This window comes from Echeneis naucrates, chromosome 13 (genome assembly GCF_900963305.1).
Source record: "Echeneis naucrates chromosome 13, fEcheNa1.1, whole genome shotgun sequence".
NCBI classification, from domain to species: Eukaryota; Metazoa; Chordata; class Actinopteri; order Carangiformes; family Echeneidae; genus Echeneis; species Echeneis naucrates.
The window spans coordinates 16631202-16775087 of record NC_042523.1 but is presented as its reverse complement, the minus strand read 5'-3'; the positions used below and the strand labels follow the sequence as shown (position 1 = coordinate 16775087).

General features: G+C 40.8%; 6 protein-coding genes across 11 annotated transcripts; 4 read left to right on the top strand and 2 right to left on the bottom strand.

The window, feature by feature from the left end:
* Nucleotides 1-1558: 1558 nt before the first annotated feature.
* LOC115052942 (folate receptor beta-like) lies at nt 1559-3449 on the top strand. The gene is made up of 5 exons (XM_029517437.1): nt 1559-1689; nt 1786-1918; nt 2074-2262; nt 2550-2685; nt 3139-3449. The coding sequence occupies exons 2-5, from the start codon at nt 1790-1792 to the stop codon at nt 3411-3413; spliced, it is 729 nt and encodes a 242-aa protein (XP_029373297.1). The 5' UTR covers nt 1559-1689; nt 1786-1789; the 3' UTR covers nt 3414-3449.
* Nucleotides 3450-6093: 2644 nt separating this feature from the next.
* On the top strand, nt 6094-27592 carry inppl1a (inositol polyphosphate phosphatase-like 1a). Its single transcript, XM_029517435.1, has 27 exons — nt 6094-6624; nt 11947-12010; nt 12649-12796; nt 12881-12962; nt 14304-14450; nt 14820-14910; nt 15810-15899; nt 16406-16504; nt 17736-17886; nt 18498-18604; nt 19090-19192; nt 19323-19519; nt 19696-19813; nt 20129-20225; nt 20450-20588; nt 20699-20798; nt 21015-21103; nt 21239-21320; nt 21481-21570; nt 21885-21998; nt 22348-22524; nt 22625-22780; nt 22914-22998; nt 23194-23280; nt 23438-24227; nt 24649-24782; nt 25129-27592. Exons 1-27 carry the CDS (start codon nt 6452-6454, stop codon nt 25232-25234), a joined length of 3816 nt encoding a protein of 1271 aa, XP_029373295.1. The 5' UTR covers nt 6094-6451; the 3' UTR covers nt 25235-27592.
* A 1855-nt stretch (nt 27593-29447) lies between these two features.
* On the bottom strand, nt 29448-32295 carry phox2a (paired like homeobox 2A). Its single transcript, XM_029518164.1, has 3 exons — nt 31775-32295; nt 30274-30461; nt 29448-30074 (listed from the first exon to the last, which is right to left on the bottom strand). The coding sequence occupies exons 1-3, from the start codon at nt 31995-31997 to the stop codon at nt 29580-29582; spliced, it is 906 nt and encodes a 301-aa protein (XP_029374024.1). The 5' UTR covers nt 31998-32295; the 3' UTR covers nt 29448-29579.
* An 8038-nt stretch (nt 32296-40333) lies between these two features.
* On the bottom strand, nt 40334-68340 carry clpb (ClpB family mitochondrial disaggregase). The gene is made up of 17 exons (XM_029517610.1): nt 67720-68340; nt 67468-67519; nt 65338-65424; nt 59834-59937; nt 58181-58309; nt 54177-54274; nt 52050-52164; nt 46926-47003; nt 44977-45032; nt 44644-44688; nt 44287-44448; nt 44028-44184; nt 43722-43795; nt 43462-43581; nt 42528-42632; nt 41674-41878; nt 40334-41301 (listed from the first exon to the last, which is right to left on the bottom strand). Exons 1-16 carry the CDS (start codon nt 68333-68335, stop codon nt 41681-41683), a joined length of 2196 nt encoding a protein of 731 aa, XP_029373470.1. The 5' UTR covers nt 68336-68340; the 3' UTR covers nt 40334-41301; nt 41674-41680.
* A 3755-nt stretch (nt 68341-72095) lies between these two features.
* stard10 (StAR related lipid transfer domain containing 10) lies at nt 72096-85867 on the top strand. 2 transcript variants are annotated; one of them, XM_029517350.1, is made up of 7 exons: nt 72096-72216; nt 72427-72862; nt 79624-79771; nt 79911-80014; nt 83138-83255; nt 83731-83783; nt 84618-85867. In XM_029517350.1, the coding sequence occupies exons 2-7, from the start codon at nt 72704-72706 to the stop codon at nt 84822-84824; spliced, it is 789 nt and encodes a 262-aa protein (XP_029373210.1). In that variant the 5' UTR covers nt 72096-72216; nt 72427-72703; the 3' UTR covers nt 84825-85867. The 2 variants fall into 2 exon arrangements, with proteins under 2 accessions (XP_029373210.1, XP_029373209.1); XM_029517349.1 differs by having other exon boundaries at nt 72108-72862.
* A 3439-nt stretch (nt 85868-89306) lies between these two features.
* Nucleotides 89307-127236, top strand: arap1 (ArfGAP with RhoGAP domain, ankyrin repeat and PH domain 1). 5 transcript variants are annotated; one of them, XM_029517120.1, is made up of 34 exons: nt 89307-89418; nt 96616-97734; nt 101288-101457; nt 102613-102707; nt 102801-102889; nt 102978-103130; nt 103393-103462; nt 103691-103811; nt 103995-104179; nt 104388-104494; nt 105444-105643; nt 105850-105935; nt 106129-106311; nt 112173-112347; nt 112627-112761; nt 112914-113049; nt 113291-113393; nt 113872-114064; nt 114229-114274; nt 114485-114648; nt 115660-115872; nt 116384-116489; nt 116605-116752; nt 117210-117293; nt 117511-117588; nt 117710-117827; nt 118456-118569; nt 118672-118811; nt 118913-118995; nt 119614-119673; nt 121892-121955; nt 122308-122383; nt 124062-124099; nt 124993-127236. In XM_029517120.1, the coding sequence occupies exons 2-33, from the start codon at nt 96680-96682 to the stop codon at nt 124067-124069; spliced, it is 4758 nt and encodes a 1585-aa protein (XP_029372980.1). In that variant the 5' UTR covers nt 89307-89418; nt 96616-96679; the 3' UTR covers nt 124070-124099; nt 124993-127236. The 5 variants fall into 5 exon arrangements, with proteins under 5 accessions (XP_029372980.1, XP_029372979.1, XP_029372978.1 ...); XM_029517119.1 differs by having other exon boundaries at nt 122308-122466; XM_029517118.1 differs by lacking the exons at nt 124062-124099; nt 124993-127236 and adding an exon at nt 123020-124055 and having other exon boundaries at nt 102613-102701; nt 122308-122466.
* The last annotated feature ends 16650 nt before the right edge of the window (nt 127237-143886 follow it).

Genomic DNA, 143886 nt, shown 5'->3' with positions numbered 1-143886 from the left:
AACTTTTCCTGCCAGATATTTACAGTGTTTGTTTGGCGTGTTTGTTTGTTTACATTTTTTTTTACATTAAATTTACATCTCTGCTGTAAAATAACATAAACTTGACCTTCATTTTACATTCAGCAATAGGATGTGTATTTCTTTTTTTTTTTTTGTATTTTTACATTAATTTCAATATAGTTTAACATTCAGGACCATTATGAAAATGAATAATGCTGTTAAAACTTTATAATCCATCCTTCCATCCATCTTCATCCGTTTATCCCAGAATTCCCTTTCCCTGGTCACACCAACCAGCTCTGACTGGGGGATCCTGAGGCGTTCCGAGGCCAGAGTGGATATACTCGGTCTGCCCCGAGGCATCCTCCCAGCTGGACATGCCTGGAACACCTTCCCAGGTGGCATCTTCATCAGATCCCCGAACCACCTCAACTGGCTCCTCTTGACGCAAACTCGATGCCTCCAATTTAGAGGTACTGATCCTCATCCCAACCGTTTCAAACTCAACTGCAAACCTGCGCAGTGAGAGCTGAAGGTCACAGACCAAAACAAAATCAATATTCTATTATACTGATATACAGATTATAGCCTTTATTTTATGATTAATACTTTTAATAAAAATAATTTTCTGTATTTTTATAGCATTTATACTTACCGTAAAATAATACAGTACATTTCTGTGAAATTTCTTTTTTTGTTTTTTACAGTGTACTGCACATGCACTTTTGATCAGAACACAAAGTTCAACACACCATCTGACTAGAATTCTCCCTCAACACGTGCACACGAGTCATTACAAAATATAACAAGGTAAAGTGAATCTCTTATCATTACCAAATTTTATTGGTCTCTTGATGTACCTACGCTGGAAATGTTGATATTTCTTTCTTGATCTCGATCCTGTGTTTGGTCTGCGATGCAAATTTTGATTTCTTTTAAAATATATAAGCCACCGTACCACTTAAAGGTACTGCTTAGCGATTATTTTTACTGGCTAGTAAGATGATTGGCCATCTCATCTTTGACGATTATAATATATTTACAATAATTTGTCAAGTGGATACATGGGATTGTAGAAGTCTTTTTTCTCAGTCACTTCTCACTGATTCTTGAAACCTTTGTAAAAACATGTCCCACTAAGAAATGTGCTAGTTCTGTTGGAAATTAATACCATTTCCTTGAATAAAAAGAATCAAGGTTATAATCAGGGGGTCCTTTGCACATATGCAAAGTTTTTTTATAGGTTTATTTTTGTTTTTTACTAATTTAATGAGTATATGCTGGCTCATTGCCTGCAAAATCAGTTGTCCTCAGATAGGAGATAATAATTTCAACTTGATTAAAAAAACAAAAAATAATAATTAAATTGAATAATATCTTTACCACATGAAATAGTACATTGTAATATGTATTAAAAAACTACAAACAGTAAGTTTTGAAAAATATTTACTATTATTTTGTGGTTGCTCAAAATATGTCCCACATATTCATCACCACTGTCAGATGTTTTTAAAAAGTAATAAAATCAGGCAGCTACAAGGTCACCTACATTCCTGAGGACCCTATTTCGACTGCATGCCTTAAAAATTACTGAATCGCCTCTAAGTTTGCTTAGAGCTTTTTCATATTTTTGGACACTGCTACTGTAACAAGGAAGAGGTCTGAAGTTGCTATCTCAAAATCTTTAAGGTTTGTGTTGTTTTGTTTCGTTTGTTTGTTTTAACTACATTTGACTGAGTAATAGATTGACTGAGATTGATCCATGTTGATGCCTCCTTTCTGCAGAGCCATGCAGGTTGTCCTCTCCTTGCTTTTAGCACTCACCAGTGGCACTCTTTCACTGGACAAACTCAACATGTGTATGGATTCCAAAAACCACAAAACAGAGCCCGGCCCTGAGGGAGAACTTTACCTTCAGGTGACGGATATAATACATGAACTGGGAAAGATCAATAAATGTGGATGGAACAAGTTAATCAGATTTTTTGTTTATTTATTTATTTATTTTTTACCCAATCTTCTTGAATCTCAGTTGATGCTCAACAGTATAAAGTGTCCTCTTTCTGTTTCCAGTGCTCTCCCTGGCGTGACCATGCATGTTGCACTGCCAACACCTCCGTGGGGGCCCACAAAGATAACTCCTACCTGTACAACTTCAACTGGAATCACTGTGATGTCATGAGCCCCAAGTGCAAGAAACATTTCATCCAGGATGTCTGCTTCTATGAGTGTTCCCCAAATTTGGGACCCTGGATACATCAAGTACGTGCTGTACAATGTTCCTCAGTCTCGATTGTATGTCTGTCCTCGTAACACTAGATGGCAGCATAAGAAAGCTCTGAAAGGACTCATCAGGCGAGTCGAAGCCAAATATCCAGAATGTTGCCATAACTCTATGTATTTATAGTAATTGAAGTGATTTTCTGAGACAGACTGTGCAATGTGTGCCTTTCTAAATCTTTTTAGAGACCTTTGACCCTCAACCTGTATGTCATAGCAACTCTTTGATGAAATTATGAGTCATACACATGGGTGACTTGTGTGTGCAGGTAGATCAGAGCTGGCGAAAGGAGCGTATCATAGATGTGCCTCTGTGTATGGAGGACTGCCACGACTGGTGGGAAGATTGCAAGAATGATTACACTTGCAAGTCTAATTGGCACAAAGGATGGGACTGGAGCTCCGGTGAGTGTAAAGCACATACATGCACAAGTAGACCAGTCGGTAAACACACACTTTCATTTCACACCTTTGTAAGCACATTTACATTTGGTAAAAAAAAAAAAAAATACCATTAATAACTATCTACACAATATGCCACGTATACATACATGAACTCCTGCGGCGATCTTATAGTTTATAACTACATCTAAATTAAATTTAGATGTTTAAAAGGCTGTGGCAAGTTGTGACCTGACAAAGACTGATTCTTAGCTGCATGCTAGTGTTAATAGGTTTATTCAGTTAGCACAATAAGTTGACCCAAAAATATTCATTAAAAAAAACATTCGACCGCCCAAACACATAGTGCGGTAGTGATATGTATAGATTGAAATTCCTCCATTTATGTTTGATGAATATTTGGGGCTGTAATTATCTTGCTCTTTCTAAAACTGTCTGTCTCTCTCTTTGTGACAGGTGTTAACAAATGTCCCGAAGGCAGCACGTGCAGAATTTGGACTGAAGTTTATCCCACACCAAAGTCAATGTGTGAAGAACTTTGGTTCCATTCCTACCTTTATACCACCCTCCCCAAAAGCTCAGGCCGCTGTATGCAGCTCTGGTTCACTGGGCCAAACCCCAACAGGAAGGTAGCTGAGTACTACCTAAACAACGCACAGCAACGCCAAAGCTTTGCATCAACAAAGCTACTTCTTCTCGCTATTGCATTTCTCTCTTTAAGGATGTACTAACACACTGTCCTTATGCTGATCTGTATCATTGTACAGGTACCAATAAAATTGATTTCAAATGCTCTCCTATCTCTGTTGTCTCAGTTCCTTGCCCTATTCTGAGTCACAGATAGTCAAACGCTCCAATTTGCATCCTTGAAAAACTACATTTCAATCTGCCTCCATTTGTTAGCTCATACACACACACACAAACACACACACACACAAACCAAACTAACTAATTCAACACTAAAATTCTAAAATGTAAAGAAAGAGTAACCAAAATGAAGACAGCACATCTGTTTTGTGTCTGGGGAAATCTATGTAGTCAACTGAAAGTCAATGGTTAAAGAAAATAAAGCAAAAATACACGTCCATCTGGACAAATCATGAAGGCACAGATCACATACTGTATTACTGCACAGCTCTGGGATGGTACGTCTCCTAAATGCAGACTATAGATCAGCTTAATAACCCCTTTATAACCTCAGCCACTGACGAGGAAGCTGTAAAAGGGACCCAGGATCTGCTTTGAGGGAAAAGGTTTCTTTACATTGGGCCTGAACAGTGGGCTCTACTGCTCGGTAATTATGGGGTTCTGGTCCCCTGAATGTGTGTGTGTATGTGTACGTGCGTGCGTCAATGCCACGTGTGAAGAAGTCCTCTCAGAGCTTTGTGTTATGTCTTCTGATTGGTCAGCTGATGTGTGAAAGATGTCCTTGGCAGCTAAAGGATAAATTAAGATACACATTTAGCGCATTTGGTGCACTCTGTACTTTCAGAATCAAAGAGTTAGATAATCAATCTAGAAATTTAAAATGAACACTATTTCTGAAATGAGTCTACATTTAAGTTTAAGGCTACGGCTTTCCCCAGTGACAGAGATCAGACATGACAACATGCTGCACCACTTCTGAGGCTGACAATTTCACCTTTCTTGATGACAACATTAATTTGAGAAGTTGTAAGTTCGGCTGTGAAGCCCAGTGTATTGCCTTTTTCTTGCATGAAGTGTATGCAGTGACATGCTAGCCTTGTATGAACCTGCAGAATGTCGCTGCAACCCAGTATATCAAGCTGGGCCTGAAAATCTGAATCTGTGATGTAAACATAGTGTAGTGTGGCCTAAATACAGAGGCATACAAAGGTATTGCAGGTCACAACACAAAACCTCAAGAATGGCGACTATCCCAAAGCATGTCTATCCATATTTTGTCCTTTCCAATCATTTCATTTTCTGATGTGTGATGGGCATCGCAGCATCACTGTTTTATTTTGCAAACCAAGTAGTTTTTATCATGATCATTATTATTACATCTTGCATGACGCTAATATGATTTTTCCATGTGGATACATGTATACACACACACATGCGCAGAGAGAGAGAGAGAGAGAGAGAGAGAGAGAGAGAGAGAGAGAGAGAGAGAGAAAGACAAGCATAGTGTGATGCCATAGCCAGAAATAGCATTGGGATGGCTATGGCTATTAATACTCAGCTTTTCTGAGGTCTTTTGCAAAACACACCACCCTCTCTCGGACGGGGTCCTTTCCACATTTTAGAAATCATGTTTTTTTAGGGCAAGTAGCTGAAAAACAATATAAAAATAAAAGAGAAAAGGCAGAATAAATTGCTGGGAATTTCAAATTTGGTTGGCTGTTTCTTGTGGTTTGTTAGTCTGGCCCACATGGGGTCAGTTACACCTTGTGGGAGATTATGTATGTGTGGTTTGGAAAAGAAAAGATTGCATAACTGGAATGGAGCTTGTGTTGAGAAATTACTGCAGCTTGCCCCCCCCCCCCCCCCCCCCCCCCGTGAATGCAGGTTACAATAATATTCAAAAGAAGACAACCTTCTGGCAGTTATGCAGCCTTGACCACATAGTCTACAACCAGCTACATACAGCAGCAGCATTTCATCCATATAGTTGAAAGGAGGACTTAACTGGCTCACTTTTTTCTGAAGTGCAGATAAAGCTATAAAATCGCTCTTGAACCCATGTCATTGAAAAGGATTCAGTGGATAATGCTGTAACAAAGTGAAAAGCTGTATTATGCTGGAAATGCACTTATTTTGAGCAAAAACAGCAATTTCACTGAGTTACCAACCAAGGTTCAACATTTAAAACTTGATTTAAGAAAAGCACAGGGGTACAATGGGAATCAAAAGCAAAAGTAATAGTTTTCATAATGGGCAATGGTCCCTGCCATAGAGTACAAAAATAATAAATTTGTATTTCATATTACTGGCTTCTATCATGCTGATAGAATCGTGACAGTGAAAAACAAGAGGTCGTTGGAGGTTGGTAATCTTTAATACTATACACACATTTGACTTCATAAGTTGCTTTGCAATGTTGTGTGATATCAGCCCATTCTGTATTTTGTACTTTAACCCGATGGTAGAAAAAATGCGGAGGAGTGGAAAGTGCCTAATTTCTCTTTGAGACGGAATAATATTAAATAATAATTGTACAATAAATGTGATTAATTTAATAGTTCATTCCCTTACTTCTCTTCCTCTCCATCCCTCCTTCTTCCTCTCTCCTTCTCAGTGTTTATCCCGCCTGAGAGCTGCGTCAAGCCACCTGTACAAAGACAAGAAAGGAAACAAACGCCGGATGAGTTTGGTTAAAGAATAAAGCCCTCCGTCGTCAATCCGCTGACGGTACCTTTTATTTTGAAAGTCCTCGCAGGAAGCGTGTGGTGCTGCTGGTGGTGTAGCGGCGGGTCGTCCCCGCTCTCCGCCGCGGATTTGCATGCCCCTGTTTCCGCGGCTCCGGGAAGGAGAGCAGGCTGCCGAGTCTTTCAGGAACTGAGTCGGCCACAGACGGCGGAGCCTGCTGAAGGACCAGCCAGCCGAGAAATCAGCCCGGAAAGCCCGTCGGTTTCTGGAGCTAGCTAACCGCCGCCGGGACAACGTCCACTTTTAACGCTCCTCTCCGCGCCAACGACTTTCTGCCTGGACTATTTCTCTGCTTTGGAGGAAATTACGTTTTTTCCCCCACCCGGAGAAAGTCGGGAAGCAGCTGAAGTTAAACCCGGTTTGAAGGGCTGTGGCCATGGCCGGGGGTGGTGGTGGGGTTTCTCCGTTGGGGCCCTCACCGCCGATGTGGTATCACCGGGACCTGAGTCGAGCGGCGGCCGAGGAGCTGCTGGCCCGGGCCGGGAGAGACGGCAGCTTCCTGGTGCGGGACAGCGAGAGTGTTAATGGGGCTTACGCGCTGTGTGTACTGTAAGTAACTTCATCACAGCAAAGAAAAGCCTGGACGAGCTAAACGTGTGTGTGTGTGTGTGGCCTCGCTTTGCTTTGTTTATGAGTAAAGGTGGTGCCCTGCCAGCGGTTCAGTTAAAAGGTATTTGGACTGAGCAGTCAGCCTCCATGCCCTCAGGAAATCCGACGTTTTTGTTCAAGTCACTGCATCGTCTGCAGAGAACATACAAATGTTTGCACAAACTCTCCTGGAGCAGCAACACTGCGACCATATGCTGTTGCACGTCACGTTATCTAATTGCTTTAGTTGGAAAGGCATTTGTTTATTTTGTTCTGGAGGGAAATGAGTGGGAGAGAGTCTGTCTGTCTGTCTATATATCTGTGTGTGTGTGTGTGTGTGTGTGTGTGTGTGGCAGTAAAACTCCTGTAGGCACACAAATTCAGGGCTGTCCCTGTCTGTCTGCAGTCTGATGTGGTCGCCTACGGAGCCTTTTTTTTTTTTTTACAGGGCACACTGCTACTCTCAGCCTGCTGGCATTAAACTTAGTGCTGGTGGAGGTAAATATAAGCATCTGATGTTTTAATTGAAGGCTCGTTTAAGATCAGTGCTGCAGGGAGGCAGCTCGCCTAGCTGAAGGATTACACACAGTAGCCATTTATATATTAAAAAAAAAAAAAAAAGTAGATGAGGATTGCTTAGAGTTTCTCAGTTTCAGGCTGGGGTGGTGGGCCGGGTACCCTCTTTGCTAAAAGAAATGATGAAAGGCCCACCCTCCATTACAGACAATCACATTTCCATTCAGACACAATACAGTCAGCACTTTCAATGACTCAGTCAAGTCAGATGAGCGATGGAAAAGGAATGTTAAAATTGTAAAAACTACAAGTGACCAAAATGATTCACATGTCACCACCCAGATCCCACACTAGGTTAAACAGATGTACTGACGGCTGATGGTGCAGATGGAGTCAATGAAAGGCCTGTCCCATGGGAGTACTGACTTGACCTAAATCCCCTTTCTGAAAGTTTACCCCATACTGAGTTCAGTGTGTATATATGGGAACACCAGCAGAGCATATGCAATGTCATTGTTTGACAAGCTAATTATACTTAAGTGTTCTGTTCATCAACACGAAACAAACTCATTAATTTTCATTACAGCTGAACTGTGTCATTTGTCATGCTGAACATGCAAGGCATGTACTTGTTTCCTCTCTTACGTTGTGATAATTTGCTGGTGTTTTGACGGTTGATCAGTCTTTCATATTTTCTGCATTCGATGATGATCATGTATAGATAATACTGTTCCCATCATGTGTAAATCCCCCAAAACATGGTTTGACATTTTTACCAAGGCCACTGTAAAATTATTCTTAGTTTGTACACACAAGTAACAAAATATACCTTTCATTCTTTCTACATTCTCTACTGGATGTTGTAGTAATTCAACAGGTCACTCTTATGACCCACAACATTCCTCACATCCATGCATCAGCCGTTTCTGGATTTACTCCTCCCTCCACCTCTCCCTTCCTCTCTCCTCTTCACCTATCCCATTATCAACCTTGTTTCTTCTTAGAAAGTGTACTTCATGGTTGCTAAAATCTGTTTTGGTGAGAAATTTGACAAATTATGTCAGGGTCACAGGTGGTGCTTGGGCCAATCCTAACTGTTGTCTACAAGCTTACAAACACTGTAAACTACAAAATTTAGGAGAGTCAAGTCAGCTGCCACTTTTAGTGTTTCTTAAATGAAATATTTTGTAGTTCATACCACACCCAGTGAGCTCACAATATTAAAAATATCCCAACACATGTTGCATGGAATACTGTTGATCAACAACTTTTTTCTATCTTGGAGAACAGTATGCCAGTATTTTCCAACAACCCCTTGAGCTATATTATAATGTCAATGCATTCAACTGTCACCTTTTGCAAATATTTCTTAGTTGTGTAAAAAAAAAAAAACAGGAAGTAAATTGTGAATCTCCAGAGGCATTAAAAGCGTCCAGGCTATTGAATGGTTGACTGTTTTTAGTCATGGCTCTGATGAAGCAAGCGGAAGGCTGAAGACTAATGTACATAGCAGATCTTTTTGAGGTTGAGTGACTCTTTATCTCCTGAGCCCCACTACATCTTCAACTGAAAGTAAATAAAACACAGCCTGAAATGTTACTGTAACCGTTTTAAAGCTTTAATTTCTGGTGAATGTGGTCAGATTACCTTTCTCCACTACTCCACTACAACATGGCACTGTGGATGTGCACAACTGCGTCAATGTGGTGATTTGATGTGGAAAGTAGCTCATATTAACTGCTCTATCAAGTGACCTCTTGTTAGAGTCTACCCATAAATGCACATATGCCAAGACTGCTTTTTAAAATCAAAACTAGACAGGGTTTTTGCTGAACTTGCCCTCGTGACTTAGATGCACAGACGTGTGTACTTCCTTTATGAGTGATCAGTGTGTTTCCACTGTGTCTGAGAATAGACTTGGATGAAGATGTTTCAGTAGCAATGGGCCTTACTCCTAGGCAAGTTTGTTGCTCTTTGCCTTTCACTTCCTTTTACTAGGCATACATGCAAGTCGAATTAGATTTCTGCATGTAAGCATGCAGATTTTAAGTAAGTGGACAGCATTTATTATTAAAGTGCTATATGTTTTATTTATGTGATACAGCCGTCATAGATAAGGTGTTAATAATACGTAGTATATAGGACCCAATGTAGTGCAATAAATCTGTGCAGATATTGAGCTCCATTTTATCTTTTCTGTCAGGAAGATGTTCTGTAGTAACAATTCAGCACACTCCCACATGCAATGGTTCAAACGTGGTTCTGTGTTTCTGTGTGTGTTTGAAAGTTTGAATATTCTCTGAAATTGTTGTCTACCAGGAAAATGTGTAAATGGGAATACAGCATGTTTTCAGTTAGGGCTGGACAATATGGCCAAAATTTATATCATGATATTTATTAGTTTGAGTTGATACGACATAATCTGATATTAATATGAGCATTACAAAAGTTACAGAAAATCTTGCGTTATGCTCTTTTTGCGTGGCTTGGATGCATGAAGTGGCAGCAGCACCCTGTAGTGAACCTCACTCATTGACAAATACTGGAATTGCATGTTTATTGAAATATCAGAAATTTGTTGAGAATGATATTAAAACATTGTATTTCTCCATATATATTGACATTATTGACATCAAATTATTGTCCAGCCCTATATTCAGTAAAATTTGCCTTGAGGAGTTAGGCATTGGTAAGTGATGGTGTATTCACAATATCAGTGTTCCTTAATAAGAGTCAAGGTTCACTAATATTTTGTGATACCTAGGTCTAAAGTTTCTACTTTGTAGTTTGATTTGTACATCATAGAACATGTAACAATTTGAAATATATTATGTGTATCAATAGAATAATTTGGGAACATCTGACCAAATATCACAGCTAGTCATTGATACATTTTGCTAATTCACATGTTTAAGTTGGAAGGGGGTGGGGTAGTACGTGATCCAAGTGGACAACAGCCCGGTGAAGGAGGAAATGTATTTCCTCAGTGTTATTAATATCCAGTAATGCGTTTAAAAACATTTACAAACGCATTACTGCCAAACGCAAAATTGCCAATGTTGGTTCTTATATGATCTTCCAAGAAGATCATCAACTGTGTGTTTGTTTGGATGAGACACAGCAAAAGGAGGTGGCACTCAGGGCAGGGTTGAGGTAGTCAGAGGCAGTCGTTATTTTCAACACGGACTACTGTTGACAGCACACACATTCACTTGTGTCTATGTTTGACCCATGATAAACCCCTCTCTCTTTCTCCAGCATCCTCCTGCTGTGATAAGTTTGCAGCTACTGAAACAATAGTATTTACTTCCCAGACCAACAGAGAATCTCATCAATTGCCAACAGGAAGATACACACACATACAGTGGAAAACATTCTGCTGTACACTGTGTATGGACCCTAAGTGTATTGTGTTTTTATTATGTTATCAATATCGTTTCACAGTCCAGGTCGATAAAATGAACACTTCACCTCACTGATGATGTTTATAGAGGCACAATGTAAATAAATGCCAAGTTTATACTGTTAGACGTGATATGTGGATCTATTGTTGTCATCAGTCTAATGGTTGTGCTGTATTTGAATCAGAATCTGTTCTGTTTCCTGCTGGTGTGGTCTTTTTTAATTCTGAACTACTGTGTGTTGTCAGATGAAAGCAATGATGCCAACCAAGAAAGGCACCCAAATGGGATATTTGTGAAGTTTTGATGATAATAATGAGCAGGCTCTAAACTCACAATCTCTTAGTGAAGCCATAGTCCAAAAGCTGAATGCAGCATTAACACATTTATTGTAAAATATTTTATAATTAATTTTTAGAAACTGAAGCGGTAATTGTACCTGTTTTTGTCATTTGGGTGTGTTTTAAAAAAAATCTTGTTTGTTGTTAAAACACTTTCATATTCCATTCTAGTTTATGTATTAGTTCTGGTAGGATACTGACCCAGAAAGACTGGAAAAACAGCAGAGTGGACAAGGCAGGGTGAATCCTACCCATCTCTTATTTAGTGTACACACAAACAGTATATACGTAAAAGTAAGAGCAGGTCTATATTCTGCACAGGCTTCCATCCTACCACCCACACTTTTAAACAAATAAGTAACCATGACACATATATATATACACCAACAGACATCCACCACAACATTTGCTTGGCAAAATTGGACACGGTGTGCCCGGTTCACTGAGCAGACATCAAGTGCAGACATAAAAATCATTAAACTCCAGTTTGCAGCTGCAGGCATGTAGTCACAACTGTGTAATCCCAATGTCAGAGCATTGATTCATGCTCGGTTAAAAAAACAGCAACAACAACAAAAAAAACCCCATTGTGGTTCAATCAGAAATGCAGTTCAAACTCTGAAGTTTGACACACATTGTGTATTGAAAGAAAACACTACAAATTCTGGGAGGGATTTAAGCAGGAACTGGATATCTTTTTGCACCATCACTGTAATTTTAGTACTTTCAACTCTGTTCTGCTCTGTAAGGATATTGGCTACTGTAAGGAAAAAGTCCACTCCAAACTGTGACAGACAGCAACAGGTTGAAGCTCTCGACAGTGGCTGAACCCCCTAGCATTCATATGTACACACACTTCTAACCACTGAAGTCAAGTACAAGAGTGTGTGTGCCACTGTGAGACTTAAAATAAAATCCAAAAAAGACAAACCAACATTTTCAAATTTGTCTCTTCATTTTTTTTGTCATATCTTCCTCCCTCAAAGTTTCTGACCATCGTTTGCTCCACCTATCTGTCTCTGCAGGTTTCAGAAGCATGTCCACACATACAGAATCCTCCCAGATGATGAAGGGTTTTTGGCTGTACAGGTACAGAAAAGACAAACACACAAACTCATTTACACACCCACAGACACAGACCACTGGGGTTAAGTGTGTGTTCATGTGTGCAGCAAAAACTGTATTTGCTTCAGTAGCAGCTGGCGAGCAGAGATGCTTTTGTTGGCTCTGAGCTCTCTCACTCTCACATATCTCGCAGACCAACAGCAGCCTCTTTGTGCCTTGTGCCCAACAGCTGTGAAGTCCTCACCACCCCCTGGCGCGCACACGCACGCACAGTCACACTCTTTCTAACGCTGACACACAATGACATGGTGCTTTCAACGATCTATGTGGCTGTCTCAGTTTAACATGATTTTTACGGTCAGTGACATTGCAGAGAGTCTAAAAGTCTAATTTTACTCTCTGGTACTGAATTTGTTTGCAGGCGATGTTTACTGGCACTATTCTTCCTGGTTTAAATTATATTTAGACTGCTGGGTTGTATGCGCTCACACAACATTAAATGTGAAACAATAGGGACCACCAGAGATTTCAATAACATGACCGCTCATTGCCAAAGAGTTTCGATATAATTATGTTCATGCCATCTAGAAAACAAATTTTCTTCTCTTGTTGTCTCTGTTGGTGCGTCCCTCCCTCTTTTTCTTCTTCTTTCCTTCTTTCAGACATCTCAGGGGGTGCAACCTAAGCGGTTTAAGACGTTGCCAGAGTTGGTGTCATTGTACTTGCAGCCCAGCCAGGGTCTGGTCACCACCTTGCTTTACCCCGTGGACAGAGAAGAAACAGCTGTCAGTGATGACAGAGATTATTCAGGTATGTCAAGAGCCACAGAAGCACACTCAGTCACAGTGGCCTCCTGTTTGCCACACGTTAATTCTGCTTTTCTGTGATTGGTAGATGGGGAAGATGAGAAGCCGCCCCTTCCCCCTCGCTCTGCCTCCACTTCCACACCTCCTGGAACAGACACACCCACAGACAGGTACAATAACATGTGAAATTAGAAATTACTTCTAGAACCATTTGACCATTGTGCTAACCATGGAGCTTTCACTAGTAGCCGCAATAGAAACCTACAACTACAGCACACACACACACACACACACAGGAAGGATGTTGTCTCAATGTGAATGTAATTATGTTATAAATAGAATTCAGATGTAAAACTAATGATGAAACTTAGGGTGATAGGAATCCACTCTACCGCCTTCTCAGTTTCTGTCACGACATACACATAGTGTTAGATACTGACACAGAGCATGACAATGATTCTCTTACACTCGTGTTCATTAGTGTACACGCACACACACTCACTCATTATTATCCCTTGTTGTTCCTCTCTGCCACCCCTTCCCCCCCTCTGTTTGCATATAGAGGGAAAGCCACGTCCTGTTGGAAACCACATTGCTCACATATGTTGCACAGCTTTATTTGTGTGTATTCAGATTTGTATATGTGTGGGTGTGCTGTTCAGGTCTGTGTAATTGAATCAACAAATACCAGTGGCTGATATTTCTTTTAATATGTCCCTTTGAAGTTTTGCTGTTTAGGCAGTTACCAAACTGCCTAAAAAATTTTTCTCAAACTGGGTGAGTTGAGAAATCTGCGTAAGAGTAACCTTAGTCTGTGTCAGTCCGTGTCAACTTTAGATAAAGCCAATCCAGCAACATGCCCAATTTTTTTTACAGCACTGGTCTGGTGTGAAGTAGTCATGGAAAAAAAGTATAAATCTGCCATTGAAATCACAATATTACATTATTACACATTACACTTAAATAAACCACCAATGTTACCACAATATGAGTCATAGATCAGAGGCAGTGAGGGAACATACCATTAGCTTTCATTTTCCCTTCAGATTTGCCTTAGTATGACTTACTAGGAAGCCACAGTGTTGACCATATAAAGTCCTGTAAATACAGATGTAGATACTAAAGCTGAGGTTTTAGTTGCAGATATCAAATCCTAGCCTGGCCTTCTGTTGAGTCACATGGTTATGCAAGTCCGTGTGTTGTTTAAAATGTCAGTCTGTCAATTTAGAGGAAGTAGGTGATTCTAAAAATCCCAACTGTACAGATAGCATTCTCATAATCACACGACTTGCAAATATGGCAACTATAATGCCCATAATAGTTCTCTTTTTCCAATACAATGTATATGATTGATCTGTAGTTTGACTCCCGTTTTTTGACGTGTCTAATCATATGAATGTCATTTTGGCTTGTTTTTGTACAAGGCTGTAGTCTTACGTTGTGTCATTATATGCATGCTGTGAGGATAGTTTTTTATATATATATATCCACTGAAGTTTATTTTGTTTTAGTATCCCAGCAGCTAATGGCCTGAGCACCATTTCACATGAATACCTGAAGGGCAGCTATGCTCTGGACCTTGAAGCAGTTAAACAAGGAGCCTGCTCCCTGCCTCACCTCAACAAAACATTAGTGGCTTCCTGTAAACGTCTTAATGGGTAAGACAAACACATAAGCATATATTAATACACACATTTTCTGTAGACCAATTAATAAGTAAATGTATTCCTTAATGTATTTGTTTAGGGCTGCTGGCATGATATATTTTTAAGGATATTTTTCTCTGTGTATGTGCCTGCCACCTCATCTCTTTGTTTTGCTCACAATGGCACATATTGCTCATTCATGCTTATGGGAAAAATGCAACTAAAATAAAACTGAATCCCATGGTTCTTAATCATCTGTTGTCAATCCTCAATATGCAATACATAAACAAAGAAAACTAAAAACTGAATTGTATAAAACAAAGACATGATTCAGAGCGGCTTTTTTTTTTTTTGTGAATCTGTTTCTGCTTCTCTTATTAGTGAGGTGGATAAGGTTCTGTCTGGTCTGGAGATTCTGTCGAAAGTCTTTGATCAGCAAAGTGCCTTTATGGTCTCCAAGATGATCCAGCAGGTACAAGTGTTCCTCTTTGGGTGCTCACTTGATTAGAATGGAGGGAGGTCGTCTTGTCTTTGTTATTTTATTACTTTTCCTAATGTTTCCACACCAGGACCAATTTTGGATACAAACAATAAAACATACTTATTTTTGTTATATAATATGTCATAATAATTTGAATTTAAGTTACCCTGAAGTGACAAGGAAAAATGTTTGATTATGACTTACTAAACAGTAAAACTCATTGAATACAGCGGAGCCAGACAGATTAGAAACAGATACTCCTTAATGTGGTCACAGATCATTTTTATTTGTACTATATGTGTGTATGCTGCATGTAATAGCATACACACATAAAAGTGGATGTCAGGGGAAATATCTTAGTAATTTATCTGCAGGAAAAAAGAATTTCCCCATTTTTGGGTCAGGAAACTAACTCTATGTAAATACTCCCTCAGATTTCTTTTTGTTTGTCTGTGTGGTACAAATGCATTTGTAATGTCAGCATCACACTTCGTGATGCAGACTAACACATTTAAAACTTTCCTGACATGTTTATGATACAAGCAGAGTATCTTGTGTTCTCTAGATTTTCAGAACTGAACAGATATGAAGTCGATATGAAGAAAAGCAAATGATCAGTATACCAGCTTGCGTCTTTTAAACTTGTTACTTCTGCAGAAATGTTCTGCCATCAGCTGATGAATTTCACAATTTTAACAGAAAGCAAAACACTTTTTTTATTAATTCCCGATGGCATCACTTCAATAGTCATGAAAAAACTAATTTATTCGCACATGGATGCTGTAATTATGCAGCCTTGACAACAATCTAACACTGTAATTTTAAAACATCTGCATCACTTAATGAATGCCTGAATAAACTAGTTCCTAAATGCTTTTTCCTCCCAACAGTCAGTGAATCAGGGTGGAGACCAGGAGTTGGAGAACCTTGTTACTAAGTTGGCAATTCTCAAAGACCTGCTGTCCTCCATAGAGAAGAAGGTACATATACATAATCAGTCATGTGGAGCTGGCTTTCTCAAACATGATGACTTTCTCTTTCTGTGCGCGTGCACATGTATGTATGTTGCTTTCTTTACCAAATGACCCCTGGAGATATGCAATTCAGCACGTGAGGGTCTGTCATGTAGGTCAACAGTAAAAGTAAAGCTTCTTTAATCACTTTTGCCAGCTCTGTCACGTTTGGTGGTCAATTTGACTTGGCTTGTAAAAACAGTCTCAAGTTTGCTCTGCAGGAAATGACCCCATTGCAATCAAGCTCTGTGTCTTGACTCGTGATGTCACTGGCTCCGCCTTCTCTGCTCCTGTTGGAGCACCCTCAGGAAAAGGAAAACTCTTTCCTTGTTGATACTTACACTACAGCTGAAAACAATACAGTTTATCTCTGTGTCTTTTTATGTCCGTGTCTCTTCCCCTCTTTCATTTTTTTCTATTGTATCCTTACCAATTGTTTTACCCCCACTCTGATTTCCCCCTCTCTGCCTCAGGCTCTGAAAGCTCTTCAGGACATGAGCTTGTCCTCGCCATGCTCCCCTCCTCCTCTCTCCATGCGTCACAGCAAAGCAATCCCTGTGCAGGCCTTCGAGGTATGCAAGCACGAACACACGCACATACATACAACTGACCCATCACCCACACTGGCCTTAGTAATTGTTTTCCTGCAAGGTGATGGAGGTCAGTATAAAGGGTAGTTCTGATTTTAGGTTTTTTTTTTGTGTGTTTGTTTTGTTTCGGTTTACACCACGAAGGTAGTCAGTTATGAATTAAATTATTCAAATGTTATGATCAAGGAACGTTTTTGTTTGACAGACTGAAGCTAAATGACAGTAAAACTGGCTGTGAAGTCAGTATGCCTCAAAACACAGAAGTTGCTGATGTGAGTCCAAAGGAATGTTTGAAATGAACTTCCTGTGGCATTGACATAATATGTTGTCAGCATTAAATTGGATTCATCGCTTTTGGTATCATATTAACCTTCAATAAAAATGTAAGAATCATGTTAATTTGTATAGTGGTTACAAGAGTATAGTGTTTGTTTTCAGGTATTTTTTGGGGGAAATTTCCAAAGTGCACAACCAACATGACTCATAGACACAACAAGTAGGCTGTGTGGGGAATGAGAGGAAAACACAAAAAATAAGACTAATATGAATGGATACAGATTGAGTCAAGGGTAAGGTGAATAGAGGTCATAAGAAAAAGAGTAGAGAGATACATGTCAGTGGGAAAACTTTGGGAAGCAGATGAGATAGAGGAGGAGAAATGAATGATTTGAAATATTAGCTGTCAGCCAAGTCTGCATTCTATGTGGTGATATCCTCAGCAGTTTCCTGTTGCACAGGAACTGCAGTGCTGTTACACTGAAGAGATGGGTTTAAGATGTGGCAAATAACACAAACAGACTCATTTAGGTGACTCAAAGTGAGAACTAAATGCCACTGATTAAAAAAACGAAGAGTTATTTGTTTGTAAGTATATGTGATGTGAATTCAAAGGAACAAAATCGTCAATTAAAATATTTCCCAAGTATGTGATGAACACAAAGGTTAGCTTCTTTGAGAAAATGACCATGACCATCCATAATATAGCTTTCGATATATACATTTTCATATATGATATAAATAATTTATTTTTCACAATATAACTTTTCTCTGTGTTAATGCCAATGAAGCTTGTGTATGTAATAAAATTAGATGAAGAGGGTGTTGAGTTTTCCACCACATGAACTTTGGAGACTCCTGGTGGTGGAAGGAGTTTTTTGATGTAAAAGGGACTTCTGTACTTACATAAATATTTATATCCACTGGTCCATTGAAGGTAAAACTGGACGTTTACCTGGCAGAACTGACAAAGATAGGAAAGAGTCAGAAATACACTCTATCTGTGGATGTGGAGGGAGGGCGACTGGTAGTGATGAAGAAGGTGAAAGACAGCCAAGAGGACTGGACGACCTTCACACATGACAAAAGTGAGAAACCCACACACCGCACTGTTGTGTGAACTGTGAGATAAGTAATCAGCGTCTTCCTCTTGATTTAAGCAAGTAGAAATGTGTATGACAAAGGTCATAAAACAGCTAGGGACATACATTGTCTTATGATTGCTGTAGTTACAAGATGATGACCTCAAAAAAAGCAAGTTTCATTTTTAATATGAAAGCTCTTTCTATGAATAGTTAAGATTTTTTTTTAACAAATGTGTGTATGTTTATTTTTAATGTTGTTGGAGGAGATGGTGTTGGGGTGGCAAACCTACATTACACAACACTACAAGAAACTTGGAGTAACATGTCTGATTAATCTGCGTCCTATCATGCCTGTTGTAGCTTCTTTGGACTTCAGAGCCAGAGATTAAATAAATAAGTAATTAAATAAATTAGATGCAAAAAATTATTTTCTAATTGTATCTGTTTTAGGCATAGTTGAGGTAAAGACATTTAAATCATATGAGGATTTAATAACAACCTTCATAACAATTTTGACTCGTTTCATTTTTCCCTTCCTTATTTTTAAACTTTTATAAACCTTTTTATCTTTGCTTGACTTCCTTGTAACTCTTGTCTAACTGTTTTCGTCTCAGTCCGTCAGCTGATCAAGTCTCAGAGAGTGCAGAATAAACTAGGCATTGTTTTTGAGAAGGAGAAGGACAAGAGCCAGAGGAAAGACTTCATCTTTGCTAGTGCCAAGGTCTGCACACGTGCACATGTGCACGCACACACACATACTTGTACTCTCTGTAAGGCATAATTTCTGGGAAGCTCAAAAGTACATTTTTATAGTTAGACAGTCATTTAAACATACAAACACCTACCAGTACCATTACAGTGGCATTCATTCACAATCACACAGGACAGGAAATTCTCAACCCTTAAATTTTTTATGATCAAAAGTTTTATGGTACAGACTTGTACACTAATTTCCTGAATTCATTTTCCACTGAGACTCTTCCTGTAATGTGATTTCAGTTCATCTCTGCATTGCCTTTTTTCTCTAAAAGTTTCTTTTTTAATGAAGGAAACAAGAAATACTAAAACATACTATCTGAATTCATAAGGAAAGCACATATATACACATACACACCGATTGATTATTAAACATTAAGTGCTTCAGCTATAAAACAGGATGCCTTTTGTGGCATCTTCCACTTACTGTTTTGTGTTTGTGTTTTTCAGAAGCGGGAGGCATTTTGCCAGCTGTTGCAGCTGATGAAGAACAAACATTCCAACCAGGATGAGCCAGACATGATCTCCATCTTCATAGGCACCTGGAATATGGGTTAGATACATGCACAACAAATAGCGTTAATAGTATGATGTACTGACTTACCATCCTTATCATCAACGGGTCCAGAGCATTACATTAATATTTTTGATATGAATATAGGATTTTGCTCCTTGATATTTAGGCTCTGTGCCCTCGCCTAAGTCTGTGGCCTCATGGGTGCTGTGTCGTGGCCTCGGGAAGACTCTGGATGAGATGACGGTAACCATCCCTCATGACCTTTATGTGTTTGGAACCCAAGAAAACTCAGTGTGTGAGCGGGAGTGGGTGGAATCTCTCCGCTGCATGTTGAAAGACCAGACGGAACTGGAGTATAAACCGGTGAGGAAAGCAAGGGAAACAAACATTTTAGAAAACAAAGATTGTAAATGTGTAAGCATTATGATGAATGTCACATCCTTGAATAAACTAGTTGTCTGTTCACACATCTTCCAAAATCCATTTCAGTTATACAGTGGGTGTTCAGAAATGATGACTATAGATTCCTCACTGTCTAGATTGCAGTGCAGACTCTATGGAACATCAAGATCGCTGTGTTGGTGAAGCCTGAACATGAGAATCGAATCAGTCACGTGGGAATGTCCAGTGTAAAGACAGGCATCGCCAACACATTGGGTAAATACAGTGCTTATTGTTCTTTCTCTGTTCTTTTGATTTTTATTTATTTGTTTACTTACATTTTTAACAAAAACACAATATTTGGTGTCCATGACCACATTACATTTTAATGGCAGTCTTCCCTTCCCGTAGTGCATCAGTTCCTGTCTATGTTTAGTTTTTAATTTAGTTGAATATTTCGTTTTATTTTTCATATTAAGTATGTTTGCGGGATGGGGGTGCTTTTATTGCTATGTAAAGCACCATGTGCTACATTTATTTTTGCATGAAAAGTGCTATACAAGTAAAGTCTGAATATGTTTTTTTCCCCAGGTAACAAAGGAGCTGTAGGTGTGTCCTTCATGTTCAATGGAACATCTTTTGGTTTTGTGAATTGTCACTTGACATCAGGAAATGAGAAGATTGCCAGGTAGATAAATTTGCCCCAAACACACATTATTGGTTATATCTGTGAGGAAATCTCTTTTGTTTTAGTTCACTTCCATGTATCTTTACCATTTAATTTCAGGTTCTGAACAATTTACTTACTTTCTTCCTGTTGGTTTCGTTCTCACTCACTTGTATGCACGTACAATTATTGTTCTACTATTTCGCTCCCTCTCACCATTATACTTGTGATCTTTGATGCTGCAGGAGGAACCAAAACTACCTTGATATCCTGCGGCTGCTGTCACTAGGAGACAAACAGCTGAGCTCCTTTGACATCTCACTCCGCTTCACACACCTCTTTTGGTTAGGAGACCTCAACTACAGGCTGGATATGGATATACAGGTGAAGAAAGAATGCACGCAAGCAGATATGTGTGCAGTCATGAAATGCTACAGATGTAGCTTATCGTGTGTTCATGTCTCTTTTATGTTTGTATGTGTATATTTTTGCAGGAGATCTTAAACTACATTAACAGGAAAGAGTTTGATCCCCTGCTGAAGGTTGACCAACTTAACCTGGAGAGGGAGAAGAACAAAGTCTTTCTGCGTTTTGGTCAGTATGTCTTGGGCAGAACTAGTTCACGTTTTATTTTGGGCACAAGAAGGTATTCCTGTGTGAGGGCAGGATTTATTTTTCTTTCTTTTTTTAATACGAGTCTAACTTATGCCGCTGTTTCTCAAAAATAAACATTTACTCAGGATGTGGCTTCCTTAACTTCAATCTTTGGCACAAAATCAGCAACAAGTAAATATGTCTTGTTGGTTGCAGCGGAGGAAGAGATTTCGTTTCCACCCACCTACCGTTATGAACGTGGCTCAAGGGACACATATGTATGGCAGAAGCAGAAGGCCACAGGGGTATGTTTATCAACTTAACAAAACATCACAGGCAGACATAGGCCAGAGTCATTTCTGACTAATAGTTACCCACATTAATTTCTTTTCATTATTGTTGTCCTACTGTGTATTATTTTTCTTTGTTGTCTCTCCTAGATGAGGACCAATGTTCCATCCTGGTGTGACAGGATCCTGTGGAAGTCATACCCAGAAACACACATTGTCTGTAACTCCTATGGTGAGAGCACCAGCAGAAACACACAATTTTTTTTTATTCAGTGCAACAAATGTCAAGTCAGTATATCAGTTAATTTCACCCTCGACATTGGAAACATGTAGAAATAACTTGTACTGTAATTAATATCAGTGATCGAATTAAAAAGGCTCTTGTTTGTCAGGCTGTACAGATGATATTGTGACCAGTGATCACTCTCCTGTCTTCGCTACGTTTGAGGTGGGAGTCACCTCACAGTTTGTCTCCAAGAAAGGTACATTAACAAAACCTAACAAAGGACTGACAAACCCTTTGTCATAAATCTATAATTAATATGCATGTGACAAATAAATATTCTTGATTCTTGGATAAACTTGATGAATGTAATTTTCTGCCTACTGTCTCCTGGTCTTTCCTTTTTCTATCCTACGGAGAGACTATTTGGGCATGTTGTTGATTTTAAAACAGTGGACTCTGTGTAGTTTGAAAAAAAAAAAAGAAAAACATATTTACAATTACTAATTCTCTATTTGTGTTTTGTATTCTATGCTGATCACTCAGATCTTTTTCTCAATTTTTTCTATGTAGGTCTCCCAAAGTCTTCAGAGCAGGCCTACATTGAGTTTGAGAGCATTGAAGCAATAGTGAAGACAGCAAGCAGAACTAAGTTCTTCATCGAATTCTACTCCACATGTCTGGAAGGTGAGATGAATGTGTGTGAACATTTTGCAGTTACCTACACAGTTTGGGCTTTTCCACGGCCCGACAGACATCCAGATGTAACAAGACAGACAGGTTTATATAACACTATCTGTTTCTGCTTCTTGTATTTTCCTCCCTCCCTCCCTATCTCAGGCAGTCAGTATACCTTTGAGCTAGACTCCATTTTTGACCTGTGCTGCATCCCCGCCTCCTATCTTCCATATACTTTTGAATGAATTACAATAGAAACATCTCCCTCCTGTTCTTCCTTTTCTCCCTCCCACCTCCCGTTGTCCTCTCCCTCATCCCCTCCACCCTGCATTTCTGTCTCTCTGTTTCTCATTTGTAGAGTTTAAGAAGAGTTACGAGAACGACAGTCAGAGCAGTGACAACGTCAACTTCCTTCGTGTGGGCTGGTCCAACAAACAGCTAACAACGCTAAAACCTCTTCTCTCAGAGATCGAGTACCTTCAGGACCAACATCTGCTGCTAACAGTGAAATCACTGGATGGATACGAATCCTACGGTATTAACAGTGTACTGATGTTTTGTGAAAACATGTGGTTGTGAAATTCATTGAAATTGACAGGCTGTTTCACACAATCGTGTGTGTTTTCCTCTGCTAGGAGAGTGTGTGTTGGCCCTGAAGTCAATGATCGGCAGCACAGCTCAACAGTTTCATACCTACCTGTCCCACCGTGGCGAGGAAACGGGAAACATCAGGGGGTCCATGAGGGTCAGAGTCCCCTCCGAAAGGATGGGAACTAGGGAGAGACTCTATGGTAAATCTGTGGTGAACTCTGCAGGCTTAATCTGGAGTTTTAAACGATATCCCTGAGAGGTAGTAGAAAGAGTATTTCTTACCAGCGAGCAGCAGTTTTGGAATCTCATATCACATTTTTTGTTTTATTTCAGAGTGGATCAGTGTGGACAAGGATGAGACAGGTGGACCCAAAGGGAAATCCATGATGATGTCCAGAGTTGGACATGAATATGTCAAGTCAGTGAACTTAAAGTAAAATGCAAAAAGTTTCATTAAAATATGCACATAGTCCAGACAAGCTTCCAGTAGTTATTTTCTCTGTCCTCTTGCATTTTAAATTGTCAAATTGTACAGCAATGTAATGAAATATATTTATCTCTTTGTATTGAGGAAGGTTTGTCCTTCATTTCTTCTGTTGTGTCCAACTTGCAGGCCATCTGTGGTTCGTAAACAGTTAGGGGAGCTGGGCAAGGTCAGTGAGGAAGGAGAAAGGAACAGCAAGGAGGAAACAGCTGCAAGGTAGAAGCACATTCATGTACTTGGCTCATACTGATGAGAAAACACAGCTTCAGATAAACGGTTAATTTAGAAACATGAAGAGCTAAAAGCTCAGACTTTGAAACCTAATGTAAGTAAGAAAGTGACCATTTGTGCTTTTGGTTTCTTTACAACAAAGACCAAAGCAGGATGCATCAGACGGTGATCCATCCATCAGCAAGAACAGCTACAATAACCCTGCCTACTACATCCTTGAGGGTGTTCCCAACCAATCGGCAGCTGCTCTATCACCAGAACTCATACCGTCTCCCACCTCCACAAACCCCCAGGCAACTAAAGCCCCTCCTCCCTCATCTGGAGCTCGAACCAAACCCTCCTGTGCTGCCTCAGGGCCCCCTCACCCACGCAGACACTTGGCAGGACACACTGTCCGTGCAATTAGTGAGGAGGGCTCCTCAGAAGACGATGGGGGCGCTTGTGTGATCGGGGCTCAGGGTGTTGGAGGAACAGTAGGAAGCACTTTAAATCGACCACCTCCTGATTTCCCCCCTCCTCCTCTTCCTAAGGCAGCATTGGAGATGGTTGCAGAGCCTCCCTTCCCTAAACCTCGCCCTATTTACCCAGACCTGGCTGAGGTCAGGATCCCAGCAGCAACTCCTGGTGCCCCGTTGGGTCTTGGGGAGGGTTTCCGTAGAGGGGGAGGAGGAGGCGGCGGCGGTGGCGGCGGTGGAGGAGGGGGAGCGGGAGGGGGAGGAAGTGGATCGGGGGCATTGGATGACCAATCATGCTCTGTGCTCCAAATGGCAAAGACACTAAGTGAGAGTGAGTTTTCTGGACAGCCTCCACGCACTCCCTCAGCACCACCACCTCTCAGGGGACAGCCGATAGGGTTGGGTCTGGATTCCTGCCGTACCTTTCCACCCCGGAATCCCATCACAGAGAGCATCGCAGAGGACATGCCAGAGGAAGTGGGTGTTTCATTCAATCTGCATGTACACTTCAAGCATTTAGCTTATTTTCAGTGGTTTAGAGATCAATTATGTAATGCTGGACTTACTGCCACCTGTGGACGCTTTGACTAATTTGGATTTTTATGTACAGCTTATCTAGGCCCATCCCCCTAAAATATGACCCAACGTGGCTCTTTCATTGCACTCACTGTATCGTTTATGTAGCTGTTTGTGAGATGTAACATGTGATCTGGGTTTATGCCACTTATTTGTAAATCAAAGTTTAAGTGTTTCCTTCTGTGGTGATGAAATATGGAGCCTGGTCACTTTGCATATCTTTGCTGTCTTGTGCCGTTGCAGGCATTCTCTGGGGCAGCTGGAGTCATGCCTACCTCAGTTGTTTTTGTTGAACCTTTCTATTTACATTTTTTATGTTCAGGCACTTTGGGGCAGCAGTAGTTCCTCTTTGTCTGTGGGAGAATCTTCAGTGGGTGAGTGGCTGCAGAGACTAGGACTGGAGAGGTATGAGCAGGGTCTTCTACACAACGGCTGGGACGATCTGGAATTCCTCAGGTACAAACTTACACGCACAAATTTGTTGGCCTGTTATGGTGCATGGATTAGAGAGTGAAAATAAAAGAGGAATGATAGAGGTTGAAAGTGAGATCTAAAGATGATCTGAAGATATCAGCATCTCAACAAAAACAATATCTATGCGGCATTAAGAAATAAACTTGTCCTGTTATTCTGTTGATCATTGTTAAATGTGAGCTCACGATCAGTGCACTGTCAGCCCACATAAGTCTGATAAACATGATAGTTCCGTGCATTTCTACACAGATAACATTGATTCTTAGCTGTGCATTTTGTATGAAAATGCTGCCAGTTCTGTCTCTTACATGTTTTGATGTTTATCCAGTGACATCACAGAGGAGGACCTAGAGGAGGCAGGAGTGTTCGACCCCGCCCACAAGCAAATCCTGCTGGAGAGTCTCAGGCAACAGCAGCAGCAGCAACAGAAATGAACTGTGCCAAATGTTCTATAACTGGTCCAAACCAGCCTGGAGTTACAACCGGTCCCAAGAGGCCAAACCTAAGTTGAACTGAACTGAGCTGGAACTTGCCAATTGATGCCAGACTGTGCCTTGTGAGAGAAATTGCACTCCATTTGTACTTTCAAAAACACTCGTTGAACTAACGTCCTTTTTCACACGTACTGTATGTGAGTTGTCAATGTCATATAGGTGGCCTTATTTAATGATAATCATTTCAGTCCATTAAGCATCACTTTCTAACCCCTCAGCCTTAGACCTAGAGTGAAGATTTAATTTTTCTGACCAGACAGAATTTGACATACAAGTCACAAGTGGAGCAGGTCATGTGTTGATGTGACCATCAGTTCTCCCCTGTAGCTTCCGCCTTGAATTGAAGCTTGTTAATCTGTCTTTGTCCTGAGAAACATTACCTGAATAGTTTCCTAAATGTGGGAAGCATCAGTTTCAGGTTTAAAGTAAAATTAGTAGTTTTTTTTTTTTTCCTGAAAACTATGCTGCTTGTGCCCCCCCCCCCCCCGAGACATGGTGTGTTCTTGTCAGAGATTTGCCCCCAGTAATGCTCATAAATGGGGAAAATGTAGGGGGGTGGGGGCACTCACAAGTAATGTCAAACCCTAACTCAAGCTGAGGAACCCTCTCGCTTCTCTGTCAAAGACAGACAAGAAGTGGTGACAGGAGAGGAGCTTGAAATTGTGACATTTATTGTCTCAATTTCTTGATATATATTTATATGACTTTACTTTTTTTAAATGATAAAGGGAATATTGAGCAGACCAACCAAACCCGTTAAAAGTACTTTGATCTGTTGTAATATTTAAATGAAGCTAGTTGTCAGCTTTTGACACCACTGGTTTTGTGAGTGACTTTCACACTATAGTTTTCTGACACTTGCAGATTGTGGCAAATGGATTCCATTGCTAAAAGTTAATTTGTTTTCATATGTGGACAAATGGCATATGCATCATACTGTTTCTTTGCACAGTTTGATGGCTTTTAAAAAAATAAAATAGGCAAGACCCTAAAATCACAAGTATACCCGAGATTATAAGTGAAGCACCTAAGTGAAACATCACTTCACTATCACACAGGTTTGTCAGTGCATTTCCTATAAACACACTTTCACTATCTATTAGGATGTTAACTTTCAATTTGCAGAAAAAGAAGACAAATCTAACTTTAACAGTACATCACCCAAGTTCAACAACTTTGTAAATGGAGCAGTGTTTTGGGAGTTGGTTAACACAGCAAAACTCATAAATTCACTGTTAATTTACTGAAAATTCACAATCATTGTATTCTTGTGTCTGAAGAACAGCTTGTCACCAATAATTTTCTTTCCTGCCATATTTTGTAGAGACTTAAAGTATTCTGGTTTTATTTGCCTTTTATTTGCCAGACATGGCTTTGGTGTAGCCACTAACCTATTTTGTGCACATTCAAGTTATCTCTGCAAACGCCCAGAAGCAGCCAGAAGTTCCCAGATAGTTCCCTGATTAGCCAGCAGGCGGTGCTGCTACTCCATAAAGCTCATCAGCAGAGGCTGGGGAAAATGGGACAATCAAGTTATGTGCAGAGGAATGAGTCACTCTTAACAATTCTACCTAATATTTGTATGTGTTGTTCTTAAGTTTTCCGTTAGTGGTCACACTTTGATTTGGTCTTGGTTTAAATCCTGCCTCCTCCTCCTCATATGTGGCCAAAAGTAAAATTGATAAACTGGTTTATAGACACAATGCTGATGGCTGATCATTTTCCTCATCAAAGTGGACCACACCAAATATTTTTCATAACTATCCCTTCCACTTGTAGCTCATGACTAAAAAGCATTTTGCCACATAATCATCTCACTATGAGACCTCGAGAGAAGAACTCTAAACTGTAGGTGAACGTGTTGTTGAATAATTGAGACTAAATAGGGTGAAATCCTTAACTATTGCTGTAGCAGTTTCAATTGTACATCCTATAATTATGTTTCTCACATGCACCCTGAGACAAAGTGACTTGCCTGCAGTTGTACAGTGTGTCTAATCCTCTAATGGCCAAACAACCACCATGCAGGAATGTGGATCTGCCATTTAGACCTGTTAAATGTTTGGGGTTTATTTTCAAGCCTCTTCGGCCTTTCAGTGTTCTCTGTGATGTGTGTTTGTGTGTGAGTGTATGAGTGTGATTGTGTTTGTGTGCACCATGGAAAGAGTTGCCATTGTTTTCTCTGACACTCCAATTTATTTTTGTCCTCCATGTAGTCACTTTTGGTTCTTTTAAATTAATGTAAGTTGGTCCCCCATGTCATGTTTTTATTTTTCAATTAAAATCTAATTTCTCCTAATTTAATAAATTTTCTTTTCTTTGTTTTCGTCATCTGCAGGGAAAGCTGAAAGGATGATGGTGCATGAGCTGTTGGTCTGTCTCAGTAAGGGAAAGAAAGCGTGTGTGTGGTAAAATGAAAATGAAGGTCATTTTTCTTTTTTATTCAGCCATGTTTTCAGGAGCTCACACTTTCATGAAAGCAACTTTATGTGTGACATTTGCACATGACATGCAACATTTTGCCTCACACAAGAAACCAGATCATCAAACACATTAGGTAGCGTTTCCATAATGTAGATTTATTAGAATATTCAGAGTAGTGCTATAACTTCTCATTCATGAGAGCATCTGTCGATTCATAGTTTTCATGGACGTGTTGGTCTGTGAGACAGATACTCTGCAATGAAATAAATCTATAAAGCAATGTGAGAGAAAAACAAAATTCTACCTAATATTTATATTACTAATTACAGAATTTACAGTCACAAATTTTTATGGAGCAGTTCAAACAAATGTCAGTTTCTCATAGATATAATAAAAAATATTAATAAATACATGTTTTCCTTCAAGAGTAAACCCTCCCCCTCCAAAAAGTCAGTCTTGATTCAGCGATTTCTGAACTGAATGAAACTGAGAGAATTCACAAGCAACTTTGACAGGTGAAAGAATCATAAAAGTGTGAACAAGAACAAAATAAAGGAACTAATGAACATACGGTAGAAAACATCGATCTATTTGTATATTGCCAGCATTTGATCAACTTGTGTTTTGTTTCTGAGATTCCCATATTTGTCAGCTACAGGTTTAGTGAAATGGGTGAAAAGGTAATGGAAGAGTGAGAATGGATGAATTGTAAGTCCACTCCACTCGTAGACTGAAGCACCGCCTGCAGGACAGACTCATTCATTCCTAACAATCAGGAGACTCCAAAAACTTCAGTCAGTGATGAATGACAGACCAGTTTTAGTACAACTATACCGTATTTTATCAGACTAATAGACCTTTTGGCTTTCTCTACCCATGCAACAGGGTATACATATGAAATTTTTGGAGACAAACAACTCAAGTTCTCCGTCTCTTCCCCCTGATGAATTTAAACAAAGTGCCCACTGTTTGACAGAGAGAGGCATGGTGGGACCACATAGCCTTTGGAAGGGGTGACATTGAGAATAAGATTGGGGGAGTCAGGACTTGATACAGTAAAGAAGGAGGAGAGGGTGATCCGGGGAGTTGTCTAGTCTGGTCCCGGCTGCTCTAATTGGATTTTGGGTTGCCCTGTTTGACTCGGCAAAGAGATTTAGGGGGGACCCGATCCCTTCACTGAGACTTCTCTGTGTCCGGGGGTTTAGAGGAAGTTGTGCTTGAGGATGAAAGTTTGTTTGTCTTGTTTCGGCGTGATGTTTAGATTTCTGCTTAAAGCCCATACCTGACCCCCATGCTCATCAGAACTGTAGCTGTAGCTGTCCAAGTGCTTGACAGAGAGTGCGTTCCAATTTAACAAGTGTGGGAATGTGTTCAGAAGACGTGTGTATGAGTCAGAGACATTTAGCATGAGGACACAAATATTCGTTTGAGGCTGTGAAGGTTTGAGTCAGGTAAGTGTTTCGGGACTGTACATGGACTGCTTTACATCATTAGAGTTGACAGCACTATGTCCTCTAGTTGAATCTGAGGAGAAGTGGTTTTCTGTCTGAGCAGCCCTAATCTGAGGATGAGAGTGAAGAGTTTAATTCTTGGCTGGAGGGAAATTTTGAGGTGGAGTTCTGCATTTATAATGTGCACAGTTGCATACTATTTTGGAGAGAAATGGTGACCAGACTTTTGTCTTTAATATCTGAGTTGTGAGTTGAGAAGAACCGAGGGCCTCGCTGAACTACGGACAAGTACGCCAGCAAATTTAGTGATATAATGGGCAAGTCCTGACTCTCTCATCAAAAGCTAGAAACTCCTCACTGTTCCAGTCAACCACATTATGTCTCTTTCTCTTTTTGTCTTCCTCTGTGCTTCAGAACAGGTTTGTCTTGATGGTGGGGTTGGGTTTTCTGTGGAAGGAGGACAGGACTCCAGCAAAGGGCCCGGTCATACTGTCCGCTGGCTGCCAGGCCTTCAGAATCTCCTGAGTCTGGGCAGCGGGCTGGGCCACAGCGGGGTTGGATGGCCCCACGCTGGACCAGCTGGGCGGCTTCAGCCCCTGAAGGATCGGAGAGCTGGAGGCGTTGGTGTAACCGCTGTTGACAGGAGCCGGGCTGGGGCTCAGGCTGGCAGGGCTGCCCATGTTTCCGTTGGCCGAGCCCGGCAGGGAAGCCGTGCTGTCCGGTGTGGGGCTGCAGGTAGACTCTTTGGACTCATCATCATCTGATGAAGATCTTGGCTCCCCGCCCTTCTTCCCACCAGAGCTGCTGCTGTTGTTGCTGCCCGTGGTGCCACCAGAGCTGTTGGCTTTGGCGTTGGCTGCACGCTCCTGCTTACGAAACTTGGCACGTCTGTTTTGAAACCACACCTGTTCAACACAGAGGTACAGTTAAATATGAATGAACACCGATAAATTTACCTGTACATGTGAAGATGACACATAAATTCTGTGCCATTTGCTCTGCTGAGATTTATAATACTTCAGGTGTCTACTGTGTGAATATTAAGTAAAAAATAATAGGGCTAAATTAGTGACAGTTGTGAGAACCAAAGGCTGTTCCTCTCACTTGTACTCTGGCCTCCGTCAGGTCTATCTTCAGGGCCAGCTCCTCTCGGGTGTAGATATCCGGGTAGTGCGTTTCGGCGAAGACCCGCTCCAGCTCCTTGAGCTGGGAGCTGGTGAAGGTGGTCCTGATGCGCCGCTGCTTCCGTTTCTCGTTCAGGCCCGACGGGTCCGAGAAAAACTTGTAAGGGACTGAAAGAAAAAATCCGCTGAGTTTCCGAAAAGCTGCATTTTAAAGGGTTACATAAAAACGCAGAAATTAACAGACTTTGTGCCCCAAACTCTTGACAGAAGAGACAAAGAGAGACAAACAGCAGCAAGAAAGCAAGATTGATGGACGTCTGCAGGAAATAAAGGATAATCTGCCGTTTCCATAAATCAGACCTACGGAAGGCGGATCATTTCATGGTCAAAGTAAAAATTCATTGGAGAGCAGATCAGAAATGACAGTAGTGTATATATATATATATATATATATATATATATAAAATACCTGATATCAAACATGACTGGAGGCCCGACAGGCCACATTAATTCTAATTATTAATATTATTTTATGATTGATAATTGTAAAAAGGTTATATCCAGTCATCACAGCTGCTCAGCAATCAACTTAATTTTTAATAAATTTTTTCTTTTTTTTTTTTTTTAATTCTGCTTAAGACATTTATTTAGTTTTAGAGAGAGTCGATGATCCTTGAAACAATTACAAAATATAAACCTACATTTTACTGAAGTCAGTAATCTACTCGAATTAATTTGAGTTTAAAATATGAACGGTATATTTATTTAAAGTTTTTTTTATTTTCTGCAATAAAAGTCTAGGCTATATTTTCAAGTTAAATCGGGCAACTATGTGTTTCATTGTTTTCTTTTAGAATTTAATTAGACTTTTAGAAATGAATACAGTTTGCTAATGAAGTTAATTTATAGACCTGTCAGAAAACTCACAGGGAATGAACTGAACCTCAGGTGGAAGAGGTGGACACTGAGTTTAAGAAGCTATTCAAAATTTAAATGACTACATTTTCTTAAAATTGTGTTTACATTTTTGACGCAGTTCGGTCTCGTACAGCTAAATAAAAAATAACTGCACACCTGTACAATAAATACTACAGTCTGATGGATGGGCATAAGACTGTGTGTGTGTGTGAGAGAGAGAGCCTTGATTCGGAAAGCTTGCAATTGTGAGGAGACATTTTATTGTGATTTATTTTCGTAGCCTATATTGCATTGTTGAATCGTTTATTGCATATTAACGTAAGTAAATGTATATATATTCTAACATCCAATAATCTGTAAAATTATCTCTATTAATATGAAATCTATTGAAACAATCAAGGCCTTAAATTGTGTTGATGGCAGTTGTTTCTCACATCAGTGGAAACTTTTTGTTTTAATGACAATAATTCAGACCTACCCATCGAACAAAAATGACACCCATTCTAAACCATTATTGAGATACGCCTGTTGTGTACTTGGATGTGTTAACATGGAGGCTGTACCTGAGGAGTAAGGTGTGGGCTGGTGCTCCCGCAGGGCTCCCAGGGTGCAGCTGGCCGTGCTGAGCGGAGTGCAGCCCGGATTGGAGAAGGGTCCGCTGCGGATGGGGTTGTACTGGAAGGAGCTGGCCTGGCTGCAGGAGCTGAAGTCCGCGTAGGCCGACGCCTCCATAGCCGCCATGCAGGAGTCATAGGAGTTCAGGTAGGAGTAATCCATCTTATACATGGAGGTCAGCCGGTGAAAACACCGGTCTGCAAACAGGACGGCGAGGAGAAGGGGGACTCTGCAGGCGTGTCTGCAGCTTCTCTTTTCAGTTTTTGGTGCACTTGTTTCAGGAGGATGTTGGTCAAACTATTCGATGGCGTTCAGTCGTTGTGGCTGTCCAGTAGCTTCCCCCAAAGCCCCCCTCGGCTGTGAGTTTTAGTTTTTCACCATTAATAATCCAGACGGGGTTTCTCTTTTCTTTTTCTGCACTCTCTCTCCCCTTCGCTGCTGGCGGTCTTCTTCTTCTTCTTCTTCTTCTTCTTCTGCCCGGACTGCACTTCGCTCTGCGCTCGTGCTCCGTTTGACAGCGCGCTGCGGCTCGCTCTGTGTTTATAATAAACTTGGCAGAGCGCGAGACAATAGCGAGGCGGTGGTCTAGTTTCCATGACAATGGCAGCAGTGAGTGAGCGTGGACGCTGCCCCCCCCCCCCTCCGGCTCTCTGCACCGCCCACTCGCTCCAGCAGCTCCTCAGCAGCTCCTCAGCTCGCAGGTGTGAGCGGAGTTAAATATTCAGTAAAGACTGATTCCGTCCTCCGGTCAGTCCGGTCTCCCCTGAAAGCGCCACAATGTCATCGAGCATAACTCATGTAGCCTGAACTCCATTTTTTCGACTAAATGCGTTTATGGCGCTTTTCATCAGCTCATAGTTTGTCCAGGTCCAAACGAAGGGACAGAAACATGACCATGTTTTTCCTTCAGTCTCTTAATCAGACTGCGGTAGTTTTTATTTCTTTTCTTACTTTAGACAAATCTCATCTTTGCCTTTTAGACGACTTGAGCTGAATGGGATTTTGTTCTTTTAAACTTTAGCCTAAATGCTACTCTAGATGCCGAAAATGCCAAAACGAGCCTTCATCTTAAAGAAGTGATCTTTTGTTGTTGTTGTTGTTTAAAAATGTCCGACATTGGACGAATTTGTAGCTGGCGGACTATTGAAACGCGTCAATGTCTGATGATTTGGCTGTTTCGTCAGCGGTCTCAGGTTGAACCTCTCATTGGTTACTGCTCGGTCCATGTTATTTCACTGGACCTCAAACGGCCTCGAAACAACAGCAGCTCAGACCCAGAAGTCTTTATGTGGGGGGAAACGTCCAGATGTGACGGTGATTGCTGAGATTAAAAGCTTTGATTTGATTGCGATCACTTTTACGGAGATGTCACCAGAGTGCGCGTCAGGTTGATGTATAGGACGAGAGAGGAAAGCGGCTGCAGAGACGACCGAGCAACCACGACAGGCTAACCATAAACGCATTGACGCTTCAGAAATTGGTTTAAGTTTATTGTTCCGTGTCGTACAATGTGATAAGTCAGATCCCACACGGCCCCGTCACATGCACACACAGGCGCGCGCCACCTTTGAGGGCTTCAGACCGGCTGACGGGCGTGCGCGCGCTCCACGCACTCCCCCCCCCCAAAAAAAAAAAAAAATAAATAAATAAATAAATAATCTTCTATTTAAAAACATGGCGGGTTTTCTGCATTTCAGGCGCCGCTCGCGAAAATCAACAGGCTTTTTATTAGAGGATAAATTTCGCCGAATAATAAAATCCACGAACCAAAATTACGTTGTACATGACGCACGCGAGAAATTAATCAAGTTTGGCTCGTGAGCGCGCGTGCGTAAAATACATAATGGCGCTCAAACTGCGCTCTTATCTCAGAGCAGAAGCTGCCATCAGCAGCCATCAGCCGGACCCCTCACGCTTTGTTAATGTTAACATTTGTTGTGTGTTTGTTGTGTGTTTGGTGGATGTTTGGACCGGGACGGCACGCGGTGCTGCTGTCCATACAGATGTGCATGTTGGACTAGTGTTGGTTTATTTTAAGGATTTTTTTTTTTTTCAGGTCTGGTTAAACATTTCAGTCGTTCTTTCTGTCTGAGCTATGCAAAAACAAAACAACAAAAACGATCTGCATTTCAGAAATCAGATCTCAGTCACAGGCCCGTGATTTATTATAAAGATACAGCTGCAGTGAGGATGAAAAGATGCGTTTGGACAGCACGTTCGTGCAAACACAGACTGTTACCAGTTGTCTCCTCATAGTTTTAACTTTAACGTAATTATTATTCTCATTGGAACAGTACAATTATTCTGTATTTTGAATATGTCTTAGGTACAATAAGAATACATTATTTCTGTTAAATATTTACCCAAATTCTACGCTCCCATTCTTTACTAAAACATTTTTCGTGTTCATACGAGCATTTCGTGATTTTCTTGCACCTGCCTCCCATGAGATAATGACGAACAGGCCTGTTAAGATCCCTGATTATAGTTCTATGTGGTTATATTTAAATTTCCCACATCAGTCTTTAGAAGAGGCCACTTTCCGTTTCACAGGCCAGACTTAGGCCCGGTTTCCGTGAATGTAGAGGACTTTATAAACCAACATTTGTTAGATTAGAACACTTGTAGTTTAAAAAAAAAATGTGTGCTGTACCAAAACACACTTCTATTTGTGTTAGTCCAACATAATATGTGAAACAAAAAATGCCATTAAGTTCAGTGTGATTGTGATCAGTATTTTTTTTTTTTTAATCTATACCCAACTATACATTTTCCAAGCCCCATGGTGTGTCGCTCCCAGGCCAGGCCGTCTGTTGTGTGTCCTTGTCCCGTCTGGAGGGTTCAGAGGTGAGTTTACCAAGAAACTTAAACTGTTTCAAAGTTAAACTCTCCAGGCCGGGTCTTCCTCCCGAAAAGAGCAGCCAGGAGCGACCCTAGCTCTCCCGCTTTTAAGCATTTAAACTTTAATCCCTTCAAAGAAGCGACCGGTCTCTTCCAGGCCACTAATCCGCCCTATAGTGCTGCAGCGCAGGGGGAGACTTCTCCTCTGCGGAGGCTTTAACTTCGGACTTTTACATTCATGGGGCGATTTGACGGAAACGGAGCTTTGGCATTCATGATGTCTGAGTCAACACAGGGGGGCACAATGGTCCCCTAGAGGCTCCTGAGGGCCCCAGAGAGAAGAACCCCGACTATAGGGGATTATAGGCCCATGAAGGTCTGAGTTATTATGGAAAATCTTATCCTGTCCGTTTCTAGAGAGAGTTGTAGATGCGTTAACAGTACAGGACCAATACACGTTTTCTTTGTTTGTCTTGAGTCGTTGATGCAAAAGCTCTCTGTTAAATTATTGACAAAGCTGCAAGAGTTGAGCTGTTAACACCGTGAAGAAATGAATCAATGGCAGGGCCCACAGGCCTACGGCTGTGGTTATGAACAATAATTACAGGGAATCACTGATGGCTGATAAACTCCATAGACTCTGACTAAGATGGCCTTCTTTAATGAATGTAAACCTCTGTCCAAACTTTAATCACGACACTGGCCCATGATTAATTATTGTCTCTATTCATAAACACCCATTTCTTCTTATTATTAGACTTGATATTCCAGTCTAAACCAGAGCCTAATTTAATTCTCTGCTTTTAAATCTTAAAATATGAAATATGTAGCGCCTATTCGGGTGGCACTTATTTCTCGTTGTGATCTGCTCCTCCACCTCTGAGAACAAAGCGAGCAGAGAAGAAGTTGTCTGTCAGGCCGAGGTGCGGCGGGCTGTATGATGGATGGCCTCAGGTCTGGATGGAGAGATGTAGAGGTGTATGGTTAGAGACAGGGAATAAGTGATGAGTAAAGGATGGGCCGGCAGCTACACTGGTCTGAAGAAAGGCCACGCGGGAGGCCCAGTCCGGGATCTGTCCCGTGGCACGCGGTGGTGGTCTGAAGCTGTCAGTCAGAGAGGGAGTCCGCCAGCTCCATCCATCATGGAGGCTCAAAGGAAAACACGTCCCATGTGCCGAAAGCTGTTTTCCCGCCTCAGACCCGGGCAGCTATTGATCCTCGGCTCCGGATAGAAACCTCCTCTTTGTCCAGTTTTGTAAAACACGCAGTTTAATGCAGAAATACACGAGCAAAACATATGATCTATTCTTCTGAGGTAACTGAGGTCAGCACCGCTCCGGCTGTGGAGGCCTAATGTGGAGACTGTGACAACGGCCATGAAATAATGCTCGATTTCATTTTACTTCATATGAAAGTCACCCATTTGGTGCAACTATTTTAATAACATACCCTAATTTCCGCGTTTTAATATTCTTGCAATAAAAAAAATGAACTCATGAGCTGAAAGCCTAATCAAACGAGATTATGCTATAATATTTTGGACTCTGCTGTGTGAACTATTTGTCAGCAGCAGTATGTGAAGAAAGGGGCCTGTTAAATATTCGCTTTGGTGGAATCGTCCACATGTATTTGTTGTTTGAGTTGTCTGAATTTGGCATTTTGTTCCCGGCTTTATGGTTTATTGAAGGTCTGTCTGGGCATGAGGGGGGATCAATACAGTAAAAACAGTTGTTCTCTCTAAGTTATAAACTTGTCAGCTGACGTTGTCTATGCCATTGTTGCCTATTTTATTTGTGCGTAAAATACGCAGCGGCTGATTGGATACGCCCTCTCTCTCCCTCTCTCCCTCTCTCTCTCACTGACACTTGATATCTGATATTCACTGAATCTTTACAGCATTTCTAGATTTAGCAATTGTCCTTAATTTTGCGTGGTAATTAGATCTACCAGTTTTGAATATTAATTACAGCCAGTCCGTGCTTTGACATTTGCCTTCATAATCTAATCCTACCAGAGACACAAGGACCTTCGCTTCTTATTCAGCTGTAAACTCTGCGCTGACTGACTGACTGCAGGCCGGAGTGTGACCGCACACACATCTGCACCTGCACTGTCACTCAAATGTGTCGTGTCATCGCCCCTTTGCAGATCCTCTTCCGTCGGAGGCGGATTGGATTGCGCGTAAAATAAAATCAGAGCTCACAGATCCCGCCGTTAACATCGGCCGAGTCTCTGCAGCAGCAGCAGCAGCGGAGTCTTGAGATGTGCATTTGATTTGCGCGGTGATGGATGAGAGCCGGCACAGGAGGGAGCGGCTGGCGGTGGGCTCCGGGCCGGGGGTGGAAGGTGGAGAGGTGGGGGGGGGGGCCCGTCCGTGAGTCTGTCCCCGCATGTCAGTCCCCAATTACCGGAATATACCGTGACGCTCTGCCTGCAGACGGCAGAGTTCAGATGCAGCCAGCTGATCAGACTGATCAGACACAATGTCCTGCATGTTACATAAACCCCCCCAGCGTGCACTGAGCCGTTATGGCTACAATTCATTTTAAATATAAAGCTGTTTTAGTCCCGTTCTCGCCCAGAAACAATCTGGTGGTGAATGAACATCCCACAACAGAATACCGGGAGAAAATATCAGACACGGTATAATAAGTGTCATCGTTCTGCAGCAGAATGAAGCAGAATGAAGGTCGTGTAAAATGTTGACAGGTGCTCAGTTTAACAGGTTCTTCTATCAACACGGGGACAAATAACAACCGAAAGTCTCTTCAGACTGAATAAGAAATAGAAAAAAGGAAAATAGTCAAAATTACTAATTCCGTCCAGGGGATGATCAGATGGCCCATTTGGCAATTTTTAGCCAAAACTTGGCCATTTATTGAAAGCAGACAAACTGAGGTCCACTGTAACGTCAGCCGGAGCATGACGCAGAGCAGCTGCGGGTCTTCACGTGCTGCGGTTCGTCTCCACTGCGGCACCAGGCCGGTATTATCCTAATGGATAACGGCATGTTACTTAAAAAAGAAGCTTTTTAGGATAAAAACCAGGTCCCGGGAGACCACAGTACGTACGCACACACACACACACGCACACACACCACAGCTGGAGCAGCGAGGGATGGCCGCGCGCAGGAGAGCTTCTCCAAACACGCTAATTAGATCTGGAGCTCTGGCCCCGCGCTCTGAAAGCAGCCCAGCGGCGGGGCGCGCGGAGCTGTGGAAAGTTAATTGAATTAAATTCCCTCTAAACTAATTAGGCTGCAATCTGCCACGCGAGCTGTCCCTGAGCAAGGTTCGAATTAGGCGGAATGGATTTGTTCCTTTTCTTCAAAAGAAAGGAGGACAGACTGGTGTGTTTTTGGTGGGGTCCTTTATTTGTCTTTTATGCTAATTGTCCCAGGGGACCGTCACGTGATTACCTTGCGGTAACCGGACGGCATCCGGTCCGGTCCAGGTCCAGGTCCCCGCACCCGAACCGCAACAAAACAGGGCCAACAGTGTGATCGGAGCAAACACACAGAGTGATAACTGTGCTGCTGCAGCAGCATCTTTCCAGTCCGGACTGAGGAAATGGAGGGAAATCGATCACTTTCCTGGGGGAGCACAATGAGGAGGAGGAGGGGGGGGGGGTGCAGAGGGACACGGATGAAAATGCTCCGTTAAGAGCAGGGACAGATATGATAATGGGAGAGCCTCCAGTAGTCGTTCATCATTCACCACCTCCACCTGGCTGCTGCTGCTGCTGGACAAATCAAACGCACCCAAACCTCTGAAGCCTGAACAGCTCAGTGCTGTCAGTCAGGGCCCATGTGGCCCTGAGCCCCCCTGGCCCCCCCGACCCTCAGGGGTGCTGCCTGCCAAATCAGAAAATCACTAGATGGGACAAAGATGAGAAGATTAATGATACGTACCAAAGGTCTTCATTCAGACTCAAACTGCACTTTTCTACATCACCAGAGTGCTCTTGAAGTTGTGTGTGTGTGTGTGTGTGTGTGTGTGTGTAATTTGATTCATTACAGTGTGGAGCATTTGTATCACTGATGTAAAACAGGCTTCACAGGGGAGACAGTTTTATCTCATTGTGTGACCCAGGGATTTTTTCGTTGGTATTTTGCTATTAAAGTACCTCAGATATAAATGCTAAAGCTATAAAAGCTATAGCTGACAGAGAGATTGCTGGCTTGTAGCATCAGCTGCAGACGGAAGAAGAGCTTGGTGTCTGACTCTGGGCTTTAAAGGCTATGATCAAACTGCTGCAGGAGGCAGTGCGGACTTTATCTAATTTATCTACATGCACAACTGCTGCAGTTTGAGTCTTGGAAGAAAGTATCGTCGTCTTTACCTTTTTAGTGTAAAACCTAAGCCTACTAATTAAATGTGTGGTTGTTTGCTCTTTTGCTTTCTGGTCTCTTATGTGTGTTTGAGGCTTTTACCTTCTAGCTCACTTCTGCATGCACTCTGCATCCATTTGTATCATCAGCAGAAGGTGGGCGAGACATCAGGCCAGAGAGGGACAGAGGCAGATGGACAGAAAGACAGAGGAGGAAGGATGAAGGGCTGAGAGAACAAGGTGGAGGAAAGGGGGGGGGGGAGAGAAAGAGGATGGGGGGTGAAGGAGCAAAATGTAGCGAGATAGAGGGAGAGGGAGGTTAGGACGATGGAGGGCCAGGTTTCTGTTTCTCCATAATCTAATCAGAGAAATGGCAGCAGTCAGAAATAGCCTGACGGACAGACTAAGAGCCTCTTCTCTTTCTCCTCCTCCTCTTATTCTTGTCTTCCTCCTCAGGGAGGGTAAATGGATACACACACACGCCAGCTTGACTTCCTAAAACCATAAAGTGTAGATGTGTTTGAGGGTTATAGAGATGGGAAAAGCCTTGAGGTATCGCAGCAAAACCTGATCTACTGTCCAGATGCAGCTGCTTCAGTCCCACGATTTTAAAATGTCTGCTGCTCTGATGCTTTTTCTGTTTGGTCCCCATCAGCTTCATTTTTGTCAAGACAACACTTCACACTTTGTTTGCAGCGTACGCTTCAATTTGTGAACTACGAATTACAGCCATCAGACTGAGAGCGCCATGTGGCAGCAAAGATTGGAGAAGAGCGAAAAATTAAACGTCTACTCAGCAGTTTTCATGGATTTCCATTGTTTATACTAATGTGCTACTTATCAGGTATTATCTGTTGCCACAATTCAACGTGAGTCAAAGGCAATTTAATTATTTTTTCTGGAAAATTGGCAAAATATTTATCAAAACAGTTGTTTGTCTCAGGCCTAAAGATGATTACAGCTGTAGAGAGCCGTCCTCCTTGCAAGAGTCAAAAGTGAATGAACCAGTGTTTGGGCTGTTGGGGGGTCCAGGCGGAGAACAGTAAGAGTGAATGTGTCTTTTTGGCCCATGCTAATTCCTCCCTGTAGGGAAGACATTCCTGCATGTGTGTGTGAGCTGGAGTTTACCACGCTGCATTCGCTCCCAGCATCGGACACAGACCCCCACACGGAGCAGAATTCCAAGCAAATTCCTCTGTCATGTCGCTTCACAAGGTGAACAAGCGTCATTGTTGGAGAATTCCCACCCAGGCGTTGGCGTCTCGCTCTCACTCCCTCTCACCCATCCATCCATCAGGAGTGTCAGTGCAACACAAACAAAACACAAAAAACAGGAATTCCCTTTTTGTGATGACTTTATTTACATGGTGGAGGTTAGAATACAGCAATGAGAAATGCTGCTGGATTACATCTGGCGCCTTGTAAACACGGCATTTGAACATTTATGGGACAACACTTGGATTATTATTTCTATTTCTTTCCGCCTCTAAATTCCTCTTATTGTCTCTCTCACACAGACACACACTGTACAGAACTGTAGCGAGCTGACATGACAGGGGAGACTTCTTTACATCAGCATGCATCAACAGAAATATTTCCGCAAACAGTTCAATTTTCTATCATTCAAACTGACTGCTGCACTTTTTTGTCCCCAAACACATTCTTCACTGAAATGAAATAACTGCTGCTTTTACATATAGTCATCCATATTGTTCTGCTGCTGATGGTTTACGTGTAACGTGCAACAAGAGAAAAAAGAAGACACAAGAAACAATGTGAGGCAAACTATCCAACTATGTTTGGCCAATCACGTTTTCCTTTCAAGCAAATTGAATAATTGGCTTTGTTTTCTTTGAATTTAAACAGTTGATCCAAGTTTTACTGCTATTTACAATTTTCTCATCATTACCCACTTAAATTTTCTACATTCACCATCTCTGCTAGTCCATTTAGGGGTTTTAATTGGCTCCCATTAACTTAACTTATAAAACACAGCTTTAATAAATATTCATACTTTTCTTCTTGTCAGTGTTCTGCTCCATACAATGGACAGACTTCACAATGTGACAGCAGTTGGTGTGTGAAAACATAAAGCAGCAGAGTTTTTGTCTAAGTAACGGCCTCAGCCTAACAATGATGGCATGTTTGATTGGCTGACATGTGGCTGGTTTTCACCTTGTTAGTCGGTGTGTATTTGTGCGTGTGTTATCATGGCAAAACTACTGTTGGAGGAAATAACACAAAGTTGGTGTTGAGGATTTTGGCAGGACTCCCATTTCTGTGGAGAGGTGTTGTCATGGCGATGCTGGGAAGGATAGCCGGACAAAAAAAAAAAAAAAAAAAAAATCATAACTACTAAGTCTTTTTAAATTAGTTTTAAATGAGTCGGAGCACAGCCCGATATATTCACTCCAACTGATGACGCGGCTTGTTGCCAGATACATGTTGAATTATGAACAGTACATTGTGTGCACATACTGAACACTGTGCATGAGTTGGCATGAAGTTACTGCATGTGTGTATGGAAACAGAGAGGCAGTGATGTGTTCATTAGAGGTACTTTTATTGGTAACATTGATCAGCACCATCCACCCTGCTGACACTGAGTGATGATGATGATAGTAGTCTTAACTATGTGAGTGCATATGTGCCTGTGCAGATCCTTTGTGTTTCTTGCCTGTTCGTTAGTGTTCAGGGCTGAGTGGTGGACGGATGTCTAATGTTCTTGGCGAGCTGTCCTCTCCCACCACCTCAAGGCGCAGACTAAGCGAGCTCCGCTCTTCCTGGCCCTCTGATTGGACAGACAGACGCAGGGTGCAACCTTTTGGCAGCAGTTCCTGCTCGTACGCTGCAGCTAACTGGTTGACAACCCGCCGCTCAACCTGAGGGTTCAGTGACCATATTAGAGATAACAGTTTGGACTTAAGTGCTTGATAGAATTATATTCAAGCCGTTGTTGGGCTCAGTCTCGGATTACTTGCTTTAGCGTTCCTGGGTTGCATTCATTCATAATACATTTGCTTGTACTTTAGTTAATTCCTATTTTAGTTGTAAGTAAATAAACCCTTCTTCCCTCAAGCCAGATACAGACACTGGACATTGTTCGGATTTGAGACTGTTCATGATCATTTATGTCAGTTATTAAGTATCTACTTCTGTAACTGAAAATAGACAGAGACGGTTCTCCCAGGGACATAGAACAGGCACATGATTTTCATACACTAATTAAATGCTCATCACTAACATAAGTTACATGATTGTTCCTTAATCAACACCTTCGGCGTGATTCTGGGATGTAGTAATGTAGTTACAAGAAAATTGCACTTGATCAAACAAGTTTTCAATAGAGCCAGTTTGGCTGTATTATAACAGTATAATGTTGAAGTTAAAATGTAGGCAAACGTTCAGAGCTGTGTGGTCCGTCCAACCAGGTCAATAAAACCTATTCAAAATAGTCAATGAAACTATAAAAAACTTTATCTTTAGAGGAACAGACAGAATAATTGTTGCAGCAGCGTTAGATGTGCATACCTCGTGTTTGATGGAGCGCGCTCCATAATGCAGGTTGTATCCTCCTGCTAAAAGTTCCAAGACCGGGCGATCCCACTGAAGAGTGATGTCATGGCGCTGCTCGGCCTAATGAGAAAAAGAGGAAAAAAGGTCACATCAGGAAGAAAGTACCCTGCCAGAGATGGATAGAAAAGAGAAGTGAGATGGAGAGAAAGAGACAAATGTAGGAGCAGCGAGGAGATACTGTCAAGCAACATGTCTGCCAGCGCTAATCAACAGGCCCTTAATGCGTTTTAATCAAACACCGATCAATAGTAGTGATCAGAGCTGCTCATTTAGCTACAGATGTTAATGCTGAATTCAATAAATACGATGCCATGTTTACTCCAGAGATATAAACAGGAATATCACAGCATCATAAACACTGCTGCAAGGCAATAATGAGACACTAAACATTTAATTATTTTAATATAAGCAAGTGACAAACAAATGGCTGGAGAGAATTCTGTAATAATGAGATTTCTGCCATGAGCTGTGCCGCCACACACAGACAGAAGAGTTATTACAAGACACGCACAGTTCAAAAATGAAGGACAGCAGCAGCATTCAAAAGACAGACAAATGTGCTCAGTGAGAGTCTCGAGTCAGCTCCCTATCAGTCGTCTGCAGGGCCAATGCTTGTTGTCAGGACACCAGCTGTAATATTAATAATTAAATATTGATGAAGGCTCCACATGTTAAACACTGTAATCACATTATAGTGAGTAGCAGTGGCACATAATATTGATCTGGGTGTGTTCCTGCACAGCTCAGCGGCTGCTGGACGAAGAGGGTGTGTCCTGCTGGAGGACACCCACGTTATAAATGCTGAGAAGACGGACCTGAGGAACATACAGAGGCTGAGCTGAGCTCTGCTGTAGTGTTGAGTTTGAAACATGCACACTGTCAAATGTACCTTCTTGGCCCAGAAGTTGAGCTCTTTGCTGACCAGCTGGAGCAGTTCTGAGTGACAGAACGGCAAGAAGTAAACTATTTCATTTATCCGACCGAGAAACTCGTCCCTCCGGAAATGAGCCTAAGCAGGAACAAAAAAAAAAAAAAAAATCAACATCTACAGATTCTTGGTCCAAATACGTTAAAATGTTGTTGGAAGGAATATTCTTGCCCGTAATTACACCAAACAACATGTCTTATTTGTGTTTATTTGAATATTACCTTCAGGATTGGTTGAATGACGGATTCTTTAAACTGTCGGGAGATTTTGATGTCATCACTTTTCTGTACATCCTCTGAGGAAAAGCACAGTATTAACATTCATTTTTCTTCTGATTTGTGTGAATGTGTTTGCATTATTATTTGGGTCACAATAAATTTATGTGGTTTGACAAAGAAAATAATTTAAAGATACACATCCAACTATCAACATGTATTTTTAAATACAGCAATCAATGCAAACTCAAAACACTGAGTCGGAGGAGGTTTCACTGCGCTCTGACTTAGCCAGTGTCGTGTTTCTCTCACCGAGGTTGTCTGCCAGCTTCCGGCGACTGACTACCTCTGCTTCGTGGCGGAGCTGCAGTGCATGCTGGGCAATTTCATCACTTGCAACATTGGATGTCATGATAAAAATAGCATCTTTACATTCAATGGTCTTCCCTTTACCGTCTGTGAGCCGACCCTGAAAAGGAAGTGAAGAAATGAGCGGTCAAGTCATTATTAAACTTATGAAGGATACATGAACACAAACAACACAATAGCCTGTATCAGAGTGAGTACACACCTCATCAAAGAGCTGCAGCATGATTGTGAGTACATCAGGATGGGCCTTGTCTACTTCATCAAACAGGACGACGGCGTTGGGACAAGCCCTCAGCAGCTTGGTCAGCTGACCTCCTTCCTCATGTCCAACGTACCCTGGAGGAGAGCCAATGAACTTTGCCACCTGAAAGAGGGAAAGATGGAGCCGCACAGGTTGAAACAAATATAACAATATAAAAGCTCGTTTTACAGGAATACACTTCAACACTATGTTCTGGTGCGGCAAAAATAACCCAAACTCTGGTTTACGTGGCCTTGCAGCACTACAGGTGCTTAATAATGTCCAGTAATGTCCCCGTAAGATAAAAAAATATCTTACCTCATGTTTTTCCTGGAACTCGGACATGTCCATACGGATGAACCCCTGCAATCACACGGTAGAGCAACCCTCCCATTAATCTTCTGCCTGTACTGGATATTTTTGTTGCACTCTGTTGAAGGTGCAGTTACCATGGAAACCACCGCAAATTGAATTGGCTGTCATTTCTTCGAGGTGAGACGAGTGACTAAATTAAATGTCTTATATGTGTTTTATGGCCAAGAGAAGACTTGTTTCCCACTAATTGATTGAACGCTAAAATACCTGCGAGTGTGTGTGTGTGTGTGTGTGTGTGTGTGTGTGTGGTGTGATTGTGTGTAAGATGCTACATACCTTTTTAATATCTTTGTGCATATATCGGGCCACCTGTTTGGCCAACTCCGTCTTTCCTGTGACACCACACAGACAAAGTAGAGACGTGATTGAATTATTCAGTAACCCTCATGACCGTTTACTTTGTTTTTCATTAAAAAAAAACCAGTCTGTGCCTTTTTGTCCATCAGTATGCAGAGATTTCAGGAAGTCTTACTCATTTCAGACAGAAAGACAATCTCTCTCTTTCTCTAAGTGCTGGCCTAAATCCCAGAGCTTCCCCTACAAAGCTTTCAATCATCTCTCCAGAACAGCACATTATGTTTGTCGGTAAAATATTCTGCATACAAATGCTCATATATGATATTGATGTCCTATATTTGCTATGCATATGGGTACCATGATTGTGTGTGTGTGTGTGCGCATGCGTGCGTGACTTGTTGCTGTATTTAATATTGATGTCTCATGGCCACTGTTTGTCGCTGAAGGCAACAGAGAATATGAACACCGCCTCTCCTTCATCTATCTCTCTGGCCTGTCATTTTACCATCTCCCTCTTTTTTAGCCATTTATCTGCCACATAATATTCCTCTGTCTCTCTGCTGGCTTCATTCTAACACACGTTTCGCTGCTGCTGGCGAACATCCAAGTTTTGCTGTAAACTGCATGTCATGGATCTTAGTAAACCTTTGTCCTTTCTTAAAATGTTTTGCACCGAGTTCTTTGGGGTTTTGTGTTGTATCATTAAATAGAGTGTAGATCAATAGTAGCAGAAAGGCAGATGCCTACATTTAGACTGTTAATTCATCCCACCACCTCCAGAAGATAAAGCTCTACTCCACCGTATGTTAGAAAAAATGGATTGCACCTTAAAATAATGGGAGCTCTTCCTGACAGCTGGTTTGTTTGGTTGCAATCAACAAGGATTGAAAAGGATGGTTTTTATAAGACAACACTAATCAGTTGTCTTAGCTTGCCCTGAAGTTCATCTTCTAGATCACACAAACACAGTGCACACAATTATCCACAAGAATTTGCTTGTAGAAAGTAGTTTGTTTGTTTTGACTTGACATGTTGTGAGACTGTGAACACCTAAGGATGTTGTGTGCATTGTGTATTACATGATAATAGACACATTAGTAAGATTTCTTCCTTCTGACTAAGCATCTCAATGTTAGTGAGTGAAAGGGCACTGGACCTTCTTTGGTGAATCTGTTCACCCACTACCCATTAATAACATTTAGCATTTCCTGGAGAAAAAAAAGGAAATACTTTGTGGAATAGTGACACTAGATTAATAGTCAAAGTATTTGGGGATCATGAATGTGTGCTAAGATTTTTATGGCAATTGATCCATTTGTTGTATTAAATTCCAGAGTGCTAGACCCACCGCTGACCAAGAGACCACATTCGGAAATCTTTACATGGCTTAAAACGTGAAGCGTGAACGGACTTAACATTAGCTAACTAAGTTAATCTTAACCAGACAGCCTGTGTGCACTGATGTTACATGACTGTTTAATTGTTAGTGGGAAAAGTCAGTCTGTCAAACAGACACAGTTTCAGATAAAGCTTCAAGTTGCTCTTTTGATCAAATAAAGCCTTTCTTTCTATCTTTGAATAGTTAATTCTAATTGGAAAAGAAACAGAAAATTATGGTTTACTCTATCTTTTACTTTCACATCATAAATGACGACAATCTGAGAACAAGCCTCCTTACTGGATACTCTGTGGACCTTTCAGATATAGAAGGCAAGACTTTTGTAGCCTTGTCGACCCCTGGTCATTTCCTTTGTTTGGGCAGAGGAGACAGCAGTTCTTACCATGTGTTCAGTGTCCTTCAGAAACTTCCCTTACTCAAGTGTTGTGTTTATTTTGGCAGCTACTTTTAAGAAACTGGAGTTTCTTTTTTTTTTTTTTCATTACTTGATGGGAAAGTGTAGGATGTGAACGATGAGAGACTAATTTACCGATTCCTGATGAACCGAGGAAGAGAAACACGAGAGGATGCTCTTCATCGTACCAGCCATTCTCCTTCCTCCTGATGGCTGAAGGTGGGGAGAAAGAGACAGACAAGAAAGGCAGGGTATTATTTCAGTTATTTGCATTTGTTGATTTTGCCTTTCCACTAAGTAATCTAAGTTTCACGCAACTGAACCAAGTTGACCTGAGGGCGGCGGGTATCCCAGAAACAGTGATAAAAGAGAAAGAGAGAGAGAGCAGGGATGAGAAGGTCAGAGACATTTTGTAGAGAAAAAAAAAAGTAAAAAGAAGAGAGAAAACAGAGCAAGAGAGCGAGATGAGAGACCGCCAGAAAGCTACCCACGATGCCCCCCCTCCCTCAGTCAGTGGGGCCATTAGCCAGCAGTAATTGTGTTAGCCTTCCTGGCGCGGCCATAGCGAAATCAGTTTAGCATGGATCGCAGCCTCACACACACACACGCACACGCACACACACAAACACATGCTTGCTTAAAGAGGAGTGCCTACCCAACCCTGCCATCACCCCAGCAACCACACTTACACATACACACAAAGACAAGATGATGAGGTGGATCGCAGGGGAGTAAAGAGTGTATTTGGCTATGCTTTCGGCCACTCAACGAAGAAGCACACACCAGCACAAAACTCATCCAAATGTGAACCTGTTGAGAGGCTGTGGCCAAAACCAGAGATGGAGATGAAGATGATGAAGAGTTGTGCCAACAGGAGCGAGTCAGTGCAACAGAGGTTTGGTGATTAGCACTCAGGCCAGGTTTTAAATCTAAATTCAGTCCTCCCACGGCTCACAGATGTATTTCACGTTAAATGGGTGCTCAGAATTGCTCATTTCTAAGAATATGTTACCTGGATGTGTTAACTCCTGCACTGCTTCTTATATTCTGCCTTTCAAAGCTGTGCCTCGCACATTGAGGAGCAGATACCGATCGTAGCGTTACTTCTCAAGGAAGCTAATACTAAAATCCGCACATTTCACTTTTAAAAGATTTATGTTAACCTTGAAATGTCTAAATGCTGCTGCAATGCTGGGGTTAATACAATTTCTTCACAACTTTTGCACTATAGGCTCATCCCTCCAGTTTTATTGCAAGTAATCGTTTTTAATCAAAGACAGATGTTCCCTCCAAACTTGCTGCTTCCCTACTTCTTGGTGACTCAGATTCAAAGACTCTTCATGCCTTCATGTAGAAATGATCTCTATTACAAACACAACATGCAGTTAAATACTTTGTGTATTTCACTCTGACTACAAGTGATCAGTAAGATTTTACTTAAACTAAAAACTTGGCTGGATTTGAACCTTCTGTGCTTGAATGAAAATAAGACCTAAGTTATTGGGTTTGGTTGTTCTGATCAGCTGGATGGAAGTGCTGCCACTCTTGGCCCTTTAGGATCATACCTTCAACTGTTTTCAATAGGACATTTAAATTCAACAAGCAAATTAGCTCTGTTGTCAAAAACAGTTTTTTTCCAGGTGAGGCTTCTGACCAAATCAAGCCGTATCTGTCTTGTAAGGATTTTGAGAGTCATGCATGCTCTTAAAACAACCCGGCTTAACTACTGTAACTCTCTTTAGGTTGGACCGGACCAGTCAGCAGTCAGCTGCTCGGGTTTTAACTAACAAGCAAACATGAGCAGATCACTCCGATAGTGTTCTCACTTCACTGGCTTCCTGTCCGCTTTAGGACTGATTTCAAGATTTTAAAATGTTTTGAAGGTTTTGAATGGCACAGCATCTCCTTATTTATGTGAGCTTTTACACATTCAAACACCTGTCAATTTTACACATTGACTGTAAATTCAAACTGTTAAAAAATGCATGTTCCTCACCGCAATTTGTATCTTGAAATCTTTTCTGTTTTTTGGTGGAGGACATTTAGCAGACAAAAATCTGAGCCTTCACACACTAAGCCAAAGTTCCTAAAGGCCCAAAAGGTTGTGGGATAAAACCCTCCAGGTAAGCACAAAATTTTAAGGTGTCAAGGTGTCAACATTCTGTCTCGGAGGTGTCAATTTCTTGGTAGATTATCATTTGCAGCCAGATAAGTGGCAGGTGAATCATGCAGCTAAGGAGAACAGCGACAAACCAGAACTTACAGATTTAATTCTCTCCATCAGACAACTGCTACGAGTCCTTTAAAAGTACCTTCTGCCAACACCGTGAAGCTCATCCAGCCCACTCGCCTTAAGTTTCTGTGGCTAAAGGCTAACAAGCAGTGGAGCTACATCACAAACCAACACATGAGATCTGAGTCTTAAATAAGCCACTAATAGCTGATAAACATAAGGAGCAGGCGCTCAGCAGGAGAGGAGCCACAATGGGGGAAGCAGAGAGAGATGGAGAGACGACATGGAAGAGAGAGAGGAACACAGATAAGGAGATAAGGAGAGAAAAGAGGAGCAAGGATGTATGAGGAGATACAGAGAGAGAAAATAGGGAGGAGTGATGGAGATAAGGAGAGAGAGATACAAACGAGGGTATCAGAGATGGCCAGAGAGATGAATAGTGACAAGAGGGGGCTCCAAAGCTCCGTCTGCTTTATCAATGGCTGTGTGAATGACAGCCTAACCTTCTGTGTGTTTTAGCTGATTGAGAGCGACTTTGACAGAAGGGCACATTGACATTTCTCTGAGGACCCTGCAACAACAAGGAAAGGAAGGAGACACAAAACAAATGAAAGCTTGGTCTCTCTCTCTCTTACACATGCAGGCATGGATGCACAAACACTGACACACACACACACTCAGAGCAGTGCGCATTGGGCAGGTCTGGTTGGCTCTAACATGATTACAGAGAGATGATTCTCTTCAATAACTCTTAGCCCTGAGAGCTAAACCTGGATCAATCTAACCTCCTTCCTGTGTGTCTGTGTCTGTGTGTGTGTCTAGCAGTAAGCCAGCTGTTTGTTGTGAGGAGAAACAAGAGACATAATACTACACCAATTCCAAACACAAAAACCATCAAAAGTTTTCTCATGTTTTAGTCTGCAGAATTTTGCTACAACAATTAATCCATCCATCTGATAATTTTAAATTGTTAAATGTATAGACAACCAGCAGTTGTAATATTTTTGGCTTGAATTGAACCACAACCGCCTCAATTGCACCGTTAACCCCTCACCTACCAGGATGCCCCTGTTACAGATATTAAGTGATTAATGACAAGAGCAAGTGATATATTAATCAACAATGGAAATAATCTTTGGTAACTATAAAGACACTGGATGAACTCAAAGTATGGGGTAAAGATCTTATCTTCCATGAACTGGCTCATCTTTTTATCTCTATATCCTTTTTTCATTTGCAGTCTGCTTATCTACACTATATCCCATCCTCTCTTTCCCAGTCCATCTCCTCATCTCTGAATCTCTGCTTCCTTCCTCAGACTGTGGCTGATTCCTGCTACACTCCCTCACCTGAGAAAAACATTGACACAAAAGAGCACACAAAATGAGATGAGGGTTGATAATCTTTGTGTCTTTGTGAGCATATTTTGTTGTTGGATCCTCTGTTTACCTCTTTAGGAATCCCACACATTCTCTCACGCCTTCTCAGGCAGTGTGTGTGTGTTTGTCTGTGTCTGTGCGTCTGAGAGAGTAAGAGTGTGTGATATATTCTCTGTAATACTTCTGAGGGATCAATAAGCTGTTCCTTTATCACTGGAGTGATGTCCTCTATGGCTTTCATGACAGTTTAACCATGATAACAACAATCATTCATCACCCTGCCAAAGACTACAGGTCCCATGATCCTCTCGTCACCATTGAACTCCACTTCTTACCTTTCCTACAGTGACACTACAGTAACTGCTCAATTAATGTCTTTTGTTTTATTGTTTTCTGGTTTTCTGGATACATTTGCTGTTTTGCGTAGTTCTCTGACAAGGTATTTTACTGAGGTCTTACACAAAAATAAAGAAATAAATAAAAACCAAAGTTGTTCTCCAGTTGGTTATAAACTGCAGCATGTGAAAATTACAAATACACATTACAGATTATAATATCTGCTTCTAGCTTTGGGAGCGAGTTGGTTATCTTCACAAATCTAAATAGAAAATGTCCAAGATCATAAAGTAATACTCGTCATCTTTCCTCGCTGCTGACACATAAAACACACACACACACAAACTCATCAGCGGATCAATACATGGCCTCCATGGATGCCTGGTGTAATATCAGCTCTTTACTGTCTGCTGTGTTATTGTGCTCTAACTCATCCTCCCTCCTCTTCTTCATGCATTACACTCACTCTCTTTGTCCTTCTGTCAATGCTCCGGGCTTTCTGGTCTTCAGCTACTTCTCTGCTATCTTCTCCCATCAGCGTTCTTTCTCTCTTTTATTGTCTCCCATTGCTTTTGTTTGTTCTTTCTAATGTCTTATCTCTTAGTCTCTTCCTGTCTCCATCACTTTGCCATTTATGCTGTCCATCCTTGACTCAGCAAAGGAGAGGGACAACACAGCATGGATGAACGAGAGATGAATGAGTCAGGACATGTGTGAAGGCCACAAAGTCCATGAAGTCCAAGTAGGAAAGGACAGATGGGTGAGGGAGAGAGAGTGCATGTAATGGAGATGGAGAAGGTTAAGCGATAGAGATGGAAGGAGAAAGAGGAGAGAAGGGAGAAGAGACAGAGGGGGCAAAGCAGAAAGAGAAGGGGAGGGGAGTGTGTGTGTGTGTGTGTGTGTGTGTGTGTAGGGAGTGGGGGGAGGTCTGTAGTATGTCTCCTCTCTATGTAATCGTGTTAACTGGCGGCTCCAAGCCTGGCCTCTTCAGCTGTCACATACAAGCACACACACATGCACACAGCACCTGTATATGTCTGACAGACAGCTCATTCATCACAATTAACCAATTACAGCCTCCGCTAGTCTGGGTGAACCCGCCTACTGCTGGAGGGAAGGAAGGAGAACAGAGGAGATGAAGAGGAGCAGCATGAAGAGAAACATTCTGGAAACAGGGAGGGAATTAAAAAAAAGAAAAGACAAAGTGTGGAAACAAAAAGGAGGACAAGGCTACCAGCACATAGTCATTGTGTGGTTTTTAGGTTTTGTTTTGAAGTGTGCCTACCTGTGTGTGTGTCTGTATGTGTTTACCTGAGGCCACAGTGTTGATGGCCCCCTCCTGTCCGATGATGTGTTCCTTCAGCCTCCTCTCCAGGGGAAATCTCCTCCTTTCCTCTGCCTCACGCCGAGCCTGTGCCTCCTGGAACTGGAAAAAAAGACCAATATACAGAAAACAGATGAGACAGTCAATGAATCAAGAACAGCATGAACAAAGAGTCTGCAGGTGTGCCTCTACTTATTTCTCCATCTCTTTATCTTTACCTTTTCCTCTTTAGTACCTTTTTGCAACAACTCCTGCCCCCTCTTCCACTGAGGCAGAGGATGAGACGACGCTCTCTGATAAATCCCGAGTCATTTCACTTTCACCTGGTTGGTGATGCTGAGGTGCCAATTATTCGAAATTATCATTGGAGGAATTTTGACCCTCCTTTTTTCCTGTTATAATTTCTATGGAATTTTTCCTTTTTAAATTAAGGATGTGTGCATGCAGTACAGGCTGCGGTACTTAGGGCTGGACTCGTTGGCCCTGTAATAAATGCATGCCGTTTATGCTAAATGTAGTCAGGAAGCATGACTTTCATGGGAATGAAGTAAATGTTTATGGTGACTTAGTTACAGTGTGCAGAGGCAGATTTTCATGGACTCACTGCTAAATAACAGGCGACAACAATGGCATTTATTGTGAGCAAAGCCAGGTGATAATTACAATTACTTTGTCAAAAGCTATTCCAAAAAATTGTTAGACATCACACTTTTTAAATAGTTGAATCAAACCTGAGCTTCTTCCTCCACTCCCGAGTTTCTTTTCCATTTCCTAGCAGCTATCTGCTTTCTGTCTTCATCCTCTTTAACCCATTCTACCTCTCTGATCTGCCTTTGCCTTCCTCTCGCTCACATCCATTTCCTCTCTTCTGCTGATTTGATCTCTTTCCACCCCTCCATGTTCTTCCTCTTCCCCTCTCTCTCTCTCTCTCTCAACTCTTCTCCCTCTTTATTTCTTCCTGCCACCCTATGACTCATTGATCCTCTCCTCTTTGTCTCCTCGGACCCCAGGTTTTCACCCTGCAGTGGAGGCAGGCTGTTTATTCTCTCTCTCCATCTTGTTTAGCTCCCGCTTGCTGTCAAGCTGGTAGATAACTATGGGTAACTCAAGTTTTATTTCACAAAACAGCGGGCCCCACTTCTACTACTTCACACCTGTGAAATACCGAAGGCTGAGCAGCAAGGAATGAGCCCTCTCAGTCTGCCATTTCTGCAGGTTCGTTAAGAAACAACCCATAAAATCTCAGGGCTACCCTCACTTTGCTTATTTCCACACATTTTAATCAGCAACTTAGGGCAATTTTTTTTCTGCCACATCTTTTAGCAAAGGTTTCAATACATTTATGTGCTGAATTACATATTCCTGAACATTTGAACAATGTGTGGATTTTAAAGGCTGACAATATACAAACATTACATGAATCAAGGTAAGGCAACAAAAATTCATAAAACTTGCTTCAATATTATTAATGTGATAAATATGCTTGATATGTTTTTATTTTTACTTTTTTCTTGATTCTGTTTTGGGTACCTGTTATTCATATATTATTGATAATAGTCCATAGATTTATTGTCATGACTGTGAATCATGAACTTTCACATTAGCAGAGTTTACAACAGAGATAAAAACTAAATACTGGAAGTCACAATAATATTAATAAAATATAAAAGCAAAACTTTTTTTGGAACTTGTTTGTAAGAAAAAAAAGAAGAAAGAAATTGGTTAAAATTGTAAATTCAGTTTGGTGTGAAAAAATCTGAGATTTTATATTGAAGCCAAAACCCAGCCCCATTTTTGTTCTTCAGCAGGTTTTTAACCCCAGTTAACCTCTATCAGCTTTCACATCTGTAATACTCAATAGCACCTGTCACTCAGTCAGCAGACTGACAGACCTCCTGATGGGTGTGTGTCTGTGTGCAGGAGGGCCAGCAAATGACACTCATGTCTGCTGAGTGAATTGTGCTGAGTCACTTAGAGCCAACTACAGGAAGCAAACAGGGGATCAACATATCCGTGTGCATGGAAACAAATGTTATTTGCTCAGATAACCTACAGTTTGGCTAGAACCAAAACAAAGTTAGTGCTTGTGTGAATGTGATGACTTAGTGTCATACCTTGCCCTCCCACTCCTGCAGTACAGAGTTCACTTCTCCCTCCTTAGCATAGGCCCGTGCTGTGTGTTCCAAAGCATTGGTCTGCAGGGGGTTGGCACCTGTATGCAAGCGAACAAACAGACAATGGGGAAATAAAAGAGATTGAAATCTGACCAAATAAGGCAATGCATACAATGGCTGAAGCTTATAACAGAAGTTTTTTTTATTCCTAGTTTTTGTTGTAAGATTTGCAGGAATATGCTCTTCCTGCCACAGCAGGAAAGTCAGAACATCGATAAAGTTGATGAGGTTAAGGGTGAGAGGTCACAGGGGTTCAGAGGTCACTGGGGCCAATAGCAGTAAAACAGGAGGCCCAAGCAATGACCCGGTAGGGGGTATCATATCTGCAACGCGTGCCAATATCCCACCCTGACCTGTACACCTGCACATTAACATCTTGGACTATTATACAATTTATACACACTGCAGGATGTTGCAGGTTGGGGGCCACTGAGGGACAAAAGCACACAGACCTTCACACAACAGGAGGGGACAAATGGAGGAAAAATTTAGGGGAGGAGCATAAATGGAGTAAAAACATAATGTCACAGCACGTGTAACGTGTGCCAGGGCCGGACAGTGGTGGGCTTGTCATTGAAGGTGGTTAGCAGTGCCTTCTGCCCTGACCCAGAGTCCCACAACACTCATGCCTCCACATGAACAAGTGAATTTTTCTATCAATAAGAGGAATATTGGTAAATAACAAGGTTGTTTTAAAAAGAAAAATCACAGAGTGACCACAACAAATCCAAACATGAAGGAATAGGATGATGTGTATGTACTCAATATTTATTCTTTGATTTTGCCTGTTTCAGAAGGTTTGTTTGCTTTAACTAAATAAAGAAAACCCAAAACAAACATGTTAATATTCTTTGGTATGGTGAAAAATGATCAGTACTACTAAAGAAAATTTGAAATGATAACCAGTACTTGTATTTAAAATAAGAAGAATCCGTCAAGTTACTATGAAGAAACCTATTGGAAATTTTTTGTCCAAAGCCTCGATACAATTTAAAGCCCAACTTTAATTATTGGTTTACTGAAACCTCTTTGTTACAAGTATCTCTAAATGGTTACAATGAACCACGAACAAACTGGATGCTACAACACTATCCATAAATACATCCATCATGTGTATAGTGTGACCTCCACTGAACCTTTTCACCTTGTATTTTGCCAAATATGCATTTAAGTAAAGTTACTGCATTTATAGTAAATGTACAGGAACAGGAAGCTGAATACTGAAGTTTTTTGGACAAAGCTACATGGCGATAACACTGTGTAATCAATGAAGGTACTGGTTGTTCCTTCTGCTATGTGCCCTGACCACAGAGACTAATAATCACTGTGGTGATTATTGATAAATCCCTAAATTTTGTCATCCGCTCACAATGATATTGATCCCAACGACAATACACCACTAACACCCCCCCACACACACCCCCAGCCCAAAACATGAAGGAGGAAAGCAATAAAGTACCCACACACTCACACACAGACACTGGACATAATAAATAGCATCATTTAGGGCTTTAATATCAGGCCAACCCTCTGGGCCATAGCACTTTATAACAGGATCAACACTAACGACACTCACACAAACACACACACACACAAGACACACACACTCTCGCATACACAAGATCCCTTTATTAGGAGCACTTTAGTTATGCCTATTAGGAGTCACCTCCCCTTTCCTATTTCCTCCTCCCTCTCTTTCACTGCAGCTGGTGGGAAAGAGACCCTGCTGGTCTTTGTGTATGTGTGTGTGTGTGTGTGTGTGTGTGTGTGTGCGCGCGCGTACATGTATTGTGTGTGTCTGTGAGCATGCGTCTCCACTAGGCTCCTACCACCTACGGAGTGGTCCATTACTGAGTGCCCCTGGCCACAGGCCTGATGTGGAGCTCAGGGAGAAGCTAGGGAGCCTCTGCAGGTAGGATGAGGGACCGAGGGGCAAAGATAAGCCTGAGGGCGGGCCTGGAGACTGTGATGGATGGAGATGTGAGTTGTGGGCCGGCTAAGGCCAAAAGAGCAAACCCACGGCCAGCAAAATAACATGGACGCACTCAAACACAGGGGAAATAACAATGTCTAGGATACACACATTGTGTACATACATGAAAGAAAGATGACGCACACACACCTAAATCCACATAGATGTCCTGAAGCAGTGGTGGTTTATCATATTTTTGGTGGTGATGTTAAAAAGAAAAAAAAAAAAGATGTGGATAAGAAGCTACAAAAGGGATTATTGAGAAACAGTGAAAATGACAACTTTTGTCAAGAGTAATCAAACAAACATGTATTCTTTAAACTGTAATTAAAGACTACGGTATGTGCACATCACAGATAATCACATACACCAACACTGGCATGCGCGCACACATGGCAATGTGTTTTTGATTTAGAGTGTGTGATGTCATGATTGTTATTGGCCGTGATGGTGGCGCCAACCCAGCAACAGCGCAGTCGGGCAAGTAACAACCAAACCCGTCTTTAATCTGATTGTCCGAAAACAAATGTCTCTGCTTTGTGAAATTTCTTACCTTTTTAATTCAAAAATGCGTCTGCAGATCATTTGATCAAGTTAGACGAGGTGATTTGTTTAAGCGTACAGAGTGCTTACAGGCGCAGGGGTGACACGGGAGAGACAAGCAGACACAGCTTTGGATGCACCATCCATCATAAACATAAACAAGACATTAATACTAGCTCTTGTGTGTTTGTGTGTGTATAGTGGCGGTAGAGGTGGTTGGGGTGTTTGAGCCAAAAAATTGTGTTCTTAGATTAAAAAACCCATCAGGAAAAAAGGCAACAACTCCAAATGTTGCCCAAGTTAAGGTTCAAGGAGGAGTTCACAAACAGGAGCATATCAAAAGGATAATAGCATACATGAATATATTAATATTTTAATGAAATTGAGGCTTGAATGCACAGAGACACACATGCTTTCACACACAAACCCACTCACAAAGGGGCACACACCCTGAGATTGTCGAGTTACCCCAAGGGCATGTTCTGTGCAGAGGTCACAGTTCAACTAGGCCTAGTTTGTTTAAGAGCTGCTCGCCAGGAAACTGTGGGGGACAGTTTGCCCTCTGGGTCTATGACTCTGTGTGTGTATATATGTGTGTGGGAGCTGAGTCAACGACAGGTGCGAATGTAATGGGGGTATGAACGAGTGATCAATTTCAAATGAGCTTAGTAATATTATTCATGTTTAACAATTAAAATGATGATACATGGGGAGCTTGTTAAAGCTAAAAGGGATGACACTTTCTTCAGCTCTGCATGACAGTAACTGATTTCCTAAAATAAAGGAATGGTATGTGTAAATTTATCAGCAATTAGCCAGAAAAACATGATATAGGTTTCTTGGGGCAAAACTGGCTATAAAATATGCTCATCCAGCTGAGGAGGACCAGATTAAATATGCTGCAGGAAGGGCAAAAAATCTTTTGCCAGAAATTCTAAACACCAAGAAATCAGTTTATGTGAAGCCTGAGCCCCCAAACCTGAGAGTTAAAACTGTTGAGGGAAAAGTAAAATGCTTCCTACATGGCACCACCAAATTTAAACAACCTTTCTACCAAGATCATCAACCCGTGTCAAGTAACTAACTAACAAATATACTGTTTGATTCACAGCATATCTTCCAAATGAAAAGAACCCAAACTGCCTGAACTTCATCCTCGGAACAGTTAAGATCATTCTTTAGTGTAAATATCCTCTTTCTGGCTTTCTTTTATTATAGGATGTTCAAAATGGAGAGGTTCAAGAGTAAAAAATCAAAGTCAAATGAGGACTTTGAAAGTGAGCCGTAATAATAGCAATTGGTTCTGAAACTGATCATACCCATAGAAAAATAGAAGGTATTTTTTGGTGCTTGCAAGGCCACTTCAAATTATCCCAAATGTATTTCCTGTAACAAAAAGCACAGATAAAAAACATGGACTCTGCCATACCAGCCTCCAGCAGCATGCGGACAGTGCGTGGGTCATCAGCCAGTGTGGCATAGTGAAGCGCCGTGCAGCCACGGAAACCTGCTCTGCTGCTGAGCCTGCTGCTGAATTCATCCTCTCTGGACACCAGGACTGTAGGGAGGGACCGAAAAATATACGAGAAGCAACAAAAAGATGAGAGATTTAAGAAAAACTGACAAAAAAAAAAACCCAAAACAAAACAAAACACTGACCTACACAGAGGCTACATGCTTCCTTTTTTTTTTTTTTAATGTACGACACCCAAAATGAACAAAAACTAAAACTTGCCTTTTTTAAATGAGTTCATGATGTGGAAAAAATAAAAGCATTTTACAAAGATGGAAACAAGAAAAGCACTTGTGATGCAGTACATTTCCTGCATTTAAATGAAATAATTATTATGAAGTAACAAATAAATGTAACAGGAAATGTTTGAGGCTTTTATTCCCAAGGAACTTTATTTAATCTATTCTCACTCAAAAGTGAGACTCCAGAATGTGTGGCTATGATAACACAGAATACAAAATTGTCTTTTTTGTTTCCAGCTTTGTTCATTTTCACAGATTTAAGTTCAACTGTCCAACATGATCAGAATAGTGCAAGTTGTGTTTTAAGGCGTCTTTTGCTACGCTCTTTACTAATAATAGAGGCAGTCTATCATTCTCTCTTTACTTCTCTTTTTCATAAGAGCACTCATCTCGTGCCACTCCTCCATCATCCTTTTTTATTTTTTCCGCCTACTTCCTTTCCTCCTCTGCATCCATCAATTCCTTTCATCACTTGAATGCTCTTCCTCCCTCCTCCCTCTATCCCAATAACTTTGTCTCATCTATTTCCTGAATCCCTCTCTGCTCCCTCCCTCATCATCCAAACCATTTCCTTCTTTGCATCCCTCTAACACCCTTCCACATCTTAGTCCTTCTCCTCCATCTTTAGCCTCTCACTGCGCAATGACAGTCCAGTTCTTCTTCCCCTTCCTTTACTTCTCTCTCTCCATCTTCCTTGCTTCATCAGTCTTTTCCTTCCTAAATCCATCCCACTCCTTTTCTCTATCACTCTGACAGTGTCTCTCTCTGCAGTGTCTGTGTGTGTGTGTCTCTGTGTGTGAGACAGGGCGGGATAATCATAGCTAACCCAATAAAGCGTCGCACAGGCCCCCCTAGCCCATCCATCAGTGTGCGTCTGGGAAACGCTTCCCAACGCTGCACCAGCCCCACGTGGACCCAAACCTGACAGCCATATAAATGTCTGCAATATACATATCCCATATAAATATGTCTGCAGAAACCCAACACAGACTGGGGGGGTAATGTATGTGTGTGTCTTTGCTCTCCTGTCAGTGTTTGTGTGCGACCGTGTGTGCAGCTCAGGAGAGAGAAAATAAATAAATAAATAAATAAAAATAAAACACACACTACTTGTCACAGAACATATAAAACAAATAATCCAGAAGAAATGAATCGTGTACATATATGCAAATCTTTATGCAAATTATAATGTCTCATAATAGCTGGTTGAACACTTAGGATTCATACGTGTAATATAGCCACCACACACACACACACACACACACACACACACAATGAACACAGTTGCAGTGGGGTTGTTGGTTTTTGGTTTTTGTTTTTTTTTTACCTTCTAGGGAGTGGATGCCTTTTTCCCTTGAGGTGTCATAAACATTGTTGAAGTTATCTCCGATGTTTGGGTCAGCACCAGCTTCCAGCAGAACCTTTACCACACTTCACCACAGAACACAAAGACACACACACATTATTATATATATAATAATTAGAATTTACTTACATTACAAGGGATGGACCTTACATCTGTACATCTCTATATATTATAGGGATAAATAACATTTAAATAACTGTTATAGTTAAAATCAAGGAGTTTTGGAGAGTAAATGGAGCCAGTGATGTGGAGCTTTAATAAAGTACCCATCGCCCCAAAACATGTTTCTGAATGGGAATGAGAAAAGAGTACTTTTAAGGTCACATAGGCCTTAAACATAAGGTCACGTATAGGCTATAAAATATTTTATAGCCTATACGTGCTTATCAGTGAAACAGAGTGACAGCAAACCTGTTTTTTTATTGGAACAGAGATGAGACTTGCTTTATTATAACCCCAAAAATATTTAGACCCTTCAACCAAGGCTTGTAATTACAAAGCAAACATGATGCAAACAGATGAAGGTGAATATATGACCACAACTTTTTCACCTGATTCATGTTCATTCTAGTCCGTCTTGTTCGCTCATTCACTACACACTTAACAACTTGGAAACATGTAAATATATGTACACTGAAGCACCAAGGATCAGGCCTACTTCCGGCACTGTTGGTTGGTCTGTGTGTTGCAGTGGGTGTTTGTGTGCAGTCCTTCATTGGAGCGTACCGCCTTATAGAACAAACACGAGTACCTCGGTAACACCACTCACTGTGACCCACCGGACATTCCAGGTCTCTCTGTCTACTGAATACATTCACACACACACGCATGCACACACTCACACACTTTACATTTACCACACCGCAACATGAGCAATGGCTTTGGCATTGAGACACAGACATACACACATATGAGAGAGAACAGTGATGGCCGAAACATGAACCCTTCCAGGTCGCTGCTGGCTGTCATTAAACCAGTGACTACGTAATGCAGCCTGGATGGGAGTGATGGATCTTTTTTAGCTAAATGGTTACGGTATGGAGCAAAAATGATTGCTCACAAGAGAATGAGGACTCTAACCCTTTTTAGACTTACCATACTTGGCCATGTAAACAAGCTTCCCTCCTCACAGAAGCCGTGCTCGTAGAAATGAGACATGACAGGAAATATGACCCCAATGATGGAGCAGCTTCAAAAGTCAACTGTGATACTATAACACTAAGTGAATTTAAACGTAAGTGGGTGAATTTAATACAAGTTACAGCAACAGTAAGAGTATCTAAACCATTGACCTCTTTTTCAGCAGATATTCATATGCCATGAATGTACCAATTCTAATATCCCAGACGCTGAGGTGACATATTCGAAATGCTTCTTTTATATTATAAAAAGCATAAAAACCTCTTTATCAGAAGCTGAATTTGATTTTACATCAAATACAATCTGTTATCTGTGTCTGGGATTAATACAGAGGATCAAATATCACATTATAGCATTCAAACAAAGTACTGGAATATATAATTAATACAAAATAACACCACCACCCCCACCACCAATAATAATAATAATAATAATAATAATAATAATAATAAAACTCCCTTCAGCGCCTTTAACATCATTAGATACCGACCAAACTTAAATGTGTATCATCACGACAGCATATGCACGTTCCTCTGGGAGACCAAGGCTGAGAATAGCCTGACCAGGTCTTTGTGCCTGACCTTGCTGACGGGGAATAAAAGGACTATCGGGAGGTCTCCTTTTGTTACTGTATCACTGAGGCTTGGGGGGGGGGGGGGTTAGGGTGGCTCTCCTCTCATCCTTGCAAGCACTTCTACAAACAAGTTGATGCATCCTCTGATGCATACAGACCCACATGAACTCAAACTAAGGTTGGTCACACGAGGCTGGGCAGGACTGTGTGAAGGAACGAGATTGTCTGAAAAGGGTTAATGGCATCAGAAAGGTAAACACGAAGCGATAAAGAGAGGAAAAAGGCAGAGAGGAGGAGGAGTGGATGAAAGTGGGGACTTGCAACTAAAAAGATGAAAGAGAGGGAGATTTAATTACACATGATAGTGGTAAAACTAATGAGCTTTTGAAAAGACTTTATAGTTTTACTAATCAACTGATGATCAAGTGGTTAACTTTATTTGGAACATTTAGGAGGTGAGTTGCAGCACTAACTTGAGGCTAAAGTGAAGGCATGCAGAGGTTAATTAGGTTAAACTCCCATTTTAAAGGACTGAGCGACAAGTTAAAATTACTGACTTCATTTATACAATCTTACAATTCCCAAAACAATATAATCTGTAAATTACTTTTCATCTTAACTAAGGCAAAGTGGATATGAGTAAAACAACGGGGGGAATTATCTGACCTCAAACCCTCATCTCCAATGTCTTTGTCAGTCTTTGGTCCATTGTCTAAACGCTCAGCAGTTGTCATTACAAAAAAACAAAATCTATGTGGGACTCTATGAAACTGAAACTTTTTATTACGATTACAACAACACTCTCTGAGCTAGTGGCATCAGTGTCTTACTCATGGACCCTTCAGATGAGGAGATGCTGTAAAATGTACCTACAGTTGAAGGAGTTCTCATCGCTGCCCCATTCACCTTTTGACCAAAAATTTAATAGTAATGATCACTGTGTATTGAACAGATTGGCAGATTTAATCGTCCAACTCGGTCAGTGGTTTGCCAGCGACCGTTCCCCAGGTAACTGCTGGTGCTGGACACTGGTGTTAGTTTCATATCCTGCCCTGGAGGGAGGACAGGAAGTAGACACTTCCGCCTCTCTCGTTTTATAATAGACACTTGAGCTGAACTGACCATCCATGTCTCTGACCACCTGGCCTAGGTGCTGGACCTCACTAGACCCGCTCTCACCTGCTGCACACCTGGGGTCAGATGCCAGGAAGAGATATTCACTACAGTTACTTGTTTATTTTAGCCAAACTGGTCAAAATTCGACTTTGATCAAATATTGTCTTTTTGCAAATTATGACAAAGTTATAAGTTCTTACATGAGATAGTAATATTTTAAAAGCACTATTTTTATACAGAAAATGTATGTATAAAAGGTAAAACTTATGTAATATTGGTAATAACTTTACACACACACATATATATATATATGGAAAGAGAAATGGGACAGTTTGTCTTGTCCACATGTTAGTGTGTTGCTTGCCCCAAATTCAATCCATATTATATCATATTTATAGCAGCAGTTTGTTTTTCAGGAAAACTGCCCCTTTTTTCCATTTCCACACTGTCTGCCTGCTTGAAATGGTTTTTGTTCAAAGTTTTAATACGTAACATTTAAAAGTTGCCCGCTGTGGGTGTATTGTCCCCAAATGCTTTTCTTTCGTTTTACAATTCCAAATGTTGAATGTAGCCAGGCTAATCCTGGTCCCAAACCCATAATCCCACTCCACATCACTCTCTTTCCATTAGTAAACTTTTCTCACTCTTTCTTTCCCAATGAGCCACTCATCCTCTCATTCCACCATCCTTCTGCTTTCCCTCATTTCTGTCCCCCTCCTTCCCAGCAAGTCATTTGGCCGACAGGTTGGAACAGTCAACAGGCGTTTCACTCGGCTGAGCGCTCATTGTGCACGTGAATGCAGTGATGGAGGGATGGAGGACAGAAAGAGAGCTGGAGATGGGTATTATGTGTTAAAGAGTGCAACCAGTGGGCCTGGCCCTGCGCCTCCCTGATTTAGCGTCACATCAAAGTTAAGCAAACACACGCCCCCTGTCTCACCCTTAACTCTTACCCCTCTACTCCACCCTTGATTCTGTCTTACAGCCACACCTCGACCCCTGAACAAAAGAGGGGCTCCCAGTTGGGCAGTGCACCAAGATACCACTGTAGTATCCACTGAAATGCCAATGTGGGGTAGACTTGAAACACAGCTATCACATCTGGTCCTAGAAAATATAAATGTATGGGGCGAGAGGGGTGAAATAATTCAACAACACGATTCACACCGACATCGTGACTATGGGCTAGACCTTGTTCATGAGTGATGTTCCCTGTGTTTTCACTTAACGGCTGCAAATAAAGTTGTGTGTGGCTGAGTAATAGACAGTTGGCCTGTAAGATATTAGGTATAAACTCCCCTTGTTTCTGTGTGTGTGTATTTCCACGTGCATCCTCACTGTGGAAATATTTTATGAGCGGATTTGTATGCGTGTGTGTGTGTATGAGTGTGTGAGAGAAAGGGAAAAAAAGAGAGAGAGAGAGAGAAAGAGAGGAAGAGAGAGCAATTTGTGAGTGATGTGTGTGAACTGATGTTCTGTCTTCCCCGCAGCAATGACGGCTCACTAGGGAGTTGGAAGACGGGATTAAACATAGAGGAGTGTCACTGCCTTGCTGAGTTATAGCACTCATAACACACACGTACACACACACACACACACACACACACACACACATGCAGTGCAAGGACAGTGTCTACAGATTCAAGCACACAGTCAACCAAATTTGTATCCAAAAACACTGGAAGAGACGCATCACATTATTATACCCAACATAACAGACATCAATGTCACATGCCTGGAACCACTCAGTGCACATCATGTAAAAAAAGACATATTGTGTGAAATGTTCAAAACAGACAGGAATACAGCTAATAATTATTTTAATTGACAATTAACCTACAATGATTGAAATGACTCATTTCTGAAATGAATAAAAATTGCAAAAATATATGGAGCACCAAGGTAACCTACAAATCAGCAATTTTATTCAAAATCCAAAGAGGCCCAATTTTATAAAGATGTGAAAGAGGGAAAGTCTCACAAAATAAAATGATTGACTACTAACTTTCTGATAATTTAACCATTGAATAATTCAACACCTAAAAACTTTATATACATTTCTGAGCATTGGAAATAGGAAAGAATTTGGAAAAAATAAAATGTACTTTTTATTGCCATTATTTCAAAGTAGCTTACAAAATTAAGAAGCAGAATTTTAAGGTATTCTTGACATTTAAAATTAGCTAAATTTAAGCTATTTTCATATTTAAATTACACATTATGCTTCTCATTTGCTCACAAGGCCCTTAAACACAAAAGTGACCAGACAGTCCTGATAGAATTTTTTTTAAAAAGCCTTGTAAATTGGATTTGGCCCAGCCTTAACCTCGGCTCCTCTCTGTGTTGTGTGTGTTCTTGGGGCCAGGAGGCTAATTTAATTTGGTGGGACAGAGAGAAGGGGGAACGGGTAAAGACCGTCTGTCAGTCTGAAAGTCGCACTTTGCACTTCTTAAGAACTACTGTAACAACTAGAACCAGGACATGAATGACATATGCTCACAAAATAACTCAAGCAGACAGCTGCATTATACAGAAAAGCTACATTACTGGTAACATATGCTCACCGTGGAGACTGTCTCCCAACTTTAAAACAAATGATTTGTTCAGTGGATTTAGCTGGATGAAACACACAGACCTGTGCTGTCGGTTCATGGCAGCCACCATGAGAGCAGTCCAGCCGAGACGGTGCCGGTGATTTGGGTCCACCCCTTCCTTTAAAAGCCTGAGGGGAAAATTAAACAGATAGGGATTTATTTATGTACCTTTACTGATGTGGAGTTGGTCTGAAACAGTCTATATAGTAGTGGCAGAAAACACTGCAGTACTTTGTTAGCACTTTGTTGCTTGTGTTTTTATATCAAAGTCGTGCCTTGTTAGACACATCAGCATCTCCTTGTCTTGAAATCACACACTTGCTCATGGAACAGTTAGTGTCTGTGGTGTGAGCCAGGTGTGTGTTTTCTCCCTGAGGGTATGACATCAGGTGATGGAGCAACGCAGTCCTCATAAGTGTGTGTGTGTAAGAGAGAGAAGGAGGGACAGAGGGAAAGAAGGAGGGAGTGAGCCGTCTGTCGTCTTTTGTGCTGAGCAGGCAGACAGTATGTGTGTTTACAGTCAACATAGTGGCCTCTGTCTGGTCTGCACTCAGCCCTGGTGCTCTCTGGCTCTGTTTTCACTGCCTGGTTTGCACATGGTATCAACTACATCCAAACTTTTCAGTGCAGTAAAAATTACACAGGTCTTACTACTTTTATTTTAGAAGAGCTGCAGATGAACTATGCCCCATGTGGATGGGAAGATCTGAATTTAATTAAGTTAAACAACGAAGTGAGAAACCTCTCACATGTGATGCTTGTAAGAATGACATGGATAAAAGAATCCACATTTTTTAATCAACCAAGGTAAAAGTCAAATAATCTCACTGTGAACAAAATGAAACTCGATCACAATCTAGGAAATGCTGTATATTGCCAATACAGACACAAAACTGAGGGCAGATTCGAAGACAACCTCACAGTTACTAACTGACATTTTCAAATCGAACTGCAACCTCTGAAGTTGAATTGCATAAAGACAAAACAGCAGATATAACTGATAAACCTGCAGAATAAACTTTTATAAAACCAGTGTAAAAACAACGCCCCTGCTCTATCGACGGCCTCTCAGCAGACACACCCTGATACTCAACCACTTCTACAAAAACAAAAACACTTAACACATCTGTGACCTTCTGTCTGGTCGTCTCACTGCACTCTCACCTGCACCATCTGCCACACTGGCACAGGTAACCCAAGCCTACAAATGGAGACATGGATGGATAAGCATATATATGCACACACTCAAATGCATGGATTGGGATACCAATGTCCAGCAGCACAGAGCAAATACAAAAGAAATGACAAAAAAACGTATGTATGCATCTGATTTCCTGCTTGTGGTGAGCAGCAGGAGTGATAGGAAATCCCAACACATGCCAATATGACAAGTCATGTGTGTATACTTGCTTGGGACATAGCATACATTCTGTGCTTTGCTACCTCAAAGAAACGCTACAACAAAGTTCAGCTTCTTGAGTTGGTGGATGTACCTAGTTGTATTTGTCATCATAAACTCAAATTCTGTAATGCGATATAACTGATATTACCACTACAAGCTTGGTCGTGTTCTCACGGACATACGTACCTCTGCGCATGTAGCATATGTTTTTTTTTTTTGTACATCTGAATGATCAGGGGATTTGTAGCAATAATTTGTGGAGCTCAAACTCGATAGTTATAAAAACTAAATAATGGTAATGTGAAAAGAAATCTCTTTAAAAAAAAAAAAACTTAAGGCAGAGTGTTGAAATGGCACCAAGATGGTTCTCTTCTCCCACCTGGTGGCTATTGGTGTTAATACAGCAACAAACGATATAACTGGTCTCTCCAGTCCTGTCACCAAATGGTCTGACTTTTACTTTCTACTATGCAGAATCAATTACCAGTTGACAATGTGACATTATTATTACAATACATACTGCAACGATCGTACTGGGTGGAACTACTTAAGGATTTTTTTATTGAGTGAAATGTAGTGAAAACTGTAGTCCAGGTGAAGCTTAGCAAAGTATCAAATATCTCGATATCATAGGATCAAAGAGTGTCAGACCCTTGTTGCATTGGGAATGTGGTTTGTTCTCCATATGGTGCACTGCTAACATGGCAGAAGGGAAAATGCGTTGCTTTCTGGCATAAACTACAAAAATAATCATCCAATCATTGCCAACCTGGCCACATCCTGAGAATTGTTGGTCCTTGCTGCCTCCAGAAGAGTATCGCCTTGATGTTGCAAAAAAAGAAAAAAGACAGAGATTAAGAAATCATTACTCAAAAAGAATATGGGAAACATTAGTACACATTAGCTTATTACAGTGTGATGTGCCAACACTGTTTTTTCAAGCCAAAGCGACTGCCGCCAACTTATCAGTGATAAAGTATAGGTCGTTAACAGAAAGGACCCGTCAGCTGATCCAGTCTACCTTTGTTGTCGGAGTCTTTCTTCAGGCAGAAGGCCACGGCTGCAGCAGACAGCACACCGGCAGAGGCCACTCCTGCCCGGCTGCCCCCTCCACCTGTCCCCCGACGGTCTCCGCCGCTCTCCTCCCAGTATTTGTTGTTGTTTCGCCCTCTGCTGGCCAGAGCTGCCCAGGAGCTGCGGCGGTTCTCCAGGTTGGACAGCCATCTGGGGGCGAGGTGGTGGTACTGCACCGCCAAATGGACACCGGTCCCGGCGGTCTCCTCCACCAAAATCCCCCTCCTGGAGACCCGGGAGGTGGACACGATGGGGTTGCGGTTGGCCTCCCCCGCCGGTGTCTCGCGGGCGCCCTGGCACGCGGCTCCGCTCGCGCTAGTCTGGAGCACGCGGCTGCACGGGGACAGGCTGCGCGACCTTCGCGCGATTAGCCGAGTGGGAACAGATGATAACATGGCGAAAAACTCACCGAAAAACGAAGCGGGGGGGTACTGCCCTCCGTCTGACAGTGACTCCCCGGGGGGGACAGACGCCCTACAGGTCGGGAGGGTGGCGCTAATCCCGCTGTGGCAGCAGATACGTTTCAGTTCACAACCTCCGGGACGAAAACAAGCGCTTCGCATCACCGTAGAGTGGATGTCACCAGAAGTCGCGGTGCATCTTGGGAAATGTTGTTTTACTGGAAGTTTCTGCGCTCACCCCCCTTTGGGGCAAGATGTCCAGCCTACACATACTTCCGTGTTCGCTCGAACTTGGTTCAACTTCATTTTAAATTGACTCAGGAGGCAATGGTTTATTTCTTTATATATTTATTAGTGTGTCATAGTTAATATAACGAGGTACGATCATGCTCAAATTGCGTTATGGCCGAATTTTTAATTTAGCATTGTTTGCCCATGCGCATCTTAGTTACTATTAGGTTTCTTCAAAAGGGCAGCATTATTATCTGATATACTAATTAATTAATAAGTTACATATAAAACGGCCGTATGGTATTACAGAATTTAATTCAAACAATGAGCTATTTTCTTTAAAATGGGAGTCGACGTCTCTTTAAAGCTAACTGTGGCCCCTTTGGTTTGAAAGGTACTTTAATGTGTCTGGACAACAGCACACAGTTGTTTTGGTTTTCTGGGGCTTACGTTGTCACACCTATTGTACAAGTGATGTTATTCTCGAAAGGGCAATCACTGTGACAAAAATGTGATGAGACAAGAGGTTGTTTTGTTTCAGCTTTCGGCCTTTGAATGATCCGCCAGGTGGCGTCAAAACGGCGACATCAGACAGCTGAGGCAGATATGGCATCATTTGGGGAAATGATGTCTGAAAACCTGAATCTAATTATGGTTTATTAATTATTTTATTCAAACATACTTCTCTGCTGCGAATGAAGGGATTCATTTTCTCACTGGGGCGTAAACTGGGAAAAACACAGGTTGATAGGGGTTTGAGAATAAATAACGCAAAACAATATTGTCATACATGCACGTCCCTTTTTTCAACTGTGCACCATTTTCCTCATAACTCATCTGCCTCATTTTCCCAGGTCAAAGTATTGTATGACTCTTTTTCCTTCCTCTCATTTCATTGCTTCAGTGCATTCCTGTCTGTCATGTTTTGTAGTCAATATAATGTTTTACAGACTTTCTCTCCAATGCAAGAACTTATCTATTAATTTTGTTTTTCTCCTCTATTTTCCTCTATTGTGACTACACAAGGAAGAGATAAAAAGCTTATCCATAGTACAAAGCCCATTCAAATGGAAATTATTTACACAATTTTAGTTTGAGAAAGAACAAATTCACCCACCACAAATAAGACAAGATGCAGACACACCAAAATAACGCATTGCTAGAAAAACAGGGTTTGTGCCTGGAACTTAAAATAGAGGGGAAATGCTGCATGAATTTGTTGTTTCCGGCAGATGAATGACTGATAATAATTTATAGTTAGAATATATTTCAAGAATGTCTGTAGATAGGTATAAAGAATTTTAAAACAAAGCTAAAGCAGTTGCTGACAGCTTGTCCATTTAATAAGATGGATAGGTGGAAATGATTGTTTAAAAACCCCTAAAGAGTTATTCTGGTTGAAACTTGCATTTATATGTACCACTTGAATATTAGGTTACTAAGACAAAATGTTATCTAGGAAACACAATGAAATTGAAAATGTTTTTGTGTTATTACTGAAGTACAATCTAAGCTGAATATACTAGAGAATGGGCCTTCTACAGTGGAATGGCGCTTTAATTTATTCAGTGAGTATATTGTGCTTTGGCAGCAGGGTTACTGGGCCCCACTAGACATCAATCATAGAGGACAACATGCTCAGCTATCATAAATCCATTGGCACCTTTATAAGCCGTTTCAACTAAATACATCAGGGATGCTAGCGTAGGTTTAGTATAGTACAGACCTGACAGTCAATCAGCTAAAGATCCATGTGTCAATGTATTTAGGTCCATGTCTATTTTAATGTATTTTTAGAAATGCTATCATGGTTGATCTCAACAAGAAAGAAATTTTGAGACAAATATACTTCAACAGACTGGGAGAGGTTGGTGGTCAAATATTTCTAGTTCACTGTTATGCTGTGTATTGTATACAGTCCCAGTATTTCAGGATTCATGGCAGCAGAGTACTGGAACTGTCTTACTGCATCACATGCAGTTAATGTTATTAATTACACCTATTTTTTCCTACTGCAGCATGTCAATATATCTACAATGACAAGGCTTTTAAAACTGATTACTTTATTGATGATTCCGTGTTGTTTCCAAAAGAATAGGATTTACAGCTTTTTGTTTCCCAGCAGACATTTTGATATGCCATAGCAGGAAAACTGCAAATGGAGCTAATAATTTTCATGAAGATTGCTCCGTTGCATTTCAATGCAGCAGTAAATTAATTTATTGGCCTTGAAGAATTTCCCAGTTTGCGATCAATACAATAAATCTATCTAAATATCTATCTTGGCTGCACCTTGCAAAAAAAAGTTTCAACATTATTTTTTGTATTATCTTATGCAGTATATGTTGGATGAGTAGCTCATCTTGCTGAGGAAATTACCTTCTGATTTGCCAGTGTCAGGAGGTCAAAGTTCAAGACCAAGACCTGCAGGAGAAAAGATGTGGCTGTAGAGATTTCGGAATGCAAAGTTTCTCAAAATGAATGCAGAGCAAGTGGATGATCATCGGGAAGGTAGTCTTCACACGCATACAGACACATACACTCAAAAATCACACGTATGTGTGTGTGTGAAAGTCTAAGAATAAAATGTACACTCAACATTGTTTAGGCCTCGAGATGTTGTGAGAACACCCACTGATCAAATTGAGTGAAAGAAGAAGTAATGAGTTCACATGCTCAAAGATGAAGGGAGAGACCCATGAAGGAGGAAAAGGAGACAAACAGATAGAGACAAGCAGCCAGAGTCAAAGATACACAGTGTCAGCTACTCCTTTGTAGGAAATTTAAAAAGCCTATCTCTCATTATGAGCGACGGTTCCTTTATATCGTGTTTCAGCTGATTGTTTCAGAAATGAACATGTCATGAGGACGCTTAGGTGACAGCCAGGCAAATATTTTACACGTCAGCCAACAGGAGCCAGGCGCGCTCCCGCTGCCGCGTGAACAAACTACTGTAATGACAGGTTTGCCTCTGTACTCTGCCTGTGATGTGGTTTGGTGGGTTGCCTTAAAGTGCTGTAGGAAATATAAATATCAAATTAAACGGTGTAATAACCTCTAAAATAACTTCTGCACCATGTGCATGCGTGTGTAGACTACCTTCCTGAAAACAGTCGTGCCAGCATCACAACACAGCATTCACAAATGTTTCCAGTCCTGCAGCAGTCAAAAATTGGTTTGATAAGTCATTTGCCATGTATTGAGGGTCCCATCACTAAATCAAAAAGAGAAAACAATCAGCCTAAACATGATTTGATGTCCAAAAAACCAGCATAAATTACAAACCAATTTGATGGCAGTAGGTCCAAGTGACGGAAGGTGGGCTATCGGTAACCAGTTAATTTTAAATTTGATTTTCATTTGCATTTGCACAAATAAATAATGGCTGTGCTTATGAAATCAAATACTAACGAGTATTTTATATAGGCACCACTTAACAAAAGCATTCCGCGTTCCCGTAGAGCTGTAGGGCCTAAGAAAGGACAACAAAGAAAAAATGAACTCCTTTATAATCTCACTGTCTCGTTTTCTGTCGAAACAAGTCGAACAAACGGTCTCTAAGGCAGAACTTTGCGCTTTACGAGGAGCACTTGAAGGCAACATAGAGAGGCGTTTCCAATGCTGCGTCTCCTGTCGATTCAGCCCGATCTCTCCTCCTCCTCCTCCTCCTCCTCTTCCTCTTATGTTTCACCGCATCTCCTCGGCCACCTGCTACAGCTGCGACGCAGCGATGGAGAGCTACCGCAGGCCATAATAATCTCACAAAAGACCCCAATCGAGAGAGCAAGACTAAGACAGAGAGGAAAAGAAAGGTAGGAAAGGAAGGAAGGAAGGGAGGGAGGGAGAGAGACATATGTTTTGTGTGGAGAGCGGCTGTTTGTGCGGACAGCTGAGCCGGACTCAAACTTATTGTACCGACTGAGATCAATTATAAAGGCTCCTCGTTTCTCCACTTCTCGGCCTGGTTTCCGTGCTTTCTCTCACCTGTGTGTGTGTCTGTGCTTACACCTCTGTTTGATTAGTTGCAGGGCGGATTGCGGTTGTTGTACCTCCCTGGTCACGCGCGCGCGCGCGCGCAAACACAAACACAAAAACACACACACACACACACACACACACACACACACGCAGATCATCAGAAGGCGTGCAGCTCACGGAGCATTTCTTCCGAGGGAGGATCTGAACTAGACAAGTTATTCCCGCAGTAGAGGAGCCCGGCTGGCGCTCGGCTTTACTTTTCCCTTCCGACTCGCCGTGTCTATCCCGGGCTGTTCAGGAGCCTCCTCCTGGTAAAAAGCCATGTCTGGACAGACTGTCACCATCCCGGACGACCAGGCGTTCGCCACCTTCAAGGCCGAGTGTCTGTCCGAGGACGGCTGGACTATGAGCTACAACAAGGCGGCCATCACGGTGTGGACCCAGGCTCTGGAGGAAGGGAAGTCCATTCACAAAATTAAGGTGAGTCCTCCTAACCCCGCGGGTGTAGAAACACAGAGGCAATGATCTAACATTACGAGGTAAGAGGCAAAATCAACCTTTTTCTGTGGAGTTCAATAGGCAGGCCGGGTTCTTAATAAAAAGTAATGAAGGCAGCAGAAATAAAACTGCTGCTCTCTATAAATTCCCGTATGAAACAGAATAAAGTGCTGACATGCTGTAACCATTGATTTTTGCTGCAGGTCCCATTGTCGTCGTCGAGGCTTCCCAAACTGCTTACAGGCGATTTTCAACAACAAAGCTGCATGTTGTCACCATGGCAGCAGATAAACAAATGGGCTGAAATAATTTGGCCCAATGTGACTGTAGCAGTGCTGCCTAAAGCTTTTGCAGGGGGAAAACTGAACGTTTATCAGACACATCCTGTGTTAGATTCACTCATTGTTGGTACGAACTGAGAGCAAGAAAGAGCCAACCTCGAAAAGCAGGTTCAGTTCTCCACGGGCACATTATCCTCTGCCAGTGAAACTATTTTCAAGTCTCCAGCCATATCAACTTAACTACTTCTGAGTAGTCAGCCTCTGCGGAATCACTTTTCCAATTAACACACTGTAAAGTCGTAAAAGCACAGTTTAATATTATCTTTGGGTATAAAGGCAAGATATGCAGTTCAAAAACATTCTTTTAAACGGTGTGGTGGATGGGGAGGGAAAACGCAGCAGTTCCTGCTCAGAATTTAGGTAGGATAATTATGTGACAACCACGTGAAAGTACTTGAGTAAACTTTGTTATCTATTCAAATAGCTGTCATGGCAGTTGGTCCTAAGTGTGAATGTTTGCCTTGGGAGTTGATGTGGAAGCACCATCAGAACAGAGATGCCACTTAAAGCCAAGGGAAAAACTGCTGAGTGCCATCTTAACACATTATTTTTTTGACAAGAGTCATTAATATTGCTTTGTTAGCGTTCCAAGACACAGGCCTGGAGGAAAAAATTCAAACTCTCTCTTCACACCATGGGAAACTATGCGGTTATCTCCTGAATAAGTGGTTTGACTTTGCACAAAGAGCTTTGGCACAAAGGAAAAGTTTAATACAGCTTTCAGTTGAGTTTTTCTTCAATCATAGCCTGTAGTTAATGACAACGTGAAATGAAAAATATTTGTTGCTATATCTCAGTTATTGTTAGTTTAATTTGCCCATGCAAACTACAGGCCAATTTGGCGTCAAAGCTGCCATTTACTGATCTGACCAAAGCCGATATAGGAAAAAAAAGATTACTATCAGTTACTCTGGGACACATTTCCCTCTCATACATACATAGAGGTAGAAATTGAACACCTTCTCCCATCTTTACTGTGTGTGAGCTTTCCTGCTGGTGTATCCGGGTCTGACGAGCTTGCGCAATCCACCAGGTGTTTACTGTGCTAACAAAGTGGTGTGTTCATGTGCATGGGTGTGCATCTGCGTGCACAGGGCTGTTATCTTCATGTGCAGGGGAGACAACAGCAGAGGGTCTTTTTACCTGTGGGGCAGGTACAAAGTAAGAATGTTTGTAATTTTGCGTGTGTTTGTGTGTCTGTGTAAACGGGCCTGTGTGATTCCTCAGGGTATGACCTGTATGTGCACAATGAGAGGTGTGCCAGGTGTGTATCTGCATTAGAGGGGAATAAAGTGTGTTTATATTATGTGTGGATAATGCGATTCTCCTTTTTTTTTCTATATATACACAGGACAGGTGTGTTTCCTCATGATTGCTCTATAAACGGAGAGACGTAGAAACCGCACACACATGCGTTTGTAGTTTGGGTGTAGCATTTATCTATAACTGGCCCTTAATCTCTATGTAAACATGATTGTTATATGAACTCAGTTTGGCATCTCTTGGTTTCTTTCAACCTAACACACGCTTAGTCCCTTATTGGAATTTATATAAATGCCATGCCATTAACACAGCTCTTCTATTTATAGATGGAAGGAAAGCAGAAGTATTCACTCATGCATGTCAAATGATTGATGCGAATGTTGAGACTTTTCCCAACCTCTCCCCCGTTCCAGTTTCTCTCTTGACTCTCTTGACTATTGATGGCAGTAAAGCGTGAACAATAGTGTACATTCAAATTAGAGAAAAAGAGAGAGAACTGACTGGCAATTATCATTAGCTGTCTAATTATTATTAGCTTCTTTGGCATTGCAATTGCCACTTTCATATTCACCAATTATAATGTGTAATCACTCACACTACCATCATCATCATCATATCATTTCTTTTCGGTACTTGACTCCACGGTTATTGCAGTGTGTATGTACGTGTGTTTTAAATGTAGGTGGTTTTGTGTACTTAAATAGTTTGACAAACTGTCAGATAGCTGTTCTGACACACATACACACAGACACTTAGGGGTCTTCCTTCTACCATGTTGACTCAGAGGGAGCCCTGGCTCTGATTGGCCCTTTTCTATTTTTTTTCCCCCCATAATTGTCTTCAGCAAATACATATCAGCAATAAGAAGAGCTAAAGATGAGAGCTGAAGGTTTGTAAGGAGGTTGTGAAGGAACATGCGTAGCAGGGAGAGAACAAGAGTGGGTGAGACAATGAAAAAGGTGGAGGTTGTTTAGTGGGTTGGATGTGCCGGGGTCACAGGTCATTGGGTATTCTGCGTGGCCAGTGGGTGCAGTGTGGACAGACCTGAAGAAAAAATCTTCACAAATCTCACACATGCATATTGTTTGTATACCTATTGTGTACCTGTTCATCTCCCATTGTGTCTGTTTCATCTCTGTGAACTCTCTCTCACCCACCTACCTCTTTGCTTCGTCTGCGGAGTAGACCGAATTAGTATAATGAAATTATGCACATGTGCACTTACCTGCCTGTATGTCTTCATTATGCACTGGGTGTCTCTATTTTTTCTCCCTACAGTTCTCCTCTCATCTTTTCATTTGCTTTTCCTTCTTCCTCCTACTCATATTTCACTTTGCCAGTGGATGTAACACATCCTTTACTCTGCCTTTTCTGAACTACAAATCTTCTGTGAATCTGTCCACACTCGCACACTCAGATATCAAATGCGACTTTTCAGTAACACTGATGTTCTGAATTAATTTTTGTTTTCAACAAAAATTACTTTGGCTCAGATAGTTTTTCAAATTCCATCATACTGTGTACTGTATGTGTTTTTGTACTGAAACGCTCGTTCTGAAGAATGAGGAACAACCCTGTACGCTCATAGAAAAATCATCTTCAGTATTTCCAGGTTCAATCCTCCTGCATTGTGTGTTAAAAGGCTTTGTTGTTTGGATGTAATATCAAACTGCAGCTGTGCCCCTGATCCGTGCCTCAATAACCTCCTCCTAACACTCGGAGAATAATTTATGAGTAAGGTTTCATCCATTGTCTTAAATAGAATGATACTGCATTAGTTCAGGCAGCAGTTTATCAGATGACGATCACTATTTGCTTCTCATCAGTGATCCAACTTGTCTTTGTAATCTAATCATCTTTTACTTCATTACGAATTGTTCAGGTCCTAAATCATGTCAAATACAGTGTAACTTAAGTTTTCACAATACAATCCAATACAACTACCCAGAATGATGGGTATCTTTAGAAAGACCGTGAAGTCGGAATGCTCCGATCAGCTTTTTTGGGGTTCACCGATCACTGGAATCAATATCTGCTGATACCAAATACTGATCACCAATGACAGAATGGGTTGGGGATGGGAATCCTTCATTTTAACAGTTTTATATACTTTTTAGTCTTGTGCAGCACAATTTAAAAAACAAAACAAAAAAACAACTACTACTTAACAATATCGTAGAAATACAATTAAGAACTTAAAGTATCATCAGGCAGTGCATTTTCATACTAATGGAAGCGATCATGTTTAAACGTCTCACTCACTCTCAAATGAGGGATGGATGAGTAAACAGGTTAGACTGGCTTTGCCTGGGCTTGTTCCTGATACTCGCCACATTTTGTCGGTTTCTCACATGTCTAATGAGGCTTGTGGTATTAAAAAGTTGTTGACAACTTCCAATATTAGGAGATTCAGTCTCATACAAAACAGCCGCACAATCGGAGCAACCCTAATCATATTGGACAAGATTTGCTGAAATTGTCAGAAGTAAATTATTCCAATTATATGGTGATTTCAAATTTATTATATTTTAACACACAAGAAGGGAAAAATCTGAAAAGAAGAGGGGAAAAAAGTTCCTTAAAGTAATTTGGTTCAGTTCAACAATATATTTTTGATGCCTATTGAAGATCTTTTTGTGCCTTTCACACAGTTTTGTGCTTACTTTTGTCATTTATATTTATTCTTTAACAATACTACACATACACACAGCAGAGAAACAAATAAAAGGGAGAGCCATGAAAAGTTATTGATATTGGGACACCATGAACTGATAACTAGCAATCATTTTATATTGGGGGGGGGAATCCAAAATACATGAGAGGGTTATCTTCCGTATTAATACAAAATATCTCATTGGTAATCATTTGGTTTAGAATCGACTGCAAAGGCTCTAACATATTTTCATTGTCACCATTGTCGTACTCATTAGTGACTCTTGGTTACCTGTGGATGGGGGGGATTGACATCCTGTTTTTCCTCTCATTTTTCAAGTCATTCACCCATTCAACACCCACTGTTTGTCGGTGAGGGTTCATTGTTTTGGGCTGTCATTTCCATTTAGTGTTCTCAGTTACTTTTATTTGACCCTGCTGCTAATTTGAAGCCCAGCAAACCTGCGCCTGTGTCTGGGGGCTGTTGAGTTGATTTAAACAGCAGTGGTTCAGCAACGAGTGGACATAATCAAAGTGCTCACAGTGACATCTTTTTATATGTCCAATTGGTATTCAGAAGTAGTAAATTAACATTTATTGGATAAGTGGGTCGTGGCATCGAAATGGGGAAAACCCAAAGCCTTAACGACAAATAACTGAATTTGAGACTCACCAGGAAAATCAGAATCATCAGAATACTTTATTTATCCCCGAGGGGAAATAGTTTCATTACAGGCGCTCTTTGCAAGCATAGAAGAGATAGAGATTTAAAAATATAAAAGAAATATATATAAAAAAGTTTTCAGCAACAGTTTTACCCTCCCACTCTTGTTCTCTTTTTTATGTTATTATTCCTCTGTGCCATTTCCTCCACACTGGAAAGTTTTAGGATATATTAATATGTCTATACTGTGGGCTCTGTGGAGCTAAACTGAGATATTAAAGAGCAGTATGCCCTTCATGTTATTTTACTATTTCAAATGATATAATTATTAGGTATAGGTGTTATTTTGGCCATCTGTATCTGGATGAGCACATTGGAAGCCAAGTGCAGCTAGTGCATATTTTGTCGTGTCAGGCTAAAGGTGAGCTCTTTAAATTTTGGGAGCTATTGTTACAACAGAGGAGATGTTCTCTTTAAACAGCTGTGAAGTCTTAAGTGATCATTTTCTTAAATTAAGCCCTGAGGGAAAGCAGGGAAGAAGATGGCACAGAATGAGCTCAAAAGTGCCTGTACTGCTTGTAATGAAGGCTAAAACCAACTGGGACAGACGACCACCCTTGGTGCATTTCTTTCTCATTTCCTCGTCCGGCTCTAACTCACATCACATCTAATCTCACATCCTTCATTGCTTTGTACTTCTACATCTTTATCTCAGTCTTTTTATGATTGTTCACGTTCTGCTCGTTGTTATTAAGACTAATACCACTGACAATTGTAACTGTAGTAACAGCTTTGCTCTGGAGCTGCAGACCTTTCTTTACATGGTGCGTATGTGCCGTGCCATTGCCTCCAAACCTGTCAAATGCATGAATCCCTGTGGTGTTATTAATAAGCTGGGGACAAACCTATACATGGCTGGTTTGAAGTCCATGAGTATGGCTGTGTAAGGAAATCAAAATGGATGCAAGCCGTTTCATTCTGATTGACTTTTTCAATTAGTTTTATTGACTGTAATTTACAGTATGAAACAATTCAACCTCAGCTCTTGCTTCTAAGTGTACCTATCCTTCATGGTTTTGTCTAAATAGACAAAGTCTCTAAAAATCAAGCAGTCAGACCCCTGGGTACCCCTCACTCTGACAGACTGTGTGTATCTCTCTTTCCCTCCGTCCTCTTCTAAATGGGCTATTTTCCATTTAACAGCTCAGGTTCAGTAATGACTCATCTGCGATTTGTGGCCCATCTCCTGATCCTCTGCTAATTTTCTCTCTCTCTCTTTCGCTCTTTGTCTCACACACTCAGACGCACAGTCTCTATTTGTTTATTTATTTATTGCTCTTCACAATGAAACTCTCTAGCCATCTGATGTCTAATCATTTACATGTCAGTTCCCCTGTCTGCCTCTACCTTTTGTGTGTGCGTGCGCGCATGTGTGCACCTGAAACTGAGTATCTTTGTATCGTTGGCTTCTGTTTTCATTCATCCTCCAAATTCATTTGCTCAGTTTGCGTTGCAGATGGCGTTTGAATGTGAAATTTTGTGCTCGTCTTTGATGTATTTGGACAGCGGTGAACTGTAGCTCTTCTCAACAGCAACAACGCTACTTTACAGAGCATTTATGGGATGCAGCATCATGAAATTTTAATGGGCTTTCCTGCTGCATAGTCTGCATTAGATATATGGTGTATATATAGTATGTTCCACTGAACATTCATTTTAGTGTAAAATTTAAATTTTTATGTGACTGAGCTGCGTCAGCTCTTTGTAGTTGTCTTTAATTTCCGGACTAATAACCTCTCTCTCTTTCTGTTCCTGTTTATCAGTGTCAGATGGTATGTAAGGACGTATCCGCTGAGACCATGTATGACGTTCTCCATGACATTGAATACAGAAGGAAATGGGACACAAACGTCATCGAGACTTTTGACATCGGGAGGCTCACAGCCAACGCAGATGTTGGTTATTATTCATGTATGTGTGAAAATATGCTGTTTATAGCAACGACCTGAGTTAATTTGTCACTCGTGTGAATTTCAGTTGTGAAGCAGATACACAAGTGCACATTGATATACAACGTGGGATTCACGAGAACGATCTTGTTTGTAAACAGGGAAGTGTCCAAAACCTCTTCGGAACCGCGATGTCATCACACTTCGCTCCTGGCTGCCAATGGGGAGAGATTACATCATCATGAACTACTCTGTCAAACATGCTGTGAGTGTGCACACACATACACACACACACACACGCAGGTGTAACACACGCTCCGCTGGGTCGCTGCTCCTTCACCCCTCACTAACTCTGTGCATTGCTGCTCTAAACTGACCCGTGAAATTATTTTAAAATAACACCCACATTGGGTGAGCAGAGAAATTTTTATCCAGTGTAGCAAGCATAAAATATTGTACTGCATAAAATGAAATCCTGAAATATTTGTTGGTGGCGAGTTGTCAGCTCTCAGTTTGAACACACACGCAGGGGCCTGTGCCCTTTCTGTGTGAAGTTTGCATCAGTTCCCTGCCTTTGAGTTCTCAGAGAGCCCAAAGGCATTAAGTTAATTGGTGCCTGCAGGTGTTACTTTGAGTGTGAATTGCTGTTTCTCTGTCAGCCCTGTGATAGATAGGAAGCCTGTCCAGGGTATACCCTGCCCTCGCTCAATGCTGAGATCCCACATGGATAAATGTTATGTATGATTTATGGATGGAAATATTTGTGGGAAGTCGGTAGTGCAAGGCTTATGCGTGGTGGTCATTTGGTCATTTAAGCATCAGGGAATGTGATTAATTCCAGTATATTTGTGTTTGTAGCTCAGCTTATTTTCATGTTTGAGAATGTGAGTTGTCTGAAGGCCAAAGAGAAGTGACGCAAACACACCAATTAGAGATAACTCCGACCATGTGAGTTACTTTCTGTTTGGAATCTTAAATGTGCTTAAAATGTCAGCTTTTATTTCGGATCTATTTATTTCATTCTTGTGGAACAAATAGAAGAGTTCAAAAGGAAACAGCGGTGGATTATTTTCACCATTGACTATCAAAATGAATTAGAAGATACAGATAAATTTTCAACAGCTAGTCGATTACCTTTAGTAACTGTTTCAGCTGTACCCCCCCCCCCTTGCTCTGTCTGCCTGTGTTTCTGTCTGCACTTTTGTTTCATGTCCCGTCTCTCTCTCAGTTCATTTAATTTTTGTCTACTCCACAGTAGCTGTTTCTGTTTTTTCCCCTTCTTCCTTCTCTCATTCCCAGTTTCCATCAATGACGTTGTGTTTACAAAAAGATAAGACTCCTCATGTGATATCTATTGACTTCCACCTCGCCTTCCGCATTCCTGCATCAATAAGGGGTTGCAAACATAATGGCCAGTGTGTGTATTTATGTTTCACGTGTGTATGTGCATGACTCTGTGTTTGGTTAGCCAAGGCTACTGCTGTTGATAAGCAGCAGTATTCTGACTTGTAGAGTGCAGCTTAAGGGGATGCTCAGTTAAGTGGTGAGTTCATGTCCCTAGTACCAAGAGACAGTCCACTGCAACTGTTTTGAAACTACATTCATCTGCTCTCTTATACAGGATTTGTGGCAGAGCTTTTTCAATCACACATTTACCAAATGCTTCCCCAATCAGCCTTCAGACTCCTGCTGCCACCGCATTGGAAGCAGATTGTAACACTTGCAGCTGATTACTTCTCTGTCACATGATCTATTGAGTCCTTTTTTTAGCTTCAGTGACAGCATGGCTCCAGGGACGGTAATGCTGGTCTGATAGCCTGTCAGTCAGTCCACCACTTTGTTGTAAAGGAAAAAAAAAAAAAAAAAAAAGTTATTCCGCAACTATTTGATGGCATTCATGAAGACATATCCACAGAAGATGAGACCTGGTGACATTGGTAGTCCCCTGACTTCTCGTTTCCCACACTGTTTAACTATTACTACTCAAACTATTGGATGGATTATTATTATTTTGAATACTTTACTTACTGATTTACGCTCAATATAAACAAAACTCATGACATTTCCATTAATAATTTCTTCATGCAAAAACGTAAAATCGTGGTTAACATGGTAAATATTAAATGCACTGTATTTTGATGTTTCACATCATCATATTAGATTTGTCACTGTGTGCATTTACACGGGCTGAGATAAACATTCAGTCGAAAGTGCCACTGTGCCTCACAGATCAGCCTCAGAGAACTGCTAGCATGGCTGTATATACTAATTATGTTGTGAATAAATCAAATGCCCTCTAAAATCCCCAAAGCGAGGTCAGGTTGGCTTTGTCTGGCCAACAGCTAAATATTCCAAGACTTCAGAGAGAGACAGCTTCTTGGCGATTGATGCTTTACATTTTCATAGCCACTCCTACAAAAATCCTCTCCATTAGCTCAGAAAATGATAAGGCTTCCTAGAATATCCCACAAACCTGCGGATGAATTGCAAAGCTTACTTTGCACTGTCGGAAGTAATTCATACAAAGTAAGCTATTTGTAGAGAAGTGCAGGTACTAAAAATGTGAGTCAAATAGCAGTGAAAAGATAGATATATGCCGTTCTCCTCTGATAACATTTTTCTATATGGCTGCTTCTCAAAGTGCTTTTTGATTTCCCTGCAGTGTGCCTGTCACAATTACGAGATGCTATCCATTGCTCTACGTTACCTTTATGAATAATCTTAGCTGTAGAGTCAAAGGAGCCAGCAGTGGCACAGTGGGTTAAAGCTGGTATTTACTGCCGTGGCATTCACAGGATACTGTGCACTGGACTTGCATCAGAAATACTCAGAAGCAGAAAATCGGGATAACCAGCAGCTTAAAACAGCAGAAAGCCTTGAATACCAGCGCTTACCCTGCTGACCCTTGATGCATTATTTGATAGATGCTTGCAAAGAACTAAAGAGAAGTGCTTTTTATATAAATAATGTTGAAGTTATACCCATTTTTCTTGCTGGTGCTAATGTACCACCATCAGATGGTGGATTATTACTTAATTAAATAAACTTATTTATTTAGTTTAATCAAGAAAATTGGTTATCCGATTAATTTAAAGTAATCAAAAAGAGGTATATTGATAACTTCATATGCAAATACTATATTGCACAAGATTCCTTGTCTGTTTTTGATACAAAGCTACAGTATATGAATTGCATAAGGATGTGTGTGTGTGTGTGTGTGTGTGTGTGTGTGTGTGTGTGTGTGTGTGTGTGTGTGTGTGTGTGGGTGTGGGTGTGGGTGTGGGTGTGGGTGTGGGTGTGGGTGTGGGTGTGGGTGTGGGTGTGGGTGTGGGTGTGTGTGTGTGTGTGTGTGTGTGTGTGTGGGTGTGTGTGTGTTTTGCCTTTACAGAAATATCCTCCTAAAAAGGACATGGTCCGTGCTGTGTCCATCCAGACTGGCTACATGATTGTAAGCCAGGGACCCAAAACCTGCACCCTGACATACTTGGCCCAGGTAGACCCACGAGGTAACTGATACTGAACTCACATTTAGATTCACAATCACAATCACACTGGGGCAAAGAGCATGCTCACCGGTCTAATGAATGATTGATTCCCCCGCTTTTACGTCAAAATGAGTTGTCATAGCAACTATATGAAGGACAGTCTGCTTTTGTCTCTTTCATGTTCTCCCTTTCTTTTTCCCTTGGTTCTTCTCTCTCTGTCTGTCTTCTCTTCACTGTCCCTCTTGCATGGAAGTGCTGATCGTGTTAATGTCTCTACTCACTAGTTTGCAATGTGTGACTGTTTTATGTGTGTACCAATTCTGACTTTGATTCTGGATGACATGACATGTAATGAAACAAGCTTTAAATCCCTCTTTTGTATTTCCTCCGCCCTCCCTTTCTCTTTTCACTCTCTTTCTGTCTCTCTTTCATTCTCCTATACGATGCCTCTTTCTTTCTCATCTGTCTTATTGTCCTCGCTGTCTCTTTTATGCAGGTTCATTACCCAAGTGGGTTGTCAACAAGTCTTCCCACTTCCTTGCTCCTCGTGTAAGTAATTTGCAGATTAACACAGATTCTGTTAGTGGGTTGCGTGTTTGTTGTGTACAACATCAATACAATGCAATGTGTGTGGTTTAGCACATCAACAGAGTGCCTGTCAGGATAAGAAATGTGCTGAATTTAAACGCATGTGAATTGCAGTCTCTTCTATGCATTCCAGAGACTCCCTCTCTCTCTCTCACTGTCTTGGTGTCTCTCTGTTTCCCTCTTTCTGGGGTGAGGAGACGGGCTGGAGGAATTCCTTGGTGATAGACAAAAAATAGAGACTCAGTAAGACAAGCAAATGCCACTGAAAATAACTCTGCTGTTGACTTTGTGATGTATCAATATTTGGCTCTTAAATCATTCACGGTTCAACTATGTCAACAATGTTACCATTTGCTATTTATCTTTAAACCATTGCTCATTGGTGTGTATTTGCTTATTTATCTTCAACAGGCTACTTTGAGAAATGTGTGAAAGTCCCAGATGATTTGGCTTTGATTCTTAAATTCTCGTCTCAATGTTGGTCTACACAAGGTCCCCTCACAACAGCTCCTTTTCCATCTCATCTCTCATTCCCCTTTATCTCCTTTGATCCTGTCAGCCATCCATCTGAAAACTTTTTTCTGTAGGTTTATTTTTTTGTCTTCTATCTCTACTGTCTTCTGCAGATATATAAAATTGTTAGCGCAATGTAAAACTGCAAGTACAACAAATTTAAGTAGAAGTTATTTCTGTTATTTTTCTGGGAATTTAAGTGTCAGCCTCAGTGCAATGACACATCAGACACATTTTTATTTTTTATTTATTTATTTATTTATTTATTTTCATTTTGGACAGGCTATGAAGAAGATCAACAAAGCCTGTTTGCGGTATGCAGAGTGGAAGCAGAGGCACAACCCCAGCATCAAACCTTGGCTTTCCCCCGAACAGAATACATTACCCAACATCCCACTCTCTGAGCTCAGCATCCAGCGTGCAGAGAGCCTGGAGAATATTGATGAGAGCTGTCTAGCTGAGACCCAGGAGAGAGAAGACAGCGATTAACACAAACACACACAAACCATGCATTCAGACATACACACACAAACATTAACACACACATGAACATGTGCTTAACACAAATATACAACTACATGTATGTTGCGATTCTGTATTTGTGTGGGTGTGCGTGCGTGTCTGTGTGTATTTGTGTGTGCGTCTGTGTGTGTGTGTGTGTGTGTGTGTGTGTGTGTGTGTGTGTGTGTGTCTGTGTGTGTCTGTGTGTTTATGGATAAATGCACACCCATTCTAGATTCCATACTGCATTTGTATATGAAGGAATGCTAAAGTGCACACAATTGTAAGCATTGATGCATAGAGGCCACCACAGTTACCTAATTCTATACTTACATACATAATATATGAACACATAGATATACAAACGTACATAAATGTGTACATACATCATAAATGTACTAATAGATCCATACTCATCTACTCACAGGAGGCTACAAGACTACTAATTTCTACTCGTCAGTAAACTAACATTGAAATTAGTGTAAAATGTGACTAAATGGGATTTTTTTTTTTCTTTTCTTTTTTCTTTTTTTATTATTCATGGCTCTTCAAGTGATCTTAACAATTTCTAAACTGGACCAATGCAGAATCTCATAGAAAAATATATTTTCATTTGGATTTATTGTTGCCTTTCAAAATATGAGCAATGGATCTGAAAATGATGCTTTCCTGCTGGGAAAAGAGTGGTGTAGTGCCTCATGGGCCCTCTATCCTAAACATTGCACTCAGACATGTATACAAACTAGATTTGTATATTTGTGCCCGTATTGTCTCTGTCACTCACTACGTGTTTCTATCACATTTTTCAAGCACATGATAAATATGCAGGTGTGCAGAAGGCAGCTGGAAATCCAAATCTAACCTGCAACCCTCTCTCTCTCTCACACACACACACGCACACACACACACACACACACACACACACACAGATTTTACTCTCATGTACTGTCTGCTCCTCCATTTGAGGGATGTTTGAATGTATGTAGAGTTCAAAATTAAATACAGATTCCTACAAAGGTTTTCAAATTTCACTCCTCGCCTGAGTAATTTATTCTGTATGTGTGTGCTTCACTGTAGCTGGGGTGCTGTGTGTAGATTTATATGGTGATTAAATATGTATAAAGGATAGTTGACCTGATTCACAGTTTGAACTATGGTACCCTATTTTTAGCTCCCTGGAAAGTGTGTATGGGTTTGTTTGATTGCGTGTACACTCATGCATGTGTGTTGTGAATTTCTGTGCAGTTGGCTACGATAGGATTAGGAATCCCCCCAATCTGTTGGCATGGCTACCCTGAGCTCGACTTGGTACCAAAGAGAAATAGAGGAAGATGAGTTTGTTTGTCACAGAGGAAGTGACATATTGCAGGGTCTCTGCCTCCTCTTCCTGATATAGTGTTAAGCCAAGAGCGCATAGATTGTAAATTTACTATATATCAAAAAAATAAAATCTTCCTGTGGTGAGCTGAGTTAATTGGATGCAAATCATTCGTCTGGTGTGACACACTCACATTCAACGGAAATGGGAAGGCACCGTTCCATGTAGCTAAAAACTGCATTCAATACCCTCAGCACAAACAAGCTGAGAAAATGTTAAAGGCCACGAAGGTTTCTCTGCCTCAGTATAAAGAACATGCTGTGCTGTACAGCTAATATCATTACTAGAAATGGGTTTTGCATGTCATCTGTTCCCTTTTTCCAGGCTCTGCCTCTACGTATGCACCACTTAATCAAGTATGAATGATGAAGGAAATTGTATGTGAGCGATGCAAAAAGGCATGAAGTCTGTACAGCTATGGTGTTTCCTCTGGCTGTGTTTGTCCCAATGCAGTTGAATACAGAAATCCATCCGTCCTCAGAGTCTTAATGAGGCATCTCACGCAGCTATCATCTGTGTGTGTGTGTGTGTGTGTGTGTGTGTGTGTGTGTGTGTGAGAGTGAGTAAGGATAGGGCCATATGAGTGTGAGTTCCTTAACTGTGTGTATTAGTGACATCCCTGTATTGTTTTCCACCCGCCTCCACAGCTGGAGGAGACATAAGCAGCATGACTGCCAGCATCCCTCTGTGTGTGTTTCTGCATATGTGTCACACTGCCACCCCCACAGAAACCCAGCCCACCAGGGCTGATGGTCGGCTGATGACTCACCACCACCTCACCTCCTCCTCTTTTCTGCTCTCTTCATCTCTTGTATTCTCCCCATACTCTGTTTCTGTTCAGTTCACATCTGCTCTTCATCCTCTCCTCAAATTCATGTCCCTCATTCCTTTTCCATGTCCCTGATTTCTTCTTCTCTTCCATCCTCTCACCCACTTCTATTTCAGACCCATCTGATCACCCTTCCCTGTGCTTCATTGCTCTCGTTTCCCATCTTTTACATCTCATCTCACCCTCTTCTACTACTCACTCTACTCACGTTTGCCCTTTTCTTAATCTATGTTTTCTTTCATTTATCTCCACCCCATTTTGCATCTCAAACAGTCTCTGGCTTATTCCTTCAGATTTTCTGCTTTTCTTTTTCTAGGTGCACCTCAGAATTCCTTCTTTCAAAAATTTAATCCAGGACTACTTACTAATACTCCTGACCTTAGTTAACTGACAACTTTCAGTGTTGATTTTCTTTCATCTCCACTTCTTCCTTCCTCCTCTTCTGTTCCCTCCTCTGAGGCCCAGCCCCTTTATCTTTATCTTAACCACATGTCAGAAGTAAAATGACTAATACCACAACCAATTCACTGACTTGTCATGGAGACAGTGTATTCACAGAAGCTCCTGAGAGCCACAATATAAACGTTTTACTTGTTAGGTACTCAAGGCTACGGGGCCTAGCCTGTAAATCTATCTATCTATGCACACACACACACAGAACACAATAGGCATATTTCCCCTGATGTTAAAAGGTTTCATGGAGCATTAGAGACAAATGGGACTGTTTATCTCAGCTCAGGAAGCTTTACGTTTGGAGTTGCCTGGTACATTGTGATCTATCGTGTGACTGTGAAGTTATGGGTCTCAGATTGATTGACCTTATGACTGTTATTGCACACATTCCTCTCTCTCCCATTTCTTGTCACAGACTTTCTTCATTGTGGCTGAAAACCAATCAAATTAATACTTCAAAGTGTATTTGGATGCAACACTCTCTTGCCACGATAAATGAGTTTTGTGGTTTTATTAACTTGGTCCTTTATGAAAAACATCTGCAACGCTCACCATCTTGATGGCCAGTGACTGCCCTCTTCTGGCTCCTCCGGGACCTTGCATCTAACAAATCTACTGCCTGTCTAATTTAATGGTGGGGTGAATGCCAATTTTCTGTTGCATCAACAAAGTATCCATTCAAAATATTTCTTGGCTTCCATTCCACAGCAACTACTATGTAAGGCTAGTGAGATATCTGGTAGTCCTTTATCCTGTGATTAAATGTAGTCAGTGTCTGAATTTGCCCAATTAACTTTAAACAAACTGCACTTGTACTCAAATCATTGATGTTGTAATGCATATATTATTGATAGTATTTTTAAATACTTCCTTCCTGAAATTACCTTTATGTGATGTGGTTAGGGCTAGTTGGTTAGTTTTTCTATCTTTGGAGTATCTCTGATTGTTGAAAAGCCACTTGCTTAAACAAAAGGTGTTCAGCTGTTTTTGTCGTCAAAACATTTTGGTGATGTAGGAAATTTCAGATAAAAAGGTCTTAATGTTTGGCTTGGATTATTCTTGGATGAAACAGTAGCATCATTAGATTGTGGGAGATGTTACACATATATACTGCAGGTTTCCATTTGTGCCATCATACAAGCAACAAACGCTTCCTGCTGCCACAGTGCCTACCGTGGGCAAAGACAAGTTTTAGTTTTAAAAATGTTTTTGAAAAGCTGTTTAAATACTTGTTAAAGAACAACCACCAGTTTTCTGCTACATTTTGATTCAGCTCACAATGATTGGTTGAGCCCCTTTAGGCCAAATTATTATTATATAGACCATGAAAGTATCTGACATATTATGTATACAATGCATGTCAATGCCAACTGATTGAGCATATAATAAAAGACAAATTGAAGTCCTTTTCCTTGCTGGAAAAAAAAAGAAAAAAAAGATGCTGTTAATTGCATCCTCTTGCAACATATATATTTTTTAAACATACTGCAGCCTTGGGTGTAGGGGAATTAGAGAGGGGTCTTTGGGATAATATCTAGTTAAAGTTAAAGGTATTTTCAGGGAAACAAACTGTTGTCCGGACTTTTCCGGAGGTCACATGACAGCCGCGCGGAAGCTTCTGCAGTTTAGCTGCATCAAGCTAGCAACAATTGGGCAGCGAAACGCCGGAAATGGTGGGACCCCGGAATAAAATGTCACCGCACAAACGGCCAGTGCCTGCTTTTATTTTGCTACGTATAACCGGAAACGGTACGTATACACAACCGGAACTTCACGAGAAGCCGCTGAGAGTCTGCTTTTTCACCCGTGAGAAAAAAATGTTAACCGCTATTCGGCGTCGTAGTTGTGTCCGATAACGCCGCTCCGCAAACAACAAGGACAGCACACTTCAGCCAGCCGGACCTTTGCGAAGACCGGGTGAGGTAAGAGGATGACAGAGAGCTGAAAACTCAGTTTGTTTGTTTTCTTTCGGGAGAAAGTGACGTGAAGTTTAAAAACAGCGTTAAACTGGGTGGATCGAACAGAGAGGTGTTTGTGGCTGTTACATTCACGGACTGTCCGAGAGCTGGACCGCTGCACAGTCAGTGAAATACATTTTTAACACATTAAAAACGACACTTTATGAGGGTAAAGGTTTGGTCCAAACACTCAAACGACTCGGCCCAAGTTAGTTTTTACAGGCTGGTCAATAGCTTAGAGGAAATCTGGTCACTCGGGTGGCTGCTTTCTTCGGCTGCCACACTGAGAGCTCTGTTCTCTCTCTGGGTGTTTTGTTGTTGGTCTCCAGAGGAATTCATTATTTGGAGTCTGTCTGATTATGATCGGACTCTTCAGTAATCTGCAGATGGTGCACCACATGATGGTGTCTGCAGGCTCTCTTTAGCAGGTGGACTTGTGAGTGACAGGTGGTTGTCCGGGCCCTGAGGTCTTTAGGGATTTTTATTTCTCACCTCTGCAGCCTGCTCCTTCAGTAGCACCTTACCACACAATAATCACATTTTGAAGACTGCTTGTCTGCTTCTTATTTCTTCAGTACACCACCAAGGTGCGACATTTTGAGCGCGTAGAAGTGATAAGGTGCGATCGGTAGTGAAACTGTAAAAGCCAGATCAAATAAGATATTGTGGTAACTATCGTACTGTTTTTCCTGTTTGTTTTGGGGGTTTCTTGTGCGATTATTTTCTCTTAGATCTGCAGTCAAAGAGGAAGACATTTCCCTCCGGGTTAAAAAGTCTTCAAATAGGGAACACTTTGCATTACGGTCTCGCTTAGTAGACCCTGAAAGTAAGTAAATACGCGATTTTGTGAATAGTTAATGAACGGAGTGAACTCTTGAATCGTGAAATGTAAGGCTCTGGTAGCTGTGCTTAATTTTGCTCTCTGCAGCAGGGAAACTGAAACTGGTTTTTATCACCACTGTATTACAGAGCTTCAGCTTCATCGGGACAACTTAGGTAAAGAATTGGATCGAACGACGTATGTGTCTTTAGAAAATGGTAATGTGATAAAAGACCCACTTAACGTGATTTTGAGACGGCTGTGTGAAGAACCATAACCTTGTAGTGGAATCTGTTGAGGAGGAACAAATTGTCTACTTTTTGTTTTCGTTTGAGCACACAACATAAAATCTCACTACTCCAAAACATTTCCACATCATTGTTGGGAGACATATACAGTTGGCAATTTATTTTATATGTCTACCTGTAGTTAATGCAGTCTGATACAGAAGTCTCACAATAAATCCCTTAATGTTCACATTTTGTTCAAACTGCTTTAAAGAAGAGTTGAACTTCAGGGTAAGTTCTACGGGTGCATTTGGTTACTGGCAGGACTGAGTCACTTTTCAGCTCTAAATTAAAGTGGGATGAAAGCAGTAATGTGTTTGGTTGTGAGTGTATGAGTTCTGTCGTGTGTGTGTGTATCTAAGTGTGTGTGTGTGCATGATTTTATGATTTTCTTTTAAGACAACGCCTTGATTAAAATAATAAAAAAAAGATAATTTTTGAGTATTATTTTTGGCGACTTTTGTTCTGATGACAGTAAGTGGCAGATAGGCTTACGGGAAGTAAGCAGAAAGAGAGAGGGTGGATTGATATGCATCATTGGTCCGCGAGTCAGAGTCAATCCCAGGACACTGCAACAACGTGGCATGCGCACTAACCACTTGACCACACATACTGCTGGGAAAATCATGTTAGTCACTAGACAACCAGTTGGCCCAGGGAAGGATAATGAAGCTACCACTAAGTTTATAAAGATCTCAAACATGTCTTTGACAGTCAGCTAATGCATCAATATCAATGTATCCATTGTAAGTGGATATTGACTGACTCAGCAGCTGGACCAGTTTACAGCTCTAGGTCGGTAGCTGTAACAGTAGCTGTGGCAACCTTGGACAGATATTATGACCCTAAATTTTACTTGTTGCATCCTTTGTGTTTTGAATATTGAATAACAAGGTATGTTTTGTTAAGTATTCTTTTGTCATCTGTCGTTAACCTAAATATATAATATATAAATGTCTCAAAGAAAGCTACTCCTGTTCCTTATAGACACATCACAATGTTGAAGCCAGTGTGTCAGTCACAAAAACTTGCTTTGTTCATTGTTTGGTTGCTCCTACGTGGGGTTTTGGCTAATGAAAACGTCATTGGACTTTAACCTTGAATGTTTCTCTCTCTCTCACACACACACACACACAAACAATCAGGCTTTTCACTCTTTTGCAATATAGACAAAAATGTATTTTATAGTTGATATTTCACTAACATCACCAATCTGCTGTATGCCATAGAGAAGTCTTCCCTTGTTTTACAGTGGTATGTTAGAGGGAGATACTTTTCTTTTTTGTTTTGAATTCTTCACATTACTAGTCTGTATTTATTCTACTCCATGATCCATTTCTTTTTCCTTGAAACCCCTTAAATCTTGGTTAAAAGAATTTATAATTGGTTTTGGATCATTTTGTCAGACCACGCAATAGAAGTGGTGCGGTGTAGTGATCTTTAAAATGGCTATAAATTTAAAACTGTCATTTGTATTAATCGGCCAAATTATGTAGAATATCTGCGTTAATTATAAGAAAAGATTAAGGCAGATCACATCTGCCATGATGCTTGGAAATACCATAGAATGATCATATATTTCTCATTAACACTTTGTTTAAAACTTGTGATGTGTGTTACAAAATACATAAATAATGAGGAAAGAAAGAGGAAGATTTATTTATACATAACCAAAGCTCAAATTTAGCCGTCATATGTACAGAATGATGTAAACTTTTAGCCACTCTAGGCTGAATATTTTTAGCATTTTAGAGATGCCCACTATACCATAGATGACTTTATGTTCTGGGATATATTTAGCATCTGTCATAGGTGAACCACCTACAGACTTTGGGTGATATTCCAGTCAGGGGACAATGATGGCCCATTTACAAACTTTTGAGGTCTCATAATCCTGTTTTAGAAGCCAGTCTTTCTTTAGTTTCACTCTTTTGACTTACTGCAGGATATTTCCTGGGATGCATTCTTCCCCTGTCCATGCAATGGTTTCTGTTCCCACTGGTTTTCACTAAACCCCAAAGCTAAATATATCCACCACCATGTATAACAGTTGGTAAAGGGTGCTTTTCATCCAATGTTGCCTGTTTATTTCTTCCAGACACACCATTTGGTGATTGCTGTTGACAAACTCATGGCAGCAGTAGTTGTTTCCAAAACATTTCTGGCTCCAGATGTTGACTTTTGTGATTCTGATTGTGGTTTCCCAAACCTGTCTTTTATGAAAAATTCAACCAGAAATTTTCATTCATCTTCTACCACTTATCTGTTTCTGGTTCTTGGGGGATGCTGGAGCCAATCCCAGCTCACGTGAGGGCAGGTCATATGACCAGTCCAACACAGAGACAGACAGACAACCACTCGACCTACAGACAATTTAGAGACACCAATTACGGGGGAACCGAACCCACAATCTTCTTATTGTGAGGCAACAATGCAAACCACTATGCTGCCATGCTCCCAACAAGTTGCAGACAGCCAGCTTCATTTTAACCCTAACCCACCTCCCCAGTGTTGCTGTTGTTTAGAATAGCTCATGGCTGTTGATTGAAGGTGTGAGAAGAAGAAGAGAGAGAATCTGCTCTGTCAATAGCTGACAATTTTTCATGATGTGACAAGGAAGAGTTCACAAATGTAAAATGATCCTGTCAATCTGAATGTCATGAGTGTAGAAAGGCATCTTCACTTTAGTTCATGTTTCCACAAGTTTCTATTTCTTTTTCTATACTATCAGTCAAAAGTTTTGACACACTTTCTCATTCAAATGAATAAGAAAGGTCGTCCAAAGTGTATATTTCTGTTTTTAGATATTTTTAGATTTAATTACTCTGAATTTTGTATAGTTTGTTTTGCTCTTTTTTTTCTTTTTCTTTTTTTTTTTTTTACATTTTATTACTTTGTTTTAAAAACAAGTTAATGTAAACTCAGCTCAAGTGACACATAATGTATCTTACATACGCGGAAAGTAATTTAGCGTGATGTCACACAAAACTGAAAACTACAAACAGAGACAAAATGGAGCATCCTGGCCAAATTAAATGGGGGGGGGGTTGACCTGGGCAACAGAATGGCCCATTGTGAAGGCAGCACAGAGAACCTGTTATTGGCAGCTTTCTGAGTGGGAGGGAGGGAGTCAAAAGGAAGATAGAGGGAGGGATGGATGAACAGAGGAGAAAATTTGAGGATAAAAGAATTGAAGAACAGAATCCAAGGTGGAAACTGCAGAATATGAAATAAAAACCAAGGAAAAAGGAACTTACCAGTTTATGACCGGTTATACTGACTGTACAGAATTTATGAGATGTCTACAGTCTGTACTTGGCTGGAAACTGTTTGTCATTAGAAAAAAGGTCACTATCCAAATTTTCACTATGGATTTAATACAGGGGTAGGTCCACATCATTAGAGGCACATGAACAAGGGCAGGTGTCCCATACCAAGAATGGAAAAAATTATTGTCCATGCAACAACTCCAAAAAACGCTGTCCTGGAATCAGCCAGGTTTTTGTCCAGAAATTTGCAAATTGGCAATATAAAGCTGGTACTATTGAGATACTGAATGTTCAGCTCAACAGGAAGATGGGGACAATGAAACTGAGTCCTTGGAAGCACATCATTGCCAGGATGAATGTGCACTTTCTTTCAAATTGAGAAGCTAAAGGTACCTTTCTTGGCTGTTCCTTCATAAATTTTAAAAATGACAGAAAATAAATTCAGCTGGGAAGCCTGAAGGTCGTTACTGGGCTGCTACAACTGGGGGAAAAACATTAAGTGAGAGGACAAATTTGACAACAGTGTCCGTTGAACCTAAGGTAGACAGTACTGACAACCGCGAACCGAGACAAAATGGAGCAACCTGGCCAAATTAAAAGGGGGTTTTAAACCATCCAAGCTTGATCCTGCTTCCAGTCTTAAATATAATGTAGGGAGACATTCCCTGCATATATCTAAGTCCTTTGTATCTGATTCTCAAAGATGTAAGTAATTGATATCAATCTTCTCATCTTACTTAGGGTATGACGGCAGACGCATTTGTTAAAGTTACTGATCTTTGTTTGGTCCGTCATGGCTGGACTGCAACATTTTCAGCTACTGAGTGCATAAATCTGCTGCAAGGTTTTTTAAACAGCTGTTTTCCTTTTTGTTTTTCTTTGCACATTCAAGTATTTAATGCTTGTCTTTCTTGACCACATACACAAAAAGTACCCACCTGATTAAGGACTTCTTGTTTCAAAGGGCTGAGGAGAAAATTCTATCTGGTCAAAGATGCTGAGGCCAGCTATTGAAACCCATGTGCAGCTCAAAAGTAATTTTTAGAATGTTTTTGCTTCATGAGTAATGGCGTAGTGACAACTGAAGACTAATCAGACCCTAATTCATTGGGTGAAGGCTTTCTTAGTTCCTCAATTCCAAAAGTAGGAACTATTTGGTATGAAAAACTAGAATAAGATTCATACTGTCCTCATGCCTCTGTGGCCTTGTTAGAGGAAATGCTTGACAGGAAATGAAATGCACACATTTCAACATGCTCACACACTGGTGATGAGTTTTACTTGGACTGAATAGTTTGGGGTACTATGTGTTTCATGCAGCTATACTGTTACTGAGCAGATGCTCAGCATAGGTCAGTGAAAATTTATGCAAGAAAATCTGTACTTTGATAAATACGAATTTTCCTTTTATTTCTTTTTGCACACCAAATATAAATTGTAATCCATATCAGCAGTTTTCATGGACTAAAATATAGTAAGTGAGTGGGTGAAAACAATGTGTGCCTACACATAGCTCAAAAACACTTCCTCCAATAGTGGCTGTGGTGTCAAGTACTTACTTTAAGACAGCTGCTCAAAAACAATGCTCTGTAAGTTAGGTTATCACAAACTTACTATGCTTGTATGTCCTGTCCAGAGGTAGATGCACATGTTTTGTAATAAGAAGCCCTCATATGTGTAATGAATTATACAATTAGTATTGCTCTAGTGGCAGTCTTTTAAAAAGTTAAACATGATCATGTCACCTTAGCAAGTTTCTGTATAGCCAACCCACATTGTACTGTTTGTTTTAAGACTCTGTGTAGACACTAATGTGGGCTGAAGTGCTTTTTGAAAAGATAGCACTCATCAAAATGTCTAAACTGCAAGAGGATCTTAGTCAAGGCATTAAAGCAACTTCCTCTTTTGCTGAGGTTAGAATCACCTACACTGATAACACTTAATAATACCATTTTGACACTGCTGTCAATAAAAATGTCCTCTTGTTGGATTTATATATTTGTAATATAGTTTCAGCTGTCCGTTTTTCAGGAAGCTACATTATTTATTCACTTAAGCATCATAACACATTCCCCAAAGCAGAATTTCTCAAAAGAGAGTGTTGTTTTCAACTGATTCGGTTTTTAGGGGGCTGATGGGTGATATATACGGCCACTCTACTTTTTTTAATCTCCATTACATTACATCATGTACATTTATCTCTAATTAGTAATAGTTTTGGAGAAGTTTATTATTATTATTATTATTACTATTAGATCCTAATTTATTTAGGATTGGAGAAATGTAAGAAGAGACAAGGTTGACCAATGAAGTTTAGTCCTTCACTTTTGTTCTCTTTGTATTCCATTAGCAAATGCCACCCAAATGCCAACTGTTGAGTATGCTGTAACTATGAGATCAATTGCTTAGCAGATTGAGATAAGTAGAGAGGTTCATCAATCTTGTTTTTATTCTTCGCCTCTGCAGGCACTGCTCTTTGCCCACTTGACTCTTCTTGCTGGCTATCAATTTTTCTGACATCTGCCTATTTTCAATTTAGAACAGAATAATTGATTGTTTCACAGAGTCCACACTGACAAGCGGCCTACAGATGTGATGCCAAATATTTTTTGTTCATTGGTCCTGAGTTTTTAGGCATAGGTATGTGCTAATTATCCCAAAACGTCAAAGATCAGCTAAAGCAATCAGGCAACTCCCAAACAAGTGGAATGAGAGTGTAGAGTGTCATTTATCGAAATACCATTTACACTTTGTCACACTGTAAATATTTTTTTGTCTTTCACAGGTTGTGAAGGCCATGGTCTGAGCTGGTAAAATCAGCAATTTCTCTGTGTGTGGGAACTTCTCACATGCTGCAGGCAAACACATCAATCATGTCACAATCTGAGTCTTGTACAAAAGTGTTGGACTGGTTAGGTGTTCTTCGTCTGGAGCAGTATTCTAATGCATTTCAGAGCGCTGGGCTAGCAACATTATGGCAATGTCGCAACCTCACACCAGATCAACTGGAACAGATGGGCATTACCCTGCCAGGTCACCAGAGACGCATCCTGGCTAGTCTGAACAAAACGCATTATCGTGACACACAGTCAGATGCTCACATTAACCCTCTACAGTATGAGCAAGATCAGAGATCAGAAGAAACGGAACACACCAAAGTGTTGCAGAGGGAGAGACCTGTTGCGATTCCAGTGGAAGAAAAACCTGTCCTTAAGCAAAGGGAGAAAAAAGAAGCAGCGACATCAAGACCTACGCCAAAGGAAAGAGAGAAACCAGTCCCAAAGGACCGACACATAGCCAGAATGAAAGAGGAAAATGGAGAGGGAGAGAAGAAATTGGTGCCTGAACAGAGACAAATAGCACCCAGACGAAGGGAAGAGGACGAGAGTGAGGGAGGAACTGATGGAGAGAGAGAAAAGCCTGTGCCTAAAGAGAGGACAAAATTTCGCACTACTGCTCCAATGGACTGTCCCTCTGGCCCCATTATGTCTCCAACTCTTGACACCTCTTTACCTCCTGTTCCCCCACGAAGCACCCCCAATTGCCCTCCCCAGCGCTTCACATCCGTGTTGAGCCCCGACCCTCCTCCCCGAACCTCTGTCTCCCCAAAACTAGACAGACATGAGGTCAAAGCCCCAGCTGTACAAAGGGAATCCCAGGGTTCGGCCCCCACCAGGACTCCTACTCATCCCTCCGTACAAACACAGCCACAGACTTTATCCATTCAGCCAGTCACCCAACATGTTGTTAGTGATGGAGGAGGAAAAGCCTCTCCCATCTCTCCTATGGCTTCCGTCAGCAATGATGGGCATGCTCCACCTCTCCCTCCAAAAGTAGGGGGAGGACCTAAAGGCCCTCCACCAATTCCACACCGTTTTCCTGCGCAGGCTCAGAGAACTCTTAGGTAAGACTATAGTTTGCTTCTACACTGTTTAAGATCAGTTTTCAATGTTTTATTCCTGCTTTAGGAGCTCTTGGATCTCCTGGAGACCCATTTTAGAGAAGAGATGTGACAGGCCCTTGATTATTTTATCCAAACAACACTAGCTTTGCTCTCTTTTTGATGTGATTTATCAATTATCATAATAAATATTTTAGTGAAAAACACATAGGAGAGACAGAGGCTCATGATTAAATAGGTTAACTGGACTATATGCTGTATGTGTATTGACCTTGAGTTAAATGGTATTATCAGGGTGAGTTTTGATCAAATACCTTTTTTCTGAGTGTCTGAAAGAAAATGACAAATGATGATGTAAATGCAAACCATGTGTCTTCAGAGATAAACGTAATAATGCTGCCATCCATTGGACAAGATGGTGAAATGCATCGCAGTTGCAGTAAACAGAAATATAATTTGTGGCTTTGAAACACTTCCTGCAATGAAAATTAGAAGCCTCATAAAACTGACAGAGCAAAACCTATTGACTGGCTGACTGGCTGACCGAGTGGATCGAATAGTCACTGCATTGTGACTACCGTTATATGTGAATAAGACTGAGTTCTGTGTGTTTGCATTGTGGCTTTCTGTTGCCCAGTTATGAACTGTCATATTTCCCATTTACACACATGGATTTGTTTTTAAGAAGCTTCACATCTTTCATTTAATAGAAGCACATTATTATCTTTAGTTTCACTGACAAGGCTATGGTAATCTTGTCTTTCTGTGTAGTTCTGATGGTCGTTCTCTCTGTTTCCTGGGGGTATCACCACCAGTTTGAAGAAAAGAAACCTAAGCCTTACCTCATTCTGTGGAGTAGTGCTCTCATGAGTAATGTTTGACAGTGCTTTGAAAGGAAACTAGCTGTAGAGAAAGGGAGGAAGTTGAAATAGAAAATAGCAACGAGTGCCAAAACAGTGTTTAAAAACTCCAAATTAATCTCTGCACATGATGAAAATAATAGAGAGAGTCAAAAAAAGACACTGAGGAAAAGAAGCACTTGTGTTACCAGACACCACGTTAACACTTTCACTCTGTTTTTGCTCTCTTGGTTCCTTGTTAGTGTGCTCTGCCTCCTCCCATCTTCTGGTTAGCTGGTCATTTCCTCTTATTCTTTTTTTCTCCCTCTCTCCTCCGATGTGTGTGTGTTTAAGCCTGTTGTATCATCATTGAAGAGGACTCCTTTTGAACAAGCCTAGATGGGTAACATTCATAAAATCAAATCTCTGCATGTCTTCACTCTGTCTCTACTTGTTTGAGTCGACTCTGTTCTACTCTCTCCCTCACTCTATTCAGTATCTGTGCGTTAAACAAGGAAGCCTTGCTTTCTTGCTGTGCTCATGTTTTCTGTTGTGTTGTTGCAGTGTTTTCATTTAAATTGAGAGCAGGGTGTTTCCCAGTGAATCTTTTATTCTGTTTAGATTCGATGAGTTTGTTTGAAGAATACAAAACTAGTAAGTTGAGACCTCCTAAATCCATGATGGGTTTAGCTGTCCAGGAGATCAGGTCTTTGACTTCGCTAAGCTGTGGCATTAGCACAGGGGTGCTAATGCCACAGGGTAATGGGGTTTTTAAACAAACCTCATGAAGCATCTACATAATCTGTATGTTAAAGTGTGGAATAGATAACTGCTATTCTGATGAGTCAGACTGTTGCATTTTGTTTTACATGAAACACCAGAAAGACAAGAAGATTGGTGCTGAAAAATATGCCTGTCATCCCTCACCACCAAAAGCAGAGGATTATATGTATTGTTAGATGTTGTCATGTTGAGATATTTCTTCCAGCCGCATTCGTTCAAACACATGGAGTGTAGGAGAAAAGGGAATGGACATTGTTTCCTCAGCCACTGCCATTTGTTTGTTAGTGGTAAGCAGGTTAAATATAGCAATTAGCTAGCACTCTTCCTCTGAAAAGGAGGAACTGTGTCAACGGATCAGTTTCCCGTCAATGTGGGTCTTGCATATCATTTTCTCCTTATTACTATTACTTATTCTTATTATTTAACGGAACTATTATGGAGCATATTCAGCTAATTCATATGTATAGTTTAAATCATATGTGGCCACAAGTTTCTTCTTAAATGAGGGAAATGTACTCAGGAATGTTGCCAAACAATCAACATGTTAAAGTTCAAGTGATCCACCATCTGCTGTCTACAACTACATGAGAGTAGTGTACCTTAAACTGAGAGCACTGTTTTCCCCACTATTTGACTGTTATTATTATTGACAGCTATTATTTGTAAATGTTTGAAGTAAGAAGTTGTTTGAACATTTTAGAAAGCTCCTCTTTAATGTTTTTACGCCCTTACTAACATAACCGTAATGAGAAGGAACTCTACAAAGAACAGAGGAATAAAGAGGAACTTTCACAATTCTGGATGGATGGAAACCAGGCCTGTTTGCTCATTCCTGACTTTCCCGTCAGCAATGAAACAGTGTACACTTTGAAGGCAATTTAACACAATGGGAGAACAAAAAACCACACATAATAGTCATAGATCACTAGACCTGATCGTGTGTCATTGTACTGCATTTGGTTGAAACACAATCATACAGTTGTTATTCCAGCCAAAATCACTATTGTACTGCATACCGTGGAAATAATTTGGCTGAGGTTGTGAAGTTTTTTTGAGCTGTTGTGAGTGTAAAATAGTGAGGGTGATGAAAATTCCCTGAATGGATGATACCCGGTTATACTCACCCAAGCTCCGTCGGAGGGAAATCGTAAAGGTATTATTTTTTGTCATCATGGGGAGTTCAGTGTTGTTAGGGTTAACATAAAGCTGTAGGATGCAGGCGTTTGAATACTTTTTGAAAGCACTGTATGCTTGGATATCTGCGTGTTCATTTGAGATGTGTTAGGGTTCTATTATATTTTTTACTCCTACATTTATTTATGCATCACAATAAATAGTAATATCACAGCTTTGAAATGCCACTCCCATGCCCATAGTGCATCTATAGTGCATGCATATTGTGTTTTTGTGTTCAGGCATGTGTGTGTATAAGGGGGGGAAAGAGGTCTAGAGGTATGCTGTTTGTACTTTTAGATGTTATCTTAAAGCTAGCACAAGTTTAGACTTGCTTAGGTAAGGAGTAGAGAGTGACATTGACAGGAGGAAAATGAATGGATGCTAGTTTTTTACATTTCTTGGAACAATTCTGTTCAAAATGCTCTGAACTGAGGATTTAGAGCATTAGTTAATGCGGACTCAATCTAATTACCAAAGTGATTACACTTTTTTTTTGTATAAACTGCTTTCATAGAAAGTGGACATTTTTGAAGTATGTGCCAGAAGTAGAATGGGTGAGGTTTTCTTTGTAGTGTTTATCTATGAGACAAAAGAAGACTCAAGTGAATGTGTAAAGGAATATATTTCCAACATGGCATGTACAGAATCACCCAGATACATGGGATTTTCAGATGATCTCAGATTATCATGATGTCTGAGGATTTGTTTTCTGATCTCCAAACTTCTGCTGATCTGTCTTGTACCTCTTTATCCCTCAGCCCCTCCCCCACCAAGATAATAGCTGATGAGTTGCAAAAAGACCAAATTCCACAGGTTGCACCACGCATCAGGACACCCCAAACTGAAGAAAATGCACAACAGTCAACTCAACCTGACACAAACCTAGATCCACCTTCCAGGAAAGTCCCCCAGAGTCCCTGTCAGTATAGTAAGTAGCATAATCTCTGTTTTTCTATTATTATATTTTTTTTTACTCCAGATGTTGGAGAGAAATATTGCATAATATGTATTCAGTCTCTTAATCTTTTTTTAATCAGATATGGCCTAACATATTTTCAACTTTAGGACTGACTTTTGAGTTCTTTTGGATGGCGATGTTATGTAAAAATGCAACTCTGAATTGTGCAAAAGATATATTCCTTGTCCTTTGAAGGTTGTGGGGGGGCTCTGAGCCAATCCTAGTTAATCCATGAAAAGGGAAAAAAAAGTACAATGGGCTTCAATTTACAAAATTGATATCTGCGGAGGTATCTATATAGCATGCAAATTGCCAGGGAAAATTCAGGACTGCTTTGAAGTCAGGTCATTTTTCAATCTTACACCCATTAATGGCTGAGCAGTTGATACATTCAACCAACCAGATCAAAAGCCATGCTATCTTCAGAGTTTCACCTTGACTCCTGTCAACAAACAGTCCGAACCATGTGACATTAGGGCTGCAGTTGTCTTCAGACCTGAATGCTTGTGCTTATGATTGCCCTTTAGGGTTTTAATTTGTTCTAACTTTATCCAAGTAACAGCATTTGTAATTCAAGATTTGAGCTTTAAATACTATGTAAATGAAATAAAAAAAAATTCAGCTTTTGGAATAGACATGGAAGACAGCTCCTCCTTGCACAAAGGAGCATTTAACGGACTTTTTGCTATAAGTATCAGTTACACTACGTGTAACTGATACTTCAAATCTATTTCCTTTTAACTCATTATAACTAGTTGGCAAAGAGGGAAAACTGATGCTTAACTGTATATATTTGGTGCCATGCACTAAAAGATATGCTATTTATGGCAAATGCCTTTAAATTATTAAGACTATCCAAAATTCAGCAACATTTGATGAACTTAAAACCAACAATGAGTCAGTTCTTTAACCAAAGGGTAAAGAGTCTTTCACCATATGACTATGTAACAATGTTGAGGCTATTATTACTGATAGAATTCGTCTGTCCTTACTGCAGGCTTACATCAAGTTCAGGGTTATCATTTATAAGCACACTTTATTGATAGATTTCTGGATGCAAATTTGAAGATTTCCCTGAAAACCAAACTGCATAACTATATTCTCATCCTCTACTCCTTTCACCAGGACTGAGTTCAATTGAGGATGATTCTGATGATTATGAGGATCCAGATTTGTTTAATCCCTCTGTGCACCGCATGAACACATCAGACAGGGTAATGGTGTGTAAAGTGAATGAAACGGTTTTCTACCTTTTAATCCCTCCCGCACTTCTCCTCCTGCACAAAGTGAGTGATATCTAACTCTTCCAATAGGATATGTCCCTGCAAGTACCTGGTCAGGCAAAGGCACGGTACAATTCTTTGTACAGTGACGACGAGCAGTTGGATGATGATGATGATGAGTGAGTCAAGCATGAACACAAAAACCATTTACTCCAAAAATAGCAAGAGATTTTATTAATTTATTTATTTTTGTTTTGTTGTCCAAAGTTCTACTCCATGGCAAGAGTTGGGTGTCTGCAATTTGCAAGGAAGTGTCTACTTGCCAAACACTGGCAGACTGGCTTCAGCCAGTAAAGAAGACAGTGCTCAGCTTGGTGCAGTCATCAAAATGGGCTGGCTGGACAAGAATCCACCCCAGGGGTATAAATTAAAACACACAAACAAAAGTGCCTATTTGTAAAAAACAGGAACAACTGAATAAGTGAATTTACAACTACAAAACAATAATTTAAAAAAGGATACACATACTAAATACTTCCTTGTTTACCTATGCAATGCAGCAATTCAAGCACTTTTGTATCTGTTTACTTTTAGAGCACATCGTGCCTCACAAATACATCAATGAATGATAAGCATGTGCAAGTGAATGCATGTGTTTGTTTGTGTTTGTTCTCTCACTTAGGGCTCTTTATTACCAGAGACGTTGGGTGAAGCTAGATGCGGACTACCTAAGATACTTTGACAATGAAAAGGTAACAGAAAATGAATACAGAGAAAATCATTAAATCAGTCGTAGAAGTATCTGCTGACATATTCAGACAAACTTTTACACTTAAAAAAGGAAGCTGCAAACTTACCCAAAATGCTCGCCCTCATCTATGAACACACATAATCACACCCTTAATCTGCATGCAGAATGGTAGATACTGTACGGATCTGTTTAACTTTCAAGTTCATGTTGTGTGTATGTGGTGTCGCAGGAAATATATTCCAAAGGAATCATTTCTACAGCCTTCATCACTAATGTGAGCAGTGTAGGAGAGCTCAAGTTTGAGGTTGCCACAAACAACAGAACATTCATCTTCAGGGCTGAAAGTGAAGGTCTGTCTTTTTTTCCTGTCCATTTGTATGTGAGTGCTCATGCTCCTGCATGCACAAGCTTATATTGTTATATGTCACACGCATAAGCATGTACAAAGTTACACTGCTCTAAGTTAATATATATTTGTTCATGCAAATTGCACAACCACATTGACTCATACATATGATTGCACATTTCTACAGCTGAGAGGAACGAGTGGGTCACTGTACTGCAGGACTGCACCAAGGGGCGCCATCGGCGTAGCGCCATGAACCCTGGTTCGCCTATGACCCCGGACTGTCAGGGCTATTTGGAGCTAAAAGGGTTACGCTCCAAACTTTACACCATTGTCGTCTCAGATAAAGTCTTCCTCTACAAAAACATAGATGTAAGGATCCTCTTGTGTATGATGTGTGCAGAAATGAGCCTTGTATGCTAAAATATTAAAATATTATATTATAATATTATATAGGGTATCTCAGCATAAATCTGAGACATAATGATGAAGGTATTGCCTATTTTAAACTGTTCAAAAACAATATAATACTGACTTCCATAATAAAGGGGTTGCGTAACATTCTCCATTTTCCTTCCAGGACTATCGCATTGGTATTGGGATCACACTGATTGAGATGAATGTAGGAAATATTAAAGAAACAGACCGTCGCAGTTTTGATCTCACTACACCCTACCGCATATTCAGGTACTTTATGTGCACATAAATGCAACACACACATAGACTGGTTTTGCTACATCGATATAATCAACTCAAACTCAAAGCACTCCTGGACGTGTGCTTTATGTATTCTTATTATATATGTATTTCTTCCTAAAATGATTTAAATGTAAATATAACCTTTCTTCATGACATCTGAGATGGTTTTGGTACTGAGATACTTGTGGGAAATGAGATTGTGTTGTTTTACTTAGGACTCCCACCATCCATCTATCCCTGGAGTCCTCAGCTGGAGATCTTTTGAGAATGTGAAAAGCCCTTTGTACAAGTGTGTGCTTGTGCGAGAAGAGTGAGAGCTGTGTGTGTGCAAAAGTTGGTGTTTGTGTGGTGTGTGTGGTCTTTTGGCTGATAGTGCCAGCCTGCAGGGCAAGGGCTCAGCTTGACAGGATAAGGAATTCTGAAAAGGCCTATGTATTTGAATAGAGTCGGGCTGTGTGTCAGCACATACATGGACTCTATGTGTGTTTGCATGTGCAGATTTAATGTGTTCAACCAACATGAAACATTTCTGTTGGAAGACAAAAAGTGATGATGTTGGCATGTTTTTTTATGTAGACAATACTATGACTCTAGTCATTTCAAAAGTGTGAATGTGTATTTTAAGGATGGAGAGAAGCAACATGTTGCTTGGCAGACGGGAAAAGGAACAACACGAGAGTGTGTGTCAAGCCACAAATTTGTCTGTGTGTGTGTGTGTGTGTGTGTGTGTGTATATATACACGATTGTGTAGTTTCCATTCTATGTCTCAAGAATATTTAGCACAAGGGGAGAAGAGGAAGTGTCAGTTCTCAGTGGGCTCTTGAGCATAAGGATACACAGGACTAACACAGCTTTTCTCATCCGTTTCACTTGGTATTTGGAAGTGATAGTCATGTCGGCACTAACTCTTGGCCGTGTGTTTGTCTCTGTCCGTAGCTTTATAGCAGAGTCGGAACAGATGAGAGAACAGTGGGTGGATGCCATGCGGAATGCCATAGGTGAGGCGTTGTCAAATAGTGAGGTGGCGGAGCGCATCTGGGCGGAGCCAAGCAACAGTTTCTGTGCAGACTGTGGGGCTCCCAAGCCCGAATGGGCAGCCATCAACTTGTGCGTGGTCGTGTGCAAGCGATGCGCAGGTTTGTATGGATTGGAATTCATGCAATTTTTTTTTTTTTAACATGTGTTTCTGGCAGGTGCATTTATGCTTGTACATTTTATCACCAAAATGTATATTTTCTTTTATTTTTCTGCTCTGTTCATTCATAACACTGTGGCATGTTTGTTTTGTTTTATCTATTAATCCTGTCCATATGTGTGTGTCTGTGTTCATGGGTGTCTCCAGGGGAGCACAGGGGACTGGGTCCTAGCATCTCAAAGGTTCGTAGTCTAAAGATGGACAGGAAAGTCTGGACAGAGGAACTTATACAGGTACATGTCCACCACAAATGTACTAAAAGGTTTATCTAGTTGTGTAAACATGTTTCAATCAGATAATTTTTTATGACCACTGAATTTACTGGCAAATGTAAAAGCTTTTATATTGTCAGCTGTCAGAAGATATCGTATATATAATGTACAAAATACTATTCTTAACTACTGTACTCTCCTACCTATTATGTAGGTGTTTCTGTTGCTAGGCAATGAGCAGGTCAATGGTTTCTGGGCAGCTAACGTCCCACCAAGTGAGGCTCTGACACCCTCTAGCTGCAGTGAAGAGAGACGGCGCTTCATCACGAACAAATATCGGCAGGGAAAATACAGAAAGTACCACCCTCTGTTCGGGAACCAGAGAGAGCTCAACAATGTAAGTAGAAGTTAGTTTTGATTATTTACATAGAGACTGCAAATAAATTGCAATCTCTGGGTTTACACTCTAGTTTTGTGGTTACAGAGATTATGTTGTATATTCTGTCTCTGTTACCAGTTGGTCAGCATATATTAGGAAAGAATGGCTTCAGTACACAGGATGGAGGAGGATTTTAGAAGCATTTCTCAAACAAAAGAAATGATAGTTGACTTCTGAAAAAATACGTCTAACCGAGACGTCAGTATTATCAACAGAGAGAAGGTCAAAATTGTGGACATCTACAAAAAAAATGGGCACCATATTTGACTCAAGCCTCAAATTTGACAAAAATACAGAGGCCAGTGCCAAAAAAGGTCAACAACGGATCTACCTGCTGTGGAAATTGTACTCTTTTATTGTCTCCAAATCCATTTTATGTGTCTTTTACCATTCTTTTATTGAGAGTCTTTTAACCTTTTCTTTTATATCTTGGTTTCATGAGTTGTCAGTGAAAGAAAAAAACAGCTTGTCCAGTATAGTTAAAACTCATGCGAGGATCATTGGTGTGCAGATCTTAGATCTACACTCCCTGTGGAGCAAAAAACATTATTGCTCATTCAGATCATGTTCTGAAAGAGAGGTTTTCCTTGATGCCCTCTAGGAGGCGCTATCTTGCTCCCAGCAGGAAAACAAACAGATATGGCAATTCTTTTATTCCTTCAGCCATTAGGCTTTTAAATGCTAGCACTTTTTTAGGTTTTAATCCATTTATTTATTTCTTATTTTTCTTTATTTTACTTATTTATTGCCACTACTTCACTTTATGCAGCTGTCCTGCACTTTGACAGATGTGTGTATTGTTGACTGAAAGTGTCAAATGTCCTGTCTTTGCTGTGACCCATGTACTGCAAACTGAATTACCCCTTGGGGATAAATAAAGGTTATCTGAAATATTCTGAAAGGTTGGTCAGGCAGTCAACTATTACTATATTGTCTTTTTTTTTTAACAATGAATCCATAAAAAAAACTATGTAATTTTTAGTTTCTTCACTTATATACCAACCTGTTAAAACAGCATTAAACAGAAGTTTTTTCTCTTGGGGATTATTATATCCTAATATTGCCCCGCATGAAAGGCATGTTCTCAACAATTCAACAGAATGTCTGTTGGAGACATTCAAAATAAAAGAATTATACACAGGATTATATGCAAGCTTTAAACAAACATTGAATTCTATTGAAAATCTTAAGTGTCAGGGGATTTATATTGCTTCACTGTACATGCTCCACCGTGTGCGGGAAGTGTCTTAGTGTGTCAGACCCAGTTGGGCCACTCATTAGCTTCTTAACCCACTTACCACAAACAATGTGAAGTGTTCACAGACATACTGAGGCTGTGAGTGAGTCACATTTTGCACCTGACTGCGGGTTCTGTTTTCCTTCCCTCAAGCATATAAGTGTGTGTGTGTGTGTGTGTGTGTGTGTGTGTGTGTGTGTGTGTGTGTGTGTGTGTGTGTGTGTGTGAGTCACTGTGTTTGAACAGACACACATGCACACTTATCATAGCTTTTTTTTTTTTTTTTTTTTTTTTTTTTTTTTTTGGTTTAAACTGTTTTAACCCCTCTTTATACCCCTACCCCCACCCTTCTCTCTATTTCTTTGTCATGTTTTTTCCAAATTGCTCTTTCAGGCTGTCTATAGGGAACAGCAGCTGTTGGACTTTTCCTGACTGGTGTTTTACTCAGTATTACTCTGATAGCTGCTCTACCTGTTTCTCTTTGTAAAAACACTTAAAATTCTTTAGGTCTGTGTTGTTATTTTTTCTATTTGGGTGTGTCTCTAGAAATGAGACTTGCAATGTTCACTTATGCTGTTGTGTCATCTGAGGCAATTTGTCAGGGCATTGATGGTAAGACTGTGTGCGATTGTGAGTGGACAGAAAAACACAGGTTTGTGCACCATGTGAACATATGAGTCTCTGCTGGCTATTCAGGTTTCTTTACTGAGTTTTTGCATTTTATCCCCACTTCTCTGTTTCCATTCTTCTTAGTCCCTCGCCTCCCCCCACTTTTTATTTTTTGGATTTTTTTGTAAATGTGACATCATTACTCACTCCTGTAGCTGGAATGTACTGTAACTCCGCCTCTCCTGCTGTCCTCCTCCTCCTGTCCTCCTCATTGTTTGGCTGAAACTGCTGAGGAAAGTTGATCTCTTCACTCCCAGCTCTTTCTTGTTTGTAAGTGGCTGGTACTCTTCAACTTTGGGCCAGGCTAAAGCATGAAAAAGGTGTTTGTCTCTCCGTGAATTGATATTCAAACAGAGGAATTATTGAACGGAACTGAAAACAGCAAGGTAGGCTTTGGTATGAGCTGAGCTCTAGGATGGGGTACTGAAAGTATGTTTCATGTGTGCGTATGTGTTCCTTTTTAAATGATCTCCTTTAAAGAATTTGAGCATCAATGGCTGTTTAATAAGGGTTGGCAGTGCAAGCACAGGAATGTGTGTCAATGGACTTTGGATGCCTGACAGTGTATGATATCTGTGTAGTTGAACAAACTAGCTGATAATCGTTTCTTTCAACTGATAGGACCATTGCGTGCACATTAAATTTAATGTGTGTCTGTCAGTTTGCTTTTCACTGGAATGGGCTGTATGTTAACATACATATTAATGTGTGAGTAGGCATGTTTTCGGTCTGTGTGACTGTGTGTCCATTTGTTTTCTGTGCACTCTCACAGTATGTCACAGGCTCACCTCTGTCAATGGGCATCTTTGTCTCACTCACTCTTTTCACTCCTGCTTTGTTTCCCTCCTCTTTTTACACTTTGCTACTTCGCTGTCTTTTTTTTTTTTTTTTTTTGCTCAGTGCTTTCTACAGTCCTTCATTCATTAACCTGGTTTTATATTCTCACACATGAACAAAGGTTTTAAACATTTGTACAAATGGGCAGACTCAACTTTCTGCTTTGGCATAAAGAGTATATTATGCCATGAGCCTCAGCTGTGTCATAAAGGACTACACTGATTCAATATTTTTTTATGTATTTTGAATATGATATCAAAATCCTTTTTATGTTTGTAAGAGTGAAAAGCCAAAGACCAGTGGGTGGAGCATTTAATGAGTCTGACAAATGTACTGAATAGCAGAGAGTTATTTAACACACAGCTTGTGATAGTTTGAGAGTATGTGTCTAAGTGTGACTTTGGGATGGCTGAAACAAACATGGCTTGGTGCTTATTATAGCAGGATGACACTACTGAATGGCAGCAATTAAAACTATATGGGCCTGTTTTAATGCTTAACCCAGAGTTCTGAAAAGTGACTTCATTCGCTGTCACTCCTACCCTTTTTCTCTTTCTGTCCATTTTCTGGTAGTGCTAATTCTGTTTCCAAGTACATCCTTGCATTTCCTTACTCAGACCAAAATATTATTTCCTCCCTTTTTTCTGTCTTTCTTCTTTTTCTTCTTGTCCTATTTATTTTTCTCCCCTCTTCTCCTCCTTCATGTGTCTTGGTTTTCACCTCAGCCTTCATCTCCCTTTCTCTGGCAACTGTTCCTGGTGAGGTAATGATGGAACATGTGGATAAGGCGACCATCTGGATTTTATATATATGTATATATAGGGGGATAATTTTGACTTAACGTTCATGTGCAAAACTGGACAAAGCAGAATTGGCCACGTGTGTTAGCCTCTATCCGTTTATACAGGGGGTTTGAATGTATCACGTTTGTAGCCAGTTATAATCAGTCTATGATTAATGTGCTTCACTGAAATGCTTTCATCTTACTATCACAATGTTTTTCTTTCTGCTGTTTTTCTCATCTCTCTCTTTTCCTCCAATTTTCTCCTATGTAACTGCTATAGCCAGATGTAGGCCTGTGATTTTAGACACACCCAGATAAAATCTCTTTCTGTCTCTGTCTTCCTCCGTTTTTCCCTCTCTCTGGGTAAACTGGGTAAGATTCTTGAATTCCCTTCTCTTCTCTCTCCCCATGTTATTGTATTACTCCCACTTTCATAAGCAGCAGATGTTGGAGGGCGCAAGGTCTTGAAACACTCAACCCATTTCCTTATTTTACTTTGTTGTGATTGGTTCATTTCTGTTGGTTAGAATGAACTTGGATGTATAATGATATATAACATTACATCGACCTACATACAGCTTTCACATGGATGTCCACGCGTAACAGAGGGTTGATTTTTGTTTTCGGGAATGTAGACACAACGTCATCACATAACACTGAATTAATCTTTAATTGTTGGCAACTAAAACATAGAAGTATCCAACCACTCCAGGTATTGCCTACATTTAGTGCATGGTTTCCCATTAATACAATTTTCCAAGTGTCTGAATGCTTTTCTTTAATGTTGTAAGTGGCCAATTCTCAATTGGATTTAAGCCGTTTGAACTCCCACCATGAGACTGGTTTCAAAGCTAAAAGAAGCAGATTTCTGTCTGTGGCTATAAACACAATAACTTTTCTGATGTTTATTTGTTTGGTGTCACACTCTACGAGAGAAGGCAAAAAGGCATTGGTTATTTCATTCTAGCAAAATCTTAATTCTCAGCATGTACAAATATTTTGTAGTTCCATATACCAACTACAGACCAAATGACCTTAATATGATGCCCCTATGGAAGTCTACAGTGTGTGTATGTTTCAATGCAGATTGAAGGTTGCAGCTTTTTGTTCATAAGCACTGTTTGTATGTGTAATGCACTGTGTGTCGGCATATGTCTTCTTCAATTTTAATCTTTGCTAATTGGTTTGTTTTTCAGTTTGTGTGTCTAGAGGATCGGAAACGCTTAAATAGAGGAGGGGCTCGGTCTGTATGTCTGACAGAGTGCTGTGGAATTTCTCAATCAGATCCAAAGGAGCTTATTAGTGTGTGTGTGTGTGTGTTGTGGTTACGAGTGTGTTGAGTTCCTCAGCTGTAAAAACACTGCATCCTCCTTCTCTCACGTCACATCTTTCCTGCTCAACCTCCTCCTTCCTCTTTTTTTTTTTTTTTGATTCAAAAGGTTTACTGTATATGGACATTTTGTTTTGTTTTTATTTTTTATTTTTTTCATTATTAAACATGCGTCCAGCAACAAAAAGTATCATAATAATTACTCCCTTAAGCCCTATAAAACCCAAAATTACTACTTGAGTTTTAAATCAATAACAGAGAAAATGTTTTCTTGGTTTGAATTGGTTTTAGAGGCATAGCTTTGTTTGGAGGTAATGTCCAAAGCAAACAGTCAGTCAGTCAGGTGCGTCTGGATCAGGAGGGGCCTACACAGATGCACAGAAATGCATTGCCATATCTGTTTTGTTTTTTAAATTTTAGTTTGACCTCAGCTGTTTCCTTGAAAACAGTGTGTATATCACATGATATTATTATTACTATTATTATTATAAAGCCTAATCAGCAGCTTCAGGAGAATAGTGAAAAGTAATCAGCTTTTTAATCAGTTTTGTATTGTTATATGCTTTGCGAATAATTTTTCATTATTACTCTTCCTCTTCCTTACTCTTGCTCATTCTTTTTTCACTTTTGTTTATCCACTTGATTGATTGTATTCTTTTTGTCTTCTTTCAGTGTGTCGCTTAATTATATCTCACTCCTCTATCTTTATTTTCTTCCAACTTTACCTGTATTGCAATAGTATTACCAGTACCATGAAAGAGGCATTGAAATTATTTTTGGGGTTATTTGGGATTTAGATTAGTAGAGTTTGGTATTCGTATTCTGTTCTGTTATACAGTTTTGCATATGCAATTTCTTGGTTTCCAGTGAAATCAGTCATTGTCGTCTTCTGTTTGTACATGAACATTTACTTGCCCATTTCTTAATGTTTTGATAGTTTCTTATTTCCCCTTCTTCCAAAGGCTTTGTGTATAAATGTGCGGTGCAGTGATGTGCTGGAGACATTAAGCCTGATCTTCTGCGGTGCAGACGTAAATTGTTCAACTGGTATGGCAAACTGGCCCTCGCCTCTATTTCTGGCCCGGGGACATTCACAACCATTACAGGCTGAATTAATTAGCCACAATCTCAACACAGGTACAGCAACTACAACTAAATGTACAGAGTCAAAATTATTGTGTTGCACATTTAATGCACATCTTATTATTATTATTATTTTTTATTTTTTTTTTTGCCAAAATTACGAATTAAAATTTGTTTTCCAGTAATCAATACCTTTCTAAATGCCACACAGCCCAACATATTAAGTTTTTGGGTGTTATCCCCATAAGCTTATCAGATGCTCTACTTCAAACTCCCGGTAGGTGAATACCTGTATGCTAGGTTTTGGAAAATAAAGTACTTTCTTTGCTGCAGAGCTGCCACGATTGGAGATTGGCGGGGCAATGGAGACAGAACATTACTCAGCACCAACTTCTGTGTCACACAATGGCTTCTTGTTCAAAACTGCATCCATGGCCAGAGCTGTCACGGAGCGTAAGGGTAGAGAGGGTAAGCACAAAAACAGTCTGCATTTACTCAACCGCAGTTGTGTAAAAAAAAGATAAGCACTGTCATAAAATGGCCAGTCTGTAAAAGGCTGATCAGCTGTTAAATAAATACATGACAGTAATTTCATGTTGGGAAATGTGTTCTTCTTATAGAGTTCAGCCGCCGTTGGTGCACCCTGAATGATGGCACTTTCAGCTATTACGAGAGCGACAAGAACTCAAACCCTAACGGAGCTCTGAAGGCATCAGAAATAGTCTGTTTGGCCGTCGATGCACGTGAAAAACATGGGTATACATACACACACTCGCACGCTGATCGTCTCACTTTCAACCAATGCTTGTCTGAAATTCACATAAGTTCCTCAACTGAAATTCACTGGGAACGCAGGAGGACAGAGTGCACTCCACCTCAAAACTTAATTTTTTAAGATCGTAGCTAAGTGCTGATGAGTGCGCTTCGACAAAATTATTTATTTGGCTCCCTTCACCTGCTGTTTTTTTTTTACTCCGCCCTTCTTCACTTCATACAGGTACGAAAATACCTTTGAACTCTATTCTGAGTCAGAGCGCCTCTATCTGTTTGGCACAGATGACCCGTGCAGCCACAAAGAATGGGTCAAATCTCTTGCCAAGGTAACTATCAAATGCATATTTGTGTTTTGAACCAGATACAGATCCTCCTATTTTCTCCTCAGCTGCAACCCTTAAAAACTCTGTGAAGCGTAATTTTGCTTTTCTGACAATGCTAAAGTGAAAAATCCGGTCTAGTGGTCAGTACAGAAGTCTCTGATGCTGACCTGTTGTTTTTCTTCAGAATAACAGTCTTCACAACCAAGAAGTGTGCTGCTTTGAACTTCAGCTTACATTGCATACTAAAAGAGATGCAGCAAAGATTTTGTTCTGAAATTTATACCATGGACAACACATTAATTGCTCCTAAATGTAGCTACAAAGACCAATGTGACTTGTTGCAGGAAATAATCACAACACATTTCTAGCAACCCGCCTGACTTGTGAATACATTTAGATTTTTCTTTTTTAAGCATTGAATAGATACAGTTAATGGGGTGCAATCTATTACAAAGCCTGATACTCCTCCTTTTCTTTGTAGAGCTTTATACCAGCCTCTGCAGAACCTTTGCTGAGGCTGAGTTTTGAGCGGATTGGGCGGTTGAAGTGTAAAGATGGCTTGAATCTTCAAACACCCAAAGTTGGCTGGTTTGCGTTGGTGGGGTCCACCCTTCATGCCTACCTAGAAGACAGCAAGGAGGAGGAGATCCACCTCCGAAAACTGAATGAACTCTGTAAGTTACACTTGTAAACGCACATCCAGGAACAATTTATCCTTTAATTTCTAAACAAACTGTCTTTGAAATACATTTGAATAACCTCCATTTTGTAAATTCTGTTCACTATGAAAGCACGGCTCTCTACAATTATATTAGTAAAATGTAATTATGTTTTACAGCCATTCAACAAGACAATGAAGTGCTGGTTCTGGTTGAGAAAGGCCGGTGAGCAAAAAAATATATATATATTTTCAACTTTTAATTTAAATCTCAAATATATAAAAGACAAATGTATCTGTGACTTAGTGTTTAACTTCAAAAAAGAATGATATGCTGTCACTTTAAAAATAAAAACTCCCAATTGTGTAGAAATTTGTCCTACTTGTAAAACATTTTACAATATATATATATATTTATTTATATTTTTTTTACCAGAACTCTGTACATAGAGGGAGAGAGGAAACTGGATTTTTCTGGGTGGTGTGGAGCCATCCAGACAGCAGCAGGAAGTGGAGGAGACACACTGAGCCAGCAGCAGCTCACAGAGACAGACATACCTGTCATCGTTCACAGCTGCATCGGTTACATCACTCAGTGCGGTGAGTGTCATGTAGAGATGCAAACTATCAATGACACAAGTGAAATTGAAGGGCCTCGAAACTTTGTTTAAACTCTACAATACAGTATGTAATTTGGCTTTTTTTTTTTTTTTTTTACTTTATTGTGCACATTTTAATTAAAATGGCAAGAGTTCTGACTCCTGAGTGAAACCAACAAACTGGAAGTCAACAAAACAACTCTGTTCCACCTCCATTCTCCCCTCTCTTCCTCTGTGGTGCTTTTGTTTTCTCTTAGTCCCTGACTCCACATTGCATGTCTTCCACCCACCCCAACCAGCTGACCTGCTGTTTTCGCCTGACTGGCTTTCTTTCTCCTGGCAATCAACCCCAGGCATTACCATTAGATTTTTACTGCTTCTCTTCTTCACTCCATTACTTACCTCTATTTACTGCATGTTCTTGTGTTGCCATGTAAGTAGAACGGTGTAGCAGGCCGTGTGTGTGTGTGTGTGTGTGTGTGTGTCTTTGAGTGTGTCTTTGAGTGTGTGTGTAGGAGTCCTCATTATTATCTGTGGCTTTCCAGTGGGTAATGTCAGCGTTCTCGGAAAACAGGGCAGAACTGTCTGTTCGTGCCTCCATTTACTGGTAGTGGTCAGTTACTGTGACAAAACTTCTGTTGTAACTATTGTTTATATTGTGACCAAGAGCAGCAATATTTTACAAATCATACTGACTTCTTCAGGACATCTGACATTTTGAACCATATTAAGAGCTATAAGATGAATGACCTGAGGTCTGAGAAAATCGAGAAACGCAACACATTTCTCCTTGAAACAGTGTTCTGAGTGTTTTTATGCACAGAAGCTCATTACAGCAGTAATATGTAAAAAGTAATGCCATTTACATGCTGCAAAGCTGAGTTTTATGGCTCATCTGTGGAGTTGGAGGAACAATATACTTTTGTCTTACATGTCCTGTTGGAACAGTTACCGTATCCTGTCTTTCTAGTCCTGTATTTTTAATATCTTGTTTGTGTCCTTGCTCTTCTAGGCTTGACATCCGAGGGGATCTATCGTAAGAGTGGTGTGAACTCACGTGTAGCAGCACTTTGTGAGAGATTTCGGCGTGATGCTCGTAGTCTTCGTCTGAAAGAAGGAGAGCACCAAGTGGATGATGTCGCCAACACACTCAAGCGCTTCTTCAGGGAGTTAGAACAAGGACTGTTCACGTCAGAAGATGCCAGTAGCTGGCTCAGTACAGCTGGTAACTTTCCCAAACTGTTGTTGCACGATCCTATATCGTAGTAATTTAAAGACATCTCATTTCACCTGAACCACAATAAAACATTCTGTGGTTGCATTTGGAGCAAATAGTTTTATTTAAATTTTATAAGGTTTGTAGATGCTGTACTTGCCGCAACTTCAATGCAGTGGGGGTGAATATGGAAATGGCTGATATTTCAGTGTAATCCACCTACCTCACTGTGGAATCATTTTAACAGTTTGGGGTCTAGTGTGAAAGTTCAAATGCTAATGTAACCTTTATGTCTGAATATATGCATCAGGAGGGGTTTGTATTTCACTAAGTCTGTGTTTGTTTTTTCTTCTTTCTTTTTTGTCTCTCTCACTGCCTTTGTCATTTGTATTCATTCATCATTTTTCCTCCATCATATTTTCTGCTTTATCCATTCAAACTCGCATCCTATGCTTTACATTTTCCTCTCTTATACTTCCCGAATCACTCTGATCTTGTCTCTCTCTTACTTGTATTTAAGCCATCCAAGATGAAAGTATGAAAATCTCCCAGTACCAGCTGCTCCTGAATAAGCTGCCTCATGTCAACAAGGCGACAGTACAAGCCCTTATCAACCATCTCTATTGGTGAGAAACACACACAAACATTGAAGTCTTCTCATATCTCCACTTATATCTGTATGAATTTAAACGTTTGTGTTTTGTTTTGTTTTTGTTTTTTTTTTTCCTGCATATGTGGCAGTGTGCAGTGTTGTTCTGAGCAGAACCAGATGAACCTCCATAACCTGGCCATAGTATTTGGTCCTACACTGTTCCAGACAGACGGGAAGGATTACGCTGCTGGCCGTGCCATAGAGGACTTAATCCAGCACTACACAGAAATATTTGAGGTCAGACTCATTGCTCACTGTAGACGGGGATAATAGGAGGGCGCACCATTTTCATCCGTAAGACGATTCACTTAGTACTGAATTCAAGAAATGAGAGGATAGTTAAAAAAAGGTTGAGATGTCAAAGAAAATGACATTATTTTGGCTGCAAAATCAAGTTACAAAAATTTTCAGGACTTCCTATCTTATTTCTAGTTGCATTTACATGTACATCATGCCATAAATGAACAGAAATAGATGTTAGCACATATTTCTTTAAATTATTAGGTAATAAGATCATGTCCTAGTACTATTAATTTGGTTTTTGAAAAATTTGGAAGAAGAAGGAAGTTAAGAAAATGGATTGTTGTCCAAACAATCCTATCTAAACTGGCATTAGCTCCCTAAGAATTGCTGATTTCTTGCTGGTCATTGAGTAATTTGTATGAAAGAATGTGTGCACGCATGTTCCTTGCAGGTTGATGAGCACCAACTCAAGAAGCAGCTTGAAGAGATCAGTGTTATCATTGAAGTTCGGGAGAAACTGAACACAAAATTTCCTGTGAGTCACACATCAAACAAATCCCTCCTGTCATTTCACTTAACAACTTTTGATGTCATGACTTTTCAGTAGCTGAGTATCACCTGCCTGATTATGGTCATGCACATCTATATTAAAGCTTTTCACTCATTATTTGTTACTGATACAGTTATGCCTGGCTTTTACGCTGTTTGTGTGTGTGTGTATGTGTGTGCATTTGTTTGCGCTGCCCCCTCAGAGCACTGAACCTGGAGGACATTTTATCTGCACAGTGTACTTGGAGGAAAAGAAGGAAACAGCAGAGCAGCATGTTAAGGTTACTTAGACTTCACTAAATTAGATAAGACTTGTTGTTTTCATTAGTATGCAGCCGTGCTTTCATCCTCTGCCGAGGTAATGACATCTGTGGGATAAACATTTCTTTTCACATTTCTCAGATTCCTGGGTCTATGACTGCAGCAGAGCTCACATGTGAGGTTCTCGACAGGCGCAATATTGCAGTCAAAGACAAAGAGTATTGGAGCTGCTGGGAGATCAATGAGAAGGAGGAGATGGGTGAGAAAGATTACATCTCTTTGATAAATGTGTTCAAATTCCTTTGTGGGTTGGTCTGGAAAGCAATTTGGAGTGACCAAATATACACTGTATAAATCAAAATAGAACTAAAAATGCTGCTAACATAAGAAAACAATGAATTATTCCCCATGCAGCCAGAACTAACCAAAGTGTCGCACAAACTCCAGAAGCAAAAAGATCATTTTCAGCAATGTGACTCTGTCATGGCAAAAGCTTGTATGTGCCTAGGCAAATGCCAACAGCACTCAACTGGATTTGCAGATTTTCCTCCATTAGTCAGAAAATGAAATACTGATTATATGATGCAGGATTGATCACAGTAAATGAAAGGAAATTAAGAAGAGTGTGAGTGATGGGAAGTAACTTTATTGTAAACAAATCCTCATTCCATTGGAGGGAAAAATAGAGACAAAAAACATTTTTATGTATATAAGTTTTAATATATATTATCATATATGTTTTTATGTTGCATGCCATCAATCATGCTTTTGGAAAGGCAGCTCATTTGTGGATGCAAAAATTCTTCTGGATCATATTAAGAAACAATTTAAAGCCACTCGCAATTCTGTGACACTTTGTTCACTGTGCATCTCTGTGCTTCCTTCAGAACGTCCACTGCACTATCAGGAGCGAGTCTTATCCATCCTTCATTCCTTTGGCACCGATTCTCATGTGGTCATTAAGAAACACTTCGCAATGGAGGCCATGATCATCTACCTGAGTAAACACACACACCGACTGCCAACAACTCTTTGAAAAACAGCATTTGTTAGTATTCAAGCACAACTCTGTTCATTCATTGGTCTCGCTTTCTGCCCCCCAGCCAGCAGAATGGATCCATCCAAACATGGAATAATGAAATTCAAAGAGGAGCGAAGCATCCTGGGATTGACCACGGGAAATTTCCATGACCGATATTTCATCCTTAATTCCAGCTCACTTAGAATGTACAAGGAAATCAGAGTAAGGTTGAGGGACGCAAAAACTCTCTCACCTTCTTTGTTTTTGTATCTCAGTCTGCCAAACACTCATTCATTTTGCAAATTTCTCTTTGTGACTGTTAGAGTAACCGTCCAGAACGTGATTGGCCAGTGAAAAATCTAAAGATTTACCTTGGCATCAAGAAGAAGCTCCGTCCTCCTACGTGGTGAGTATACAGTGTAGTCACAGGTAAACAGGGAGCACTGCTGGAAATCCTCCTCAGGACAAGTGCCAAAGCACCAAGTGGCTGCTCTAAGACAAGACATCGATTCTTGTGATGATTAATTTTTATTTTTTTTCTCCTCTCGCTCACTAAACTTTTCCCTTCTGTATGTCTGTAATTATTTTTTACCAAGCATGTCACTTCTTACATCTGTGAATGTACTGATAAAACCACTGGTAATGGTGAAAAGCTATACTTAGTGTGTGGAACCATACATTAATGTAATTGTGTAATTGGGGATGGAATGATTGATGTAAATTACTCCCAACAAGAATCAAAAGCATATTGATCAAGAGAATGAATGTGCTGACTACAAATATCACTTATTTTTACACATTGGTAATTTTTTTTTCCAACTCCAACCACTCATTAACATTAATTCACTTATTATTAACTTAAATCCTCAGATTTTCGAGACATTTAATTATTTACCCTTTCTTGTAATAACAGAGACCACTAGGGGGCAGACTGAGCCCAAGAAACACAGCCTCAAGGACATTTACAGCAGTTCTGCTGTGGAGCTAATTTTATCCTTCTGTGTCCTTCTCTCTCTGTTTCTAGTTGGGGATTGACTGTTGTGTATGAAAGTAAGAAACAAGAGAGGCCAGAGAGGCAGCAGTGGTGAGTCCGTGTCCATGTGTATCTTTTAAACATAATATTTGGCTGTCTGCACTTACAGCTAGCCCCAGTATGATAGCAGTTTTAACAAGTATACACGGTTTATTCCAATCCTTTTTACTTCATTTATCTGCACTAAACCTCAACTCCAGACAGTTTTTCTGCTACAGTTACAAGATCACTGAATTCTGGGAAATAATTTCTAATTTTTTGTAATTTTTTTTTGTTTATGTAGCTATATGTAGTTAACATAAAGATACTGCCCTTATGAATACTTTGTCATCACTCCATAGACTGTGTTATATAGCTATATACACAGCTGCATATGCATATATATATATATATATATATATATATATATATATATATATATATGTATATGTCCAGTAATTCAATCACTATGAAAAACTCAAGGTCATGATCAAGGTTTTATCTTGATTAATTTCCCTCATGGGTATGACTCAGTACTTAGAGACTCCTTCATAATGCATTTCAGTCATATGCAGAATTCTTTTGGGGTGCCTAGACCTGAAAAATCTGTTTCATTTCTTGTAATTTAATAAATGTCCTGTCCTACTCGTACTAATACTTGCTTTGCTGTGCGCAGCCTTCAGTGCAAACTTAGTCACTTGTTCTGGCATATGACCACATTTTAATGTGGAGGTAAACACAACAAATGTTAGGGAAAGCTGGCAGCTTCTCTGTAGGTAGAAAAAAGCAGGTCAGATCCCTCCATGTGTGGAATATAGAAGGTCAGTTACACCCATGAGAGAATCACGTCCAAGTACTCTTGTAACCATCACTCTATTATGGTCTGTTCAAATAAACGTCCTCCTGTGGATGTGTACATCTGTTGAATCTGTGTACATCCATGTGCGTGTGCTGTGTGTGACCATGTGTTCATGTTGCAGCGAGCAAAACACTGTCAACAGTGGCAGATATCATCACCATGGTGCTGTTTTCGTCACGCTGTAGGCAGTATCATCTCTTGGTTACTCTACATTGTCACTTCCCTTACAGCAACAAAACACACCTGAGAGGGAGGGAGGGAGGGAGGGTGGAAGAAAGATAAGGAAGACAGAGAAGTAAAAGTCATACTGAATGGGAAATGAAATGAAAGAAAACTTGCTCTGAATAAAAGTGCCCCAAGTCAGATGTTGTGCCTAACTCCTCTCTTACCGACCTTCATTTAATGTGGCTTAGTTTTACCTCATATTACCTCTATCCCCTCAAACCTAAACTCACTAACTTTCCCTTTTTCTTTTGTTTTGTTTTTTTTTTTCCATTTGATCAACACTGTTCATCATTACTGTTCTTAATATTTAGTCAGTGGCTTCATGGATAACCATGATGGTAAATGATTATCATGCATTCTTCGGTATTCCTCAGGAATTGATAGTGTGGATTACAGGAGCAGTTAATGGAAAAGCAAATGTAGGAGGTGAACATCTCACACACTGGAGGTATGCGCAGCGGAATGGAATGGCTGTCCTCTTTTGAATCCCAACAAGCACTAATGAACCCCACTGGCCGTTTGAGCGAGGGAGCTGTGTGTTGGTCTGACTGCAGCTGAATTTTTTAGGCTTTTTATGCCTCTATTTCAACCACTAATATGCAGAGGGCCAGATAGGAAGCAGTTTGAGAGCGAGGGGAACAACCTGCAGGATAGGTCCCGAGCCAAAACTGAACCTGGGCTGCTGTGATTACATGGCATGCGTGCTAACCACTGAACCACCACCGTTGGCTGGCTGTAGCCAAATTTTTGTCAATTTAACATGGACGTTATGTGCTGTTCTGTTTTACCGTTTGTTTTCTTGTTTTGTTGTTTCTCAGGGAAGAGCTCTTAAACAATTGTTATAGTGTGAATCTGTGCTGATAATGGTTGATGACTCAGGGATATAACACAACTACCTGAGTGGTACCAAATATGCACATACACACAGACATTGCAGAGACATAAACACTTGCTTGTCACTGTTCAAGTTGATGGAGAAGCAAATTGAATACTGAAATTTCTAATCAACATTTACAGTTGTGGTGCCATTAGGCACCGTAAGACACTTTGCCACATTTTTGTGTTTTTGTCTGCATCTTGGTTTCTGAAAGCCTGTGTGCCTCAGACTGCTTCCCTCCTCAGATCATAAGCGCACAAGCACGCACGCACATTAACACACACACTACCTTCTGATCACACTCTATTTATTTGTTTATTAATTTCCAGGTATCTCTGCTGTGACACTCAGTCAGAAATGAGGGAGTGGTTTGCTACTTTTCTCAGTATCCAGGTGCGCACACACACACACACACACACACACACACACACACACACAGAACACCACACCACATGTTGATTGGCTTTATTAAACATAATTTATGGATATAATGTCATTTTTTGCTATAATTCAAAATTCACAAATCCTTGCTGTCCTTAAGACATGACAAAACCAGACCATACTTGTTATTGAAGTTATTGAAAACATTATTGGATGTAGAATACCTAAGTCAGACTGTTAATGGTGTTTTATAATTGATGAACAGAGAGGACTACAATAACATGCTCTAAAGTCAGTATTAGAAAATCTCATCTGGCTCCCTACTGTCATCCTTCCTTCTGTCTTTGTCCTGTCCTCATTCAAGTATGATGGCAACGTGTGGCCTCAGGATGGACTTCAGCAGACACGAGTGAGCCGTGTAATGCCAGACGCACGTCATGGTAACGTGTCCTTAATACCACTACGTGGCAGTGAGAATGAGATGCGGAACAGCGTAGCAGCTTTCAGCCAAGACCCACTTGCTGTGAGTCACCCTACCAATCACTGGGACTAATGTAGGGAAAACCATGCAGCTCAATCTGAAGCTGCGGGCTAATCAGAGACATTCATGCTGAACAGGTGGCCCAGACCCTCAACCATGATCCTCACCTGAACATCCTACACAAGCGTTTCATTTTATATTTGATCTCTCAGTATCTCAGACATGATGTGTCTGTTTCTGCTACAGCCAGCTCTCTGACCTGCAGAGTTGAGGGTTTCACCTGTGCAGCGTTGATGATCTCTGAACAATGATTCATTGATGATTTAGCCATTGTGACAATATCTGGGTTCTTAAGCTGTGGAATTTGATTAAAAATGGAAGAGTACCAGTGTTTGTTATCAGGAACCTGGATCCCGCAACAAAAAAATAAATTGTTTGTGTTCAGGTCCAAATAAGGTTTAAGAATCCAGACAATGTGAAGCACACAGCAGCATCATCATTTTATTGCACAAAGTTTGGATTGAGAACTAGCAAAATAGAAAATCAGACCTTTTTCTTTTTTCTTTTTATTTTTTTTATTATTTTTTTATTTTAGATCTACCACAGCTGCCTTCCAAACACCATGGGAGCAACAAAAACAAAGACAGAGACACTGGAGGTGAACTCAGGCCTGCAGGCAAAATATAGTCAGCCCTATGTTTCACAGCACCGCCTCCATATCAGCTCTCAGAGCTGTTGGCTTAGCAAGAATTTGACTAACGTCATCACTGTTGTTGTTTTTTTTTTTGTTTTTTTTTTACTATATTTGAATCACCTTGCCATTAAACCAGACCTGTTCAACAACATCAACATCACCCTCTCCATCTGCTCTTCTTATTTTAATAGAAAATTTGATTGTAGCCATTTTAAGTCATTCCTTTCATCCAGCCTTGGTGCTGTTGGACCAAATGTCCACCATCTGATGATGCAGTTGTGTCCTTCGGCTGTTTGTAGCCATCACAAACCTTTCATTAGTTAGCTGCAGACTGCAGCAGCCCATACATGTTCAAGTCAGTCTGTTTTAATTTCATTGGTAATTTTTACTGTGTTAATTCCTTCATGGTATTTTCTGTTTCATCTGTTCACTGCACTGGCTTGATACATTTTTGTTGGGAGCTTGAGAGGAAATGTGATTGCTGTGGTGATGGGGCAGCAGCAGAGGCTGGTGTTATGCTGGATGTTTGTGTACGTTGGTGGAGGAGAGAGATTTGATGCATGCTGATTCGTCCAATTCTCAACAAGTGAAAGAGCAAAATGGGACACTGACCATGTGTATCAGAGTGTGTCTGTCTGTGTTAATCACTGATGATTTGCTTAAGTGTGTGTGTGTGTGTGTGGGAGAAACAGGATGCTTGACTTGTCCTGTTTATAAATTTTCAAGATGAATGTTAATACCAGTGAACTAAACACTTCTTCCTCTCTTTCTTTTCCTGAAGCACACTTCTGTCTCTTATCCAAAGTAAACATCTCTCTCCTTTCTGTTTTCAGTCCATCACTCTCTTCACCTCCTATTATGTCTCAGTGTCTGCACGTCCTCCCAATTTCTTTCCCTGTCAGCATCCAACTTTGGGATGAACCTTCTATTGTTTTTCTTTCAGCTCTTTAGGGACGTTCGATAACAGCTACCACAAGCAAGGTAAGCTAGTTTCACAGACTTGTTAGTTTTAACATTTTCAGATCAGTAAGTCTGAGTGTGTATGCTGCAGTGAATCATAAACTGTCACAGTCATCATCCGTTAGACCCAACAATGACAAAATTAATGAAAGTAAATATATTATATTTAATGAGAATGTATTTCCTCATGAACAGATGTTTTCTTACAGTAACGGTAATAATAGAATTAATGACTCCATGAAGCTGACGCGATTAGTGAATCAGTCAATCGATAAGTCATTTTTGTCCATTTATAAATTTAATTAGTTATTTATCCTCTAAAGTTTCCGGAAATAATAATAATCCCAGCTTCTCATATGTGAATATGTACAACTTCTCTCACTTTCACGTTCTTAGATTTTTCCCCTGTGTGTTTGACAAAGGATTGCCATTTAAAGGTTGCTTTTGCCTTTGAGAAATTTTGGTTTGCATGTCTCACAAATTTCCAGCATTTCCAAAAAAAATCATTATGATATAGGAGTCAAAGACTCATGGAGTACCACTTAATGCATTGTTCAGAAGATACATGAAGCATTACCTCTCACTTCAAGTTGGTCTCATGGTTCATTAGTCAGTCCTTTGCTGTTCGTTTGCTCTTGACCACTTATTGAGTCTAAATTATGTCAGCAGCCCCACATCTGGTTGCCATGGCTCCAAGACATTTGGTGTCTGGATGGAAATTTTGGGTTTTAGCCCTCTGTCAGGGGACTTTGAAAATGCTGTGAAATGGTTTTTGTCTGCCACAAAGGACAAAAAGCTGCATATTAGCTTCAGTCGGGCTGTGACAACCGAGTGAAAAAACATCTAAAGATAGTTTTGAATAAAAATTTGACAACACTGATTTAAATCAGCAGATGCCTGTTTGCTCTTCACAGGGCGGATGGTTGACATCATCTGATGAGCTCCATCCCAAGTACTTCATTATTCAATGGCTGTGTGATGCACAGCGACAGACACTTGTACTCTATCTGGACTATCGCCTTCAACTGCCATCTGTTCCACTGAATATGAACTGGACCAACAACACACAGACAACAGGAACGAGTTTCCCTGCACAAAATCATTTTACGTGATGTAAGGCTGAAGCAGGTGGGGGCCGCAGCATTAAATGAAAGAGAAAGTTTGATGGACTACAATCATCCGATTTCAGAAATCACTGTGTGAAGAAAGTCTGCGTCTCAGGTTGCTCTGACTGTAGGTCAGTATCGTGAGGCTCAGTGGCGTGAAAAGGCATGTTGAGCAGAAACCCGAGACAGAGGATTCAAGGCACAGACACACAATGCTTAGAAAGTGCTTGTGTTTATTAGGAAAGAGTTCACTGACTTTTTCATGTTGTATGTTATTTCTGTGCTCTCTGTACTGTTGCTCAACACATCGTAGGGATAATCGTGATGGTCGAAACTGAAAAATTACTATTATAAGGAAAGCTGATGTCACAAGAGACTTCATGGGTCACCTGGAATGTGTTCCACTAAGACTGTGCTGATAGAAACATGAGAAATGACCTGATGGCCTCGCATCCATCAGCTTATCTGCCAATGTGCGCCAGTGTGCACACACTATGTGTGAATATTTGTATGTTTTTGTGAGACACGGTTTAAGCTGTATGAAATTTAGGGAGTGATGTCAGGACAGGCACGTGGTCGAAAAGAACATGACTTATTTAAGATGAAAAGACAGAAATCACTCAGATGTGAGGGCAAAAAAAAAAACATTGGAATATGAGAACTACTTGATTTATTATTGTCCCTTTGTCTCAAAGACAGTGCAACTTCTGTAGGTCACAGCTCAAACCATGTTTTCAGTGTTTTCAGTCAAACATGGCCAATAGTTTTCTTTTCTTCCTGTCCTTGAACAGCCTTCTCTGCTTTGCTTTCTTTAACCATCAGAATGTAAGAAGGTTTACATCATAATTGACTCCCATTAGACAGGTAAACAGGTGTCTTTTTTTTTTTTAGCCATTACGCACAACATAGAGTCTGTAAGTCAGAAGAAACAAAATGCATATTCATCTTCTGATTTTCCTTGTACTTGGGTCCAAATTTGTATATATTTATCTAAGGGACTAACCTGTCAACCATCCTCACGACATTGTAGTGTTGTCACCTGTGGGTCTTCCTTGTAAAGATTTTTATTTATTTGTAGAGCAGAGGACGCAGGATGCCGAACTGTGGAATGTTTTTTTCAACTTCTGCTGGTGACGCATGTTCAGCTAAATTTTAGTATTAAAACCCCTTTAATCAGAGTACCTGTGAAAATGTGTGTATATACGTATGAGTGTCTGTGTTGTTATGCCCCCCGGCGCAGAAGGAATCTCATCCTCTCTGTGTGATCAAATCCTTCTTTATCATTTTATAGCATTGCTTTCACTGACAGGAAAACAGAGGAAGAACTATTTCATTAGTATTCATGTTTACTGTTCACCGTCTTGAACCCAACAAGGACGTGAAGGACTTTTTGATGTCCTGCCACAACATCATGACCTGATCTGCTTTTTCTGTTTTGTGTTTTTGGATCATTTCACTCATTTGAAGAGAAACCTTCATGTGACACAAAACTGCCACCACCAGCCTTCACTCTGAGCGGTGCATGGCTTATGACAATCATGCAGTTAGTACAGGAGACAAAACTTCCCATGTTGCTCCACTTCTTTTCAGCGGTTACACGTTTTTTTTTTTTTGTTTGTTTTTTTTTGTTTTTTTTGGAGTTCATGAGTTACCTGAATGGCCCCGTAGTTAGACTGCAGTGCTGCAGTTGTTGTTTGTTGCTGGTCTCCCATCTTGCAGTATCTGTAGAAACCCTTTACTCCTTACTGCTGTCAGCTGTTCTAAGCAAATCAACACGTGTGCCATCTTCTCTGTTTTCTTCCACAATGGGATGAATGTTACTGCACCTCTGGGGCTAATTTACCTCTTTGGAAGTTTTTATCTGTCTTCCCTCTAAATGCTGGTGTCAAGCTAACTAATGACTTTTGTAAAATTCCTTAATCTTCAGAATTTTTATTGGAAGTTTGTAGAGATCAATTTTACTTGATCATTGTCTTAACAACCTTAGTGTGTTAGTGTTTGAATGTTATAAAATAATAAAGTGTAGCAGTCCAACGGTGGGTGGATACTTAATATGTGGTGGATATTCTCTCTGTGTCCCTTCTTATTCTTCTGTTACATTGCATTGTGCTGATTTTTTTTTTTTTTTTTTTTTAATTGCGTCTCTGAAACTCTAATAAACACATTCAGCTGTTTTTTGTGAACATGCATATAATTATGGTGCAAAAAATATGGCTTTCCAAAAGGTTGATGGCCTACAGCTCCGCTGTGACCTCACAGTAATCCGCTTGTTTTTCTTTGGTGCCTTTATTGAAATGAATGTACAAACAAATTCACATATAGAGTCAAACTCTAATCTGCCTTGCAGGGCAGCTGTGACGGGCTGCTCCGCCGTTAAACACACACACACACACACACACACACAACACATAGAATACATATGAAAGACAGCAACTTTTGCGAGGCCTGGGGGTTTCATGACAATGTCATGCTACACTTCAGAAGCCTATAGGATGTGCTTCGAGGGAAAATGTCAAGAGTGTGTGTGTGTGTGTGTGTGTGTGGGTGGGCTACAGTAATCATGGGGAGAGCCCTGGGGAGGGTTGTGTGTTTTTCTGTGTGGGTGAGTCATGGTGGTCCACCAGCTCTACGTCCATTCTTCTAAATAGAGCTGACACATCAGGGTCACTCTGTACCTCAAGACACACACCGGAGAGCCCTGCAAGGGACTCACCCAGGAAACCTTCACTATACTGTTCACACACACACACACACACACACACAGGAGAGCCGCTGGGGATACACACACAGGAGGATGCTTCAACATGGACACACACAAAACTGGCCTTTATTATATAGGTCACAGCAGCAGTTGGGCAAAGCAGGGGGATGAAGATGGATGAGTGTGGTTCAGAGAGGGGCCAAAAATGGCAGAGAAAGTTAGAACTGAGTGAGTTTCAGGGCGGACGTGCAGCCTGAATCAACTCCCACTTCCAGCTCCCAAAGATTAAATGCAATTCTTTTCCGAGCACAGTCTGTCGGAAGACCTGAAATAAGGAAACAGTAGGAGGGACAACAGCAGCCACCGGCCCCTCACAGCAATCTGGGCATCCACCTGTGTGAACCTGTTTCTTTCATTTCCATTCGGTTAACACAGCAACAAGAACAGCGTGATGGACACTTAAATCGATGTGCGCTGCATGCTGCACTGCATCAACAGACGTGTATGCAGCATTAATGTGAAGTCAGCAAGCGCAATAATGGCAGACTGTTGTAGCTGTCTCCTCGGGTTGTTTGGCAGTAAAGTGGTACACTTGTGGGGTCTTACAGAGTCTCAATGCAAGTGGTTGGACTTCTGACCTGGAGCAGACTTATATGTCCTCCTGCAGCCCATCTCACACTGAGGAGTGATTTATGGTTTGTAGGATGACACAAGATATAGAAAATCCTGCACAATATATTTATCGTAATACATTTATATTATATTTGCATTATTTTTTGCAATGTGACTGTTACCGATATAAATCACACAAGAAATTCCACTCAGCCAGAACCTCACCGACATCACCAACATAGTTGCGGTTCCATTTTCTTGCTTCGCTTCGTGTTCACTCTGTTAAAATAAACAAACAAAGTTTTGAGGCAGTTAGAGGTGTTGTTTTGATGTTGCTCTGAGTAGAAATGCTGTTTGTTTGCTGATTCTTCTGTGCTCTGCTTTCGGCTGACAAATAGAGCAGACCAAACCATTTCAGCAAAATCAGATCAGACCATTTTGACTGATTTAATTCTTCTGTGCAGTTGCTCTTGGGATGATTGTTGTCTCAAACACTGCAGCGCCTCTGCACCTGAAGGGGCTGCATGAATTTGACTGTAAACCTAAATGGTTATGAAATGCAAACAACAGCCGTTCATTTCACCCTCTACATCCACCTGCTGCATGCGGCTGCACGAGACACTGGTCCAGATCTCCAGCCAAGCTGCTACCTGTCCCCTCCCCCTCCCCTTCTGTAAAACTGTAAAACTAATCTGCCTATGATAAACTCTTGAAAAATGCAGATGTAACTGATTGTGTAGCTTTCATTCATCGCACGTTTCCTCCTCTTTGGGCAGAGGAAAAATCGTTTCCACCTCAGAATCCCTGATCTTCTGTGGGTTGTAAAGCAGGCCAGCCAAGCAGGCACTGATCACATCAAAGGTATTGATCCTGGCCACGTTTTGACCGTAAAAAGCTTTACTGTCAGGGGCCATTCAGCTTTTGATTTAATGTCATACTTCAGATCCGTTGGCTGTAATCATGGAGTCGAGGTGCATCAGGAGATTCACGGGAAAGCAGCGTGGTCCTTTTCTTCCCGGGCCTCTGATATGTCAGCACTGAAGTTCAGAAGCACAGGTTGATATGAGTAGCTGTCAGGGAGATTGAAGAGGTGTGAAGAGATGTGCGCAGGTAAAAGTACATCCGCCCTCTGCCGAGGTTTTGTTCCTTGCCTTGCACTGAATCCTCTGATGACTTGTCATTTAGATTCAGATAATGAGACATAAGAGATTAAAAAAGTCAGAGCCGATGTGTCATATACTCAAATTATTTTGGTGGCTCATGCATAAAAAGAGAACGATCTCGTAATTCAGTCAGTAACATCTCTTCTGAAGGAATTAATGTAACATATTTGTTGAGCTCTAGTGGTGCCGCATCTTGTATCTTAATTGGACTCGCTGACTGTTGTATAAAACACATTTAACTCTTCCCTGAACACATTTTCTATTGGCTGAATTACAAAGCCTGTCAATGAGACTGATATGAACATTTTTTCACTTCAGTCAAAAGATTTCCTGAGATCTCAAATGAAGGTGTGGAGCTTCTTTCATTAGTTCATCGCTCTACATGCCAAAGAAAATGACTTAGCGAGGCTGGGGAGATAACAGTGAGTGGAGAAATGAGTGACAAGAGCATTAATCTGTTGTAGCTGGTGAACAACATACTGATGGAAACACGAGCCAAACCATGTTTACATAAGGGCCTAATGAATGAATGCCGCAGAATGTTCCTGCTCCTTCAGGCCTGCAGCCAGATGCAGAATATTGATTTGTATTTCACATGTTTACCCATGAAACATACAGCAGCCAAGAGCATCTAACGTCAATATGAATGAATTGAAATTGATGCTGATTTATGTGTATCTTTCATTTGATTTGCATTGTGGCAAATGATTTTGTTTTTAAAGAGAAGTCAGCAGGTTCAGGTTCGTAGCTCCAGTTGCTCATTCACACCTGAAGGCTGCCACCAAAGCTACACCCGACTCTCACCGCCCAGCCACCGACGCTGGCTGAAATAACAGCCAGTTGCCTTTTGGAGTAAGTTAACAGGACAGAGGAAAGGTAGAAGTCCAAAATGTGAAATATGGTCATGACGGGCTGAATGTACTTTATGATGTTGCGTCTGGGAGATTTCCCATTTATAATATAATCACAGCCTGAGTATTTTCTGGGAGATTGGTCATCGTAGAGATACAGACAGCGAAACAGACACACACTTTCACTTAGCATAGATTATACATATACCAGTATGTGGTGTATGTGTCTGGGCAACAAATATACAAATATGATAAATCTCCAATTTTACAGATCGAGCCTTTAATCTCCTTTCCAAAGTGACAACACAAGAGGAGCGAGTCCTGAAATGCTCAGCAATGATTCAACAACGTCTGCCATGAGGAATATTCAGTGGAGCTATGAAATGCATGAACAGCTATTAAATAGAACAACAGAAGGTGTTTCAAAATGTACACCAGTCCGACAGGAAAACACAGATCCCCAGAACTGGGGACTGAATCATGGTCTGACATCACTGTTGTGCAGATATTTGCCTCAATAAACATAAGGAAAAAAATATATTTCCCCTTATTGTCAGGTTGTTGAGCAGAACCTCTATAAACGCACACGCACACAAACACACACACTCCATTTCTTGGTAGCCTGTGACACAACACCAGTATAGGACGTGAAATTCATATAAAAGTAGTTTTTTTCTAACAGCAAACTGAAGTAAATATGTCGTTCTCCTCCTCTGACTCGGCCCTCAGCTGTTGTCTGCAGCTCCCAGGTGTGCTTTCTGCAGAGGTCCTGACTGCAGGCTGCAGCTGCACATGAAAAAAACTGTTAGAGGTAACTTGAGGGTTTGACGGTCTACAGTGACACGTTAAAGCGACTCTCAGCTGGATGACGTTCATCTGAACAGTTCCCTTGAACACATTTCATTAACACCTCGTCTCCAGTCACCTCCAGCTGACTGTAGAGACACACACACTACTCTCCTCTCCCACGCTTCTGCTGCCTTTTTATGCACACACATGTTGATTTTCATCACATTCATACACTCACACGCACACACAACCAGAGTCCTGCGGCACTTCTTCTGTTGTGCAAAGGCCGCTGTGCTTTGCTGCATCTGATTACCACCCTCCAGCCCCTCCCTCCAAATTTATCGCCAATTACTGGTCCTCGAGGAAAGAATAAATAGATAAAAAATAGGGAAAAGGGCCCTTCTTGTCATCCCCATGGCAACCACTCTCCTCATCTCCTTTTTCTGCACAATCAATCAGACAACTACTGTCTAGCTGTCCTGCCCTAGCCCTGCTAAAGTGGAGAGGTACAGTACAGCAAAAGGGCCAAATATCACTCACAGAGGTTTGGTCGTGTCGTTTTGTCTGTCATCCTTTTCTCCATTCTTTCACAGATTTCCCCGTAACAGGCAAAACGTCGTTCCAAGCGATTTCAACAGCAACCGACAGCAAAATGGACTTTTTGAAGGAGTAGTTTTTGCAGAATGGGATGATTGAAGATTCAAGTTTGTGTAAAGCTGACAAAGTAAAATCTTCCCAGAACAAAAGCATGAAAATGCCATTTTCTTGGTGTTTTCTTTGACTGGTTCTCGGCAGATAAATCAGCTGTAAGAGCTCACGTTAACTGTACAGACATGAAACTGTATTTCCTAAAATGTCCAACTATTGAGCAGATCTGGCTGAGCGATGGCTAGAGGTATAAAATATAAATGCCTTTCCGTCTTACTCCTTCATATGCTGCCTCTGCACCCTCTCTACCTGTTCACATTGTTTTCCTCCTTCCCACCTACCTGTTCTCTTTATTTGACTTTATCTTCCAGTCTACATTTCATTTCTCACCAGCAGCAGACACAGAGATATTGGAGAGAATTTCATGTCTAACACCCAGCTCATCTCATAGACACAACCACCATGGATGGACATAAGAGGAGCTGGTGAATTGAAGGAGCCTGTCTGGAGCGAGGGAGGAGGAAAACATATTACACTGAGAGGAGAACGAGAACAAGAGAGCAAGAGAACGAAAAGAAACTTGAGGAGAGGGAGGAAAGGAGTGGTGAGCAGGATGGAGGGGTAGGAAGGCCTGAGAAAGTGAGTTATTCACTCTATAGATGCTCTGGTCGAATGCACGTTTGTGTATGTGTGTGTTTATGAGTGAGGAAGAGACAGGATGTGCGCAAGCCGCCGGGACCGAAGACTTTCCCCTTAATCACTATACAGTTTAGATTAAACCTGACTGACTTAATGAACACACACACACACACACACACACACACACACACACACACACACACACACACACTTTACAATGGCAGTGATGGCGTCATCTGAATGCTGCCGAACAAATTACTCTCCTGACACAGTGGCAAAAATAAAACTTGCGAAACATGTCCCTTTTGATGGCGAGTTTATCATCTCCCCTCGTCTCTCTTTTTTCTCTTCCTCTTATTTTTTGTTGTTTTTCTGATCCCTTGGGCAAAGAGGAGACACATTGCAGTGCTGCATATTTCACTGACATTTTAATCTTTTCTTTGGCCCTCACTGCTCAAGGGCAGACGCTGTCATTACAATCTCATGGTGTGTTGATGAACTGTGCTCAAACTCTCAGCGCTTTATTTAAAATCTAGTCATGGATTCACAGTTCTCCAAGACTCAGACTCAGTCAGGGAGAATTTTTAGTGAAGATGTTTAAGAGGATGAAGTAGTAAATGGGAACATTAGGCCCTGATGCGATGGTGCAGCCGTATGGAAGTATGGAAAAAAATCAGCTCTATTTGCAGGAGATCTTTGGAACCATTTGCATTTGAACACACCAGTTTCACAAATACACAGTACCAGCCAAAAGTTTGGATGCACTTTCCTATTCCTGAGCTGAGCAAAACAGCACTATTTCCATGTCATTTTTTTAAAAGAGGATTTTCTTAACTGATGCCTCAGTTCACCTGAAAAAAGCAAACAACAGATGACTGTTTTTCACTGGGTGGTGATTTTATGCTTTTTTTCAAGGGGGGGAAAATGTTGGACCTAATATAAATTCATGCTGAGTGACATTTCGAAGACATTTTACTGATAAAAATATGAATTTCTCACCTAGTATTGTTGAGAAGAAGAGCATAAAAGACCCCACTGGACAGCAGCAGGAACTAGTCTCCACCAGTTTGATTTAAAACCCAGTTTAAAGCCACATTTTCTGGATAAAAAGACTCACAGAGCCATAACCCTGTCTGGTTTTAAATATGTTTTTTTTTATCATATATGTTCACAGACACCTGTGTGTAACACAATCCAGTGACAGCAGTGTGAGTCCCAGTGCTGAGAAATAAGACAGGATGGTCAGTGGCAGACAAAGGAAGACTTCGTGCATCATATGTCTGCAGTACGGATCGCCCCTCTGAGCACAAAGCAGAATGGGTGCTTTTCAGGGACTGAGAGGGAAAAGAGAGACTCTACAGATGATGCAGCCACAGGGCCTTTTTGTGTGTGTGTGTGTGTGTGTGTGTGTGTGTGTGTGTGTGTGTTACGCTCTCTAAGTTACATAAGCTGTTTGGGGAAAGGGCTAAAACCAGCACACAGTACGAGAGAGAGAGAGAGAGAGATGAAGGGGTATGTATCAAAATTAACACTGATTGCATCGTAAAACACACACAGACACACACATAGTAATTCAACAGTCTTTTCATATTACAATGCTCCAAACCTCTCTGTCAGTTATTTTTGTGTATGCACAACTTTTGACATTATGGCATAATCCTCTGCTATTTTTTCCTCTATCTTTTGCAAAATCATCACACTCCTCCTTCACTTCTCTGGCTTCATTATTTGTTGTGTTTTGTGTCTGTGTGCGTGTATTTTGTCCGAGTGCACATACGATGCAGTGCTGTAGGTTTCTTTGTGGCTTTCTCTGCTAAGCCATAAAAAACATAGCAGCTTTTTTTTTTTGCCCAAAGAAATGCCACCATCTGTCCGAGTCTGATGCCTGAGTGTTTGTGTTGTACATTTTCTGCTGTGGCTTTGCACTAAAGGGATGATAATAATCCCTTATCTACGAATGATACCTGAGATTAAGCTAAGTGTAAAATACTGAACTCCGTGGTAGATTTAGGCCTTAGTGCCAGACACTGGTTCTGTTTTACACTTGTTTTTCCCTCATTTATCTTTTTAATCTTAACTAAAGTTTCAACTTTAGGGCACAGACACAAGAATTGTTATGACCTTCTCAGCAAGTGAAATGCCAAATGATTGTTTCACAGTTTCCCTCTGGAGTAATTGGTTTTCCTGCAGAGAGGAAATAATATCTTGGAATACACAGAAAAACAGCAAAGTCTTCTGATATGACTTTGGAGTTGAATTGCTGCTTCAGTTGGACGTCTGTTATAGCCATTGATTAATAATACATATCATGCTGGAGAATCAAGGGTACTTAAATGTGCTGATTGTACCACAGCAGACTGAGCCAACGCAGATTAGATACATTTGTTGAAAGGCGGGCTGGACTGTCAGTGGATGAGCTGTATGGGGATCTGCCCAACTGGCCCGTCAGGCCCAAATGTTTTGAGGGTTTGCTGTGAGCACCTAAATGACTCTGCCCAGAGTGATTTCATCTTTCATATTCCTGCAACCTAATGACATGGAGTCAGTGTGGACGCCGTTCAAAACCTCTGTCACGGAAGCAGCTGCATCACTCTGCCGCCAGAAGGTGGTTGCTGCCTGTCGTGGTGGCAGCCAAAGAGCTGAGGGAGATGCTGACTGAGGACAGAGACCGTCCAAGCTCAGTTGGCGTTGATTCAGTGGCGAAGAGCTGACACGACTTAAAGGCTGTGGCTGAGTTAGCTGCACACACACACACACACACACACACACACAAAAAAGCACAGTTATAGATGGTCACAGTTCCATGCCAGCAATCATTTGTGAGCATGAATTAGTACCTTTAGCAGTTCTGCAAAAAATGTTTTGAACAACGAGGTAGGTAGCACGGAGGCATAGTGGTTAGCGCTGCTGCCCCACAATAAGAAGGTTGTAGGTTCGGCTCCCGGCCTGGGGCCTTTCTGTGTGGAGTTGGCGTGTTCTCTCCGTGTCTGTGTGGGTTTCCTCCCACCGTCCAAAGACATCATGTTTGGGTTCATTTGTGACTCTAAATTGTCTGTAGGTGTGAGTGGTTGTTCGTCTCTGTCTGTCTCTGTGTGATGGACTGGCGGCCCCTCCGGGGTGAGCCCGCCCCTCGCCCAATGCCAGATGGGATTGGCTCCAGCACTATATCATGTTATATTCAAGAAGACGTCAAAATGCAAATTCACCAGAAAAACATTGACTCATTGACTTGAATACATCGAGTGAGAAGTGTGGCCATTTTCTCGTTGACTTCAACACCATCCTTTAATAATCAGCACCAGCAGTCGCCCCCTGCTGGTCGTTTGGATGGACAGCAGATTGAAGGCACTTCCGCCTGCAGTTTCTATCCGCGGAATGAATAACTCTTCAGTCAAACTTGGATTAAAGCAATTTAAGCAGTGGAATTTTAAAAAGCCCTCCTCAAAAAAAGGAGAAGAAGAAAGAAACCGCGGGGGTAGAAGAATAAAAGTTTTGCAAAGTGCAGCGGATGACAACGAAGAGTCGGTGAGACGGAGACTAAAATCGGATGAACCCGCTGATGAGCTGGTGGTGAGTTCTGTTGAACTACTGACGTGTGAGGCAGTTAAATGTGAGAGGTGAACAGGTGAACAGGTGAACAGGTGCTGCATGCCTTCATACTGTGTGCTGTTGCTTGAAGGCTCATTGTCATGCTGTCACTCACTCAGTGTGTAACTCAGTTTTGTCTGATTTGTTGCCGTTTCGGCTGAAGTTGCTGATGACGTTTGAAAATTGTTGGTCCCAGGTGACATCTTGGTCTGGATTATGGGCTCCAGGATGATATCTGAATGTTGCTCTTTTTAACTCATTTAACAGGTGGGTTAAATGTCTGATGGCTCTAATGTGCAGAGTGTGTTCAGGGGCGTCTTCCATCTTGGTTAATGAGAAGGTGAAGGTGTGTTCGGAGTTCATGGCTCACAAAGCTTTGGCTCTGTTCTGAGATGCTTGGTCAAGTCCCACATCTAATGGGTTGTTTAGTTATGAGAAATTTGAGTCTGGTCAGTTTTTCCACATTTTTACATTCAGTCTAAATCTCAGAACAAATTGAGGAAATCAGTGAGGTTTTTCTTTTGAGGTAAATAAAAGTTTTGTTTTTATTTTGTTTCATTTTTGTTATTACTCCTCCTCGTGGCCTTAATTAAGAGACGTGTCATACATGAGAATGGTGAGTTCAACAGGGAAAGTGGCTTCATAAGCACCAAAGGCATTTAAAAAAAAAAAAAAAAAAAAAACGAACAGAGAACACAAATGACTGTTTATAGCTGTCCCCATTACAGGACTGTGCAACAAACAAGTGAGTAAAATAGGCACTGTTATGTTGATCAGTCCAGCCAGGGAGGAGGAGTTTCAGTGGAATAATACAAAATCATATCATAATTTTGATGGCAAATACTTCAGCAGGAAAGTTATGTATTTACACGTTTTGGGAAATGTACTCCATGGCATCTGACCGCAAATGAGGCAAAAGAACCATCAGCAACATTTAGTGGAAAAGATTATCTATTATGCAAAGCACTCCAAATACTGCTGTCCATGCATATATATGTGTGTGTGTCTGTGCACGTGTATGAATGAAGGTGGGGGTTGTAGTGTGTATTATGAACGACTTAAGTATATTAATGGAAAGATAAGCAAAACTGCCTCACACAGTTTCTTTTTATTCATGCTTCTAAATCAGCCAGCAGCCATCTGCCTCCCTCTGAAACACACATACACACATAGTTGCTCTTTTGCTCTCTCACACTCAAAGATGTGAAAAACACACACAATCAACAAACTCAGTGGGCATAACAATCTGAGGGCATACAGTCAGCGAGAGGATATTATGACAAGTGACCGTAACTCCCAGCTGATGGAGCAGCCAGACAGCTCATAGTCTCTTCTCTTTGTTACACACATACACGCTCTAACACACCACTGACAAGTGGATGAGAAATGACCAGTTGCTTTTTTTAAGCCTGGCGAACAAAGTAATGTATCAAGCCCTTGTGTCTTCCTTCTTGTCATTTGTAAAGTCATCTGAGGCTCTCAGGGTACAGTATGTCCACTTAACCTGCTCAGTCCACCAGGAACACTTTAGAGGTACAATTTAAAAAAAAAAAAAAAAAAAAAACTCAACAGTGAAGCTGGGTGTTTATAATCTCCTGAACAATATGTGGTGTTGTATTCCGAGCTGGGGCCAAGAAATGACACAGACATGACACAAGTGAAGAGAATAAAAGGATGAACCCTCACACTGTTCAAATTATGTTAACACCCACAAAGTGAAACCGAGGCAGCGACAGTCTAAACGCATGACTAACTGTGTTCATCTGCTTCTTCCTGACAGAAGAGTCAAACACTATATTTTGTTGAATAGTCTTGGCAATGTTTCCACAACCGAACCTCTGAAAAGTTTCCATTTCAAAGAAGTATGATATCTACGGTTTCCTGGCATTTCACTGAAACTCTGCCATCCAAAGATTTTACATGACAATGCCTCAAATCATATGGACAAGTAGAAAAGCTATTATAGGATGTATGTTTACAACAGACGTGCAGCTAGTTGAAACATCACCATCACACACGAAACTCCATTTTTCAAAGCACAACCACTCAGCAGTTATAATCTGCAGTCCCAGTGACCTGCTTTGTGCTTTAATTTCACAAAGTTTACAAGTTCTCAGGCTTGATACGCAACAAAGCCTTTTAAGGGCTTTTTGGCACACTGTTAAGTTATGCATCAAAAGCGGCCTGGTTAGTGAAAGTATTAAAATATGCACATTGAAAACAGTTCACAGAAAGGGGTTGTGTAATGCTGCTCTGAACATTTCTTTCTCAGTGTATTTTTCACTGTATCTCCTGATTTGATATAATTAACTTGATGTTCTGCAGCATGGTTAAAGGCCAAAGGAATGTCAGTGGGGTTTAGCATCATAGTGAAACACGCAGGAATACTGTATGCACATGTTTTACTTACAGTACACAGATGCAAGTATTACATGGCTGACTATAAACATAAAAACGCACTTATACAAATATGTCTATCGTGATTTTTTTTTTTGTGGTTGACTTAATTATCCAGGCTGGTGAAATACATTTAAAACAAAATGTAATGTAGAGTAAGTGCAGCCTGGTTATATGGACTGTATGTAGCATGTTCAAGTGGACTAATTGTGTCTTTAGCCCCAAGTTGGCTGGATCTGAACTGGAGGAAGATGAATCCAAAAGTGAGAGATTAAATCTTTGAGAATGACTTTAATTGGTTTTGGGAAAACTCTGCCCTGAGGACAACAGTGGACAGTAATTTTCTGTTGTAAAACCACAAAAGATCGTGTGAACATGGCATTGGCCGTAGGCGTTTTCAAATTTAATGCAAGGCTTGGAAAACAGTGAGAAGAGGCTTCAGTTTTGTGGGAATGTGAATATGGAAGAGCAGAGGAAAGAAGCTGAGAAGAAAAAATGTAACGGAGGAAAGGGAGGGCCTTACACTGTAGGTCAAAGGAAGGTATCAAAGCAAGCACAGCCATGTGCTGGAGTAAGGACAGAGCAGAGGAGCGAGAGGACTGAACTGGAGAGATAAGAGGGAAAGATAGGACTGAGAAATGTCTGAAAAGCATGTGATCTCCACAGGAGCTCTTTTTTATAGCCACAATCACATGGCCTGCGTGTGAGTAGGATGCTGATTGATATTGGCCCATGGGGGATGATCATCCAACTCTGTAGTTCCCTTCAGACATATGATTTTATCATCAGCACACTGGTTTGGCTGCTTTGGCTCACAACATTACTGTTTTGTTTCATTCCCACCACAAGGCAGAAAGTCAATGGTGGTCCTGTTGGAACGTTTGCCAAGAAGAAGGTCGTGGATTCGATTCTGGGGCGATGGGCTTTTCTGTGTGGACTTTGCATCTTCTCCACATGCCTTTGTGGTAACTACTGTTGTCACCCAGGCACTCTTTTACTTCACCATACACTTCCCTTTCTCAAATACAAACTGGGTACTCCGCTTTCCTCCCATAGTCCAAAGACATGCATGTCCAGGTTGACTGGTGACTCTAAATTGTTCATAGGTCTGAGTATGAGTTTTAGTTTGTCTTGATATGTCTCTATGTCTCGGCCCTGGGATGGACTGCTGACCCGTCCAGGGGCTCCATTGGCTCCAGCACCCTCAGTGACGCTTAGTGATAAGTGGTAGAAAATGTGATTGGGGGAAATCCATCTCGTGGCCAGAAACACGGCACTAAATTGCTCTGTATCTGCTAGATAAGCTAAAAGACAAATTTTTGCTTTGTTTAGTTTTCTTTTTTTTTAACCATAGAAACTGGGAAGGTCATGATTTCTACGTGTTCTTTGTTCTTTCCACTGCCCTTAGGGGGTCAGTTTTATCAAGTTTTAGGATAATATCACATTCACAGTTGAAATAGGCAAGCCCTGTTTGGCTGTAGGATGTAAGCTGCAGTCTAGCGTCAAACACGAACGCTGTATTCCCAGCTATGCACTTGGACGTACTCCTTAACTCTAAAGTTTTTCTACAAAGACAAAACAGTGACAAGAAGCCACTTGCCAAAAATCTAAACTGTATATTTTAGGCATTTGTTGAAATGCCAGCTCAGGATAATATGTATATTCCTGAGCTTCGTGTTTTAATCCACATTTATTTACCTCCATAGAGTGGGCTACAGATCCTGCTGCTGCTTGTTACCAAACACACAGACGTGAGCAGGAGAAATGAGACATGAAGCCATAGAAAAGATGCAGGGCTGTGCTGTTTGGACAAGGTAATGCAGCTTGCTAGGTGGGATTGTGCTTGTGCCAAAATTAGGTGCTAGCGCTGACAAGGATGTCTATATGTTGTTGTTTGTATTTGAGAAAAGTTAGTGGATAGTCAAGCAAAACAGAGAGAAACATGCACACACACAGAAACAAACAAACTCTACAGCTTTTCCAGCCTTTCCCAGTCCAGCCCACAGTGTGTCTGATTTGGACCCACTCCGACTGAGAAAGCAGATCAACTTCTCTGGTTGAAGGGCAGCTAAGGACATGAGATACACAAGATGCATTTCAAGCTCAGCTTTCACAACTCTTTAATCATCCTTCGCCTTTTTGTCCTTACTCAATACCTTATTTACAGCCATACTGTCACACCGCGTGTCTGCTGCAGGCACTATATCTCACAGCAACGTCTTCAAACGAAGATAGCATTATTACTGAGATTACGGCTCAACAAAGAACAATTTACTAATCAGGCCATGGACACAGAAAAGCATAAATAATTAAGCGTCCTTTCAGTCGGCACTTTCAAATTCCAGGAAGTATTAATGATTGGTAGCTCAGGCCGCCTGTGAATGTCAGTAAACACTACAGGTTGAGAACGGAGGCTCTGATAAGGCTCTGATGTAATCATCTCAAGGAGCTGACACAGGAGCAATGCTGTGGGGATACCAATCAAGCACAAGATGATTTCTTTTTGCAACACAGCTTTGTTGGACTAACATAACAATAGGGCATGATGTCAGGATGTCAGGAGAGTTGTCTTGTGGTTATTGTGAACTCCTTGATTAGACCTTGCCACATTTAATCCAAACCATGAGTCTGGTGGAGATATTGATCCCAATAAGGCATAAACTGAAGCACATCTCACAATCCATGTGGCTTTTTATTGACATATTAAAACATAATACATTTCACTGAACTTAGTGCTTTCTACTTATTGTCCCTGGAGTCAAGGGAATGAAATGTCTTCAATTTTAGTCTTATATAACAAACAAATCAGTTTTTGATGAGGTGAAAGCTGTTCAGGATCAAATTAAGGGATCACCTCGGTCTTGATCCTATATTACAGAAGGTTTAATGAGCAGGGCTGTTGCTGGTTCTCGTCTTATTTGCAGTGGCAGCTCTGCTCAGTATGTTCAGGCACAAAGTGGAACAACAGGAATTTCCCCTCTCATAAACACAAGCGTCACTGCACTTTATTACAGAGCACCGTTCATGCACGGCTGTCACATTAAAGCTGCTGCCTCTTACTATCCACTTTATGATGGAAAGCCTTTCATTTTTTTTTTTTTTTTTTCATTTGACAAGCGTTCTTTTATAATGGCTGAATGCTCACTGTCCTTGTTTGCTGACAAAGAAAGTTTACCTAAGCTGATCATTGTTTCGTGTCAAAGGTCAGTCAGCTTGAGATAAATGTCAAGAAGGAGGTTAAAATTATCCATATTCATAAAGGGACTTAAAAGTAAATTAGAAAGTGCTTCTGAATCGCTGTAAATAAAACTCTAGTATAGTCTAGCTGGTTATTAGTGTCTATCTTAGACTTTGACCTGAATCTCAGTGGAGACACATGTAAACACACAAAAACACATGTTGAAACACAGTTGTGCGTAATAGATTTATACACCAACACACCATATGTGTGCCCACATCTACACACATGCACAATGTTCACTGTCTCCCTTTTTGTGCTGTAGCTCTCCTCTCCTGACTCCTTTCCTTCATCCTCACCTTTTCAAGTCTTCTCTCTCTCTCCTCCCAATTCTCTGTCACACTTCCTCTCCCACTGCGGCTCTGGTAGTTGCATGTTTGAGTCCAGTCCACGTCGTAATCTATGAACGTACTTTCTGTTTCTCCTGATTAGTAAAGGAGCACGAGGATGGACAATGGGACTGGGATGTATTTGAACATGCACGGCAGATTAGATTTTCTCCCCGTCTACTGGTCTTCTTCCACTTAACTGAGATAGTCTAGCTTTAATCAGACTTTATCTATTTAGACAGTGATATGGAGATCATCCACACGCCACAAATTATAAACACAGTCTCAGGGAACTCAAAGGGTCTAAAATCAGCAAAAGCAGGCCTGCAACAACCAGAAAGAACATCAAGGTAGTATATCATGTTATTTTCTTACGCCATTTCTCCTTGGTCAGGATTCCTCAAATCTACGTCCTTTCCTATAATGAAATGTAATATCCCAAAAAAATGCACCCATAATCCTCATGATCAAATTATGATAAAACATGATAAACAGTATAATGCCTATGCCAGTTTAAATGTTGGAGCAGTGTGAATTGTCCTTCCCAGCCTTGGCGGTCTGGACTCCCTGGTTTATAAAATGAAAAGTAGGATGGGGGAGTACAGGAAGAAAACCCATAATAACTTATTTGCCTACACAAATATAGATTTTTTTTGTCCTTAATCTTACCTTTGTGAGAATTTGTTTTATATGTAATGGTTAAAAACTAAATTAAACTTTTAATTCATATTTGCAGACTATGAAACTTGAACCTGAAAATGTACAACTACCAATATCCTTTGCTGTCACTACACAGTATTTTTGCAGGTACTGGTTGTACCTCTGATCCTAGCAGATTTTCCTGTCACTGGTGCTGGTGTTGTTGAAAGAGGTGATCTGCTGTGCAGCAATGCAAGTTCAGTTTGTTCTTTGCCTTGTTTGTAAGCCATTTTCATGGCAGTCATTTTGGCATATCACAGCAGAATAAGTCCAAGTGCAGTTTATAATGTCAAATTATCAAATAATTTATCATTAGCAGTGTTTAATGTATGTAATGCATGCCAAAAAACAAGGACCCTGCAATTTTGGCGGACCAACATGGCTTATTGAAACGCGTTAATATATGAGACAAACCAACATCAAATCAAAATCAAAATAAAACATTTAATAAAATTTTTATCTATATAGTGCCAAATCATAACAAAGTTACTTCAAGGCTCATTATATATAGAGCAGGTTTAGACCAAACTCTTATAAAATGATTTAAGGTACCCAACAAATCCTACTATGAGCAAGCAGTTGGCAACAGTGGCGAGGAAAAACTTCATTCAAGAGGAACAAACCTTGGCGGAGCCAGGCCTTGATTGGCTGGTGCAAGAAAGAGAGAGAAATGATCTTTTAAAGACAACTGGCGTCTTCGCCATCTCTCCACCAGAAAAACAATAAAACTGTAGCAGCACAGAGATCAGTACCACAGAATTAAAACTCACAAAAGGTAAAGGGCAACATGTCTATGTCACGTGTATTGACTAAATATAAATAACGCATGCAACTCCACCAACATAACTCAAGTCTGCTCTCTCTCTCCTAAAGGATTCTATGTAAATGGCTTAACATGGACTGAAACTGCACCTACAGCCCTGCAGGGTCGTACAGGTGTTTGCAGTTATTGCTGGTTGGCTGATTAGTTATTTGCTCAGGCTGGAACTGTGCTAGAAATTTCCCGAGGCCTCCGAACTCATGAACTAATAATAATGACAGACATGAT

What these genes read in the sequence shown, in the direction of transcription:
- stard10 (XM_029517350.1), top strand. Translation starts at nt 72,704, where the DNA reads ATGTCTGGACAGACTGTCACCATCCCGGACGACCAGGCGTTCGCCACC. An exon ending in ACTACTCTGTCAAACATGCT is followed by an intron (nt 80,015 to 83,137) that starts GTGAGTGTGCAC and finishes TTGCCTTTACAG; the next exon opens with AAATATCCTCCTAAAAAGGA. An exon ending in GGCCCAGGTAGACCCACGAG is followed by an intron (nt 83,256 to 83,730) that starts GTAACTGATACT and finishes TCTTTTATGCAG; the next exon opens with GTTCATTACCCAAGTGGGTT.
- clpb (XM_029517610.1), bottom strand. Translation starts at nt 68,335, where the DNA reads ATGCGAAGCGCTTGTTTTCGTCCCGGAGGTTGTGAACTGAAACGTATC. An exon ending in AGGCATCCACTCCCTAGAAG is followed by an intron (nt 58,310 to 59,833) that starts GTAAAAAAAAAA and finishes CCCTCCCTACAG; the next exon opens with TCCTGGTGTCCAGAGAGGAT. An exon ending in TCATTCAACCAATCCTGAAG is followed by an intron (nt 43,582 to 43,721) that starts GTAATATTCAAA and finishes GTTCCTGCTTAG; the next exon opens with GCTCATTTCCGGAGGGACGA.
- inppl1a (XM_029517435.1), top strand. Translation starts at nt 6,452, where the DNA reads ATGGCCGGGGGTGGTGGTGGGGTTTCTCCGTTGGGGCCCTCACCGCCG. An exon ending in CGGAACTGGAGTATAAACCG is followed by an intron (nt 19,520 to 19,695) that starts GTGAGGAAAGCA and finishes CTCACTGTCTAG; the next exon opens with ATTGCAGTGCAGACTCTATG. An exon ending in AGAAGCAGAAGGCCACAGGG is followed by an intron (nt 21,104 to 21,238) that starts GTATGTTTATCA and finishes TGTCTCTCCTAG; the next exon opens with ATGAGGACCAATGTTCCATC.
- LOC115052942 (XM_029517437.1), top strand. Translation starts at nt 1,790, where the DNA reads ATGCAGGTTGTCCTCTCCTTGCTTTTAGCACTCACCAGTGGCACTCTT. An exon ending in AGGGAGAACTTTACCTTCAG is followed by an intron (nt 1,919 to 2,073) that starts GTGACGGATATA and finishes TTCTGTTTCCAG; the next exon opens with TGCTCTCCCTGGCGTGACCA. An exon ending in AGGATGGGACTGGAGCTCCG is followed by an intron (nt 2,686 to 3,138) that starts GTGAGTGTAAAG and finishes TCTTTGTGACAG; the next exon opens with GTGTTAACAAATGTCCCGAA.
- phox2a (XM_029518164.1), bottom strand. Translation starts at nt 31,997, where the DNA reads ATGTATAAGATGGATTACTCCTACCTGAACTCCTATGACTCCTGCATG. An exon ending in GCCCACACCTTACTCCTCAG is followed by an intron (nt 30,462 to 31,774) that starts GTACAGCCTCCA and finishes TTTTTCTTTCAG; the next exon opens with TCCCTTACAAGTTTTTCTCG. An exon ending in TGACGGAGGCCAGAGTACAA is followed by an intron (nt 30,075 to 30,273) that starts GTGAGAGGAACA and finishes TGTGTTGAACAG; the next exon opens with GTGTGGTTTCAAAACAGACG.
- arap1 (XM_029517117.1), top strand. Translation starts at nt 96,680, where the DNA reads ATGCTGCAGGCAAACACATCAATCATGTCACAATCTGAGTCTTGTACA. An exon ending in ACCAGAGAGAGCTCAACAAT is followed by an intron (nt 106,312 to 112,172) that starts GTAAGTAGAAGT and finishes CTTCTTCCAAAG; the next exon opens with GCTTTGTGTATAAATGTGCG. An exon ending in CAATGAGAAGGAGGAGATGG is followed by an intron (nt 117,828 to 118,455) that starts GTGAGAAAGATT and finishes TGCTTCCTTCAG; the next exon opens with AACGTCCACTGCACTATCAG.